This window comes from Oncorhynchus clarkii, chromosome 5 (assembly GCF_045791955.1).
Source record: "Oncorhynchus clarkii lewisi isolate Uvic-CL-2024 chromosome 5, UVic_Ocla_1.0, whole genome shotgun sequence".
NCBI classification, from domain to species: domain Eukaryota; kingdom Metazoa; phylum Chordata; class Actinopteri; order Salmoniformes; family Salmonidae; genus Oncorhynchus; species Oncorhynchus clarkii.
The window spans coordinates 20,251,172-20,374,371 of NC_092151.1; the positions used below are offsets into that span (position 1 = coordinate 20,251,172).

General features: G+C 44.6%; 5 protein-coding genes across 7 annotated transcripts; 4 read left to right on the plus strand and 1 right to left on the minus strand.

The window, feature by feature from the left end:
• Positions 1–7,486: 7,486 nt before the first annotated feature.
• Positions 7,487–18,510, plus strand: LOC139408499 (G protein-coupled receptor kinase 5-like). Its single transcript, XM_071152469.1, has 16 exons — positions 7,487–7,879; positions 10,106–10,195; positions 10,321–10,433; positions 10,916–10,993; positions 11,116–11,213; positions 11,330–11,422; positions 11,526–11,589; positions 12,023–12,163; positions 12,804–12,994; positions 13,215–13,252; positions 16,103–16,192; positions 16,475–16,683; positions 16,840–16,977; positions 17,544–17,681; positions 17,856–17,993; positions 18,150–18,510. The coding sequence occupies exons 1-16, from the start codon at positions 7,828–7,830 to the stop codon at positions 18,231–18,233; spliced, it is 1,755 nt and encodes a 584-aa protein (XP_071008570.1). The 5' UTR covers positions 7,487–7,827; the 3' UTR covers positions 18,234–18,510.
• Positions 18,511–19,595: 1,085 nt separating this feature from the next.
• On the minus strand, positions 19,596–27,114 carry LOC139408498 (set1/Ash2 histone methyltransferase complex subunit ASH2-like). The gene is made up of 17 exons (XM_071152468.1): positions 27,046–27,114; positions 25,914–25,980; positions 25,677–25,822; positions 25,419–25,507; positions 25,215–25,309; positions 24,925–25,020; positions 24,683–24,778; positions 24,537–24,612; positions 24,326–24,343; positions 23,628–23,730; positions 22,484–22,701; positions 22,177–22,344; positions 21,904–22,097; positions 21,706–21,798; positions 21,425–21,523; positions 21,181–21,240; positions 19,596–19,832 (listed from the first exon to the last, which is right to left on the minus strand). Exons 1-17 carry the CDS (start codon positions 27,102–27,104, stop codon positions 19,725–19,727), a joined length of 1,785 nt encoding a protein of 594 aa, XP_071008569.1. The 5' UTR covers positions 27,105–27,114; the 3' UTR covers positions 19,596–19,724.
• Positions 27,115–37,546: 10,432 nt separating this feature from the next.
• LOC139408495 (inactive carboxypeptidase-like protein X2) lies at positions 37,547–72,471 on the plus strand. Its single transcript, XM_071152464.1, has 20 exons — positions 37,547–38,392; positions 53,578–53,868; positions 54,224–54,307; positions 54,560–54,604; positions 54,703–54,747; positions 54,947–55,006; positions 55,660–55,737; positions 56,447–56,556; positions 57,682–57,821; positions 58,176–58,260; positions 59,008–59,152; positions 68,128–68,207; positions 68,515–68,638; positions 68,760–68,956; positions 69,159–69,332; positions 69,459–69,590; positions 70,066–70,321; positions 70,551–70,690; positions 70,862–70,961; positions 71,514–72,471. The coding sequence occupies exons 1-20, from the start codon at positions 38,149–38,151 to the stop codon at positions 72,119–72,121; spliced, it is 3,138 nt and encodes a 1,045-aa protein (XP_071008565.1). The 5' UTR covers positions 37,547–38,148; the 3' UTR covers positions 72,122–72,471.
• A 402-nt stretch (positions 72,472–72,873) lies between these two features.
• Positions 72,874–87,928, plus strand: LOC139408506 (synaptobrevin homolog YKT6-like). Of its 2 annotated transcripts, XR_011634296.1 has the most exons (9): positions 72,874–73,147; positions 73,578–73,723; positions 74,229–74,311; positions 74,454–74,554; positions 75,859–75,963; positions 76,162–76,227; positions 83,596–83,697; positions 83,818–84,334; positions 84,399–87,928. XR_011634296.1 is itself a non-coding variant. In XM_071152476.1 (8 exons), exons 2-8 carry the CDS (start codon positions 73,620–73,622, stop codon positions 83,851–83,853), a joined length of 597 nt encoding a protein of 198 aa, XP_071008577.1. In that variant the 5' UTR covers positions 72,874–73,147; positions 73,578–73,619; the 3' UTR covers positions 83,854–87,928. The 2 variants fall into 2 exon arrangements, 1 of the variants encoding a protein (XP_071008577.1); XM_071152476.1 differs by having other exon boundaries at positions 83,818–87,928.
• An 8,296-nt stretch (positions 87,929–96,224) lies between these two features.
• On the plus strand, positions 96,225–117,718 carry LOC139408497 (cell cycle and apoptosis regulator protein 2-like). 2 transcript variants are annotated; one of them, XM_071152466.1, is made up of 19 exons: positions 96,225–96,436; positions 101,443–101,516; positions 101,625–101,710; positions 101,930–102,050; positions 102,263–102,410; positions 102,754–102,853; positions 102,936–103,073; positions 103,182–103,395; positions 105,073–105,183; positions 106,380–106,549; positions 106,727–106,850; positions 112,791–112,919; positions 113,029–113,130; positions 113,216–113,369; positions 113,467–113,525; positions 116,536–116,767; positions 116,879–117,094; positions 117,267–117,421; positions 117,529–117,718. In XM_071152466.1, exons 2-19 carry the CDS (start codon positions 101,505–101,507, stop codon positions 117,571–117,573), a joined length of 2,316 nt encoding a protein of 771 aa, XP_071008567.1. In that variant the 5' UTR covers positions 96,225–96,436; positions 101,443–101,504; the 3' UTR covers positions 117,574–117,718. The 2 variants fall into 2 exon arrangements, with proteins under 2 accessions (XP_071008567.1, XP_071008568.1); XM_071152467.1 differs by lacking the exon at positions 96,225–96,436 and adding an exon at positions 101,139–101,157.
• Positions 117,719–123,200: the final 5,482 nt, after the last annotated feature.

Consider the following 123,200-nt stretch of genomic DNA (forward strand, 5'->3'; position numbering starts at 1 on the left):
AGGGATGCCACCCACACCTCATCATCAATAATATCTGGCCCCTCCTCCGCTCCAACACCTGATGATTTAATTTGTTCGAGTTGAACCTTCACTTTTACATAATGATCACTCATTATAGGAATCAATACCACATGGCAGGGCTCCACAATAACGCTCAGGTCGAAAAGAATGCGACAGCAAGTGATAAACATCATTTTGCATAGCTAGCCAGTCACCACGCTTTCTACAATGTAACGTTATTGTAACCACTCCCAGACTAACTCAATGCCTACAACCGTACCGTTCAGCTAGATTGCATAATTATGTTTCCTCCGTGAAAATAGTCAAAAGACTATAACATATGGGTAGCTAATTTGTTCCACCCCATTATAACCGATAGCGCATTTTTGCATAGGTTACGTTAAATGGCTACCATTATCCAATAACTGTAGCTGAGTGCAGGACATGCTAGCAGTCAAGCTAACGTTAGCTAACACCGGTTGATATCGTTGGTTTGACAGCATCCCTCTGCAGCTAGCTAGCTAGTGCCATAAAATAATTGTTGTTTGTGTCATCCACATAATAAAATGTCGCAATTTAATGAACATATTGTATCGAGTTACCTCCTAAATACAGCGCTAGAAAGTGAATATCGTCAGAGCAGCGGTCAACGGCAACCGGACAAGACTGTCTTGCCGCAGATGTGCCACGGCCTGACTGTCACTGTCTGTGCCAACTAGGAGAAGACTAATTTGGCTGGTGGTGAACGTACTGTGTTTTGATCCGTTGACACTAGTTACCACAGCCACAAAGTTATAAACCCCGCGCATTTCTACAATTTATCTTCTTAAAATGTTATTTCAACCCTAACCTTAAACACACTGCTAACATTATGCCTAACCTTACATTAAGACCAAAAAGCTACACTGCACAAAAAAATAAAGGGAACACTTAAACAACACAATGTAACTCCAAGTCAATCACACTTCTGTGAAATCAAACTGTCCACTTAGGAAGCAACACTGATTGACAATACATTTTGCATGCTGTTGTGCAAATGGAATAGACAACAGGTGGAAATTATAGGCAATTAGCAAGACACCCCCAATAAAGGAGTGGTTCTGCAGTTGATAACCACAGACCACTTCTCAGTTCCAATGCTTCCGGTGGAAGCTTTTTGTTTTGGTCACTTTTGATTGCTGGCGGTGCTTTCACTCTAGTGGTAGCATGAGACGGAGTCTACAACCCACACAAGTGGCTCAGGTAGTGCAGCTCATCCAGGGTGGCACATCAATGCGAGCTGTGGCAAGAAGGTTTGCTGTGTCTGTCAGCGTAGTGTCCAGAGCATGGAGGCGCTACCAGGAGATAGGCCAGTACATCAGGAGACGTGGAGGAGGCCGTAGGAGGGCAACAACCCAGCAGCAAGACCGCTACCTAGGCCTTTGTGCAAGGAGGAGCAGGAGGAGCACTGCCAGAGCCCTGCAAAATGACCTCCAGCAGGCCACAAATGTGCATGTGTCTGCTCAAACGGTCAGAAACAGACTCCATGAGGGTGGTATGAGGGCCCGACATCCACAGGTGGGAGTTGTGCTTACAGCCCAACACCGTGCAGGACGTTTGGCATTTGCCAGAGAACACCAAGATTGGCAAATTCGCCACTGGCACCCTGTGATCTTCACAGATGAAAGCAGGTTCACACTGAGCACATGTGACAGACGTGACAGTCTGGAGACGCCGTGGAGAATGTTCTGCTGCCTGCAACATCCTCCAGCATGACCGGTTTGGTGGTGGGTCAGTCATGGTGTGGGGTGGCATTTCCTTGGGGGGCCGCACAGCCCTCCATGTGCTCGCCAGAGGTAGCCTGACTGCCATTAGGTACTGAAATGAGATCCTCAGACCCCTTGTGAGACCATATGCTGGTGCGGTTGGCCCTGGGTTCCTCCTAATGCAAGACAATGCTAGACCTCATGTGGCTGGAGTGTGTCAGCAGTTCCTGCAAGAGGAAGGCATTGATGCTATGGACTGGCCCGCCCGTTCCCCAGACCTGAATCCAATTGAGCACATCTGGGACATCATGTCTTGCTCCATCCACCAACGCCACGTTGCACCACAGACTGTCCAGGAGTTGGCGGATGCTTTAGTCCAGGTCTGGGAGGAGATCCCTCAGGAGACCATCCGTCACCTCATCAGGAGCATGCCCAGGCGTTGTAGGGAGGTCATACAGGCACGTGGAGGCCACACACACTACTGAGCCTCATTTTGACTTGTTTTAAGTACATTACATCAAATTTGGATCAGCCTGTAGTGTGGTTTTCCACTTTAATTTTGAGTGTGACTCCAAATCCAGACCTCCATGGGTTGATAAATTTGATTTCCATTGATAATGTTTGTGTGATTTTGTTGTCAGCACATTCAACTATGTAAAGAAAAAGTTTTTAATAAGAATATTTCATTCATTCAGATCTAGGATGTGTTATTTTAGTGTTCCCTTTATTTTTTTGAGCAGTGTATTTTTTTCCATTAGTTTCTACTATAGCCAATTTCGACTTTGTGGCTGTGCTATCTAGTGGGAAACCAATGATCCTGTTTGTATTCGTATTTATTATGGATCCCCATGAGCTGCTTCCAAGGCAGCAGCTACTCTTCCTGGGGTCCAGCAAAATTAAGACAGTTATACAATAAACATTACAATACATTCACAACAGATTTCACAACACGTCAAGTGTGTGCCCTCTGGCCGCTACTCTACTACTACCACATATCTACAACACAAAATAAATGTGTAGGTGTGTATAATATTCACCTCTACTCAGACTACACCATTATGTATACTTCTGGCCCTCCTTTGGACACTGTGTTAACTAACCTCCAGACGAGCTTCAATGCCATACAACTCTCCTTCCGTGGCGTCCAACTGCTCTTAAATGCAAGCAAAACTACAGTGGGGCAAAAAAGTATTTAGTCAGCCACCAATTGTGCAAGTTCTCCCACTTAAAAAGATGAGAGAGGCCTGTAATTAGGTACACTTCAACTATGACAGACAAAATGAGAAAAATAATCCAGAAAATCACATTGTAGGATTTTTAATGAATTTATTTGCAAATTATGCTGGAAAATAAGTATTTGGCCACCTACAAACAAGCAAGATTTCTGGCTCTCACAGACCTGTAACTTCTTCTTTAAGAGGCTCCTCTGTCCTCCACTCGTTACCTGTATTAATGGCACCTGTTTGAACTTGTTATCAGTATATAAAGTATATAACAACCTCAAACAGTCACACTCCAAACTCCACTATGGCCAAGACCAAAGAGCTGTCAAAGGACACCAGAAACAAAATTGTAGACCTGCACCAGGCTGGGAAGACTGATTCTGCAATAGGTAAGCAGCTTGGTTTGAAGAAATCAACTGTGGGAGCAATTATTAGGAAATGGAAGACATACAAGACCACTGATAATCTCCCTCGATCTGGGGCTCCACGCAAGATCTCACTCCGTGGGGTCAAAATGATCACAAGAACGGTGAGCAAAAATCCCAGAACCACACGGGGGGACCTAGTGAATGACCTGCAGAGAGCTGGGACCAAAGTAACAAAGCCTACCATCAGTAACACACTACGCCGCCAGGGACTCAAATCCTGCAGTGCCAGACGTGTCCCCCTGCTTAAGCCAGTACATGTCCAGGCCCGTCTGAAGTTTGCTAGAGAGCATTTGGATGATCCAGAAGAAGATTGGGAGAATGTCATATGGTCAGATGAAACCAAAATATAACTTTTTGGTAAAAACTCAACTCGTCGTGTTTGGAGGACAAAGAATGCGGAGTTGCATCCAAAGAACAACATACCTACTGTGAAGCATGGGGGTGGAAACATAATGCTTTGGGGCTGTTTTTCTGCAAAGGGACCAGGACGACTGATCCATGTAAAGGAAAGAATGAATGGGGCCATGTATCGTGAGATTTTGAGTGAAAACCTCCTTCCATCAGCAAGGGCATTGAAGATGAAACGTGGCTGGGTCTTTCAGCATGACAATGATCCCAAACACACTGCCCGTGCAACGAAGGAGTGGCTTCGTAAGAAGCATTTCAAGGTCCTGGAGTGGCCTAGCCAGTCTCCAGATCTCAACCCCATAGAAAATCTTTGGAGGGAGTTGAAAGTCCGTGTTGCCCAGCAACAGTCCCAAAACATCACTGCTCTAGAGGATATCTGCATGGAGGAATGGGCCAAAATACCAGCAACAGTGTGTGAAAACCTTGTGAAGACTTACAGAAAACATTTGACCTCTGTCATTGCCAACAAAGGGTATATAACAAAGTATTGAGATAAACTTTTGTTTTTGACCAAATACTTATTTTCCACCATAATTTGCAAATAAATTAATTTAAAATCCTACAATGTGATTTTCTGGATTTTTTTTCTCATTTTGTCTGTCATAGTTGAAGTGTACCTAATTACAGGCCTCTCTCATCTTTTTAAGTGGGAGAACTTGCACAATTGGTGGCTGACTAAATACTTTTTTGCCCCACTGTAGTTTTGCTTGCATTTAAGAGCAGTTGGACGCCACGGAAGGAGAGTTGTATGGCATTGAAGCTCGTCTGGAGGTTAGTTAACACAGTGTCCAAAGGAGGGCCAGAAGTATACATAATGGTGTAGTCTGAGTAGAGGTGAATACTATACACACCTACACATTTATATTGTGTTGTAGATATGTGGTATGTATATGAATGTATAGTTAAAGTGAGTATGCATATATGATAAACAGAGAGTAGCAGCAGCGTAAAAGAAGGATTGGGTGGGAGGGGGGCACACAATGCAAATAGTCCGGGTAGCCATTTGATTACCTGTTCAGCATTCTTACGGCTTGAGGGTAAAAACTGTTGAGAAGCCTTTTTGTCCTAGACTTGGCACTCCAGTACCGTTTGTCATGCGGTAGTAGAGAGAACAGTCTATGACTGGGGTGGCTGGGGTCTTTGACAATTTTTAGGGCCTTCCTCTGACACCGCCTGGTGTAGAGGTCCTGGATGGCAGACAGCTTTCCCCCAGTGATGTACTGGGCCGTACACACTACCCTCTGTAGTGCCTTGCGGTCGGAGGCCGAGCAATTTCCATACCAGGCAGTGATGCAACCAGTCAGGATGCTCTCGATGTTGCAGCTGTAGAACCTTTTGAGGATCTCAGGACCCATGCCAAATCGTTTTAGTTTCCTGAGGGGAATAGGCTTTGTCGTGCCCTCTTCACGACTGTCTTGGTGTGTTTGGATCATTCTAGTTTGTTGGTGATGTGGACACCAAGGAACTTGAAGCTCTCAACCTGCTCCACTACAGCCTCGTCGATGAGAATGGGGGCGTGCTTGGTCCTCCGTTTCCAGGAGTTCACAATCATCTACCTAATTTCTTGGTTACGTTGAGGGATAGGTTGTTATTCTGGCACCACCCGACCAGGTCTCTGACCTCCTCCCTATAGGCTGTCTCGTCGTTGTCGGTGCTCAGGCCTGTGTCGTCTGCAAACTTAATGATGGTGTTGGAGTCGTGCCTGGCCATGCAGTCGTGGGTGAACCCTGAGTGCAGGAGGGGACAAGCACGCACCCCTGGGGGGCCCCAGTGTTGAGGATCAGCGTGGCAGATGTGTTGCTATCTACCCTCACCACCTGGGGGTGGCCCGTCAGGAAGTCCAGGATCCAGTTGCAGATGGAGGTGTTTAGTCCCAGGATCCTTAGCTTGGTGATGAGCTTTGAGGGGACTATGGTGTTGAACACTGAGCTGTAGTCAATGAATAGCATTCTCACATAAGTGTTCCTTTTGTCCAGGTGGGAAAGGGCAGTGTGGAGTGCAATAGAGATTGCCTCATCTGTGGATCTGTTTGGGCGGTATGCACATTTTAGTGGGTCTAGGGTTTCTGGGATAATGGTGTTGATGTGAGCCATGACCAGACTTTCAAAGCACTTCATGGCTACGGACGTGAGTCTGTAGTCATTTAAGCAGGTTGTCTTTGTGTTCTTGGGCACAGGGACTATGGTAGTCTGCTTGAAACATGTTGGTATTACAGACTTAATCAGGGACATGTTGAAAATGTCAGTGAAGACACCAGCCAGGTGGTCAGCACATGCCCGGAGCACACATCCTGGTAATCCGTCTGGCCCCGCAGCCTTGTGTATGTTGATCTGTTTAAAGGTCTTACTCACGTCGGCTACGGAGAGTGTGATCACACAGTCGACCGGAACAGCTGATGCTCTCATGCATGCCTCAGGGTTGCTTGCCTCGAAGCGAGCATAGAAGTGATTTAGCGCGTCTGGTAGGCTCGTGTCACTGGGCAGCTCGCGGCTGTGCTTCCCTTTGTAGTCTGTAATAGTTTGCAAGCCCTGCCACATAAGATGAGCGTCGGAGCAGGTGTAGTATGATTCAATCTTAGCCCTGTATTGACGCTTTGCCTGTTTGATGGTTCGTCGCAGGGCATAGCAGGATTTCTTGTAAGCTTCCAGGTTAGAGTCCCGCACCTTGAAAGCAGCAGCTCTACCCTTTCACATTTTGTGAATGTTGCCTGTAATCCATGGCTTCTGGTTGGGATATGTATGTACAGTCACTGTGGGGACGACATCCTCGATGCACTTATTGATAAAGCCAGTGACTGATGTGGTGTACTCCTCAATGCCATCGGAAGAATCCCGGAACATGTTCCAGTCTGTGATAGCAAAACAGTCCTGTAGTTTAGCATCTGCTTCATCTGACCACTTTTTTTATAGACCGAGTCACTGGTGCTTCCTGCTTTAATTGTTGCTTGTAAGCAGGAATCAGGAGGATAGAGTTGTGGTCAGATTTACCAAATGGAGGGGGAGGGAGAGCTTGTGGGGTATGCATGGGTTTCTGAGCTGTGTGCCAGTAGTTCAAACAGACAGCTCGGTGCATTCAACATGTCAATGCCTTTCACACAATTTTCACACAAGTCCCTCTTGGTGGCATGTGACCACACAACTGAACAGTAGTTGGGTCCTGTAGGACCTGCCTTGTGTGTTGTTAATAAAATAAATAACAATAAATAAATAAAAACCTGCCTTGTTGATAGTGCTGTTAAGAAGGCAGAGCAAAGCTTTATTATGGAAAAACTTCTCCCCATTTTAGTCACTGTATCAATATGTTTTGACCATGACAATCCAGGGTTACTCAAGTAGTTTAGTCACCTCAACTTGTTACATTTTCACATTATTCATTACAATATTTAGTTGAGGTTTAGGGTTTAGTGAATGATTTGTCCCAAATACAATGCTTTTAGTTTGGAAATATTTAGGACTAACTTGCCACCCACTCTGAAACTAACCTTAACTCTTAAGTGTTGCAGTCATTTCAGTCGCTGAGATAGCTGACGTGAACAGCGTTGAGTCATCCGTTGACAACGAAACTGACGGAAAACTTAAAGGGACACGCTGACAGTGCTGTCGTTTTATATATCACCAGCAGAGGACGTGCTTGTTCTATTTTACACAATGACTGTATATGAAGATTTTAGATAAGCATCTCTACGCCTACTCGGTGTTTCAGTTTAGTGTAGACAAATATGTTGCCAATAACATTCAGTTTCTAACACTCCCTCTCGGCAGATTAGTGACGCAAACTTTATCGCACTTTTTAAACGAGTAGGCTACATCGTTTTTACATGTTCAGTATTTTGTTTACTAACACTTTCATTTATATATGGAATCTATCTTGGCTTGAGAAAGAGAACCAGACTGACTGTACATCTTCTGGGGGATGGTTAAACCTGTCTTTGAAGACGGATTTTTTGAATAAGGAAAAGGAGAGAAAAACGAAAGTTGTTCCAGTTGTGATTTGTTGTTGTATGGTCCACATCCCTCTGCAGCAATGGAGATAGATAGTATGGTGGCGAACAGCGCACTCATCAGAGCCAGAGGAGGTAAGAAAGACACCTATATAGGTGCAGTAAAAATTTAGGCTGCAGTAAATACTAGCCTACTACTTCATATTTCACTATACAATACTTTTTTTTAGCAAGCACACACATTTTCTGTTTGTCACTTGTCATCATGTCTGTCTTTATTTATTAGTTGTATCTTTAACCAGGGAAGTCAGTAATGTTTGATGTCTCTTATAGTTAGTTGAATAAGTTTAGAGAAACATAGAAAGACAAGTTAGAGGTAGCCTGTTTCCACCTTGATTGAGTAGTGGTGTGTTCAGAGCTCAATATTATTCCAGTTTGTGTTGCCCTCTGTTACAGTGCTGTGGTGTCACAGGTGAGTAGGGTGGGCTGCAGTAGGCTACATTTTAACATGACAGGTGATGCCCTGCTATGGGTGAGATTGCAGTGCACCCTTGTAATTCTTAACCGTATTGCCATTCTTATGAATGTGTTGCTCCCTTCTGAGGAACAATGTAGGTGGTGAAGGAATGAGGAAAGGATGTATGATGAAAGAGGACTGGTTGATTGGGGAGTTGGGGATGGAGGCACCCTTCTTTTTTGGGGGTTATTTTTTCTTTACACACTGAATGTATTGTTACTTTTTGGTTCTGTGATGCAAACAAACTATTAAATGATATGAATGTGTGTGTTGTGCATGTGCCCCCCAACAAGAAAAAAAATGTATAAAGATTTGATCACAAACAAAAGTGGACTGATTGACACTTAGAATTAACTAGCAGGGATTTTATACAGTACTACTTCCTCAAGTTTCTTTTTCCCATATATACACACACACACACACACACACACACACACACACACACACACACACACACACTTCATTACTTCAAATATTCACTTATCTAACCTGCTTTCACCATCTAAATGATGTCAGATCAGTGATTACCTTAATGACGTGGTAGGGGATTCATCACATCACATTCTTTAGAAGCAGGATGTAATAAATTAGCTTTCTGTCCTTGTTAAACAACCCCAATCTCTCTCGAAAGCAGGTAGAAAGTCAGATGTCTCTACTAATAGATATCCTGTTTGTATTCTATGGGTCATGGGTGAAACCTTGCTAAATGACAAAGTAGTAGCCACACACACCGTATATTAAGATGCAACACATTTTGCTACAGGCTACAGGAGAAATCAATCCTTTGGGTGGATGATGTGGAGCAGGTGCCCAAGTACACTCATATTGTATGTGTCACAGGAAAACACACACACACTATGTGTTTTGGTGAGCTGAACAAATGTCTGGTGACAGGCTCAATACAGCTGTGTGAAAGGTAGCAGGGTGACAGGCTCAATACAGCTGTGTGAAAGGTAGCAGGGTGACAGGCTCAATACAGCTGTGTGAAAGGTAGCAGGGTGACAGGCTCAGGGTTGTATGTGTGTGGGAAGAGTGAGGTCACAAACATAACCAACAGGTTGGATTCCTTCCTAGGTTCTGTGAATATCATCATCAGTAGGTGACACCTGTAGGCAGGATCAGCAATTTTATCACAGTGCTGCACTGTGTGTGTGTGTGTGGTGTGGTTTGCAGTGCTATGTGGTCCAACAGGTTTGTTCCTGCTCCATACCTATTTATAGATTTCTCTTTGGAGTGGATGGATGCCAGGGCTGGAACCTGACTGACGAGGAACTACTATACACACACACACACACACACACACACACACACACACACACAGGACCAAAGGCTGTTGTTGACAGACTGATTGTAGTCTTTTTTTCTGTATGTTGAGGTGAACAAGTGAACAGGAAAGACCTTTAGGTTATAAGGTTGTAACTATACAACTACAAGGATGAATCGGTCCAGTTGGATATGTTTGGTCTTACTGCTGATAGTTTTTATTTCTTTGTTTTCTTTCTGAGGCCCCATTTTAACATATTACATACAACACATAACCAAAGAGTTGAATGAGCTCACATGCTTTTGGGTATGAAAAACAGTAAATGAATGACAGCTCAGCTGTAATATCAAATTTCTCATACTATTTTTCCTTCCCCATTTTAGCAGATGCTCTTAACAGAAGAATTAGGGTTAAGTACGTTGCACAAGTGTACGTCAACAGACTCTTCACCTTGTTGGCTTGTGGATTCGAACCAGTGTCTTTTCAGTTACTGGCCTAATGCTCTTCACCGCTAGGCTATCTGCCACCATTTCTTACCTCCTTCTTTCACCCTTCTCTCCCCTGTTCCATCTCTCTCTAGGTGGAGGGGGAAAAGGCAGGAGTTGGAAATGGAAAGACATGCTGCGCTTCCCTCACATCAGCCAGTGTATGGAGCTGGCAAAAACCCTCGGTCAGTGTGTGTGTGTGTGTCTGTGTGTGTGTGTGTGTGCGTGTTTGTGTGCGTTAGTTTGTGTTTGTATGTCTGTGCATGCATGTTTTATATGTGTAATGTGTAATGTGTAATGTGTGTTTCAGAGCGAGACTACTACAGTCTGTGTGTGAAGCAGCCTATCGGCAGACAACTATTCCGTCTCTTCTGTCAGAGCAAACCTGAGCTGCGGCACTGCAACTCCCTATTGGACAAAATGGTATGATCCACTATAGGCCTTATTCACTATGGAAGAGGTGGTATGGTCCATATTGTGGGAAATGATCAGATATAATTCTGCAAGCAGGTTTTACAGTACGCTCTGCTGACAGACCGGTGTCACAGCAAAGTGATGTCATATATCTGAACGGTGTGTGTGTTTTTGGGCTCACAGCCAGGAAATAATTCTAGTATGATAACATTCTTAGAAATGGTATGTTACTGTAATAAAAAAAATAAGTTATGTCTGCTGGGTTAAAAATAACTCTGTTATTCATAACTCTCTGCTTTTCCTCGTTGGCCTGGGCCTTGTTGAAGGTTAGTGACCTGGGTCATTCATGAAGAATGATCCAGCAATCCTAATAAAATACAAAAAATACCAATCAGTGTCAGATAATAGACAGGGACAGGGACCATAAAAATGTCATTATTCATGTTGACAAAACAAGAATTATAAGTCCAGAAATGTTTGAATTTCTACAGGGGGAGTATGAGGTGAAGTCAGATGAGGAGAAGATGAGTTTTGGCATGCAAATCATTAACAGGTTCCTCAGTAGACAGGTACCGTCTTTAAACACTCTCTCTCGCACACACACACACACACACACACACACACACTAAAGGTTGATTTCTCACTTGAGATTTTTGCAAGTTAATTGTATATGTGTATGTTCTCTTGCCAGTCATCTGAGTGTGTACAGGTAGTAGAGCGCTATGGTGAGAAGTGTAGGGAGAGTCTGGAGGAGCAGCACAGTAGAGAAGTCTTCATTGACTGCACAGAGTGAGTCTCTCTGACCTTTACCCCAATGTCCTCCATCTTGCTCTCACCCTTCCCTCGCCTATCTGTGAGGGGCTGTGTGTTCTGGGAATTCACCTCCGCTTACTGGGTTTTTACAGTGAGCTCCATGAGTACCTGAGCGGTGCCCCCTTCCTTCAGTACCAGCAGAGCATGTACTTTGACCGTTTCCTGCAGTGGAAGATGGTAGAGAGGTCAGTGCATATGGACGTGTGCGTTTGACTGAATAATCAAACTAAGTGAGACATGACCACAAATGCTTGACACCAGTCACTCTGTGTATTTCTCTCCCCCCAGACAGCCTGTTACCAAACGCATCTTCAGACAGTACAGGTTGCTTGGCAAGGGAGGCTTCGGGGAGGTAAGGCTGCTTTCACTACACTCTTAGAAAAAAGGGTTCCAAAAGGGTTCTTTGGCTATCCCCATATTCGGCTGTCCCTATAGGAGGACCTTTTTTTGTTCGAGGTAGAAACCTTTTTGGTTTCATGTAGAACTCTTTTGGGTTCCGTCTGTGGAAACGGTTCCTCATTTAACCCAAAAAGGTTTCTTTGAAGGGTTATCCTATAGGGACAGCCGATGAGCCAATTTAGGTTCTAGATAGCACCTTTTTCCTCAGAGTGAACAGACAAACATGTTTTCACAATTTTTCTGAGAAAAATCCCAAATCAGAAAACATTGACCCAACTCTAACTTCAGATGCACATGTGTAACAACAAATTTGATAGAGAGGATTCGTCTCATACAATCTCCCCCTTTCCTTTTCTCCCTTCCTTCCTCCCTCCCCTCTCCCCCAGGTGTGGGCATTCCAGGCACGTGCCTCTGGGAAGATGTATGCGTGTAAGAAGCTGGAGAAGACTCACGTGAAGAAGGGGAAAGGAGAGGCCATGGCCCTCAATGAGAAACAGATACTAGAGACACTTAACAGCAGATTTGTGGTAGGACTCTCTCTCTCCATCCTCTTCTCTCTTTCTATCCTCTTCTCTCTCTCCCTCCTCTCTTCCACTTCTCTCTCTTGCCATCCTCTTCTCCCTCTCTCCATCCTCTTCTCCCTCTCTCCATCCTCTTTTCTCTCTCCATCCTCTTTTCTCTCTTGCTCTCTCCATCCTCTTCTCCCTCTCTCCTTCCTCTTCTCTCTATGCCTCTTCTCCCTCTCTCCATTCTCTTCTCATTCTCTCCTTTTTCTTCTCTCTCTCTCCATCTTCTCCCTCTCTCCATCCTCTTCTCCCTCTCTCCATCCTCTTCTCTCTCTCTCCATCCTCTTCTCATTCTCTCCTTTCTCTTCTCTCTCTCTCTTCTCTTTCTCTCCTTCCTCTTCTCTCTCTCCATCCTCTTCTCCCTCTCTCCATCCTCTTCTCTCTCTCTCTCTCCATCCTCTTCTCATTCTCTCCTTTCTCTTCTCTCTCTCTATCTTCTTTCTCTCCTTCCTCTTCTCTCTCTCTCCATCCTCTTCTTTCTCTCCTTCCTCTTCTCTCTTTCTTCATCCTCTTCTCACTTCCATTCTTCTGTCTCCGTCCTTTTCTTTCATTCTCTCTCTCCTCTCTTCCTCTAACGCTCTGTCTTTCTTTCTCTCTCTAGGTCAGTCTGGCGTACGCGTATGAAACCAAACAGTCTCTCTGTCTGGTGCTGACCATAATGAACGGAGGAGACCTGCGGTTCCACATCTATAACATGGGTACTTCAGGCCTGGAGCAGGACAGGGTTCAGTTCTATGCTGCTGAGGTCTGCTGTGGTCTCCACCACCTCCACCAGATGAACATTGTCTACAGGTCAGTAGACACTGGCTCCATCCTGATTCTACATCCTTTTTAAAAGCGTAAGATCGGTGTAAGCATTGACTGGAGGGAGTTTCCATCATTGTTAAATCCATGCGAGAAAGTGTTTGCACACATTTTGCACACTTCTGGAAAAGTCTCTGTATGCTAAAATGGATTAATGTGACATTGAAAAGGCATTGTACTGATTTCTGTTCTTTGTTTTTTGTTTCAGGGATCTAAAACCAGAGAACATCCTTCTGGATGACAACGGTAGGCACACTTTAATGATATCACAATCAATACATATGCTTCAGACTCTTCACATTCTAGCCATGTAGGATCTACCTTTAGAAAGTATTCACACCCCTTGATGTTTTCCACATTTTGTTGCGTTACAAAGTTTTTTTGTCAACGATCCACACAAATTACAATGTCAAAGTGGAAGAAAATGTAGATTTCTGACATTTTTATTCATGGTATTTTGTTATTATTATTTAACTAGGCAAGTCAGTTGAGAACAAATCCGTATTTCCAATGACAGCGCCTTGTTCAGGGGCAGAACGACAGATTTTTACCTTGTCAGCTCAGGGATTTGATCTAGCAACCTTTTGGTTACTGGCCTAATGCTCTAACCACTATTCATGGTAAATAAAACACTTGATTATATAAGTATTCAACCCCCTGAGTCAATACATTTTACAATCACCTTTGGGAGCAATTACTGCTGTGAGTCTTTCTGAGTAAGTCTCAAAGAGCTTTGCACACTTGGATTGTGCAATATTTGCAAATTATTCTTTAAAAAATGATTCAAGCTTTGTCAAGTTGATCATTGCTAGACAGCCATTTTCAAATCTTGCCATAGGTTTTCAAGACGATTTATGTCAAAACTGTAACTAAGCCACTCAGGAACATTTAATGTCGTCTTGGTAAGCAACTCCAATGTATATGTCTCCCATCAGACTGAACTATTCCTTTCTTTTTATAAAAAGAAAAAAAACTCCCATGTCCTTTCCGATGACAAGTAAACTCATAACATGATGCAGCCACCACCATGCTTGAAAATATGAAGAGTGGTACTCAGTGCTGTGTTGGATTTGCCCCAAACATAATGCTTTGCATTCAGGACAATAAGTTCATTTCTTTGCCACATTTTTTGCAGCATTACTTTAGTGTCTTATTGCAAACAGTATGCATGTTTTGGAATATTTTGTACATTCTGTACAGGCTTCCTTCTTTTCACTCTGTCATTTATGTTAGCTCCCGAGTGGCGCAGTGGTCTAAGGCACTGCATCTCAATGCATAGATGTTTCCCTGGTTTGAATCCAGGCTGCATCACATCAGGCTGTGATTGTGAGTCCCATAGGGTGGTGCACAATTGGTCCATCATTGTAAATAAGAATTTGTTCTTAACCTACTTGCCTAGTTAAATAAAGGTTAAAAATGTATTGTGGAGTAACTACAATGTTGTTGATCCATCCTCAGAGTTCTCTTATCACAGCCTTTAAACTCTGTAAATGTTTTACAGTCACCATTGGTGGAAATCCCTGAGTGGTTTCCTTGCTCTTTGGCAAATGAGTTAGGAAGGACATCTGTATCTATGTAGTGACATTTAAAAATCATGTTAAAACACTATTATTGCACAGAGTGAGTCCATGCAACTTATTATTATCAAACACATTTTTACTCCTGAACTTATTTTGGCTTGCCATAACAAAAGGTTTGATTACTTATTGACTGAAGATATTTCAGCTTTTCATTTTTGACATTATGGGGTACTGTGTGTACAGTAGATCAGTGACACAAAATCTAAATGTAATCTATTTTAAATTCAGGCAAAATGTGTAAAATGTCAATGGGTGTGAATACTTTCTGAGGGCACTGTAGTTTCCCTAAGCAGGATATCCTGGTGATGAAATTTAAGATTTGATTTTCTCACAATCACAAACATGGGCGGTTGGTCTATCTGGAAGTGAATATACACTGTGGTGACAACCAGTTCTAGTCTATTTTTAGATAATCTTATTGTTACCTGTTCCAAGCTTGGCAGCGTGTTTGGAAACTTGGAAGCGCATGTAGACGATAACAAGCATACCTCAGTTACTAGTTACAATCTCACATGATACACACATACACCAGTGGCGGTCGGTGCCATTTAAGATGAGGAAGATATCATTTTCCCCCTATACACACATGAGTTTGCTACGACCTAGCCTATGAATTAAAGTTTACAATGTAGGTGCGGTCAGATCGAGAGAAATTTGAGGTGACAGACGGTGACAGGTTCAATACTGCCTTGCACACTCTTGCCTGCATCTAGCTGATCTAGAGTGTAATCATTAGTCCAACAGCTGCAAACAAGAGTTTTTATTGGACAGATTTAGTCATGTTTATCCCTGTTTCGTTCCATTTGCTTTTGTTTAAGAATCGAATACAGACAATGAATACATCCCTGATCACACGTAAAAACAGTTCACTTTCATAGCAGCCACGTTGTATTCCTTCTCGCATCTATGCACTCTACTCCTCTCACCTTTTCCCTTCGCTTGTGGAATTCAATGCACAACACATCAGCTGTATGTTACCAGGCGAAAAAAACCTTTCCAAGCCAAACCATATCATAATCACTACACACAGCCTGCATTGTTGTCACCATATTAACTAAAGTAATGTCATAGTCAACATAGCTAATAGAACGAAGATGTTAGCTAGCTGTCCTCCAGCTACACTGCAGAGTGCTGTTGAGGCTACTGTAGACCTTTATTGCAAAACAGTGTTTTAATTATTTGGTGACGTGAATATATTTAGTATAGTTTTATCTAAAAAAGGATACCTTTTTTAATGTTTTACTATTTTTATGAAATTCTCGGAGGAGGATGGTCCTCCCCTTCGTCCTCTGAGGAGCCTCCACTGACACACACAAACACACCAGTACACACTGCCACGTCACATGCCAGAACCATCCTTCTCCTTATGTACTCTGTGTTCCGTGAGAGGTTTTCCATGACAGGGATTTTCATCAAATCTATTACGTGACATTTTCCACGAGTGAAAATCTCTTGAAAATGTGTGGCTACCCTTTGCTGTATGAATAATGGTCCACTGATCTCCCACCCCTCTCAGGGCACATCCGTATCTCAGACCTGGGCCTGGCGGTGACACTATCTGAGGGGAATCTGGTACGAGGCAGGGTGGGCACCCTGGGATACATGGGTACGTGGCTCTAACCTACTGTACACTTTCAGGTGGTCTACTCATATCTAGCAGAATACACAGATACAGGGTGTATGAAAGATCATGAGAATACTTGCACACTTTTTAGATGCCAAATATCCCCACGGTGGTCAAAATGTTGCAACGTGTTTGCTATCATGATAAAAAAATTACATCACAGTTTACCTCCAATGTTGTACTATCACTGAGCCTCATTGGATATATAATTTGGGAGCAACAACAGTGAACCAACATTTCCAAACCCCTCCTTCTTCCCCTCAGCTCCAGAGGTGATTGGCAACGACTACTACGGGTTGAGCCCTGATTGGTGGGGCCTGGGCTGCCTTGTGTACGAAATGACGGCAGGACGATCCCCATTCAAGAGAAAGGGGGAGCGATTGATAGGAAAGGAGATGGAGAGAAGGATACAGGAGGAGGAAGAGGAGTACGGAAAGATATTTAGCAACGAGACGAAAGACTTATGTCGCCTGGTAAGACTACAGTTTTACTCTGATTTGACATGAAACCTGTCAACGAGCAAATTCTGTTCTACATTGTAACTGCATGGATGTTCTCGTCTCCCCCTTTCTCTCCTTCTCTCTTTCCTTCACTCTCTCTTATCCTTTTTCCATCTCTTGTGCTCTCAGCTGTTGACTAAAGACCCGAGACATAGGCTGGGGTGTCAGGGGAGTGGGGTGTATGGGATTAAGTCCCATCCCTTCTTCAGAAACATCAACTTCAGGAGGCTGGAGGCCGGAGTCATTGAGCCACCCTTCAAACCGGATGTAAATACCCTAACTCAAATCAAATGTTATTTTTCACATACTTTGAAAACAGGTGTAGACTAACAGTGAAATGCTTACTTACGGGCCCTTCCCAACAATGCAGAGATTTAAAAAAATAAATAATAATAATAAGGAACAAATACACAATAAGTAACGATAACTTGGCTATATACACGAGGTACCAGTACCGAGTTAATGTACAGGGGTACGAGGTAGAAATGTACATATAGGTAGGGGTAAAGTGACTAGGCAGCAGGATAGATAATAAGCAGTAGCCACAGTGTATGTGATGAGTCAAAAGAGTTAGTGCAAATATGGATAGTCCAGTTAGCTATTTGTTTAACTATTTAGCAGTCTAATGTCTTGGGGGTAGAAGATGTTCAGGGTCCTGTTGGTTCCAGATTTGGTGCATCGGCACCGCTTGCTAACTTTAACCGCTATAGTATGTGGTAGACAGACTAAATAATCTGTAAAACGATATAATATGGGATGCTAGATGTTGTAGTAAGAATACTTCTCCCTCCCTATGTCCTCTCCATCTTTCCACCCCCCTTCACTCTCTCCAGCCCAGAGCAGTGTACTGCCAGGATGTTCAGGACATTGATGAGTTCTCCACAGTAAAAGGAGTCATTTTGGAGAGGGCAGACAACGACTTCTACATCAAGTTTAACACAGGCTCCGTGGCCATACCCTGGCAGACAGAGGTCAACACAACTTGCAGATTATTACATTTAATTTAGTTATGTTAAATTCAATTACATTAAACTTATTTCAATTAAATGTAATCATATTGGTAGCAATTTGAGGTTAGGTATGGTTTGGTCATATGCAAATTGAGATGACTAACTACTTACCCTCACTCTCTTATCCTCTCATAGATGATAGAGATGGGTTGTTTCAAGGAGCTGAATGTGTTCGGGCCTCAGGGTTCCAGACCCCCTGACCTGGACTGGACCCATACCCCTGCCCCACTGAGCCCCAAACGCAGCCTGCTGGACCGCTTATTCCGCAGACATGTAGGACACACACCTGTTGGTTGGGCTTCCTAGTGGCTCACTCAACCCCTCTCTCCACTGCAACTGTCGTTGTAAATGAGAACATTCTCTCACACAGTTTACCTGGTGGAGAGTAAAATTAATAGATACTGATTGTCTATGTTGTTGTGCTTGCAGCATTCAGAGGAGTCAGGCAGCAGAAGACACAAGTCAGACAGCAGCACCATGGACTCAGCTAGCCTGCTCAGCACTACAATCTAGTGGTGGAGGCACAGCACTACAGCCAAAGCTGCAACAGACGTTAGAGTGCCTGGGCCATTCCATCTATCGTTCACCAGCTCAGGCCAAAGAGACCACCCCCGTACTATCATCCAGGAGGTGGTCATCTTATTTCTGCATGAGTCAGATCAGAGAGAACCTCAGCTAAGATTGTTCTGATTTTGTACCCGTGTGTTTACGTAACCTTAGTATAAAAACCTTGAAAACAAATCTTTCCAAATCTTTACTTTATTAAAAACAGCATGAAAGTAAAACAAAAGTCAATTGTTAAAACAAGACCAAACCTTAATATTTCACATCTGTAACCAGGTTTCTATCCAACCTTTTTATGCTCGTAAAGTACGCTGGGTAAAAAATGTCACATCAGGCCTGATGGAAACAGCAAATTTGTTGGTAAACTTTACAAATATCGACAAAACAAAACACATTAGACAAGGTGGGATATTTTTTGTGTCTGAACTATGCGAGTAATGGCGGTGGAAATGCTTTCATGGGCAAATATTGATATAATAACCACCATATCGAAGTAAATTTGAGAGTCACGTGATGACGTGTGTGGTCCTCACACTACGACTAGGGAAAGAATTAAGTTTATTAGGCAACAAATTAAATAAATTATGGTAAACTTCACAGCGTGGTGAAAGTGGAAGGCGATAAGCTTGGTGCTCCTTTCCAATACATATCGAGGGTCTTATTCTGGTGACATGATGATTGAGGCATGCCATTTGACAAATTAAAAATAATCTTGCACTTTTGTTCATAATAATCTCACATGTAGATTATACCCACACTGTATGTGCGAGCTGCTGACTGGACCGCACATGCCAATACTTGAATGGGCACATTCACTACGTAACACAATTTGTTCTGTGACAAAACCATCAGTAGAGTTGAAAATGCAATGAAAACCCATTTAACTTGATTTTGTTTTTTTATTCGGTACATAGGAATTTAACCACAAAAGTTATTTTTATGTGCACTACGTCGCCACGCAGACTAATTCGCAACCAGTCAGATTTGTATCATATTTGCATGAAGATCTGTGGCCAATAGTATGGAACCCTAGCTTGAGACCAGCTGGCAGGTAATGAACAAAAACAGAATATGTTCATATGCTTGAAGAAATAATATCTGGAACTAAGAATATCTGGGGTGTTTGACAAAAATGGATAATGAATTTGACCATACATACATTATTTTATAGTGCTGGAACACCTAAAGTGCTTCATACACCAAAAAGAGTTGTTCAGACAAGCAAGTCTCATTTTAGATCACACACATCTTGTTCAATAGAAGGGTACAGCTGATTTAAATTACCAATGACAATGTTTAAGGGACACCACAGAGAGACTGCAAAGTGTTCATGTTCAGGTTGACATCAACCCACCTATAAATTATGGAATGGACTCCTCCATGCCTGTCCAAACACTCAACTGGCCATCTGTGTGTGTGTTGATCTCTGGAGGTGTGTGTTTATCCTTCCCAGGGAGGGCTACGTCGTCCGTCCACGTCCGTCTCTACGTGATACAACATGTCAGCCAGTGTATGTTCGATCACCGCTCCCCAGCCCATATCACTCATCTGAGGACACAAACACACACACACACACACAAATCAATCAAACCTACAACCTCAGTGACATCAAAACTACAAGTATCTATATTTCTTGTCTAATTAAATACAAATAAGTATATGTACAGTGCTTTCAGGAAATATTCATAGACCTTGACTTATTACAGCCTGAATTCAAATTGGATTTGATTTATTTTTCTCTAACCCATCTAAAAACAATACCCCAAAATGACAAAGTGAAAACATGTTCTTAGAAATGTTTACAACTGTATTTTAAATTAAATACAGAAATTATTTACATAAGTATTCACACCCTTGAGTCAATACTTTGTAGAAGCACCTTTGGCATCGATTACAGCTGTGTCTCTTTCTGGGAAAGTCTCTAAGAGCTTTCCACACCTGGATTGAGCAACATTTGTCCATTATTATTTAAAAAATTCTTCAAGCTCTGTCAAATTGGTTGTTGATCATTGCTAGACAACAATTTATCAGGTTTTGCCATAGATTTAAGTCAAAACTAACTTTGCCACTCAGGAACATTCTTCTTGTCTTCTTGGTAAGCAACTCCAGTGTATATTTGGCCTTGTGTTTTAGGTTATTGTCCTGCTGAAAGGTGAATTCATTTCCAAGTGTCTGATAGAAAGCAGACTGAACCAGGTTTTCCTCTAGGATTTTGCCTGTGCTTAACAATGTTGTTGATCCACCCTCAGTTATCTCCTATCACAGCCATTACTCTGTAAATGTTTTACAGTCACCATTGACCACATGGTGTAATCCTTGAGTGGTTTCCTTCCTCTCTGGCAACTGAGTCAGGAAGGATTCCTGTATCTTTGTAGTGACTGGGTGTATTGATACACCATTCAAAGTGTAACTAATAACTTCAGCATCCTCAAAGGGACATTCAGTGTCTGCTTTTTGTTTTACCACTCTACCAATAGGTGCCCATCTTTAGAGGCATTGGAAAACCTCCCTGGTCTTAGTGGTTGAATCTGCGTTTGAAATGTACTGCTCGACTGAGGTTCCTTACAGATAATTCCATATGTGGGGTACAGAGATGAGGTTAAACACCATTAAAACATAATTTAACATTATCATGTTAAACACCATTATTAGTCCATGCAATTTATTATGATAATTTTTAAGCACATTTTTACTCCTGAAGTTATTTAGGCTTGCCATACAAAGGGTTTGAATACTTATTGACTCAAGACATTTCAGCTTTTCATTTGTATTAATTTGTACAAATTTAGAAAAACTATTTCACTTTAACACTATGGGGTATTGTGTGTAGGCAAGTGACAAATGTGGAAAAAGTCAAGGACTTCTGAATGCATTGTGTATGTCTTTGTGCACTCACTGGCTGGTACTTGATGTCTTTTGGAGGGTGTTTGAAAAGTGGTCCAAAGTTAACTGAAACCTGGGAGAAAAGAGGGATAATCATTACAACGTAATTAAAAAGGAAGTGGGCATCCTTGGAGTAGATAGTGCTACATATCACAACACCATAAACCTCTGGGACATAGTATTACTTACAGTGCTGTGGAGGGAGATGGAAGGAAAATATAACCCTTCTAATAGTCACACACGCACACACTACTAACCGTGCAGCCCCGGTAGAGAGAGATGGCAGGGAAGTAGAGACCCTCAAACAGGTTTTCATAGGCCAGACCCAGGTTAACCCCATTCTTATAGAACAGCATCTGGAGAGGAGAACAGAAGTATCAACAAATGGAAATGCCAATCCTATACATATTATGTTAATGTATTTGATAAGGTCAACCAATAGGAATCATAAAAATTGGCAGTGCATTCTAAGATAATCGCCATTGCTTTGAACGTGAATGTCTGATCTATTGGTTGTAGTTCTATGCTGGAGCCTCACCCTGCTGGGGGTAACAGTCTTCAGGCTCTTCTCTGCCTTGTCCACATAGTCCTTCTCCTCAAAGTACAGGTAGCTCTTAAACTTAATCAGCGCCTGAAAGAGCACACACACAGGGATGAGATGTCAAGTCTCATAACTACAACAGAGAGTGGATGTCTGCTATTCACAGTTAATCATTAATAAAAATAGAAAACATACCTTGTCCTTGTAAGTGTCCGGCAGTGCCTTGGCTGTCTCAGTGCCATCTGGTAGTTCTATGAAGAAGCCCAGCGTGTCTCCCTGTCCGTAGCCTGAGGAGTAGTGTTTCCCTACAGACTGGTGGAACCGTGTCCCCTTCTTACTACGCCATGAGTAGCTGAACTTATCATAGCCCAGGGGGGCTTGCAGGTTACCTACAACACACACAGGTTACTACATATCCTGTCTCCATGTGTGTATGCACGTTTGCGTGTGTATGTGTGCGGTACTAACCCAGAGGCTGAGACCAGCCCAGTCTGGCTGCGGTGTCCGGGGGCATCTCATCGATGGAGACCTCAAAGTACCAGGATCCTTTCCTGACACCGTGGGAGGCTCTGACCATGGAGTAACCCTTCTCCCCTGTCACTGTCAGACGGTCATCTGAGATCTTCAGCTGTGGGGCTGCAGACATATATACACACACACACGCACAAAGACACCCCACACACAAACAGAATTCTCAGAGAATGTGACAATAGACATTACTGGGTAAGGCTAATCACGAGAAGCCCATATCCACTACAGGATTTCCTGTGTGTACCTCTGTCGTGCAGGGCTAGCAGTACTCTCTCGTAGAGACAGGCTCTGTAGAGGTCTCCGGGGATGGGTTTCCCAGCCCAGCAGTCCAGCTCTAGTTTCTCTGGGTCGGGGGCGTGGGGGTCTGGCTCTGCTAGGATGTAGCGGTAGCCATCTTTGTTGAAGGGGTGCTCCAGAGGGTAGCCATGGGGAGGAAGACGCTGGGCCGAGAACAGAGGGTCACTACAGAGGGAGAGAAAGGAAAAATGGAGTGAGTTAGTGCGCATTATGGACAGAAAGGGTGAGGGAAGGAGAAGTAGAGGATAGAGAGAGTCACATTGATGGCATATTATCATACATCCGATAAGTCTTGTAAGAATGTTTCAGATGAACTACATGTTCACTCATTAGATGATTCTCCAATATAACGTGTTCCTGCATATAAATACTTAGGCATTTGGATTGATGTGGATTTGACGTTTAGAAAACAGAGATGAGCTGGTTAAGAAGCTAAGATTTAAAGTTGTAATTTTCTACAGAAACAGATTGTGCCTTTCTCTAAACAATGGGAAGCAGATTATTCAATTAACCTTTTTATCTGTTCTTGAATACGGTGAAAATATTTATCAAAGTGTAGATGCCATCTACCATAGTGCCCTTCATTTGTTACAGGTGACAGTTCTGAGACTAATCACTGCATCCTGTATCAAAAGGTTGGCTGGACTTCGCTAAAGACCCATAGAGCTCTACATCACTCCCTTTTTGTTTACAAGGCCCCAGATACTCAACTAGTCTAAAGAAGGCTAGTTGTATTGCTTCTTAAATCTGAACAACAGTTTTCAGCTGTGCTAACATAATTGCAAAAGGGTTTTTTAATGATCAATTAGCCTTTTAAAATGATAAACTTGGATTAACTAACACAACGTGCCATTGGAACACAGGAGTGATGGTTGCTGATAAATGTAGATATTCCATAAAATCAGCTGTTTTTTTGAACGGTAGTGTGTGTGTGTATATATATTAGTTTGGGTATAATGTGTATATTTACATTGTATATAAGGGGCACATTTGTAAAAGAGACCTTGGTCTCAATATGTCTTCACTGTTAAAATAAAGGTTACAAAAAAAAGTTCAGACCTATGAGAACACTAAGGACATCTGTGTTGTACCTGCGTGTTCTCTTAGCTGCTCCAGCTGTGGCGCCCTCCTGTTGTTGCTGCTGCTGCTTACGCTTGGCTCCTCTACCTTTACCTGGGCCAGGGGCCAGACCACCTTCACACCACACACACAGGTTACACTATAGAACACACACACTTTCAGCACCATCAAAAAGTCACCCAGGAGGTACAAGCGTGGATTGAGCAGGGAGGGACACCACATATTAAAGGAGAAATGCAGACACACAGAGGAAGCAAAGGGATTAATTCACACCATGGCTGTGTCCCAACAATAACAGCCTCCTTCTGTCTTTCCTTTACCACTCACCACTGGGCAAGAAAAGGAAGGAGGAGGCTGTTCCAGAGTATTGGAATGAAGCCCGGGAACTCAGGAGCAGAAAGCCAGAGGAAATTATATCATTCAATCAGTCCACCAATCAAAAGCCAGATCAAAAGGGTAAACACTTCAGGGCACCAACATAAGCGGTGAGCAGGTGAGGGATGGGGTTACAATTGGAGCAGGATGAGGTTGCCTGAATATGCTGATCAAAAGGTCAGACTGCATTTTGCCCCTAAATTGTTTGGGTAAGGAATGGGGGAGACTAAGCTGATCCTAGATCTGTGCCTTTGGGCAAATTCTACCTGGAGAGTTACGATTGCATGAAACACAGGGCTCAGAGGCAGATACCAAAACACCACATCATATTCACCTGAGAAAGAAGGTCCACCTGGAACGCAACACAGCATGTATATAGCATTTATAACATGAGAACTTTTTAGGGCTTCTTCAGTGTGGTATTATGCTCTGTGACACATTGATAACTAATTCCATGAAAAACAGCGTGTGTGTGTGACATGTGTTGTGTGTTTAGTGAGAATGTGTTGATGTGTGACAGTGTGTGTTGATGTGTTTAGAGTTACCGTTGAGCCCTCCAGGAGTGGGAGCAGTGGTGGTCTGTTTCTGGTTGTCGTAAGACGGTCCAATGTTGCCCAGGTCCTGAGATGAAAAATCAACCAACTGTCAGCATCACTGTTTGTGTGGGTGTATGTCTGATGTGTTTTCCTACCTGGTCCAGCAGGCCAAACTTGGGGTAGTCCTCCTCTGGGTCCTTACTGCCTGGGTCTGGGTGCTCCTTCACCAAGAACACATCCCGCTCTTTACTCTGAAACCCAAAAAAGTCAAATAAAGACAGGATCTGTTTCTAAATGAAAGTCCACATACTTTTTCCAATGGTGTAATAGTGAAGGTTTAGTGTGATGTGTGTCGTTTGGTGCATCTGTGTAAGTCAATGGTTGCTCTCATACTCACCATGGTCTTGACTAGGTTGTTGGGCCATGTAAGTTTTCCAGGTCTCTGTCGGGTGGTCATACACTCCCAGTACTTATCAATGAACGGGATGATGTCCTGCAAGGAAAGAGAGTGTGTACCGGAAAATATTACATTAACATATCCAGTGTTTTAAGCATATGAAAAACATATGCAAACTGCGTGTAATATCTTGACATGACATGTAAAATCAAGCATTTCCAAAGATCACGAATTTGCTTCTCAAAGTGTATCGCTGTGGGTTCTATGTTGGGACTGTTGAGAGGACTGACCTTGTCTTTGGAGAACATAGTCTTGGGGTGCTCCTCCTGAGTCCTGGAGCTCCATGTGAGGTTAGCCAGAGCAGTCAGACACATCTCCTTCAGGTCTGAAACACACAATGACACCCAATCAGTACATCAATCAATAACAGACCATCAATAAATCACCAAACTCTCACACACACAGAAGTGTATCAGCTGAATGAGAACACCCACTGGCTTGTTTCCGGAGGAAGTAGGTGTTGCCACTGTGATGACACACGTTACAATGGAAAACATAGTTGGTCATGAAAGGCAGACACGTCCTGGAGAGAGAGAGAGGGAGAGAGAAAGACTAATCAATTTTATTTCAACCAGTGGTCTTGACTGGTTATTCAAGCTCAAGGGGGCTAATTCAAGGTCTAACAAGCTTAGTCTTAGAATCAATTAGCCAAAGGCCTCTATAGTTTGAGTTACAAAGTGAGCTAGACATACGCGGTGTCAATGCTGAAGGTGTCGGCGGTGAACCACTTCATACAGAGAGCACACTGCAGCTCCACCTCTCCCTGGTGCCTGCCGCTCTCCTCGTCCCCAGAACCTGTCTGGGTGTCAGCTGCCTCCAAACCCTCACTACCCGGATCCTGAGGAGGGGAACACAGGAAAAAGTGTTCATTATTGCTCCTGTCGGTGAAAAGAGATGCCCAGAGAACTGTTATATTAGAGGTGTAGTACCATGGCCTCTTTGCCATTCGATGACTCAGTCTCCAGGTTGCCTGTCAAGTCCCCAAATCCAGCATCACTGAAAGTAAACAAAGATATGACATGAACATTAACTGGTTAGCTACAAGCTATGGTGAAAGCTGGGATAACTGATCTGCAATTAACCTTCATATTCTTATATTTAAGACTAGCTGTGGTGTGGACCATCAGCATGCGTCGGGACTGCGCTTATATGGACAAGAGCTAGTCTGGCGGTAAACAAAGTGCTCAAAGGTCATTTATTTCATATTTTGGATACATGACCGTTTATGTACACAGAGAAAAGTTTGTCAGCACTCAGGGAGATTTTTCCTTTTGTAAGTAACAATAGTAATGGAGAAAGATGTGTAGGGTTGAAGAAGATTCCGCCTTTAATGGCGCAATCAGCAGTTGTTACATCCATTTTTGGACGTATAACATAATATGTACGCATTGATTTTTGAAGAATAACTCAAATGCCTCATGAGCTTAGCTCAATTGTTGTACCCCTTCAGAATCAAAAACACAAGCTTTTTTACTCAAATGTTTGTTGACAAAGTAAATGTAAACAAACACTATGACTATAACGCATAAAGACATGGTTAAAATTATCATCTTGATATCATGGAGTGTCAGTGGTTGCATCCATAGTTCGGTCTATGAATTTCGGTGGTTACATTTCTCAGCTTTTTACCTAACAGGGGCGGCGAAGTGGCTTTGTTATTGTTTCTACTGCTTAACTAAGCATCCATCTGCACGCCGCACGTAACATCTCGGACCAGAGCTAACTAGGTAGCTATTTTCCCTTGGTTTGCTAGCTATGTTCTGCAGGATTCATGCTAGAAATGTATTTAGAAGCAGATATTGAACAAAGAAATCAACCTGTACCTTGATACTTTAACTAGTCGATTACAAGTTAGCTTACAAGTTGGGAAGGCATTTGAATGAGGCATCTAAGTTAGCTTGCTAACCAGCTAACGTTGGCTAACGCCAGCGGGCTAGTTTGTTGAGAGAAAGCTAGCTAGCTGTAATTGCAATATTTATGAATATTGATCTGGTTGTCCACCAAAAAAACATATATTATGAACCAAAACCCTGGTCTTTCACCGTTTTAACGGAGACTTACCCGTCCCCGGTCTCTGGTTCAACAACAGAAGCATTGGCCGCTTCTCCTTCCGACGCCATGTTTCAAATCAATAAAATATGACATCTCGCGAGACGTTTTGGTGTTAGACGCAGAGCGCTGATCTAGGGTCAGTTTATTTTTGGATGTAAGCATTGTACATGTATTGAGGTAGGTGAAATATGAGCCTAGATCAGTCACAATTACTTGTAAACTTCTGTGAAGTTGTGTCACGCTCTGGGCTGTTATTTTCTAAGTGTGATCATTGGGACGTCCCTACCACTGCTACGATGGTCCTCATAAATAAATAACCAACACTATTGCATTGTTGTAGTACATATATTTTGAGTCAAAATCTGCATCTATAAATTAAATAGCAATTTTTTGTTTGAACACAAATAGGCTTACATGTATGACCACAGACAACCGCCTCCTAATTTGTGGTTAAACATGTCTATAACACCTCTATTACCAACATCACTGGATGTTGAGTTTGCAGAAGACACAACAGTGGTAGGCCTGATCACCAACAACGAGACAGCCTATGGGGAGGAGGTCAGAGACCTGGCCGGGTGGTGCCAGAATAACAACCTATCCCTCAATGTAACCAAGACTAAGGAGATGATTTTGGACTACAGGAAAAGGAGGACCGAGCACGCCCTCATTCTCATCGATGGGGCTGTAGTGGAGCAGGTTGAGAGCTTCAAGTTCCTTGGTGTCCACATCCCCAACAAACTGGAATGGTCCAAACACACCAAGACAGTCGTGAAGAGGACACGACAAAGTCTATTCCCCTCAGGAAACTAAAAAGATTTGGAATGGGTCCTGAGATCCTCAAAAGGTTCTACAGCTGCAACATCTGGTTGCATCACTGCCTGGTATGGCAACTGCTCGGCCTCCGACCGCAAGGCACTACAGAGGGTAGTGTGTACGGCCCAGTACATCACAGGGGCTAAGCTGCCTGCCATCCAGGACCTCTACACCAGGCGGTGTCAGAGGAAGGCCCTAAAAATTGTAAAAGGCCCCAACCACCCCAGTCATAGACTATTCTCTCTACTACCGCATGGCAAGCTGTACCGGAGTGCCAAGTCTAGGACAAAAAGGCTTCTCAACAGTTTTTACCCAAAAGCCATAAGACTCCTGAACAGGTAATCAAATGGCTACCCGGACTATTTAAAAAATATATATATTTCACCTTTATTTAACCAGGTAGGCTAGTGTAACAGTTTAACTTTAGTTCGTCCCCTCGCCAGGCTCGAACCAGGGACCCGCTGCACACACTGACAACAGTCACCCACGAAACATTGTTACCCATCGCTCCACCAAAGCCACTGCCCTTGCAGAGCAAGGGGAACAACTACTTCAGGTCTCAGAGAGAGTGACATCACCGATTGAACCGCTATTAGCGCGCACCACCGCTAATTAACTAGCCATTTCACATCGGTTACACTAGTTGAGAACAAGTTTTCATTTACAACTGCGACCTGGCCAAGAATAAAGCAAAGCAGTTTGACACATACAACAACACAGAGTTACACATGGAATAAACAAACATACAGTCAATAATACAGTAGAAAAAATCCATATGCAGTGTGGGCAAATGAGGTAAGATAAGGGAGGTAAGGCAATAAATAGGCCATGGTGGCGAAGTAAATGCAATATACCAATTAAACACTGGAGGGATTGATGTGCAGAAGATGAATGTGCAAGTAGAGATACTGGGGTGCAAAGGAGCAAGATAAATAAATACAGTATGGGGATGAGGTAGTTGGATGGGCTATATTATTTGCATTGTGTGCCTCCCCCAACCCCTCTTTTACGCTGCTGCTACTCTCTGTTTATCATATATGCATAGTCACTTTAACTATACATTCATGTAAATACTACCTCAATTAGCCCGACCAACCAGTGCTCCCGCACATTGGCTAACTGGGCAATCTGCATTGTGTCCCGCCACCCGCCACCCACCACCCACCACCCACCAACCCCTGTTTTACTCTACTGCTACTCTCTGTTCATCATATATGCACAGTCACTTTAACCATATCTACATGTACATACTACCTCAATCAGCCCGACTAACCGGTGCCTGTATATAGCCTCACTACTGTTATTACTCACTGTCTTTTTACTGTTGTTTTTATTTCTTTACTTACCTATTGTTTACCTAATACCTTCTTTTTTTTAAATTGCATTATTGGTTAGAGCCTGTAAGTAAGAATTTCACTGTTGCATTCCACGCACGTGACAAATACACTTTGATTTGATTTGTTCAACAATGTAACGCCATTCAGATATTCATGGCCAGTTTCCTCCATTCTAACCCTGAGGACAGCAGAGGTACACAGGGCACCATTATACCACATAGGCGTGTGGCTAAAAGTGTGGCAGACAGATAGACCATAATGGAATCCTATTGCTGTGGATTGCTAAGATCTCCCCTGAGTATGGTTAGAAGTGCTTTTAACTGTTGTTAAGTAAATTATATAGTTATAGATTCTCCTCCTTCTCTCTCTCTCTCTTGTAGTGGAGCCCATCTGTGAGGTGGAGTGATAAGAGGCGGGGTCGAGGGGCTAAGGAGGAGAGGGAGGGATGAGGGGTTAATTGAGAATTTAACAGTACCCTCTGTATGCACATTCAATTCTCAATTACACCATGACCGTCAGGACACATACATTTCCCTAAAGAAGAGGGATGCGGGTGGATACTAGTTGATTATTTCAGCATAGTCCCCTAGACCCTTCTATCGGTATAGTTAATATTATCTAACCACAATGCATGATGGCTATTCTGACACAATGTTGATGGATGAATGAAACCTTTAATTAAGCTTATGGAGACAAAAGATAGACCTGAGCCTGGCTAAAGTAAAATAAATCGACAGAATCGCTCCCTCTTCTATTGTCTTCTTCCCGCCCTCCTCACCCCCCCTTCTCTTCCTCAGCTCCTCTCACCGCTCAGTCAGATTCTGATACAAGTTTTATTTCATTTTTAACAACATGGAAGGTCAATAAAATATGCAAGGTAAATACGTTACATTTTAAGTCAAGAATATAGAATAAAGTTCAGAACAATTTGATGCGCTAGTCCTTAATGCTCTTTCTTCGACCCTGGACAAGCTTGGTGTGGGTTGAGTGCTTGGTGTGGTTTGAGTGCTTGGTGTGGGTTGAGTGCTTGGTGTGGGTTGACTGCTTGGTGTGGGTTGAGTGCTTGATGTGGGATGAGTGCTTGATGTGGGATGAGTGCTTAGTGTGGGTTGAGTGCTTGGTGTGGGTTGAGTGCTTGGTTTGGGTTGAGTGCTTGATGTGGGATGAGTGCTTGGTGTGGGTTGAGTGCTTAGTGTGGGATGAGTGCTTGGTGTGGGTTGAGTACTTGATGTGGGATGAGTGCTTGGTGTGGGTTGAGTACTTGATGTGGGATGAGTGCTTGGTGTGGGTTGAGTGCTTAGTGTGGGTTGAGTGCTTGGTGTGGGTTGAGTACTTGATGTGGGATGAGTGCTTGGTGTGGGTTGAGTGCTTGGTGTGGGTTGAGAAGTGTGAAGCTCTTCACCACACATATTATGTACGGTCCCCCTCGTCTTCTCTGGTCCTGCTGGACAAAGGCCTCGGTCAGGGAGGGTCAGGCCTACTGGTGACATCTGCTAATTGTCCCAGTGGGCCGGCCACTCTTCTCCCCTCAATACCAACCGCTCTGCAGGGGGTCACTGCTTGGATGACGCTGGGAGATGCCATCCTGTTATCCCACCTTTACGATCTGGCCTGCTCCACAGGGGGCATTTATACCCCTCATGTACCCCTCCAGAACGACTCTTCGTGTTGGACCTTCTCATCCCCCATTTACTCACTCGCTGGAGACTACAGATTAGTAGAAGTCATATTACTAATGTATGGCTAAGGACAGGACTATTAATAAGGCTTTATAGTGCTTTTATAGAGCATTCCTGATAGACGATTCAGATATCTGGCATGTAGGCTGCAAAGAATGTACAGTACATTTATTTGGAAGAGGACTGATAGACTGTACTGCGCTGCACCACCTAAACAGCACTTGGGTCATTCCACCAATTCGGTGCCTTTTGAAAACAAGGTTTGATTTCACCTAATTTTAACATTCATTCACAAAGAGCACATGTTAATCTTCATTAAAAAACGTTTTTAAACAGTTCTCCCCATCTTTAGAGGTTAAATAAAAAAAATGACTATAGTAGGTGCCTATTAAGAGCCAGATAAAGTAACAGGGTTAACCATAACAGGGTTTACGATTTAATCTTGAATCAGCCATGAATCCCCTCGTGAACATGGGAATAGAAGCTTGATGTGTGAAACAGGGTGTGGCAATTGAATGCAAGCTTCATAATTGTTACATTTCTAGCCTGTCTATATATATATGGGTAGCACAGTGTTGCCGTGTTAGGTTCAATCCACTCAGTTTTCCACCACAGCTCACCTGCTTTTACACTAGGAGTTTACTATTAGATGTTCAATGTTTATTTTAAAATATATATTTAAAAGGAATAGTTTCGCCATATTAAAGTGAGGGACAGACTTGTGGTCAATATTAATGATTTAGAGTCTAAGACATTGGGGGAGAAGGGGGTGCTAAACTGACATAATGGAATTGTTTTAAGATGGTCATACTATGGATTATTTAGGTATCTGATTTAGAATTTTAGGACCCTTTAGGTATCACAAAAATATAGATATATTTTCTTGGGTAAAATATAGATTTTGGCCTTTACTACTAAAGTCCATAGAAACGCATTGAATAAAACATTCAGAAATGGCAAAAAGGACAGTCCAAAAATAAAATTAAAAAACAAGGTTTTGAAGTGTTTGTCCTAAATCTAGGAGATATTTATTTTAAACTCTGGAAATATATATATTTTTTTTTATACATATTTAACCCATTATTTTGGTAGGACCAAAACTACCTTCATACTTCCCATTTTTCCCCAGTCCCGTAACACTTGTTGAGGTCAGAGAGCAAAACAGAGAACACCACCATGTTCGTGAAAATCTCCCCTTTCCAAAACAGTTTGGACGCTACCAAACAGAAGTTGGCACATCAACTGTACCGAGTTCAGACTAGTTTCCTGACACTTGTGGGGTTCGTAGAGCAAAACGGAACATCATCGTATGTTTGTGAGAATCTCCCCTTTCCATAGAGTGGTCAAAACTGTTTGGACGCTACAGATGTTTTCGTGAGAAGACTGATTTTCGGATGTCTCATGCTCTGTCAAACACCTCTCTAGCTCTACCACCGATCACCACAGATGTAGAAGTGAGACACTGACAGATGCTGTCGATTGAGATGCGTCCAATGCAAAAAACAGATATCTAAAGCTTAAATGTATGGATTTTGATGGCAATTAAATTATGTAACTAGATTACCGAGTAGGGGGTATATTAGAGGGCACTTAATTTAATATAACAGGCTTTTAAAATTTTATTGCTGCACAATTTCTACTTGAAATATCAAAGGGATGCAAAAGGCACTAATTTCGGGGAACAACCCACTTATCCAATGTGCACATATCAGTGGGATTTATTATTATACAAACTTCCCCGTGGATCTCTCTGTGGTCATATTATGCTTTGTGGTTGATGTTGCTTCTATGGTTTGTTTGAGAGATGAAAGATACTAAGAGATTTTACATAAAAATATGTGGATTGGTTTGAAATCTAGCCTACAGTCCACAATAGGATAGTAATAGGTTCCCACTTCGAGCCTGCCAGGTATACTTGGAAACAGTGGAGAGAAACTGATACACCAATGAAGAACACATTTGGAGAACCGTTCTCAAGGGATTCTGAAACTATGTGTTCTAACAGTAGGCTACAACAGCACAAATTACGACAGGGAAATAAGCTCCAAGTTAACTAATAGGCACAAAATGCTTTAGTTAGGTCTTAAGTTTCATACTGTTGAGCAGACAGATGGGCTATTGCACTCATAATCGTGTTAGTTGTAAATGTGTGGACCTCTAATCATAGCTAAGTGTTTGTGTGATTAGACTCACTACAAAGCTATACATTTTAACCACATCCAATAAAAAACACAAATGTTTCTATTGATATTCGTGCACAAGTGAAGCAGCATCACTTTCACTCTGAGAGGAGTCGATTACTTAGAATGACAACCAGAGTTCACGTGTCCTACCAGCGTAAAATCACACAATTGCAAATAATGACAAGCCAAACGACAAAAAGGAACACGGTTGTAAAGAAAACGGCACATTTTAACCAGATGCTCTGCAATAAATAACCGAGACATCTGAGGGCGCTCATTAGCATTTTAAAGTGCCCGCGCAGGGGTTCCTTCTTCCACGCACTCCGCCAGTGTTGTTTGTTCGTGTGTGTGTGTCCGTGCGTGTTGCGCGCGCCAAATTACGCACGCAGGAAGGAGCAAGTGTTTTTTCTTGCAGAGCGCAGCCGTGCACTTGTAATTGTGGAAATGTTAATTTTATGCGGGGTAGCGGCGTGTGCTTGACCTGTATAAATTGAGGGGCGCCAGCGCAACAAGAATCAGACACGGGGATGTAAGGTGGCGCGCGCAGTGGTACTCGAGTTATCTACCACCTCCTTCACTGAAAAACGTGCGCATTTTCGTCCAAATTTACACAACAGATAATTAAAATGCAGCCAGAAAAGTTGTCACAGGTTAGCAGAACCTCTTTCTCTGTAGCAGACATCATGGATCCGTCTAAATTCACTGGGAGTCCAAGCAGTACCCATCCGAGCCATGGTTCAACTGCTGAGAGTGATGTTGCAAGACAGACCACAGGTAGGAGTGTTCAGTTATTATAACTATTTCTTTTGAAAACTTAAAGGGTTTAAAAGCCATTTACTTACTAGTTATATTTTATAAATAAATATTATCCTTAGATTGAGATATAGGGTTGATGCAGAAGTTTAGTTTATAGACGTAGCCTAGTACTGCTACAGTTGATACAGTAGTATTAGTTATTTCCCAGAAGGCAGTGTTGAGTTATTTATTTTTGGCCCAGCCCTCAACAATGAACTTTTAACATTATTCTTTATCAGCATTCAACCCATATCATCATAACTGCAGATTAGAATGGTTGGGGTCCTTCTCTAAACTCACTATTTTAATATTCAGGTGGGGCAGCCATTCCAGAAAGCCATTCCAAGAGAGTAGAATTCCCAAGTGGTCCAGCAGCCAGTAAATGCTCCACCACAGTGGACTCAGTGGAAAGGGAGTCTCACCCTGCATCTGTGTGCCGTAGCCTGGAGAGGTCAAAGGGCAAGTCACGGCGGGTTCGGACAGCGTTCACCTTGGATCAACTACACATTCTAGAACATAGTTTCCACAGCAGCCACTACCTGTCTGTGTTCGAGCGCTACGCCATCGCCTTGATGCTCTGTCTCACAGAGACCCAGGTTAAGATCTGGTTCCAGAACCGACGCACCAAGTGGAAGAAAGAGTGTGATGGGAAAGGGCTGCCTGAGCAGCAGCTCCAGTGTGGGGTCAGATACCCCTCACCTCCTCCTATCTATCCTACAACCTTTCCACTGTACAACAAAATGCATTTTCACCAGGGACCACAGATTCAAATATTCACGCCACCAACCTTCCTCACTCCACAATACAACCATCATCAATTTTAGATGACAACATTTTTAGCTTTCCATTTGCACAAATTATGGTTGTGGTTTCAATCAGATTGAGCTCACAGTTTAGACACTATAACCTGCTATGTCATAAAGGTATTTGTGCAATGTAATAGGCCACTGTAAATTAATATCAGTATTTATGAGTTACTATTTATGTGTTGTTTAAAAGCCAGTGGAAAACTATGTCAATCTATTCCATATGCCGAAGGATTATTGCTGTGAAATGTTAAATGATAGGGTTATTTTCTTATTGTTAAAAGGTGTTGACTTATTTGGATGTAATGTCCATACACAAAGATTCAATATTTTTGTACTGTACCAATAGTGTTCTTCTTCACAATTTAAAGAAGTAAAAAAAGAAATCAATCTTGAATGATTTATTATGCAAAAAAGACACAAGCACAAGTAAACACACACACACACACACACACACACACACACACACACACACACACACACACACACACACACACACACACACACACACACACACACACACACACACACACACAGAGGAGACGATGGAAGACAGATGTGGAGTGGATATGATAGTAATAGCCACCAATCCTAGCAGTTTCCTGGTCTCTGAGATGAGAAACAGCAGCACTCATAGAGGATGATGAGAAAGCATACAATCAGACCAGCAGGAGCACGCACACAAACACACACACACACACTGGATTCGTCCAGCCGGGGCACATCTGTTTGCAATCCATCATATGCTCTCTGTTAGCCGCAGATGTCAGAGAGCCATCAGTTATCTCTAGATTAAACAGTGTATGTTTTTACTTTATTTAAATATATAGAGCTATATAAAAATTATTATATATTTTTTTTCTGTAATTCTACTAGCCACCTAGCAATTTTATGAGTAGGCTTTAGCCCATATAGATTCCCAATCTCCCAACCTCATAACTAGCTACCAAGAAGCCATTTCAGGCTATCAATCAAGTTAGAGTAGCTAGCTTGTCTAACAATCTTAGCTGGCATGCTTGCTGGCAAGGTTGGTAGACTTTAGAAAAGCAAGCAATAACTAAACGTGCTGAATAAGACTCACATTCCTTCCAATCTGTTACCCAGATTTTAGCAGCCATGCAGAGAAGCATATTTTGTTTCTTTAAAAAAAAGAACCACAAGTCAGGAGGATACAGACAGCTCAAGATATGCCTAGATACGCAGAAAGATATATAGATATTTTTTAAACAGAGAATTAGACACAATGATTATGGCACAAGATTGCAGGAAAAAGCACAGTACTTTGTGCCCTTTTAGTATTTTGGGGAGCATGACACTCCTGGACTCTATCACCCTCATTCTCTGTATCACATTCACTGACAGAAATCTTTAAAAAACCGCTGAGCACCCTCAGCGGTCCTACCTCCCACGGTTATGGCCGAGACACAGATACAGATGATACAGTACAGAAAACAGTATGACTGATCGGACTGGGTAACTGGTCACATGCTACAGTAATTAAGGAGGTTTTTCCATCCTTGAGGCTTCGACATTAACATACCTTCCAAATCATAAACTATACAGGAATGCACAAGTGTAACTTTAATACATTATCATATTAACAACAATTGAGAATAAGTAACGTAGAGCTAAGTACATAGACTGCTGGATTGCCTTCCAGAGCTCATAGCATTAATGTTCACTGACTTTTGATGATCTATGAATAGCAGCTTTCTATCTTCTGTTTGTACATCAGATCAGATGTGTGTTCATTGATGCATGGCCTTGATGAAGTCAAGATGACCCTCCTGCTAACACTGCAGGCTGACTCAGTGCTCCAGACTAGAAATAAAGAAAGTAGATATCCCAGCACATCTGGTGTAGAAGTAGAATGCTTAGATATCACAGCACATCTGACTGTCATAACTACAATATCATAGGAGAAATAACTCTGGAACTTAGTGGCCACCAGACTCAGTAGTCTCCAGCATGAGTTGTCGGTGTGATTACTGTAGGGGGCATACTTAATCTGTTAACTAGAAGATAAAGTCTCTGAGGAATGAATAGCAATAAACACATTAATATGTTATTACTGTTTATTGTCATATTTTATCACAGATATCAACTTAAACCTCTGGGGCCATTCTCATTCAATGTTTCTAGCCTGAACCCAGTCTTAAGCAAAGACCTCACAAGGAATCAGATGCAACCCACCACTAGGTCCCGACCCACCATTGGTAACCAGTGTAAAGTCGTATTTTTTTTAGCAAATTCACTTCCAGTTCACACCCTTCTTTCACACTCTTATCTCTCTTTTTCTCTCTTTATCTTCTGTTTTCCACTTGAGAGCAGAGTAGGAGACAGGGACAGGTCCTGACATCTCTGTATGACCTGTAGGCATGTGGAGCTGAGCTGGGTTGTTTGGGTCAGTGTGTGTGTGGGAGTGTGTATGTGTGTGTGTGTGTGTGTGTTTACCAGGTCTGCTAAAACACTTATTCCCAACCACACGATTTGGGCACATTCTTAAACATGGAATGAGTTTTCCTCTCCAATAAAATGTTTTCCTTTTTTCTGAACTCATTGAAAAATGGGTCCTGGGTGGATTCAGTAGACTGACTCACATTTGTCTTTTTGTTGCAAGAGTATAGTACTTACTCTGGAAATTAATTATTGTCAACTTCTGCATTTAAAGGTTTTTCTAAATTATTCTCTCTCTCTCTCTCTCTCTCTCTCTCTCTCTCTCTCTCTCTCTCTCTCTCTCTCTCTCTCTCTCTCTCTCTCTCTCTCTCTCTCTCTGTCCCCTCTCCCCTGCAACGTGACATGTGGAAGACCCCCTCCCCTATGTTGAGTGGAGAGAGGGAGAGGGGGTGCCTGCGGAGGAGTGAGAGGGCGAGTAAAGACGGGAGCCAGGAGGTGTGCTGTGTTACTGCTACTGAGACTCCAGACTCCTGCATGCGTCTGTGTTTCCTTTCTTCGTTCTCTGCCAGAAGACTGCTTTAAAACCCTGAGCCCACAGCTCTTTCCTGCTCCACCACCAAACAGGCCTGCGCTCTGTACACATCTGCACACCAAACCTTTCACCGCAGCTTTCTACAAACCAAAGCATTTTACACACCAAAGTTTTATACACATTTTTTTTCAGACTCCATGGCTACTGGAAGGAACCAACCAGAACTCATCTCTTCAAGCTCTCAGAGACTCTACAAGACAGACTGACTCCAACTGAGACTTCTTCTACACCTGAGGACTGTTGTTGGATGTTCTGTGTTGTTGCTCGTCTAGCAAATGCAAGTCATCTGTTAGCTGACGGTTCTGACTGGTCTGTGTGAGAGACTGTGGGTGGCCTGGGGCCTTTTATGCTTCACTGAAACAGGAGTTGGGCTGAGGAAGCTTCTCTTGCCTTCCTAGAGCTGGGGTCAGGTTCCACTGCCAGTGCTGGTCTTGGTAAATCTGGTTCAAGTCTGGTTTAAGCTGTAGGCTGATTTAGTCCAGTCCTGCTTCTGAGTGTAGTAAGACGATGAGGGGGGCATTGTTGGGTTTGTCGGTGTCTCTGGCCCTCTGTTGCTGTGTTCTAGGCTGGGATGGAGGTGTAGAGGGACAGGACACCACAGGTGTCCAGACACAGGTGAGACAGGCTGGACCTGTGGAACATGGGAGAGAGTGGGAGGAAGAGAGAGAGGATGTTATGATGGATGACCCTGGTACGGAGGTGGAGGAGATCAAACCAAAGAAGAAGAAATCCATAGAGGAGGTGGAGGCAGGTGAGAGGTGACTCCTTTAGTTCTTGTTCTCCTCTTCTTCTTCTTCTTCTTCTTCTTTGTCCTTTATCCTTTTCTTGTCCTCATTCTCTCCTTGATTGTATATTCATGGAGGTCCATCAACTAGCCATCCCTGTTACAACCTCTTGGGGACAAACTTACCAAACACTTGGCCCAGTTTTCCCTTGTTAGAGCATGTTCACTAACATGCGTGGAGACCTTGACCTTGAGGTATTGTCAGAGATGAACATGGTCTAGTAGAGCTCACAGCTGCATGTGTCACACACTGATGAGCTACAGACGGATCTTAATTTGATCACTCTTTTGTTGATGAGAAATGTCCTGCACAGCAGGAAATACAAACTTGCAGTGTACTTGAGTTTTTAAAAGTTTTCTAAAGTTTGTGGTTTCCGCATTTACATTTCAGACTAGAGTTGCCCTAACAAAAACTGTATCAACCCCTACAAAGATGTCCATTAATTATAATCCACATAATAATTCACATGTCCTGTTGCTGCAGGTTTATTTCCTTTCTGTAGCAAACTGGCTCAAATTAAGATCCTACATCAGTACAGACACACGGCTGTGTTCAAGTTGCAAGTTTTAATGTCACGTGCACATGTACAGTGAAATGCCTTTCTTGCAAACTCTAAACCCAACAATGCAGTAATCAATGTCAATTAAGTACTAAAAATCACATAAATGAGAAAAAAACACACAATAAATAAAAATAAGAAATAAGAAGAAAACAAGAAAGTAAGAAGCTATATACAGGGTCAATTCCAGTACCATATTTACAATGTGCATGGATACTGGAGGAATAGAGGTAGATATGAATAGGGGTAAGGTGACTAGGCATCAAGATATATGATGGACAGAGTAGCAGAAGTTTATATAATGCGTGTACCTGAGTGTGTGTGCGTGGGTGTAGATTCAGAATAAACATGTCTGCATGTTATGTGTGTGTTGGAGTGTCAGTATGCGTGAGTGTGTAGAGTCCTGTGAGTGTGCATAGAGACAGTGCCACATATAAAATACAAGGGTCAACTCAGATAGTTTGATTAGCCATTTTGTTAGCTGTTATGACTTAGGGATAGAAGCTGTTCGGGAACCTGTTGGTGTGGCTAGAGCATTTAACGATTTTCCGGGCCTTCCTTTCACACAGCCTGATATAGAGGTCCTGAATGGCAGGGAGCTCAGCCCCAGTGATGTACTGGGCTGTCCGTACCACCCTCTGTAGCACCATGCGATTGAGGGCAGTGCTGTTGCATAACAAGCAGTGATGCAGCCAGTCAAGATGCTCACAATAGTGTGTGCAGCTGTATAACGTTTTGAGGATTTGAGGGCCCATGCCAAACCTTTTTAACCTCCTGAGGGTAAAGAAACCATTTTAAGTCCTTAGTGATTAGGACACCGAGGAACTTGACGCTCTCAACCCCCTCAACTGCAGCCCTGTCATTTTGGATGGGGGCGTACTCGCCCCCCGTTTCCTATATTTCACGATCAGCTCCTTGGTCTTACTGACGTTGAGGGAGAAGATGTGGACCCGGCACCACACTGCCAGGTCACTGACCTCCTCCCTGTAGTAATGGCGCCAGAGGGGATGACTGGCGCTTTACGGGCTCAAAACCAACTGTGCAATTATTAATATTTTTCTGCATTGTTTGTAACTTATTTTGTACATAATGTTGCTGCTACATAATGTTGCTGCTACGGATTACCAACAATGACGAGACAGCCTACAGGGAAGAGGTGAGGGCCCTGGGAGTGTTGTGCCAGGAAAATAACCTCTCAATCAACAAAACAAAGGAGCTGATTGTGGACTTCAGGAAACAGCAGAGGGAGCAACCCCCTATCCACATCGATGGGACCGCAGTGGAGAAGGTGGAAAGCTTAAAGTTCCTCGGCGTACACATCACTGACAAACTGAAATGATCCACCCATACAGACAGTGTGTGGTGAAGAAGGCGCAACCTCAGGACCCAGAATATATTTGGTTTGGCACCTAAAACCCTCACAAAGTTTTACAGATGCACAATTGAGAGCATCCTGTCGGGCTATATCACCGCCTGGTACAGCAACTGCACTGCCTGCATCCGCAGGGCTTTCCAGAGGGTGGTGCAGTCTGCCCAAAGCATCACTGGGGGCAAACTACCTGCCCTCCAGGACACCTACAGCACCCAATGTCACAGGAAGGCCAAAAAGATCATCAAGGACAACCACTATCCGAGCCACTACCTGTTCACCGCTATCATCCAGAAGGCGAGGTCAGTACAGGCGCATCAAAGCTGGGACCGAGAAACTTAAAAACAGCTTCTATCTCAAGGCCATCTGACTGTTAAATAGCCATCACTAGAACCTTAGAGGCTGCTGCCCTAGATAGACTTGAAATGACTGGTCACTTTATTAATGGAACACTAGTCACTTTAATAATGTTTACATATTTTACATTACTCATCTCATTTTAATTGTTTTATTTATTTCACCTTTATTTAACCAGGTAGGCAAGTTGAGAACAAGTTCTCATTTACAATTGCGACCTGGCCAAGATAAAGCAAAGCAGTTCGACACATACAACGACACAGAGTTACACATGGAGTAAAACAAACATACAGTCAATAATACAGTATAAACAAGTCTATATACGATGTGAGCAAATGAAGTGAGATAAGGGAGGTAAAGGTAAAAAAAGGCCATGGTGGCAAAGTAAATACAATATAGCAAGTAAAACACTGGAATGGTAGGTTTGCAGTGGAAGAATGTGCAAAGTAGAAATACAAATAATGGGGTGCAAAGGAGCAAAATAAATAAATAAATAAAATAAATACAGTAGGGAAAGAGGTAGTTGTTTGGGCTAAATTATAGGTGGGCTATGTACAGGCGTAGTAATCTGTGAGCTGCTCTGACAGTTGGTGCTTAAAGCTAGTGAGGGAGATAAGTGTTTCCAGTTTCAGAGATTTTTGTAGTTCGTTCCAGTCATTGGCAGCAGAGAACTGGAAGGAGAGGCGGCCAAAGAAAGAATTGGTTTTGGGGGTGACCAGAGAGATATACCTGCTGGAGCGCGTGCTACAGGTGGGTGATGCTATGGTGACCAGTGAGCTGAAATAAGGGTGGACTTTACCTAGCAGGGTCTTGTAGATGACATGGAGCCAATGGGTTTGGCGACGAGTATGAAGCGAGGGCCAGCCAACAAGAGCGTACAGGTAGCAATGGTGGGTAGTATATGGGGCTTTGGTGACAAAACGGATTGCACTGTGATAGACTGCATCCAATTTGTTGAGTAGGGTATTGGAGGCTATTTTGTAAATGACATCGCCGAAGTCGAGGATTGGTAGGATGGTCAGTTTTACAAGGGTATGTTTGGCAGCATGAGTGAAGGATGCTTTGTTGCGAAAAATGATTGGATTGGAGATGTTTGATGTGGGTCTGGAAGGAGAGTTTACAGTCTAACCAGACACCTAGGTATTTGTAGTTGTCCACGTATTCTAAGTCAGAGCCGTCCAGAGTAGTGATGTTGGACAGGCGGGCAGGTGCAGGCAGCGATCGGTTGAAGAGCATGCATTTAGTTTTACTTGTATTTAATAGCAATTGGAGGTCACGGAAGGAGAGTTGTATGGCATTGAAGCTTACCTGGAGGTTTGTTAACACAGTGTCCTAAGAAGGGCCAGAAGTATACAGAATGGTGTCGTCTGCGTAGAGGTGGCTCAGAGACTCACCAGCAGCAAGAGCGACATCATTGATGTATACAAAGAAGAGAGTCGGTCAAAGAATTTAACCCTGTGGCACCCCCATAGAGACTGCCAGAGGTCCTGACAGCAGACCCTTCGATTTGACACACTGAACTCTATCAGAGAAGTAGTTGGTGAACCAGGCGAGGCAATCATTTGAGAAACCAAGGCTGTCGAGTCTGCCGATGAGGATGTGGTGATTGACAGAGTCGAAAGCCTTGGCCAGATCAATGAATACGGCTGCACAGTAATGTTTCTTATCGATAGCGGTTAAGATATCGTTTAGATATCGTCATATGTACAGTTGAAGTCGGAAGTTTACATACACTTAGGTTGGAGGCATTTAAACTTGTTTTTCAATCAATCCACACATTTCTTGTTAACAAACTATAGTTTTGGCAAGTCGGTTAGGGCATCTACTTTGTGCATGACACAAGTAATTTTTCCAACAATTGTTTACAGGCAGATAATTTCACTTATAATTCACTGTATCACAATTCCAGTGGGTCAGACATTTACATACACTAAGTTGACTGTGCCTTTAAACAGCTTGGAAAATTCCAGAAAATGATGTCATGGCTTTAGTAGCTTCTGATAGGCTAATTGACGTCAATTGGAGGTGTACCTGTGGATGTATTTAAATGCCTACCTATAAACTCAGTGACTCTTTGCTTGACATCATGGGAAAATCAAAAGAAATCAGCCCAAAACATTGTAGACTTCCACAAGTCTCATTGATCCTTGGGAGTAATTTCCAAATGCCTGAAGGTACCACGTTCATCTGTACAAACACTAGTACGCAAATATAAACACCGTGGGACCACGCAGTCATACCGATCAGGAAGGAGACGTGTTCTGTCTCCTAGAGATGAACGTACTTTGGTGCAAAAAGTGCAAATCAATCCCATAACAACAGCAAAGGACCTTGTGAAGATGCTGGAGGAAACAGGTACAAAAGTATCTATTTCCACAGTAAAATGAGTCCTATATCGACATAACCTGAAAGGCTGCTCAGCAAGGAAGAAGCCACTGCTCCAGAACCGCCATAAAAAAGCCAGACTAAGGTTTGCAACTGCACATGGGGACAAAGATCATACTTTTTGGAGAAATGTCCTCTGGTCGGATGAAACAAAAATAGAACTGTTTGGCCATAATGACCATCGTTATGTTTGGAGGACAAAGGGGGGTGGGGGGCGGGGGGGGGGGACTTGCAAGCCGAAGAACACCATCCCAACCGTGAAGCTTGGGGGTGGCAGCATCATGTTGTGGGGGTGCTTTGCTGCAGGATGGACTGGTGCACTTCACAAAATAGATGGCATCATGAGGAAGGAAAATTATGTGGACATATTGAAGCAGCATCTCAAGACATCAGTTAAAGCTTGGTCGCAATTGGGTCTTCCAAATGGACAATGACCTCAAGCATACTTCCAAAGTTGTGGCAAAATGGCTTAAGGACAAGAAAGTCAAGGCCATCACAAAGCCTGACATCAATCCTATAGAAAATTTGTGGTCAGAACTGAAAAAGCGTGTGCTAGCAAGGAGGCCTACAAACCTAACTGTTACACACGCTCTGTCAGGAGGAATGGGCCAAAATTCATCCAACTTATTGTGGGAAGCTTGTGGAAGGCTTCCCGAAACGTTTGACCCAAGTTAAACAATTTAAAGGCAATGCTACCAAATACTAATTGAGTGTATGTAAACTTCTGACTCACTGGGAATGTGATGAAATAAATAAAAGCTGAAATAAATAATTCTCTCTACTATTATTCTGACATTTCACATTATTAAAATAAAGTGGTGATCCTAACTGACCTAAGACAGGGAATGTAAACTTTCGACTTCAACTGTGTATACTGTATTCTATTCTATTCTACTGTATTTTAGTCTATGCCGCTCTGACATTGCTCGTCCAAATATTTATATATTCTTAATTCCATTCCTTTACTTTAGATTTGTGTGCATTGTGTGTATTTTTATGAAATTGTTAGATATTGCTTGTTAGATATTACTGCACTGTTGGAGCTAGAAACTCAAGCATAACATTTGATAAACATGTGTATGTGACCAATAACATTTGATTTGATTTGATTTGCTACCGTCTCACATGACTGAAAATACCTTCTGGACATCAGAATAGCGATCACACACCTCAAACTGCACAAAGATTTTTTTCTTTAACGAGTCTGACGCAAGGAATATACTGCTTTCTTGAGACCAGGCCCGAATGCCCATCCTTTGCGTGAAGAAAAGACAGAGAAAAAGGGGGCGGAGGTCGGGTGCCTTGTGAGAATTTGTAGGCGAGTGAGTAAACCTCCACTTGTCTCACCATGATCTGTTTCACCTGTCCTTGTGCTTGTCTCTACCCCTTCCAGGTGTCGCTTATTATCCCTGGTGTATTTATCCCTGTGTTTCCTGTCTCTCTGTGCCAGTTCGTCTTGTTTTTCAAGTCAACCAGCGTTTTTGTGTCTCAGCTCCTGCTTTTTTTCTCTCTCTTTTCTCACCCTCCTGGTTTTGACCCTTGCTTGTCCTGACTCTGAGCCCGTCCTGCCTGACCACTCTGCCTGCCCTGACCTCGAGCCTGCCTATCGTCTTGTATCGTTTGGACTCTGACCTGGTTTATGAACTCTCGCATGTACCCAACCTGCCTTTTGCCTACCCCTTTTGCTATAATAAATATCGGAGCTCAAACAGCTGCCTCCTGTGTCTGCATTTGGGTCTCGCCTTGTGCCCTTATACCACCACTACCATCCTTACTATTGGCCAACGTGCAATCATTGGAAAATATACTGGATGATCTACAATTAAGACATAAAAAACTGTAATATCTTATGTTTCACAGAGTCGTGGCTAAACGACGACATGTATAAATAGAGCTGGCTGGGTTTTCCGTGCATCGGCAGAACAGAGCAGCTACGTCTGGTAAGATAAGGGGCGGAGGAGTGTGTCTATTTGTCAATAACAGCTGGTGCGTGATCTAATATTAAAAAAGTATTGAGGTATTGCTCGCCTGAGGTAGAGTAGGTTAGGGAGGGTTTGGCCGGTAGGGATATCCTTGTCTCATCACGCACTAGTGACTCCTGTGGCGGGCCGGGCGCAGTGCACGCTAACCAGGTCGCCAGGTGCACGGTGTTTCCTCCGACACATTGGTGCGGCTGGCTTCCGGGTTGGATGGTCGCTGTGTTAAGAAGCAGTGCGGCTTGGTTGGGTTGTGTTTCCGGAGGACGCAGGAGTTGTAGCGATGAGACAAGATAGTAACTACTAACAATTGGACACCACAAAATTGGGGAGAAAAGGGGGTAAAAAAATATATTCAATCTTGCTGCGCCCTCAGACGAACCATCAAACAGGCAAAGCGTCAATACAGGACTAAGATTGAATCCTACTACACCAGCTCTGACTCTCGTTGGATGTGGCAGGGATTGAAAACTATCATGGACTGCAAAGAAAAGCCCAGCCGTGAGCTGCCCAGTGACGTGAGGCTACCAGAAGCTAAATGCCTTTTATGCTCACTTTGAGGCAAGCAACACTGAAGCACGCATGAGAGCATCAGCTGTTCTGGATGACTGTGTGATCACGCTCTCTGTAGCGATGTTGGCAAGAGATTTAAACAGGTCAACATTCACAACGCCGCGGGCCAGACGGATTACCAGGACGTGTACTCAAAGCATGCACAGACCAACTGGCAAGTGTCTTCACTGACATTTTCAACTTCTCCCTGACTGAGTCGTAATACCTACATGTTTCAAGCAGATCACCATTGTCCCTGTGCCCCAGAAAGCGAAGGTAACCATTCTAAATGATTACCTCCCCGTAGCACTCACGTCGGTAGCCAAGAAGTGCTTTGAAAGGCTGGTCAAGGCTCACATGAACGCCATCACACTTCCCTTTCCCACCTGCACAAAAGGAACACCTATGTGAGAATGCTATTCATTGACTACAGCTCAGCGTTCAACACCATAGTGCCCACAAAGCTCATCCCTAAGCTAAGGACCCTGGGACTAAACACCTCCCTCTGCAACTGGATCCTAGACTTCCTGACAGGCCACCCCCAGGTGGCAATGATAGGCAACAACACATCTGCCACGCTGATCCTCAAAACTGGTGCCCCTCAGGGATGCGAGCTTAGTGTCCTCCTGTACTCCCTGTTCACCCACGACTGAGTGGCCAAACATGACTCCAACATCATCATTAAGTTTGCTGATGACACAACAGTGGTATGCCTGATCAGAGACCTAGCAGTGTGGTGCCAGGACAACAACCTCTCCCTCAGTATGAGCAAGACAAAGGAGCTGATCATGGACTACAGAAAAAGGTTGGCCGAACATGCCCCCATTAACATTGACTTGGCTGTATTGGAGTGGGTAGAGTGTTTCAAGTTCCTTGGTGTCCACATCACCAACAAACTATCATGGACCAAATACACCAAGACAGTCGTGATTATGGCATGACAGCACATTTTACCTCTCAGGAGACTGAAAAGATTTTTGCATGGATCTCCAGATCCTCAAAAAGTTCTACAGCTGCACCATCGAGACCATCCTGAACGATTGCATCACTGCCTGGTATGGCAGCTGCTCGGCATCTGACCGTAAGGCGCTACAGAGGGTAGTGCACACGGCCAAGTACATCCCTGGGGCCAAGCTTCCTGCCATACAGGACCTATATACTAGGCGGTGTCAGAGGAAAGCCCCAATAATTGTCAAAGACTCCAGTCACCCAAATCATGGAATTTTCTCTCTGCTACCACACGGTAAGCGGTACCGGAGTGCCAAGTCTAGGACCAAAAGGCTCCTTAACAGCTTCTACCCCTAAGCCATAAGACTGCTGAACAATTTTTCAAATAGCCACCCGGACTATTTACATTGATCTCGCTGCTGCTACTCACTGTTTATTATCTATGCATAGTCACTTTACCACTATCGACATGTACAAATTATCTTGACAAATCTGTACCCCCGCACATTGACTCGGTGCTGGTACCCCCTGTATATAGCCTCATAATTTTATTGTGTTACTTTTTTATTTTAGAATTTTATTTAGTAAATATTTTATTAATTATATTTATTGATCTGCATTGTTGGTTAAGGGCTTGTAACTAAGCACCTGTTGTATTCGGCGCATGTGGCAATTTGATTTGATTTGTAGTTGGTTTCATCATTGCCGGTGATCAGGCCTACCACCGCCGTGTCATCACCAAACTTTATGATGGTGTCGTGCATGGCCACACAGTCGTGGATTAACAGGAAGAACAGGGGGGGGACTAAGCACAGACCCCTGTGGGTCCCCCTTGTTGGGGGTCAGCGTGGCGGAGATGATGTTGCCTAACCTCACTTCCTGGGGGCGGCCTATCAGGAAGTCCAGGATCCAGTTTGCAGAGGGAGATGTTCAGTCCCAGGGTCCTAGGTTTGGTGACAAGTACCAGGGAACAATGGTGAGCTGTAGTCAATGAACAGCATTCTCACATAGGAGTCCTCTTATCTAGGTGGATAAGGGCCGTGTGGAGTGCAATTGAGATTGTGTCATCTATAGATTTGTTTGTGCGGTGTGCAAATTGGAGTGGATCTAGGGTGTCTGGGATGATGGAGTTGATATGTGCCATAACCAGCCTTTCAAAGCACTTCATGATTACAGATGTGAGTACTACAAGGCGGTAGTCATTGTGGCATGAACCCTTAGAGTTCTTGGGAACAGAATTGATGATGATCAGTTTAAGACGTGTGGGGATTACAGACTACAGAATATGCCTGCCAGCTGTTCTGCGCATACTCTAAGAACTGTCCTCGAATACCATCCGGCCCCAAGGCCTTGCGAGTGTTGACCTGATTAAAAACCTCTCGGAGAGCGAGATCACCCAGTCCTCTGGGTTGGTTGCAGCCCTCAAGCACAGTATGGTGTTGTTATTGTCGAAGCGTGCATAAAATGCATTGTTTTTGTCTGGTAGAAAAGCATTGTTGGGCAGATCCCGGCTGGGTCTTCCTTTGTAATTTGTAATGGACTGCTGCCCTTGCCACATGTGGCAGGAGTCGCAGTCTTTGTAATATGATTCAACCTTATTCCAATATCCTTTTTCTCATTTGATTACTCTGCGGAAGTCATACCAGGGCTTCTTGTACTTATTCTGTCCTCAGCCGTAGGCTCAGGGTTGTCCGCGATAGCCCTGTGTGTGGTAGCACTGTCCTTTAGCTTAGCGCCAACTTCAGTGTTAATCCAAGGCTTTTGAATGGGAAAGCAGTGACTCTTCACTGTGACAATGAAGCCAGTGACGAAGGTGGTTAGCTCGTCGATGTCATTGCCGGAGATTTGGAACATATTTCAATCAGCGCCAGCAAAGCAGTCCTGTAGCATAATCTCTGATTCTGATGATCATTTCTCAACAAAGCAAGTCAAGGGTACTTCCTGTTTGAGCTTCTGCCTGTAAACAGGAACCAGGAGTACTGAGTCATGATCTGATTTGCTGAATGGGAGACGAGGGAGGGCCTTGTATACTTGCTTGTGGGTAGAGTAACAGTGGTCTAGGACTTTATCAACGCTAGTGGTGAAAGAGATTTGGCATCATGTGTCAATGACGAGGTATTAAAATCACTGGCAACAATAAAAGCAGCCTTCGGGTCCAAGTTTTCCTGTTTGTTTATAGCCGTTAAGGTTCAGCTTTTTATATTTTCTGGCCTGTGGTGTAATGTACACAACAGTCACGATAACAGCTGAAAACTCCCTCGGGAGGTAGAAGGGTCGGCATTTGACCATCAGGTATTCCAAGACGGTGAACAATGGGTCGAGACTTCCACTGCGCTCGAGTCAGTCACCATTTTGTTGTTGATGAAAAGGCAAACCCCTCCCCATCTCTGACTCCACTGTCCAGTCCGCTCAGGGAACAGAGAATCCGTTGAGTTGGGTAGCCATGTTGTACGAAAGCCATGTTTCAGAAAAGCAGAGAATATTGCAGTTACGAGAGTCCCGTCAGTAGCAAATCCGCGATCAAAGGTCATCCAACTGTGACCGTACATTGTCCAATAGAATGGAGTGAACAGGTGGCCTGTTTTCCCTTCGCCTTAATCTTGCCAGGCTCCCCCTCTCTTACCTGTGTAATGCCAGTGTTTCGTTTTGGATACCCCCGAAAATTGGGTCAGAATTACAGAAAGAGCCCAGAGCATATGAGTTGAAGTTGAAGCTGGAATTAAGGCAAGTAAATATGCCGATCTGATGTTCAGAAGTTCTTGTCGGTTATAAGAAATGATATTGGATACATTTTGTGAAAATAATATAATAAAAAATAGAAGAAAATCAACTTTTTTTTTTTAAATAACAAAGTTGGGTTGGAGCTCACAAAATGGCAGCCATACGGTACAGTGCCATATTTTGTGGGTTCCTCTCTGAAACCTCTCTGCCTGATTCTATCTGGCCTGAGAGGGAGAGTAACTGAGAAGCAGAACTTTCAGAAATATTTTTAAGAAAACTTTTCTCTACAGTTCCGACATGTTGTCTTGTAAAACACTTTCTTGTAAAACACGCCTGAGTCAGTTACTCCTTAAGCATCTCACTGTAAAATGACTCACAATTGCTCACAGGAAACAGGAAACATTCCAGTTCAGTAGTGTGTGTGTGTGTATGTGAACTTCATCGGGATTGGTGTCCCTTCCACGGGAATGTTGAGCTAACGTAGGTTAATGCGATTAGCATGAGGTTGTAAAAAACAAGAACATTTCCCAGGACATAGACATATCTGATATTGGCAGAAAGCTTAAATTCTTGTTAATCTAACTGCACTGTCCAATTTACAGTAGCTATTACAGTGAAATAATACCATGCCATTGTTTGAGGAGAGTGCACAATTTTGAACATAAAAAGTTATTAATATACAAATTAGGCACATTTGGGCAGTCTTGTAACAACATTTTGAACATAAATGCAATGGTTCATTGGATCAGTCTAAAACTTTGCACATATACTGCTGCCATCTAGTGGCCAAAATGTATATTGCACCTTGGCTGTAATAATACATTATGGCTTTCTCTTGCATTTCAAAGATGACGATACAAAAAAAATACAAAAGAACGGTTGGTTTTTTCTTTGTATTATAATTTACCAGATCTAATGTGTTATATTCTCCTACATTCCTTTCACATTTCCACAGACTTCAACGTGTTTCCTTTCAAATGGTACCAATAATATGCATATCCTTGCTTGAGGGCCTGAGCTACAGGCAGTTAGATTTGAGTATGTCATTTCAGGCAAAAATTTAAAAAAGGGGCAGATCCTTATTAAGTTTGGTGCTTGTATAGATGGCAAACACATCTGGTCTGACTCATGACAGGAACAGGGTGATAAGCGATGGTTCACTGGGTTCTCTTTCCATCCCTTTCCCTTTTCATGTATATTTTTACAACCCTTCTCTCCTTACCGTCCTCTCTACCTCCCTCTTCCCCATCCCCCTCTCTCTCGCCATCCTCTCGCCATTTCCCTCTGTGCAGTGAGGCCAAAGCCGCACATACAGATAGGAAAACTAACATTGGCTTTGCATTTAGAAACCACACAGCTAGCTATCTGTCAACAACATGTTCTCGGTTGAGACGGTTGACGTCTAGACTCTTTGTTTTCTCCCTAGAGTTTATTATCAACCAATCATCATTAAGACTGAGAGTATTTACTTGAATTGTGCTGATAAAAAGTTCTAACGTTTTACGTGTTTGTTTCGTAGTGGAAAAGTGGAAAGACTCCCTGCTGTATGGAGTTGTGATTAACAGTGTGGTGTGTGGCTGATTATGGGTTTTCAGTAACTGCGTGGTGTATGTGCGTGTTTGTTTCATAGTGGAAAAGTGGAAAGACTCCCTGCTGTATGGAGTTGTGATTAACGGTGTGGTGTGTGGCTGATTATGGGTTTTCAGTAACTGCGTGGTGTATGTGCGTGTTTGTTTCATAGTGGAAAAGTGGAAAGACTCCCTGCTGTATGGAGTTGTGATTAACGGTGTGGTGTGTGGCTGATTATGGGTTTTCAGTAACTGCGTGGTGTATGTGTGTGTTTGTTTCGTAGTGGAAAAGTGGAAAGACTCCCTGCTGTATGGAGTTGTGATTAACGGTGTGGTGTGTGGCTGATTATGGGTTTTCAGTAACTGCGTGGTGTATGTGCGTGTTTGCATGCATCTGCATGTGTGTATGTGTGGCTAACACTACAGTAATTCAGTGATGAGGGAGAGTGTTACTGTGATATGCACTTAGAAGTCTAAAAGTGTTTTCTTGGCAGAACCAACTTCAGTCTGTAATGACATGCACTGAGAGTCGGGAAGTAAGTTCAGGGAGTGAGTGTTTTAATAAATAAACGACACATAATACAAAACAAGAAACACTAACAGCACTCAGACATGACACAGAAACAATGACACCTGGGAAAGGAACCAAAGGGAGTGACATATATAGGGAAGGTAATCCGGGAAGTGATGGAGTCCAGGTGAGTCTGACGACACGCAGGTGCGCGTAACGATGGTGACAGGTGTGCGCCATAATGAGCAGCCTGGTGACCTAGAGGCCGGAGAGGGAGCACACGTGACAGAGGTCTCATGACCTGGACTAAGTCCAGCCGTGATATAATATGCTGTTTAGATAAAATATTGCATTATTTGGCAATCTGATTAAATATATTATTTAAAAATGTAAGATTTTTGTTGATTTCCTGCATACCCAGACCCTTGATTATAAGAAGATTAAAATATAAATTTGTTCAAAATACCGAAAATGGGAAAGACAATGTATGACTGGGCCCAGTTGTAACAATGAAACTTACGTTTATATGCACAGTATTACATTCTCCACTGCATGAAGCAAAGCCATAAGACTATTAGTTCTTTCCAAAGCCATAAGCCTTCTAGTTCTTTCCAAAGCCATAAGCCTTCTAGTTCTTTCCAAAGCCATAAGCCTACTAGTTCTTTCCAAAGCCATAAGCCTACTAGTTCTTTCCCAAGCCATAAGCCTTCTAGTTCTTTCCAAAGCCATAAGCCTTCTAGTTCTTTCCAAAGCCATAAGCCTTCTAGTTCTTTCCAAAGCCATAAGCCTACTAGTTCTTTCCAAAGCCATAAGCCTTCTAGTTCTTTCCAAAGCCATAAGCCTACTAGTTCTTTCCAAAGCCATAAGCCTACTAGTTATTTCCAAAGCCATAAGCCTTCTAGTTCTTTCCAAAGCCATAAGCCTTCTAGTTCTTTCCAAAGCCATAAGTCTTCTAGTTCTTTCCAAAGCCATAAGCCTTCTAGTTCTTTCCAAAGCCATAAGCCTTCTAGTTCTTTCCAAAGCCATACGCCTACTAGTTCTTTCCAAAGCCATAAGCCTACTAGTTCTTTCCAAAGCCATAAGCCTTCTAGTTCTTTCCAAAGCCATAAGCCTTCTAGTTCTTTCCAAAGCCATAAGCCTACTAGTTCTTTCCAAAGCCATTCATGACTGTTAGAAGTAGGTAACATAAAAAGGCTGAATTGGCAGAATCCGGGACCACTGAGAGATATTTTATTTGGTTGTGCTGCATGGAGATCAAATTATGAATCAAAATTACAAGATGTATGTATTTGTCTTGTGATAAAATGTCATGATTCATGGTGCCACAGGGATCGTTGGGAGCTTCCTTGTTTTTACATTCAGACATCCATGTATCTTCATGGAAGATCGTCCCCCTTCTTTAAGCTTGAGTTTTCACTGACTTTGTAGTATAACCCCATTGATTGACAGCACTTGAGGGGCATCCTCACCCACCAATCGGATGTTAGTGGAACAGGTGAGTAGACCAAGAGAGAACAGACATTTTACTGGGTGGTGTGTTTAGCTGGCCTGGCTGTGTGTGTGAGGATGTTGCCATTTACATTTTAGACAGCTAGGTCATCATGGAACCATAACATAGCTGCAGGAGCTGGTCTACTTAAGTCTACTGGGAGACAACAAGCTCTTCGCTGTTCATACAGTCCTGTGTCGGTCTGCTAGTCTGAGGGTAATTACATATAGGATCGCAATCACTAATACTTTTCATTACAAACTAAACCTTTCTACAAACATATACCAAATGAAGCATTATCCACAGCTAATCAACCAGGAATAGTTAGACAGATGTCGACAGCAGGGACGTCAACACAGCGGGTTTGGCCGGCTGGCTGCTTGGTCTGAAACCAAAACAAAACAGTGACCATGTGTCATTACTGAACCACTGAACACTGTGCGAGAGGAGGAATGTGATCAGACCTGCCCTTCAGGAAATAGGGGAGAAGAGAGGGAGAAAGAGAGGGCAAAGTGATACCTGTGGAGAGATTTCCGCTGTCTACTTCTCTCTCTCTTTCATGCTGTATTTAGTGGTCCCATATTCTGTTTCAACCTTGTGTTCTCTTTCTCAATTTTTCTGGATGGGGCTGGGGTGAAGTAATTGTGGTGGTCACTTTCTCACTTACACCCACTCTCTCTCTCTCTCTCTCTCTCTCTCTCCATTTCTCTTTTCAGCCAGAGCAAAGAAAGCCGCAGAGAAGGAGGCCAAAGCCAAGAAGCAGAAAGCCAACAAGGCGCCCAAAGCCCCGAAACCCACTAAAAAACCCAAAGCCACCAAGGCACCCAAGAAGCTCAAAGCCACCAAGGCACCTAAAGCCACCAAGGCACCTAAGGTCACAAAGCCCAAAGCTACCAAGGCCTCCAAGACAACAGCATGGAAGGAGGAGGGGGTGAAGCCGGTGACCAGAAGACCCAGTCTGGAAGAGGAGGAGGAGAAACTCCTGATTGAGCTGGGCTGGGATAGACGTACGTATATATATATTAGGACATCTCTGTTCTAATCTGTTCCCTATGAGTTGCTTTTTTTCATGTCATACCTTTAAAAACAAGCAGGCCATGTTCATTTAGGGGCGGCAGGTAGCCTAGTGGTTAGAGCGTTGGACTAGTAACCGAAAGGTTTCTTGATCGAATCCCCGAACGACAGTAAAATCCTGTCTTTCTGCACCTGAACAAGGCACTTAACCCACTGTTCCCTGGCCATCATTGTAAATAAGAATTTGTTATTATCTGACTTGCCTAGTTAAAAAATAAAATGTAGTGGTACAGTATAATCTCATTAATTTGCGAGACGACTGAGCCATGTGTTGTCTCTGCCCAGTAGACAGCAGACCCTCGGGACACACACCTCTCTCTGCTGGCTCCAAGACCCTGACAGAGCATGGTCAAGATTACTGGGACACCAAGCGTATGTCTGACATGACTCAACGATCTATCACTTTCAATCCAGTCTTCTCTGATTTGAAGCATGAATTTAGCTTGGCAAAGATTATGATCATATGTCACCAATAAGCTATTACAACAAAAGCAAAACACTCATGTTGTCAAAGCCATTTCTAATGTTTGTGAAAGTTGAGAGGAAACACATTGATTTTCCTGTACAGTGCAGTAGTTGTTCAGCCCTCTAAGACATCTACATTTCTGTTACCATCTCTAACAGTGGACAGAGAGAGGACTACCACTGAGGTCATCATGTATGTATCAGGTAAATAGCCCATCACATAACAAATGAATTGGGCGGTACTCGAAACGACACATTTTAATAATTCAACGTATTTACCATGCATGCAAATTTTATTTCAGAGGAAACCACAGTGCCCTGGTACGAAGAGTATGATTATGCAGACTGTACGTACATGACACGTTATGTCTGTCTGTCTGTCTTTCCTGCAATTGTTTGGTCATGTATGATCACCTGTACAATCAGCTTGTACTGTCTGCATTCGTTGTGTGATCGTGTTGGTAAGAGCACCCCTCTCTAACCCCCGTCTAACCTCTCTTAAACTCTCTTTAATCTCTCTCTAACCTCTGCTCTCTCTCTCCACAGTGGCAGCTAAACAACTGAAGGAGGAGGCAGAGAAAGCTCGCAAGGAGAAGGAGGAAAAAGGTCTGAATCTCTTTTATCTGTCTGACAGAGAGAAACCTGTAGCCCTGTCCCTTTAGGGCCCCCTTATATGTTAATTCACTTACAGAGATGACCGGATTGTTTATGCAACAAGAACCATTATAGTCAGTAGATTGCAACATTGTCAGTGTTGGGGAGTGGAAGGAGAAAAGGACTGTGGCTGTGTGTGAGAGAGGGGGATGGATTGAGGAAGAGAGAGAGGGGAACACTGCGGGAGAAGGATAGAAAGAGAGTTTATCAAAACAGCTACTGCCATGTGTTGGGGCCCTGGGCCGGTAGACATCAGTAAGATAGACGGGGGAGAAGGGGAATGGAGAAAGAGAGGGAAGAAGGGAGAAAGGGTAGAAGGGTGTTGGGGGTTATTTTGAGTGTGTGCAGGACTGCAGGCTGTCTGCTTGAGAAGAGGTTTCAATTGTATACTTACAAATCAGTATAGTTTCATTGGATAAAGTGAAACATATGTTTACAAGAATATGCAGACTTATTGGAGGGAAAACAGAATGGCAGTGACTGTAATATTCAGTACTCTACTAGCAGAAGCACATGTGGAAGTATTTGATGCTTGGTGAGCTGGAGAGCCATGACCGTGTGTAAACATGCCTAGTCACATCTTGTTTTCCCATCATGCATCACAGTGAAGCGGCTGAGGAAGAAGTGGGAGGAGGAAGAGGAGGAGAGGCTGAGGAAGATCCCAGTACATGCCGAACCCAAGAGTAAGAAAATCACCTCAACATTGGTTTTCATCTTTATTCATGAGCAGCTTCAACTTCACTTGAGGGGCGGCAGGTAGCCTAGCGATTAAGAGCATTGGACCAGTAACCAATGTTGGTTCGTATCCCAGAAACATCTGTCGATGTGCCATTGAGCAAGTCACTTTACCCTAAAGTTTTGGTGTTTTGGTATCAGCTGGTATCAAAATGTGCAGCCAGGGGGGGGGCCCAGGACAGACTTTGGGAAAACCTGCCTTACATGACTGTCTATTTCCTGCAGCTGGACTGTTGGCCTTGTTTTCTCCTGTCTACTGTAACAACCTGGCTTTCTCCCCAATCAGACTTCTGGTCCTGCCAGAAAGACATGTTTTACTGTACAGTCAGACTAGGAAAATGGTCGCTGCGAGACATTTTTTTTGACGCACTTGAAAACAAACCATTCTCTTTTCACCCTTTCAGAATCTACAAAAGCATTGTGTGTATGTGTTGGTCAGTGTGCATGCGTGCCTGCGTGTCTATGTGTTTGTGTAAGATGTGGTCAGCATCAACTGAGTGTTTTCAGCCTGTTGCTCTTGACGACTACAGACCAAAATATTTAGCCGACAGAAACTTTTTTGTCATCTTTATTTGACAATAAAGCAGATAAAACAAAAATGATTTTTGTTTAGTTTTTTTGGAGTGTCACATGATTTATGAGTTGTTTTGTTCCTAGAATGCCCTCCTCTAGGTCTGGAGTCCCATCGTGTTGACGATGACCAGCTGCTGGCCTCTTCTCAGTCTCACCACGGCTTCTCTGCTCAGCGGGGCAGGCTCAACATGCAGGTAAACACGGTACTACATTACACTGTAGTGTAGATATACGGTGTACTACACCATAGTGTCACGTTCTGACCTTAGTTATTTTATTATATCTTTGTTTTAGTATGGTGCGTGAGTTGGGTGGGTTGTCTATGTTAGCAAATCATAGAAAAACAATTTCTGTGTTTGGCCTGGTATGGTTCTCAATCAGAGGCAGCTGTCTATCGTTGTCCCTGATGGAGAACCATATTTAGGGAGCCTGTTTTCTATTGTGTTTCGTGGGTAATTATTTTCTGTTCTGTGTTTTATGTATGCACCGTACAGGACTGTTTCGGTTTCATTTCGTTCTCTTTGTTGTTTTACTATTTAGTGTTCTGAGTTATAAATAAATATAATGAACACTTTCCACGCTGCGCATTGATCCTCCGATCCTTCTTACTATTCCTCCTCAGAAGAGGAGGACTAGAATCGTTACACATAGTACTGCCTCAATTAAGTCTCACCACAGCTTCGTTGCTCAGAGAGGCATGCTCAACGTGCAGGTACACACAGTATGCTACACTATCACTGGCGTACCAGGCACAAATTCCCCGATATCCGGGTACTCATGTCAACATGTTTGCTTTCAGAGCATATTTGATCCCAAATTATAAGGGGGAGCAATACCTCAGTGTCTCAGGCATCCATCGCTCATTGAATACATTAGTGTGATTGGTCATACCAAACCCAATAATAAAACAACAACAATAACAACAAAATAATAGGATATGAACATGTCATATGCCATGGCAAATATGTTGAGATTGACAGGCAATTGGCAAAATGTGTAGAATAGCATGAGATTAGCTATATAACTGCACATTTTCTCTTTCCCCCATAGTTAAATGTGTATAATTGTAGGAAGTTAGCTGCTGCTCCCCCCCCCCCCTTGCGGACCTTGTGTGTGTGTGTGTGGGGGGGGGGGGGACATACACCATAGTACGGCAGTTTAAAGATACAGAATGTTGTAATACCCATTATACTTGTTGTATTCTAATGTTCCTGTATACAAACGCACAAACCAAATCTTCACATAAAATCATGAGAAATGTCAGGACACACACAGCCCCGACACATCTGACGAGAGAGGGGGCTATTTTGTCTTCCCAGAGCTCTGGTAATGAGGAGGGTGTGTACGGGGGTGCGTGGTGTGCTGAGCCAGAGGAGAAGAACCACTGGTTTGAGGTGGACGCTCGCAGAGAGGTGGAGTTCACTGGAGTCATCGTACAGGGCAGGAACTCAGACACAGCGTAAGTCCTAATGCCTGGTGTCACTGCACTGGGATCACTGCACTGTGGTCACTGCACTGTTCACACAGCCAGGGCCAGGTGGAATCCCCATTAACCTGCACAATTGATTTGAAATGAACAACACATTAAATTAATCCAAACCAAACAGCATATACTGTACATCAATAGGTTGCGTTGTATCCATTAGATAAGCAGAATGCTGTAAAAGGGATTATAGAGAAAATGTCAAAGGAAATGGAATCTTACCTGGGGAATCATCTGGCATTTTGAATGTTAGAGATATATGTTGGATATTCGTATGACTTGTAAAGTCTCTCTCTCTCTCGCTCTCTTTTTCTTCTCTCTGTATTTCAGGGAAGATTTTGTGTCCACGTTCTACGTGTCCTTCAGTAATGACAGTCGTGATTGGACGGTGCTCCATGATGGCTATGCTGAGTGGGTCAGTAACCTCTCTTACGATTGATCAGTACAGCCGGCAATTTAATATCCAAATAATCACTTAATTTTCCTCCTCTCTAACCTCTTCCCTCACCATACCTTTCCTCCCCATACCCTCTCCTCTCCTCTCCTCTCCATACCCTCTCCTCCCCATACCCTTGCTTCTCCTCCCCATACCCTCTTCTCTACATACCCTCTCCTCCCCATACCCTCTCCTCCCCATACCCTCTCCTCTCCATACCCTCTCCTCTCCTCCCCATACCCTCTCCTCTCCATACCCTCTCCTCTCCTCCCCATACCCTCCCCTCTCCTCCCCATACCCTCTCCTCTCCTCTCCTCCCCATACCCTCTTCTCTCCATACCCTCTCCTCCACCTATACCCTCTCCTCCCCATACCCTTTCCTCTCCTGTCCATATCCTCTCCTCTCCTCTCCTCCCCATACCCTCTCCTCTCCTCCCCATACCCTCTTCTCTCCTCCCATACCCTCTCCTCTCCTCCTCATACCCTCTCCTCTCCATACCCTCTCCTCTCCTCCCCATACCCTCTCCTCCCCATACACTCTCCTCTCCATACCCTCTCCTCCCCATACCCTCTCCTCTCCATACCCTCTCCTACCCATACCCTCTCTTCTCTTCTCCATACCCTCTCCTCTCCTCCCCATACCCTCTCCTCTCCTCTTCATACCCTCTCCTCTCCTCCCCTCTCTGTCCCTCTTTCTCTCCTCCCTCCTTCCCTCCCTCCCTCCAGTTGTTCTATGGGAATGTGGATAGGGACTCTCCAGTGATGGTGCAGTTTGATTGGCCAACCGTGGCACGTTACATCCGTGTCCTTCCCCAGAGCTGGAACGGCAGCCTGTGTCTCAGAGTTGAGGTCATGGCCTGCCAACTGACCAGTGAGTACAGTACAATGCATAACCCCATCAACCCTCCATAAACTCCAGAAAGTCATCACATCCAACACCTTCACCTTCAACACAGTCATCAACAGTCATCAACTCCAACACCTTCATAACGCCTAAAATGACAATAATCACCTCCTCAACATCCCCGTTACCATCCCCTTCCTCAACATCCCCGTTACCATCCCCGTCCTCAACATCCCCGTTACCATCCCCTTCCTCAACATCCCCGTTACCATCCCCATCCTCAACATCCCCGTTACCATCCCCATCCTCAACATCCCCGTTACCATCCCCTTCCTCAACATCCCCGTTACCATCCCCGTCCTCAACATCCCCGTTACCATCCCCGTCCTCAACATCCCCGTTAACATCCCCGTTACCATCCCCATCCTCAACATCCCCGTTACCATCCCCATCCTCAACGTCCACGTCCTCAACATCCCCGTTACCATCCCCATCCTCAACATCCCCGTTTACCATCCCCTTCCTCAACATCCACGTTACCATCCCCATCCTCAACATCCCCGTTACCATCCCCGTCCTCAACATCCCCGTTCCCCACCTCAACATCCCCGTTACCATCCCCATCCTCAACATCCCCGTTACCATCCCCATCCTCAACATCCCCGTTACCATCCCCATCCTCAACATCCCCGTTACCATCCCCGTCCTCAACATCCCCGTTACCATCCCCGTACTCAACCATCCCCATTACCATCCCCATCCTCAACATCCCCGTTACCATCCCCATCCTCAACATCCCCGTTACCATCCCCATCCTCAACATCCCCGTTACCATCCCCATCCTCAACATCCCCGTTACCATCCCCTCCCCATCCTCCATCCTCAACATCCCCGTTACCATCCCCATCCTCAACATCCCCGTTACCATCCCCATCCTCAACATCCCCGTTACCATCCCCATCCCCGTCAACATCCCCGTTACCATCCCCATCCTCAACATCCCCGTTACCATCCCCATCCTCAACATCCCCGTTACCATCCCCCATTCATCAACATCCCCGTTACCATCCCCATCCTCAACATCCCCGTTACCATCCCCCGTCCTCCTCAACATCCCCGTTACCATCCCCATCCTCAACATCCCCGTTACCATCCCCATCCTCAACATCCCCGTTACCATCCCCGTTACCATCCTCAACATCCCCGTTCCCCGTCCTCAACCATCCCCATCCTCAACATCCCCGTTACCATCCCCATCCTCAACATCCCCCATCCCCATCCTCAACATCCCCGTTACCATCCCCCCGTTACCATCCCCCCCAAACATCCCCGTTACCATCCCCGTTACCATCCCCATCCTCAACATCCCCGTTACCATCCCCATCCTCAACATCCCCGTTACCATCCCCATCCTCAACATCCCCGTCATCCCCGTACTCACCATCCCCGTCCTCATCCATCCCCATCCTCAACATCCCCGTCACCATCCCCGTCCTCAACATCCCCGTTACCATCCCAGTTTACCATCCCCGTCCTCAACATCCCTGTTACCATCCCCGTTACCATCCCCATCCTCAACATCCCCGTTACCATCCCCATCCTCAACATCCCCGTTACCATCCCCGTTACCATCCCCGTCCTCAACAGCCCCGTTACCATCCCCATCCTCAACATCCCCGTTACCATCCCCATCCTCAACATCCCCGTTACCATCCCCATCCTCAACATCCCCGTTACCATCCCCGTTACATCCCCGTACTCAACATCCCCGTTACCATCCCCGTCCTCAACCATCCCCGTTACCATCCCCGTCCTCAACATCCCCGTCCTCAACATCCCTGTTATCATCCCCATCCTCAACATTCCCGTTACCATCCCTGTCCTCAAACATCCCCGTTTACCATCCCCGTCCTCAACCATCCCCGTTACCATCCCCGTCCTCAACCATCCCCATCCTCAACCATCCCCGTCCTCAACATCCCCGTTATCATCCCCGTCCTCAACATCCCCGTTACCATCCCCGTCCTCAACATCCCCGTTACCATCCACGTCCTCAACATCCCCGTTACCATCCCCGTCCTCAACATCCCCGTTACCATCCCCGTCCTCAACATCCCCGTTACCATCCCCGTTACCATCCCCTTCCTCAATATCCCCGTTACCATCCCCGTCCTCAACATCCCCGTTACCATCCCCGTTACCATCCCCATCCTCAACATCCCCGTTACCATCCCCGTCCTCAACATCCCCGTTAACATCCCCGTTACCATCCCCGTTTAACGTCCACGACCTCAACATCCCCGTTACCATCCCTGTTTACCATCCCCTTCCTCAACATCCACGTTACCATCCCCATCCTCAACATCCCCGTTACCATCCCCGTCCTCAACATCCCCGTTACCATCCCCGTTACCATCCCCATCCTCAACATCCCCGTTACCATCCCCATCCTCAACATCCCCGTTACCATCCCCGTTACCATCCCCATCCTCAACATCCCCGTTACCATCCCCATCCTCAACATCCCCGTTACCATCCCCATCCTCAACATCCCCGTTACCATCCCCATCCTCAACATCCCCGTTACATCCCCGTACTCAACATCCCCGTTACCATCCCCGTTACCATCCCCAACATCCCCGTTACCATCCCCGTCCTCATCCATCCCCATCCTCAACATCCCCGTCACCATCCCCGTCCTCAACATCCCCGTTACCATCCCAGTTTACCATCCCCGTCCTCAACATCCCTGTTACCATCCCCGTTACTATCCCCATCCTCAACATCCCCGTTACCATCCCCATCTTCAACATCCCCGTTACCATCCCCGTTACCATCCCCGTCCTCAACAGCCCCGTTACCATCCCCATCCTCAACATCCCCGTTACCATCCCCATCCTCAACATCCCCGTTACCATCCCCATCCTCAACATCCCCGTTACCATCCCCGTTACATCCCCGTACTCAACATCCCCGTTACCATCCCCGTCCTCAACCATCCCCGTTACCATCCCCGTCCTCAACATCCCCGTCCTCAACATCCCCGTTATCATCCCCGTCCTCAACATTCCCGTTACAGTCCCTGTCCTCAACCATCCCCATCCTCAAACATCCCCGTTTACCATCCCTGTCCTCAACCATCCCCGTTACCATCCCCGTCCTCAACCATCCCCGTCCTCAACCATCCCCGTCCTCAACATCCCCGTTACCATCCCCGTCCTCAACCATCCCCGTTGCCATCCCCGTCCTCAACATCCCCGTTACCATCCCCGTCCTCAACATCCCCGTTACCATCCCCGTCCTCAATATCCCCGTTACCATCCCCGTCCTCAACCATCCCCGTTGCCATCCCCGTCCTCAACATCCCCGTTACCATCCCCGTCCTCAACATCCCCGTTACCATCCACGTCCTCAACATCCCCGTTACCATCCCCATCCTCAACATCCCCGTCCTCAACATCCCTGTCCTCAACATCCCCATCCTCAACATCCCCGTCCTCAACATCCCCGATATCATCCCGTCCTCAACATCCCCGTTACCATCCCCGTCCTCAACATCCCCGTTACCATCCCCGTTACCATCCCCATCCTCAACATCCCCGTTACCATCCCCGTCCTCAACCATCCCCGTTACCATCCCCGTCCTCAACATCCCCGTCCTCAACCATCCCCGTTACCATCCCCGTCCTCAACCATCCCCGTTACCATCCCCGTCCTCAACCATACCCATCCTCAACCATCCCCGTCCTCAACATCCCCGTTACCATCCCCGTCCTCAACATCCCTGTTGCCATCCCCGTCCTCAACATCCCCGTTACCATCCCCGTCGTCAACATCCCCGTTACCATCCCCAACATCCCCGTTACCATCCCCATACTCAACATCCCCGTTACCATCCACGTCCTCAACATCCCCGTTACCATCCCCGTTACCATCCCCGTTACCATCCACGTCCTCAACATCCCCGTTACCATCCCCGTCCTCAACATCCCCGTTACCATCCCCGTTACCATCCCCATCCTCAACATCCCCGTTACCATCCCCGTCCTCAACATCCCCGTTAACATCCCCGTTACCATCCCCGTTTAACGTCCACGACCTCAACATCCCCGTTACCATCCCTGTTTACCATCCCCTTCCTCAACATCCACGTTACCATCCCCATCCTCAACATCCCCGTTACCATCCCCGTCCTCAACATCCCCGTTACCATCCCCGTTACCATCCCCATCCTCAACATCCCCGTTACCATCCCCATCCTCAACATCCCCGTTACCATCCCCGTTACCATCCCCATCCTCAACATCCCCGTTACCATCCCCATCCTCAACATCCCCGTTACCATCCCCATCCTCAACATCCCCGTTACCATCCCCATCCTCAACATCCCCGTTACATCCCCGTACTCAACATCCCCGTTACCATCCCCGTTACCATCCCCAACATCCCCGTTACCATCCCCGTCCTCATCCATCCCCATCCTCAACATCCCCGTCACCATCCCCGTCCTCAACATCCCCGTTACCATCCCCGTTTACCATCCCCGTCCTCAACATCCCTGTTACCATCCCCGTTACTATCCCCATCCTCAACATCCCCGTTACCATCCCCATCTTCAACATCCCCGTTACCATCCCCGTTACCATCCCCGTCCTCAACAGCCCCGTTACCATCCCCATCCTCAACATCCCCGTTACCATCCCCATCCTCAACATCCCCGTTACCATCCCCATCCTCAACATCCCCGTTACCATCCCCGTTACATCCCCGTACTCAACATCCCCGTTACCATCCCCGTCCTCAACCATCCCCGTTACCATCCCCGTCCTCAACATCCCCGTCCTCAACATCCCCGTTATCATCCCCGTCCTCAACATTCCCGTTACAGTCCCTGTCCTCAACCATCCCCATCCTCAAACATCCCCGTTTACCATCCCTGTCCTCAACCATCCCCGTTACCATCCCCGTCCTCAACCATCCCCATCCTCAACCATCCCCGTCCTCAACATCCCCGTTACCATCCCCGTCCTCAACCATCCCCGTTGCCATCCCCGTCCTCAACATCCCCGTTACCATCCCCGTCCTCAACATCCCCGTTACCATCCCCGTCCTCAACATCCCCGTTACCATCCCCGTCCTCAACCATCCCCGTTGCCATCCCCGTCCTCAACATCCCCGTTACCATCCCCGTCCTCAACATCCCCGTTACCATCCACGTCCTCAACATCCCCGTTACCATCCCCATCCTCAACATCCCCGTCCTCAACATCCCTGTCCTCAACATCCCCATCCTCAACATCCCCGTCCTCAACATCCCCGATATCATCCCGTCCTCAACATCCCCGTTACCATCCCCGTCCTCAACATCCCCGTTACCATCCCCGTTACCATCCCCATCCTCAACATCCCCGTTACCATCCCCGTCCTCAACCATCCCCGTTACCATCCCCGTCCTCAACATCCCCGTCCTCAACCATCCCCGTTACCATCCCCATCCTCAACCATCCCCGTTACCATCCCCGTCCTCAACCATACCCATCCTCAACCATCCCCGTCCTCAACATCCCCGTTACCATCCCCGTCCTCAACATCCCTGTTGCCATCCCCGTCCTCAACATCCCCGTTACCATCCCCGTCGTCAACATCCCTGTTACCATCCCCGTCGTCAACATCCCCGTTACCATCCCCGTCCTCAACATCCCCGTTACCATCCCCGTCCTCAACATCCCCGTTACCATCCCCATACTCAACATCCCCGTTACCATCCACGTCCTCAACATCCCCGTTACCATCCCCGTTACCATCCCCGTTACCATCCCCGTTACCATCCACGTCCTCAACATCCCCGTGACCATCCGCGTCCTCAACCATCACCGTTACCATCCCCGTCCTCAACCATCCCCGTTACCATCCCCGTCCTCATCCATCCCCGTTACCATCCCCGTCCTCAACATCCCCGTCCTCACCATCCCTGTCCTCAACCATCCTCGTTACCATCCCCGTCCTCAAACATCCCCGTTATCATCCCCGTCCTCAACATCCCCGTTACCATCCCCGTACTCAACCATCCCCATTACCATCCCCGTCCTCAACATCCCCGTCACCATCCCCGTCCTCAACCATCCCCGTTACCATCCCCGTCCTCAACCATCCCCGTTTATCATCCCCGTCCTCAACATCCCTGTCCTCAACATCACCGTCCTCAACATCCCTGTAACATCAACGTCCTCAACATCCCCGTTACCATCCCCATCCTCAACATCCCCGTTACCATCCCCGTCCTCAACCATCCCCGTTACCATCCCCATCCTCAACATCCCCGTTACCATCCCCGTTACCATCCCCATCCTCAACATCCCCGTTACCATCCCTGTCCTCAACATCCCCGTTACCATCCCCGTCACCATCCCCGTAGTCAACCATCCCCGTTAACATCCCAGTCCTCAACCATCCCCGTCCTCAAAATCCCCGTTACCATCCCCGTCCTTAACATCCCCGTTAACATCCCAGTCCTCAACCATCCCCGTCCTCAACATCCCTGTTACCATCCCCGTCCTTAACATCCCCGTTAACATCCCAGTCCTCAACCATCCCCGTCCTCAACATCCCTGTTACCATCCCCGTCCTTAACATCCCCGTTAACATCCCAGTCCTCAACCATCCCCATTACCATCCCCGTCCTCAACATCCCCGTTACCATCCCCTTCCTCAACATCCCCATCACCATCCCCGTCCTCAACATCCCCGTTACCATCCCCGTCCTTAACATCCCCGTTAACATCCCAGTCCTCAACCATCCCCGTCCTGTACATCCCTGTTACCATCATCGTCCTGTTCATCCCCGTTACCATCCCCGTCCTCAACATCCCCGTTACCATCCCTGTCCTTAACATCCCCGTTAACATCCCAGTCCTCAACCATCCCCGTCCTCAACATCCCTGTTACCATCCCCGTCCTTAACATCCCCGTTAATATCCCAGTCCTCAACCATCCCCGTCCTCAACATCCCTGTTACCATCCCCGTCCTTAACATCCCCGTTAACATCCCAGTCCTCAACCATCCCCGTCCTCAACATCCCCGTTACCATCCCCGTCCTCAACATCCCCGTTACCATACCCGTCCTCAACATCCCCGTTACCATCCCCGTCCTCAACCATACCCATCCTCAACCATCCCCGTCCTCAACATCCCCGTTACCATCCCCGTCCTCAACATCCCCGTTGCCATCCCCGTCCTCAACATCCCCGTTACCATCCCCGTCGTCAACATCCCTGTTACCATCCCCGTCGTCAACATCCCCGTTACCATCCCCGTCCTCAACATCCCCGTTACCATCCCCGTCCTCAACATCCCCGTTACCATCCCCATACTCAACATCCCCGTTACCATCCACGTCCTCAACATCCCCGTTACCATCCCCGTTACCATCCCCGTTACCATCCACGTCCTCAACATCCCCGTGACCATCCCCGTCCTCAACCATCACCGTTACCATCCCCGTCCTCAACCATCCCCGTTACCATCCCCGTCCTCATCCATCCCCGTTACCATCCCCGTCCTCAACATCCCCGTCCTCACCATCCCTGTCCTCAACCATCCTCGTTACCATCCCCGTCCTCAACATCCCCGTTACCATCCCCGTACTCAACCATCCCCATTACCATCCCCGTCCTCAACATCCCCGTCACCATCCCCGTCCTCAACCATCCCCGTTACCATCCCCGTCCTCAACCATCCCGTTATCATCCCCGTCCTCAACATCCCTGTCCTCAACATCACCGTCCTCAACATCCCTGTAACATCAACGTCCTCAACATCCCCGTTACCATCCCCATCCTCAACATCCCCGTCCTCAACATCCCCGTTACCATCCCCATCCTCAACATCCCCGTTACCATCCCCGTCCTCAACCATCCCCGTTACCATCCCCATCCTCAACATCCCCGTTACCATCCCCGTTACCATCCCCATCCTCAACATCCCCGTTACCATCCCTGTCCTCAACATCCCCGTTACCATCCCCGTCACCATCCCCGTAGTCAACCATCCCCGTCCTCAAAATCCCCGTTACCATCCCCGTCCTTAACATCCCCGTTAACATCCCAGTCCTCAACCATCCCCGTCCTCAACATCCCTGTTACCATCCCCGTCCTTAACATCCCCGTTAACATCCCAGTCCTCAACCATCCCCGTCCTCAACATCCCTGTTACCATCCCCGTCCTTAACATCCCCGTTAACATCCCAGTCCTCAACCATCCCCGTCCTCAACATCCCCGTTACCATCCCCGTCCTTAACATCCCCGTTAACATCCCAGTCCTCAACCATCCCCGTCCTGTACATCCCTGTTACCATCATCGTCCTGTTCATCCCCGTTACTATCCCCGTCCTCAACATCCCCGTTACCATCCCTGTCCTTAACATCCCCGTTAACATCCCAGTCCTCAACCATCCCCGTCCTCAACATCCCTGTTACCATCCCCGTCCTTAACATCCCCGTTAACATCCCAGTCCTCAACCATCCCCGTCCTCAACATCCCTGTTACCATCCCCGTCCTTAACATCCCCGTTAACATCCCAGTCCTCAACCATCCCCGTCCTCAACATCCCCGTTACCATCCCCATCCTTAACATCCCCGTTAACATCCCAGTCCTCAACCATCCCCGTCCTGTACATCCCTGTTACCATCATCGTCCTGTTCATCCCCGTTACCATCCCCGTCCTCAACATCCCCGTTATCATCCCTGTCCTCAACATCCCCGTTACCATCCCCGTCCTCAACATCCCCGTCCTCAACCTCCCCGTCCTCAACGATCCCCGTTACCATCCTCGTTCCTCAACATCCCCGTTACCATCCCCGATACCATCCCCGTCCTCAACATCCCCGTTACCATCCCCGTTACCATCCCTGTGCTCAACATCCCCGTTACTCCCCAATGAATGATCGCTCCCATGTGTATTCAGCCATATGCTTCCAATGTCTGCTCACCCCTTCCCACAGGCAGCTTCCGTAGTGAGAATGAGGTCAACCCCACAGACAACCTTGACTTCAGACACCACAACTATAAGGACATGAGACAGGTGAGTGTTTAATGAGAGTGTGACGGGTGAGATTGATACTGTCCTTCATCTCTTCCTCATCCCTCTCCTCTCCTCCCTTACTCCTCTCTCACTATCTTCCTCCTCTCCCGCTCCCATTCTCCCTCCATCACACCTCTTCCCACCTGCCTCCCTCCCTCTCTCCCTCCATCCCTCCCTCATCTCTGCCACTCTCCCTTCTCCCTCCATCACACCTCTTCCCACCTCCCTCCATCCCTCCCTCCATCATCTCTGCCACTCTCCCTTCTCCCTCATCCACTTCTTTCCTCCCTCCCTCTCTCCATGTCAGATGATGAAGGTGATAAATGAGGAGTGTCCTAACATCACTAGGATCTATAACATTGGGAAGAGCTCTGCAGGCCTGAAGATGTATGCCATGGAGATCTCTGACAACCCCGGGGAACACCAGACAGGTGAGTGTGTGTGTGTGTTTGTTTGTTTGTGTGTGTGATAGTTGAGCCATACAGCAAAGGAACACACACACATACTAAGTGATCACAAAACACCATCACAGGATGTCATCTTCCTCACCAGGTGAGCCAGAGTTCCGCTACACGGCGGGTCTCCATGGTAATGAGGCACTGGGGCGGGAGCTGCTCCTCCTGCTGATGCAGTTCATGTGTAAGGAGTATAATGAGAACAACCCCAGAGTGCGCCGCCTGGTGGAGGGAGTGAGAATACACCTGGTTCCCTCACTCAACCCAGACGCCTACGAACTGGCCTACGAGATGGTGAGGGACCTGGGCTCATTCCAGAAAGATGCTCCAACAAGGAATATACAGTATATGTTTAAGCTGATGAAACTGGAACCAATGTTACATTACATACTGTCCTTCCATATCCGGTTTCTCACACCCCTCAAACTCCCTGCTCTTAATCTCTCCAATAGAGATCCTTTCTTTATTATTTTCTAGCCTCCTCTCTCGTCTCCAGGGCTCTGAGATGGGGAATTGGGGTCTGGGCCACTGGACTGAGGAGGGATACGATATCTTCCAGAACTTCCCGGACCTCAACAGTGTTCTATGGGGGGCAGAGGACAGAGGCTGGGTCCCACGCATTGTACCTAATCACCACATCCCACTCCCAGAGAACTTCCTCAATGGCTCGGTGGGTGTTAGGGCTACAGATGTTGTTTTTAATATTTATTTATTTTGTATTGTTAATTTTCCAATTATACTACAGTTTGTATTTCTGGTGCTAGATCTACATTTCTCTCCCACTCTCTCTCTGTAGGTTGCCCTGGAAACCAAAGCCATTATTAACTGGATGGAGCGGACCCCATTTGTGTTGGGAGCCAATTTGCAGGGTGGAGAGAAAGTGGTGGCGTACCCGTTTGACATGCAGCGACCTCCAAAGGCTACATGGGTGGGTTCTGTTCTGACTGGAATAGGATGAATCAGCACTGGCAGGGCCGGATTACCGAACAAGCACTCAGAGCACATGCCCCAGGGCCCTGACTTCCATGGTGCCCCCAATCCCAAATCATGGGGTTGGGGTAGCAAAGTGTTCTCTCAGCATCATGGCAAAATGTGAACAAAAGCATAAGATGAGCTATGAAACATTAAGAAACATTAAAAATAATTCCCTGCCTCATTGCAAAAAGTGTACAATTACAGGAAATGTTCTTACAACTGCCCTGATGCCCAAAATGCTGTAGTCCGGCCCTGAACACTGGTGTCCAAAAGTAGTCCACTATTTAGTGAATTTCTATGTAGGGAATTCTATGTACCCAAGGAATTATATTTGCACTGGGAGCCAAGAGAATAGTGTTCCATTTCAGGCCCTGCCCTGGTCTCTTCTATAACATGAACATATGTCTTATTCCTCTGTCTTCCAACAGACTTTGGGGTCTCGGCGTGAGTTGAGACCCGGTGTGAACCATGAGATGAATGAGGAAACGTGGGCCCGGATGCAGCGTCAGAATGGGGACGCGCTACGAGAGACGTCTGACGACACCATGTTCCGCTGGCTGGCCATGTCGTACGCCCACAGCCACCTGACCATGACGGAGACCCAGCGGGGCTCCTGCCACACAGACGACATCTCTGGGGGACAGGGCATCATCAACAGGGCCAGTTGGAAACCTGTGGTGGGAAGTGAGTCTCTATGGGGAGGGGGAGAGATGTGAATAGTAGTAATGAGGGAAAGGGAAGAGGGAGAGTCAGGGGAAGAGGGAGAGAGATGGCGAGAAAAAAATGAAAGGAGAGAGTATGACAAAGAGAGAATGAGGGCGGAAGAGAAAAGTACAGAAAAATCTGGTGAGAGAGCTCCTAATTAACCCAATATCATGTATTCTTCCCTCCCCGCCACGCTGTAAATTCCCAGGTATGAATGACTTCAGCTACCTGCACACTAACTGCTTTGAGCTGTCTGTCTTCCTGGGCTGTGACAAGTTTCCTCATGAGAGTGAGCTTCCTCTGGAATGGGAGAACAACCGGGAGGCACTACTGTCCTTCATAGAACAGGTGAGAATACACTGTTTTTAAACCATTCTCATACTTGTTTTTTAATGTATTTAATGTGTCTTTACTGGAAACTGTACTGTATGTTGCTGATGAGTAAATACTTGATTGTATTGCATCCAGTGATGTCATCTGATCATTGAGCCCTTATATAGGTGCTGTTTCCTGTGCTAGGTGCATCGTGGGATAAAGGGCATAGTGAGGGACATGGAGGGTAAACCCCTGGCCAACGCCACCATTTCTGTGGACGGCGTCAAGCACGATGTCAAGACTGGTAAACCTGCATTCACACCCAAACTTGAACCCGATCTAACATTTCTGGAGATACCTGAAAATAGCTGTGCAGCGATGCTCCCCATCCAATCTGACAAAGCTTGAGAAGATGGGAGAATCTCCCCAAATACAGGTGTGCCAAACTTGTAGCATCATACCCAAGAAGACTCAAGGCTATAATCCCTGCCAAAGCTGCTTCAACAAAGTACTGAGTAAAAGATCTGAATACTTATGTAAATGTATTTTTATTTTTTATTTTATTTGCAAAACTTTCTAAATACCTGTTTTTGCTTGTCATTATGGGGTATTGTGTGTAGATCGATGAGGGGGGGAAAACAATTTAATAAATTTTAGAACAAGGCTGTAACGTAACAAAATGGGGGGAAAAAGTCAAGGGGTCTGAATACTTTCCGAATGCACTGTATAACACCAAATGACATCTCTGATCCACTTTCTCTCTCTTTCTGCTCTCTCTTTCTGCTCCCTCCCTTTCTCACACCCTCTTCCTCCCTCCCTCTCTCCCTCTTCTTCTCTCTCACCCCCCAACCTATAGCTGCGGCTGGTGACTACTGGCGGTTGTTGAACCCCGGGGAGTACCGTGTGACGGCTCGCATCGACGGCTACACGCTCCAGACCCGGCTGTGCATTGTGGGCTACGACTCCGGAGCCACCCCCTGTAGCTTCACCCTGGCCAAGTCCAACTGGGACCGAATTAAGCAGATTATGGTCCTCCACGGCAAGAGGCCCATACGGCTTGTTACCAAAGCACCCCCCCGGGTAGGAAGTGACATCAGCGGTGGGTCAGTTGGCAGCGTAGACGCAACAAAGATGGGTGCCACTGGCGGGATGGGCGGGACGTCGGCCAACTCCCATAATGCAGAGCGTCTCCGGCGGTTACGGCTGATGCGCCTGCGCAAGATGCACCAGCAGAGACTCAGGTATAACTTCTCCACCACCAAGCCCGTTGCCACGACGACCACCACGGCGGCCCCCACAACGACGGCGGAGCTGGAGACAGAGAGCACTACTTCCTGGTATGACTCGTGGTTCCCTGTGGAGAGTTCGTACACAGAGCCCACACCTGCCGAGGTCTTCACAGAGATCCAGGAGTCAGAGCCTACACAGGACTACACCTTTGAGTACAAATTCGAAGATTACTAAGGTGAATTTAATTAAATTGCTAAAGTAACAAATTACAGTTTTTAAAAACACAATCATTATTAAAATTGTGTGAAATTAAAAACATATTTAATTCCTTGCAGAGCTGAAAGAAAATATAGCATTTAAAAAAAACACTTTTTATAAATAATACTTTCTCTGTGCTCTTCCATTTATGTCTCATGATGGTCTGTATTCTGATATTTTTTGTAATGCTCACACATAGATCAGAGAATAGTCTGCATTCTCTCTCTGCAGAGCAGGGAGTTAACAGCATGTTTTTCATATTATTTACTTAAGCAAGCCTATTCTGAGACGTAGATATAGGGTGCTTCAAATGTTTCACAATAAAAGAGTATAAACAGGTTATTTGACACACGCTGAAGTCATGCTTTGCCTCAAAACGTGGATTCTTATGTTTGGTTAGATATGATTACTAATATCTATGGAAACTGCGGTGTGTTTGTATTATTACATTAAAAGTGTTAAAAAAAGTATATCTTTGTTGTTTATATGATGTTGCAAGGCCTTCACCTACAGAGAAATAGGACCACAAACACAACTAAATATTCATTTTGATGACATATTATCCTAAGTATTGCGGTACAAATAATAGTGTTTATAACGAAGTCAATAATAACAGTATATTTCTTTAAGTTATTGGAAGGAGAATTTGTAACAGCTGCTAGTGAGTGATAGTGGAAGGGGTAGGTACCTTTCTCCCGCTCAACTTTTGGAATTCTGTACACCGGGATATCTCTGAGGATGGACGTTTTCCGCTAATGACGTAGTCAACATCCTGTGTAGTTTGGAAAAGGGGAGTTTTTTTGCTAGCAATATCTCTGGTTATAGTTAATACCACCATCGCTTAACTAAACAAGCTAGTGAAACTATATTCAAAATACATTTGTATTTATTTTAAACTTGTTAAAAATTGTACTGAAATTAATTAGTTAACGTTAAGCTAGCCTACTCATACTATAGCCGGTAATTTCTGGTGGATCAAGTTTGTGTCGAGGAGAGAACAAGGTAAAACTACTTTATCTTACTAGCTAGCTATGTTTCAAGTCTGTCGCAGTCTTTAATCGGCTAAACTGTCATTAGCAGCAACCTGTTGATTTGCTGAATTGTTGGAAGTTGATTTGATAGTGACAGTTGTGCCCTGTAGCTTTCAGACGCTAGCTAGTTCGCTAAAGTTATCTAGTTGCTAATGTTAACTGCTAGTTACAGATAACATTGTTGGTTATTGTACTACAGCAAAAACGGTGCCTAATACTGCTACCAGTATGTCCAATAACTTAATTCAGATCATGTTGTATAGTTAATCACCAAGTTTGAGTAACTAACAAGCTACACACTGTGTGTGAGAGAGATAATGTCACACATCAGTGTGGATAATTAGCATGACAGCAGCGGCGTGTAGCTGAAAGTGACACAGGACTTGATCTCATCGTTGCAGGCTGCCTGCGTTAGAAGACAAGAGGCTGTTCACACCACCACCATGAAGCTTTTCAGTCTGAGTGTGCTGTATAAAGGGACCACCAAGTCTAACCTACTGAAAGCTGCCTTCGACCTGTCATCCTTCAGCTTCTTCCAGAAGTCCAGGTAGGATTGGCTCTTTGTCTATGTATCTATGGGCCAGTTTCCCTGGACACAGATTAAGCCTAGTCCTGGACTAAACAATACTTTAAATTAAGAATTTCCATTAAACCTCTAGGAATGTGATTAGTCAGTGTTTTGGGAAACCAGCCCTATCGTTTATGACAGAGGGGGGGGGGCAGGCTTACCCTCCATTTGTGGAGTAGAGCTATCCTAACCTCCCGCAGGACTTTGTTCCATCCCCAGTAATATAAATACACACATTCTACTAATCAGCTGCTCCTTGATTAGCTGAATCAGGAAGTGTGTTCGTGTAGGGCTGGCGCTATTAGTAATGCACACCCACTAGCTCTCTTGGAGAAGGGTTGGCCACACCATGTTTCAATTATGACATGTCACCTGTTTCTTAAAAAAAATAGTGTTTAAAAAAGCAGTGTTGCCCAGGTTTTCCGATTGCTACATGAGTATTAATTGAGACTTGCTTCATTATTTGTGTGTGGTTGTGTCTCAGTGTTCAGGAGTTCATGACATTCACCAGTGACCTCATTGTTCAACGCTCGTCTATAGGGAGCCGAGCCTCTGTCAAAGAACAAGGTTAGTGTGAGGACGACATACACACCTAGGCAGCTCTCTCTCTTACACATACACACCACACACAATACCACCCACATTCACTAACTCCACGTTAGCCCCCATAGGTGTCTCAGAGACTGAATGTGTGTGTGTTCCCTCTCAGAGTACCTGTGTCACGTGTATGTAAGGAACGACTCCCTGGGTGCGGTGGTGATTGCTGACGGAGAGTATCCCTCTAGAGTGTGCTTCACCCTACTGGATAAGGTAGGAGAGTATCCCTCTAGAGTGTGCTTCACCCTACTGGATAAGGTAGGAGAGTATCCCTCGAGTGTGCTTCACCCTACTGGATAAGGTAGGAGAGTATCCCTCTAGAGTGTGCTTCACCCTACTGGATAAGGTAGGAGAGTATCCCTCGAGTGTGCTTCACCCTACTGGATAAGGTAGGAGAGTATCCCTCTAGAGTGTGCTTCACCCTACTGGATAAGGTAGGAGAGTATCCCTCGAGTGTGCTTCACCCTACTGGATAAGGTAGGAGAGTATCCCTCGAGTGTGCTTCACCCTACTGGATAAGGTAGGAGAGTATCCCTCTAGAGCAGGGGTCTCCAGCTTTTTCTAGCATGAGAGCTACTTTTAAAAGAATGTCACAAGCTACTCCATATTTTATATATTTTTAGCTTTTAAATAGGCACATTTTTCTATTCTCCTCTACCCTAAAAATCTTCCCCGGGTCCTTAGTGTACACGAGATGTTTTATATCAATATACCTTGTAAAACAATGGGACTAAGGGGTCCCATAAAATTATATTATGTATTTTCAAGAATTCAGTTTTCCTCTGGGGGTTTTCTCCAGTTTTTTTCTCTCAATATTACAATTATTCATACAGAAACAATGTAAATGGATGTTCTGAGTCCTTGGCAATGCTTAAATCACATTAGAAGACCAATTTTGAGTCAGAAAAACAAGAGTGTAATTCCTGTTTAATTGCGCATTTAGAAAGAGTGGAATGTGTCGTCTAGTGGTGTTACTGATTGAATTACTGCTGCAGCTTGTCATGGCAGAATATGCAAAACAACGGCCACCAAATTGTTACAAATAATCTTGTCAGCTAAGCCTACTTTATAGTTAACATTTAATTCGAGAAGGTTTTTGTGGAAAGTCTTTCTGTCTACCCACAAGACTGTTATCATTACTAGCATCGCTAACTGGCTACATAAGGAGTGATAGGCAAACGCGCGCACCAAACAGACAGACCGGGGCAATACTGCTGAAAATTAATTGGCAGATATTGTGTTACGTTTGACCATATTGACCTATTCTTGTGATCTGCCTTACATTCAGACCCACTTACTGAGTGGAGTCGGAGAACTAGATGAGTTTCTGCATTTCCTATGTTAGGGCCATTAGTCATGGATTGTTAGTCATAAAATATTACTGCCTCTGAGGATTTACCATCTGTCTTTTTGAAATTCAATTTAGAAACTCAGTGGTTTGATTGATGCATGTATCCTGCTTCGGATGAGTACTCAGTCCTGACTACTCTCTCCTTCTCTCCTCCCCTCTCTTTCAGGTGCTGGAGGAATTTTCCAGACAGGTGAGCAGTATAGACTGGCCCTCTGGTTCTCCTGACACTGTCCACTATACTGCCCTGGACAGCTACCTCGCCAAGTACCAGGTAACACACACACTCCCTCTTACAGGTTAATCACAATTGATTTATTTACATTTTGATTTGCATTAGAATACATCAATATGTTGCACACGATTGAGCTGATCTGGAAGTGAGTTCCATAGATGGACTTCTTATAACAACAAGTGTTGCAATGTGGGGTTTTGTTTATGCGTTAACTTAACCCTGTTTATTTGCCTGTAGAATCCTCGGGAGGCGGACGCAATGAGTAAAGTACAAGCTGAGCTGGACGAAACCAAAATAATTCTGGTGAGTTGAGTTCTCGTGTGTGTGTGTGTGTAATAACAAAATGTAACATTCATTTTAATTAAAGTGTAAGAACATTTTCTGAAACAAATAAGGAATAAGCAGCCTTTATACAGACAGAACAACTGTGATGACACAGTTGAGTGACTGAAATGTGTCATGATTCTACAATAAATGTCCATGGAGTCTTTTTGAAATGTGCTCGCATATCTACATCCATGGGTAGTATCCAAAGAAATATCCAAAAGTACTTTGATGTAAGAGAACTCCACACACAGCACTTGCAAATAAATATCTGATTTAATCTGCCAATGTTTCAGTCTTCGTCAAAGCAACTCTTTGCCAACAGCAATACTCTTCAATGTTTACCAAATGCATTGATTCATTCATTATATCTTATTTGAACAAGAGCAGTCACATGAGGGCTATGTCATCCTACCTGACCCAGTAACTGGGATAAAGGTTATGACACATCCGGATAGAAATATATTGAATAGAACAGACATGCTAATCTATTATCTAGAGTAAGAAATCCTGTCTGCTCTAAATATGACATTTCTGTTTGCACTGTTGTTGGTGCACATAGAATTGTGTTGCACCCTTCTAAATGTGACTCAGATGTTAGTTGGAATCTACTGGTTGGAACATATTTTACTCCAAGGAAACTGTCGAGTTCTTCTCTCTTATGAAGAGTACTGATTTTTAAGTAAATCATACTTGAGCATCTGCTACAGGTGCTGGACCCTTAAGGTTTCTCTGCTGGTTTCTCTGCTGGTGCTGTTTGCTGCGGTGCTACTACATTTTCCAGACGTTTCTCCCCTGTGTGAGAAATATGCCTTCTCAGTTGCCTTTTCAGATTTGACTCCTGGTTGAAACATTTCCCACATTTCCCACAATTTGTTGTTTCTCGTTTCTCTCATGTGTGAATCCTCATATGTCTGTTCAGCTGTGTCTTAGAGATGAAGCATTTGACATATTTTAACGTTGATATGATTTCTTCAAAGTGTGAGTAATCATATGAGCTTTCAGGTGATCCTCACGGTAGAAGCATTTCCCACATTCTTGACATGTATATGAATCAAATTAAATGTTATTTGTCACGTGCGCCGAATACAACAGGTGTTCACCTTACAGTGAAATGCTTACTTAAGACCTTAACCAACAATGCACTTTTAAGAAACACCCCCCAAAAAGTTACAGATAAGAATAACAAATAATGAAAGAGCAGCAGTAAATAACAGTAGCCAGGCTATATACAGCGGGTACCGGTACAGAGTCAATGTGCAGGGGCACCGGTATTGAGGTAATATGTACATGTAGGTAGAGTTATTAAAGTGACTATGCATAGATATTAACAGAGAGGCAGCAGTGTATGGGGGGGGGTGGCAATACAAATAGTCTGGGTAGCCATTTGATTAGCTGTTCAGGGGTCTTATGGCTTTGGGGTGGATGCTGTTTAGAAGCCTCTTAGACCTAGACTTGGCGCTCCGGTACCGCTTGCCGTGTGGTAGCAGAGAGAACAGTCTATGACTAGGGTGGCTGGAGTCTTTGACAATTTTTAGGGCCTTCCTCTGATTCTCTCTGCTGCTCTTGCTGTCTCAAACTCTGAAAGCCAACTTACATTTACTCCTGAGGTGCTGACCTGTTGCATCCTCTATAACCACTGTGATTATTATTTGACCCCGCTGGTCATCTATGAAAGTTTGAACAATGATCTGGCTTTAATGGCCATGTACTCTTATATTCTCCACCGGGCAAAGCCAGAAAAGAACTGGCCCCCCCCTCAGATCTTCCTCTCTAGGTTTCTTCCTAGGTTCCTACCTTTTCTAGGGAGTTTTTCCTAGCCACCGTGCTTTATCTGAATTGCTTGCTCTTTGGGGTTTTATGCTGCGCTTCTGTATCAGCACTTTGTGACATCTGCTGATGTAAAAAGGGCTTTCTAAATACATTTGATTGATATGCTTGATCAGAGCAGAATTATTTTTGATGCATTTGCCACGTTCTTTACGCTGACATGGCTTCTCCCCTGTCTGACATCTGATATGGATAGTCAGATCTGACTTTTGGATTAAACATTTCCTACAATCCTTACACTCATATGGTTTCTCTCCTATGTGAATCATCATATGCTAAAGCTTACCATATGCTTCCCAGTCCAAATAATTTGCACCTAGTTTTATGATTTTTTTCCCCCCTTCTTGAGGCTAGTCGAAGTCTACACACCTTCGGTGATTGGTCAACAGTAAGGATTCTTCAATTAAGTGTTTTTTTGTCATTTAACGGAGAAGGCTATTTTTTTTCATTTGAGAAATGCTGCACCAAACATCTTAGTAAATTGTCAAATCGCACAATTAAGACCTCTGCAGAAAGGTCAAAATATATTACAGATTTCTTGATTGATCTTAGATTAATTGAGACTATTTTGAGGAAGTGAATATTGGCTATTTGTTGCCACGATGTCTCAAACTGTAATATTTTCTCACATTTTTCAACAAAAGGTCTTTAAAGGGAGTATGCGAGGTACAGATGTTCGCTTCGCCTAGCCGAGTTGTGCTAGGAGCAAACCAAACCTAATGTGGACGCCTTTAGTCAGTATGTCCTTACGGTATAAATATTTGTCACATTCTTGGCACCTACACTGAGTATACCAAACATTAGGAACAACTTCCTAATATTGAGTTGCCACCCCCCTTTTGCCATCAGAACAGCCTCAATTCGTCGTGGCATGGACTCTACAAGGTGTTGAAAGTGTTCCACATGGATACTGGCCCATGTTGACTCCAATGCTTCCCACAGTTGTGTCAAGTTGGCTGGATGTCGTTTAGTTGGTGGACCATTCTTGATACACACATGTAACTGTTGAGTGTGTTAAACCCAGCAGCATTGCAGTTCTTGACACAAACTAGCGCGCCTGGCACCTGCTACCATACCCTGTTCAAAGGCACTTACATCTTTTGTGTTGCCCATTCACCCTCTGAATGGCACACATACACAATCAATGTTTCAGTTGTTGCAAGGGTTAAATGTCCTTCTTTAACCGTTTTTCTCCCCTTCATCTACACTGATTGAAGTGGATTTAACAGGTTACCTCAATAAGGGATCATAGCTTTCACCTGGAATCACCTGGTCAGTATATGTCATGGAAAGAGCAGGTGTCCTTAATGTTTTGTATACTCAGTGTATATGGTTTCAACCCTTAGTGAATCATCACCTGCCTGGTCAGATCTGACTTGGATGAAACAATTCCCCCAATCTTTGCAATTATATGGCTTCTCCTTTGTGTGAATCATCATATGTCTGGCCAGATGTGTCTTAAAGATGAAGCACTTTACACATTATTTGCATTGACATGATTTCTTCTCTCTTCTTTTACAATCAGGAGAGAAACATTTGCCATTAACATGACAAATGTTTAGTTTCAGCTTTAGTGTGAGTTTCCAGGTGATCTATCAAACTCACTGTGGACTCAAGGTCTTTCCCGCGCACACCACAGAGATGTTCATTATGCTTAATGTGTTTGGTTCGCACATGAAAAGTTAAATAAAGCAGTGAAGTAATATTACTTTTAGACGCCTTGCAACAATGAGAAGCAGCATGTCTTTAACTAGGAGATTTCAAACAGGACAACTTTTGGTTTATGCTGCCTGGCAGAAGTCCTCCACTCTTCTGCAGTTCAGAGTAGTCTGGATGTACTGCAGAGAGGGGCTGAGGGTCACTGCTTGGTTATCTTAAAAAATATAAAACAATTCTTCTACCTTGACATTAGAGTATGTTGTGTAGATTTTTGACAAAATATTATGACAATGAAATCTAGTTCAACCCCACTGTAACACAATAAAATGTGAAGAAATCCAAGCGGTCTGAATACTTTGGCAAAGCACTGTAAATATAAGGTGGATGAAGGAGTATGTAAACATTGTTTAAGTGACCAGTGTTTCATGTCTCTATATACACTACCGGTCAAAAGTTTTAGAACACCTACTCTTTCAAGAGTTTTTCTTTATTTGTACTATTTTCTACATTGTAAAATAATAGTGAAGACATCAACTATGAAATAACACACATGTAGTAACCAAAAAAGTGTTAAACAAATCTAAATATATTTGAGATTCATAAAATAGCCACCGTTGCTTTGATGACAGCTTTGCACACTCTTGACATTCTCTCAACCAGATTCATGAGGTAGTCACCTGGAATGCATTTCAATTACCAGGTGTGCCTTAAGTTAATTTGTGGAATTTCTTTCCTTCATGCATTTGAGACAATCAGTTGTTTTGTGACATGGTAGGGGGGCATACAGAAGATAGTTCATATTATGGCAAGAACAGCTGAAATAAGCAAAGAGAAATTACAGTCCATCATTACTTTAAGACATGAAGGTCAGTCAATCCGGAAAGTTTCTTCAAGTGCAGTCGCAAAAACCATCAAGCGCTATGATGAAACTGGTTCTCACTAGGACCACTACAGGAATGGAAGGCCTTTTTTATTTTTTAAACTTTATTTAACTAGGCAAGTCAGTTACGAACAAATTCTTATTTTCAATGACGGCTTAACTGCCTGTTCAGGGGCAGAACGACAGATTTGTACCTTGTCAGCTCGGGGATTTGAACTTGCAACCTTCCGGTTACTAGTCCAACGCTCTAACCACTAGGCTACCCTGCCGTCCCTCATTAGAGTTACCAGCCTCAGAATTTGCAGCCCAAATAAATGCTTCACAGCGTTCAAGTAACAGACACATCTCAACATCAACTGTTCAGAGGAGACTGTGAGTCAGGCCTTCATGGTCGATGTGCTTTAAAAAAACCACTACTAAAGGACACCAATAAGAAGACATGCTTGGGCCAGGAAACAAAAGTAGGGGACATTAGACATTTGTCCTTTGATCTGGAGTCCAAATTGGAGATTTTTGGTTCCAACCACGGTGTTGGTGAAAGGATGATCTCCGCATGTGTTTTTCCCACTGTAAAGCATGGAGAAGGAGGTGTTATGGTGTGGGGGTGCTTTGCTGGGGACACTGATTTATTTAGAATTCAAGGCACACTTAACCAGCATGGCTACCACAGCATTCTACAGCGATACGCTATCCCATCTGGTTTTGGGCTTAGTGGGACTATCATTTTGTTATTCAACAGGACAATGACCCAACACACCTCCAGGCTGTGTAAGGGCTATTTTACCAAGAAGTAGAGTGATGGAGTGCTGCATCAGATGACCTGACCTCCACAATCCCCCAACCTCAACCAAATTGAGATAGTTTGAGATGAGTCGGACCGCATAGTGAAGGAAAAGCAGCGAGCAAATGCTCAGCACATGTGGGATCTCCAAGACTGTTGGGAAAGCATTCCAGGTGAAGCTGGTTGAGAGAATGCCAAGGAAAGCTGTCAAGGCAAATGGTAGCTATTTGAAGAGTCTAAAATAATAAAATATTTAACACTTTTTTTTGGTTACTACATGATTCCATATGAGTTATTGAATATTTTTTATATCTTCACTATTATGTAGAAAATAGTAAAAATAAAGAAAAAACCCTTGAATGAGTAGGTGTTCTAAACGTTTGATCAGTAGTGTACATATAGAGCGGCAGCAGTGTCTAAGGTGCAGGGCAGAGTACCGGGCGGTGGCTGGCTAGTGATGGCTGTTCAACAGTCTGATGGCCTGGAGATAAAAGCTGTTTTTCAGTTTCTCGGTCTAGGCTTTGATGCACCTGTACTGTCTATCTGCTATATGGGAGCAGAGTGAACTGGCTATGGCTCGGCTGGCTGATGTCCTTAATGATCTTCTTGGCCTTCCTGTGACACCAGGTGCTGTAGATGTCCTGGAGGGCAGGCAGTCTGCCTCCGGTGATGCATTGGGATGACTGCACCACCCTCTGGAGAGCAATGCGGTTGCTGGCTGTGCAGTTGCTGTACCAGGCGGTGATGCAGCCAAACAGAATGCTCTCAACGGTGCATCTGGAGAAGTTTTATGAGGGTCTTGGCTGAATTTCTTCAGCCTCCTAAAGTTGAAGAGGTGCTGTTGCGACTTCTTCACCACAGGTTCCATTTCAGGCCCTTGGTGATGTGCACACCAAGGAGTTTGAAGCTTTTGACCCTCTACTGAGGCTCCATCAATGTGGAAGGGGGCGTGCTCTCTCTGATAGTCCACAATCAGATCGTTAGTTTTGTTGACGTTGAAGGAGAGGTTATTTCCCTAGAACCATTCCGCCAGGGCCTGTAGGTTGTCTCAACGTCATTGTTGGTTATCAGGCCTACCACTGTTGTGTCATCAGTAAACTTGATGATCGAGTTGGAGTCGTGCATATCCGGCAATAGATGTCGGTCAATTGGTAATATTCATTTTGTATTCTTCTAATGTATCTTTAGGGGAAAGTAATCTAAAAGTAATCTGATTACTGAGTTTGGATTACCCATTTTTGCAATTTAACTTCAACAGATTACATTTATAAAGTAATCTACCAAACCCTGTAAATTTATCATCTGATTTATGTGATATCTAGCTAGTTGATACAAACCTGCTCTGTGACTTTCTCTGGTTTGAAAACCAAATCCAGTACCATCTGTAGACGTCCGTTCTCCTCTTTGGAATTGGACATTTCTCTGCTAACGTTTTTCCACGGCCTGGGATTTCTCAGAAGCAGCCACTGTTAGTCGTTCAGTAAGAAACACATTCAACGGCTGTAGTTTGGACATTTTGAGTTCAAAATTGAGAGGTTCATATTACCACACAATCCTGTGTGCCTTATCCACCCCATTCCTGTTTCCGATTGTGGCACACAGCTTTTTTGTCTTCAACTTCAACCTAAAACCACCATGTCAACCAAAACTACAGTTATTTGGCCCCCAAATTGTTTTTTGACACCTTTATTTAACTAGGCAAGTCCGTTAAGAACAAATTCTTATTTACAATGACGGCCTATGAACAGTGGATTAACTGCCTTGTTCAGCAGCAGAACAACAGATTTTTACCTTGTCAGCTCGGGATTCGATCGGGGATTCGATCTAGCAACCTTTCGGTTACTGGTCCAACGCTCTACCTACCGCCCACAAGCTAATAAGCTACGATGCAGTCTTGCTATGAAACCGACTGTTAACACTGTACTTGCTAAGTCTAGGGGTCCTAGGCTTGCCTAATGGTTCTGTAACCTGAATGAATGTGTGGATAAATGTGAGAAGAAGAAAAAACATGCCCAAACAAAATATTCATGGCACCAAGAAAAAACAGCTTGCAGAGCTGTGAGGCTGCTAAATTTCCACTTCTACCCACCATTTTCATGTCAATAACAAGAAGTTGTTTACCCGTGGTGTAGTGAACATGTTAAATTTGTCAATCTATCCCTTTTTAATGACTTCTCCACCTCATCTCCTCTCTCAGCACAACACTATGGAAAGTCTGTTGGAGAGAGGAGAGAAGCTAGATGATCTAGTCCAGAAGTCCGAACACCTGGGGAACCAGTCTAAAGCCTTCTACAAGACGGTGAGAAACGTATTGGAACACACACACACACACACACACACACACAATAATTCATGAGAGGACATACCGTATTAGATTGCTAGTGTAATCATACTGTATGTGTGTGTGTGTTCTCCCCAGGCGCGGAAGCAGAACTCTTGCTGTGAGGTCATGTGATGTTGCTGAACCCCTCTTGATCTCCTCACCCCCCGGATGTGCCATGACTATCAGCCTTCATATTATACTTCTTACTCTGCGTGTGTGTGAGCGTACTGGCGAAATGGTTGTGTGGTGAAGTGTATCAGGTGATAGTTGTTGGAGCCTTTTTGCAGTTGATTAGGCCTAAGTGCTGTTTTCTGAATATGTTCAGTGAATTCTATACATTCCTAGTTGTGAAAAAGTACATGAATTGTTTGTGTGTGTGAGAAGTGAACATTGTGCATCAAAGGTGTGTGATTGTGTGTTCTCTGTATTGTGTGTGTGTGTGTGTGTGTGTGTGTGTACAGTAAAGCAGGGGTTATTAAACCTTTTCAGCCTGTGAACCAAATGAGAAAGTTGATGTTTTCTTGGGACCCAAGCTCATGAAAACATGCCCCCTTTTTGGGGGTCCTAAGAAAACATTTTAGTGGCCCCCCTGTTGATGGCGGAGAAAGAAATGGTTTCTGCAATTCTACACATTTTGCCATGGGGCAGAGCATTTTTTTCTGCAGTTTTACAGCTAGTTTCCTGCAATTCTACCCATTTTGACATGGCTTACATCATGTTAATATGGTATCTGAGTGAGAGTAGTTACCAAAATCAATGTGCTCCTGTACAGTGTTGGAAAAAGTACCAATTGTCATAATTGATTAAAAATAAAGATACGTTAATAGAAAAGTGAAAGTCACCCAATAAAATAGAGTAAAAGTATTTGGTTTTAAATATACTTAAGTATCAAATGTGATTGTAATTGCTAAAATATACTTAGTATCAAAAGTTAAAGTATAAATCATTTCAAATTCCTTATATTAGGCAAACCAGATGGTACGATTTTGTTTTTTAATTTATGGATAGCCAGGGACACACAATTTACAAACAAAGCATTTGTGTTTAGTGAGTCATACCAGATCAGGGGCAGTAGAGATGACCAGGGATGTTCTCTTGATAAGTGTGTGAATTGGACCATTTTCCTGTCCTGCTAAGTATTTGAAATGTAAGTACTTTTGGGTGTCTATGGAGTAAAACGTACATTCTTGTATATATATTTTTAAAGTACAGACACAAAAAAAACTACTTTAGTGCTTTAATGTATTTTTACTTAAGTACTTTACACCACTGCCCTTGGCCACGTGGCCTGTTGGTATTTTGCCATGATTACGACAAGTTTAGATAGCTGGCTAGACTGAATTACCAATCTAAAAACTGTTAGCTGACATGGCTAATTGAGTGACTGACATAACGAGAAAACTGGTGATGCACAACCACATTTCTAAATAGCACCTTGTGTATTCTACTATTCTAACTAAGTTTCAACAGTAAGTTGAGACCCCGACTGAGTTCCTAAAAAAAAGAATTTGAAATGCATTTATTAACATCTACATTTGCCACATTTATTCTATACAGACACCTTAATGCAAACTTTTAAATGATATTATGTGAGCTAAGCCTACAAATAAAATATATAAAAACGTTTACAATTCTTCTAAAATGGATTAAATACATTGTTTTCCTCATGTACACACAATACCCCATAATGACAAAGCAAAAAGAGGTCTCAAGTCTTCTTGGGTATGACTAAAAGGTTGGCACACCTGTATTTGAGGAGTTTCTCTGCAGATCCTCTCAAGCTCTGTCAGATTGGATGGAGAGTGTTGCTCTACAGCTATTTTTAGGTCTCCAGAGATGCTAAATTGGGTTCAAGTCCGGGCTCTGGCTGGGCCACACAAAGACATTCAGAGACTTGTCCCGAAGCCACTCCTGCTTTGTCTTCGCTGTGTGCGTAGGGTTATTTTCCTGTTGGAAGGTGAACCTTCGCCCCAGTCTGAGGTCCTGAGCACTCCAGAGCGCTCTTCATCAATGATCTCTCTGTACTTTGCTCTGTTCATCTTTCCCTCGATCCTGACTAGTCTCCCAGTCCCTGCCTCTGAAAAACATTCCCACAGCATGATGCTGCCACTACCATGCTTCACTGTAGGGATGGTGCCAGGTTTCCTCCAGACGTGATGCTTGACATTCTGGCCAAAGAGTTAAATCTTGTTTCTCATGGTCTGAGTCCTTTAGGTGCCTTTTGGCAAACTCCAAGCGGGCTGTCATCTGGCTTCCGTCTGGCTACTCTACCATAAAGCCCTGATTGGTGGAGTGCTGCAGAGATGGTTGTCCTTCTGGAAGGTTCTCCTATCTCCGCAGAGGAACTCTGGAGCTCTGTCAGAATGACCATCGGGTTCTTGCTCACCTCCCTGACCAAGGCCCATCTTCCCTGATTGCTCAGTCTGGCTGGGTGGCCAGCTCTAGGAAGAGTCTGGGTTGTTCCAAACTTCTTCCATGTAAGAATGATGGAGGCCACTGTGTTCTTGGGGACCTTTTAATGCTGCAGAAATGTTTTGGTACCCTTCCCCAGACAATTCCTTCGACCTCATGTCTTGGTTTTTGCTCTGACATGCACTGTCAACTGTGGGACCTTTTATATAGTGTGGTGGAATTATTGAAATCAAAGGAGACTTTTAGATTTCCTAAAAATAATCCAACTTTATTCTTTAATTACTGCAGTAATGGAGCTGGTCGGTAATCACCCCTGGAGGTGATCACTGAGAACTCAATGAGATGGTTTGAGCCACAGCATTTTATAGCAAAGTCCATCCTTCTTCAGTCTATATGACAAACAACAGATGTATGGATTGGGTCACAAGGTTAAGATTTGTATGAAAGATACTTATAATTCACAGCAGACAGTATCTGCTGTAAAAACAGTTCTCATTGTGTAGAGAGCAGGGTCTGGCCCCCAACTCCATACGGGAGCCATCTCCCCCTGGTACCCCAGTACAGAAACATTAACTCATGCTCTGGAATGTGGTATCACCCAAAGACATCGTAAATCTCCTATCAGTGTTATCTCCCAGAGGCCCACTTTCAGTTCACACAGACACAATAGAGTTATAAGAACCCTCTATTCTGTTGTATTAAACAACCATTTGATGCAATACAAGTATTATAACATAATCTTGTAATTTCCACCATAATAGACGGGTGTGTGGCTTTCCAAATCATGTCCAATCAATTTAATTTACCACAGAATGACTCCAATCAAGTTGTAGAAACATCTCAAGGGTGATCAATGGAAACACAATGCACCTGAGCTGAATTTAGTCTCATAGGAAAGGGTCGGAAAACTTATGTAAATCATGTATTTCTGTTTTGTATTTTTAATACATTTGCAAATATTTCTGAAACTGTTTTCGCTTTGTCATTATAGGGTGTTGTGTGTAGATGGATGAACATTTCCTATTTAATCCATTTTAGAATAAGGCTGTAATGTAACAAAATGTTGAAATAGTCAAGGGGTCTGAATATTTTCCTAATGCACCTGTTGCATCAGCAATCCAAAGTGGATCTCAACCCATACTTTAAGAAAGGCTGCAGTAAAGCATCAGGTAACATGGTACCAGATAAGAGTCTTTCATTCTCTGCCGAGAGATTCCAAACTCCGGCAGGCCTTGCAACGTGCCTTCTCTCTCCAGCCTGGCCTGGGACCCGACTCCCTACCCTTCTCCTTGTTCACTCCACACCTGAAATGAGTCCAAGCCACCAGCCAAATTCTGGTAAATAGTCTGAGATGCTGCTGACATTTTTCATCCAACAGAGATAATGGATGATGGACATACGGTTATTTTCAGGCCCTTGGACTGTAAGGAACTCCCTCCAGCTCAAAGTTACACCAATGCATCAGTGTGTACACTCCAGGAACCACAGCCTCACTGTATGTGCCAAATGTTCTAAAATAAACCTTCATGTCGGTTCATCTTATATTATTGTAGCGATTATTTGACAATTGTTTATTTACTTGAGTAAAACCCTCACACCTGCATCCATTCTGTATATTCAGGTTAACCTGCCTACCGACCATAGGTATGTAGCATGCCTTCTTGACTAAAATACCCTCTTCTGTTTGATCATTCAAACTTCTCTTACCGCTCTTAAATGTAACCATGTGTACATTGTATTAAATGTGAAACAATATGGGCTTGCAATCATAATCAATAAAATCATTTGAACCATATCAAGATTTGTGGTGGTTATATGAATCTGAATTCCACTTGCTTTCTACGTTGTGTCCATAATTTATTTTAACACCAATTCATAAATACATCCAAAGCATCCAAAGTCCCCAAATAAATTTTTATATATCTTTTTGTACTTTTACCCCTTTTCCTCCCCAATTCTTTGTGATATCCAATTGGTAGTTACGGTCTTGTCCCATCGCTGCAACTTCCGTACAGACTCTGGTGAGGCGAAGGTTGAGAGCCATGCGTCCTCCACACTGCTCGCTTAACCCGGAAGGCCAACCGAACCAATGTGTCGGAGGAAACACTGTCCTGCTGGCAAAGTCAACTTGCAGGCGCTCGGCCCGCCACAGGGAGACACTAGTGCGCGATGGGACAAGGAAATCCCGGCCAGCCAAACCCGGATGACGCTGGGCCATTTGTGTCCTGCCTCATTGGTCTTCCGGTCACGGCCGGCTGTAACACAGCCTGGGATCGAACCTGGGTCTGTAGTACCGCCTTAAGCACTGCGATGCAGTGCCTCATGCCTTACTGCTGTGCCACTCGGGAGGCCCCCCAAAGAACCTTTGGTTAGAGGGAGAGCCCTCTGGGACTGACATGATTTATGGTAAACAGAGACCTCTGGGACTGACATGACATGATTTATGGTAAACGGCTTAAAGAGCAAAAATACAAAACATGTAATAAACGTTTTCTGAATTCTAATTACAAAGAAACAATAAATGCAATACCCACGTGTAGCCATCTGAAATGACCACACATACATAGCATGTGTATAGGAAATACCAGAATTGGGGTCAATTCCATTTCTATTATTGACAATTCAATAATAGAAAATTACTTATTGAAAAACTATTTTAATTCTTCAATTCGGATTTCATTGAACACTAGTAAAGAGAAGGAAGTTCATTCGCATCAGTGGAGGTGCAGAGTAATGCAGTCATAACATTACTGTGTCGTGTTTAGGAGGGAATGCACATTGTATTAATTTGACAGGTTTTCTAACCAGGCAAACTCCGATGTTGGCTCACTTTAAGAGTAATGGTGCTGCTGATAGGTTCCTCATCTGGATTGTATTCATTAGTGTGCACTGTTTCAAAACGTAGCTAAATGTTTTCCAACAGAATACAAAAACAAGTGTTTCTTATTGGATAAGTTCAGATTGTCCCCTCCTGTTTCAGTCCGTTTTCTTCCGTTTGGGGCCTGATAGTGGACACTTCGGCTGCATCTCATTCTACAGTGGCTTCCTCAGTTTGTTTCCCCTCCATCTGCACTGATCTGGAAACTGGTGATGTCATAGGTGAATTTTATTTGCTTTCACGTTGACATGGAATCCTAGGATTTGCTAGCCTTGCCCCCTCGGCTCCTCACTCCGGTGTAGCAAAAACTCTTCAAGTGGTTCTTGCCTCAGAAGTCCTTCTAGGAAGAGAAGGGAGGGATGGATGAAGAGAAGGGAGGAATGGATGGAAGGAGGGATGAGACAAGGTTAGATCAGTGTATTCATTACACTTTGAAATGTAAATGCCTGCTTACCGTTTGCTGCACCCAGTGTGAAATAAATAACCATGAGAAAAAAAGTGAATGGAATGTCGGCAAACGGCTTGCTACTCCCCAGTGTGGTCTTTGTTGAGCTAGGTTAGGGTTACGGCTAGGGTTAAAGGGTTATGTCTGGGTTAGAGTTAGTTAGGACGGAGCCTTACCTTGATGGTTGTCTTGACGACCCCGTCAGGTTTGGGCTTCTCTCTCCTCCTGCCTGACATTGGGTTGGCTCTCCCGTCAGCGTCGGAGGGACTGAAACGGACAATAAGAAATTGTTTAAATTCACCATAAATCTGAGTGTAAGGTTGAAATATTATAGAAGAGGTCTCTAAGCAGTGTGTGTCTTACTAAGGTATTTCAGGATGTTTTTTAGGTGTGGTTGATGACGGCAGGGTGCAGGTCTTTAACGTTGTCCTCAAAGTATGTTTGAGTGACAGAACAACGGACCAATCAGTTAAGGGAGAAGAAAGAGAAACAGAAGGGAGAGAAACAGAGGAGAGAGAAGCCCAATCACCTTGAGTGAATGGGCACACAATCCAAACTCATATACTACCAGGTGTGAGGTGAACAGGTATGCTATGATATCACAGAGGTGTGTGTACGTACCCGATTAGCAGTATCTGAAGCCCTCGATCTCCATCTTAAACCCATACGGCTTCAAAACCCACTCAGCGTTATCTGAGAGACAGAGAGAGATGCTAGGTCAAACAGTCTATATCAATTAGATCCACACAGATGCTAGGTCAGTTAAACAGTCTATATCAATTAGATCCACACAGATGCTAGGTCAAACAGTCTACATCAATTAGATCCACACAGATGCTAGGTCAAACAGTCTACATCAATTAGATCCACACAGATGCTAGGTCAAACAGTCTACATCAATTAGATCCACACAGATGCTAGGTCAGTTAAACAGTCTATATCAATTAGATCCACACAGATGCTAGGTCAGTTAAACAGTCTATATCAATTAGATCCACACAGATGCTAGGTCAGTTAAACAGTCTATATCAATTAGATCCACACAGATGCTAGGTCAGTTAAACAGTCTATATCAATTAGATCCACACAGATGCTAGGTCAGTTAAACAGTCTATATCAATTAGATCCACACAGATGCTAGGTCAGTTAAACAGTCTATATCAATTAGATCCACACAGATGCTAGGTCAGTTAAACAGTCTATATCAATTAGATCCACACAGATGCTAGGTCAGTTAAACAGTCTATATCAATTAGATCCACACAGATGCTAGGTCAGTTAAACAGTCTATATCAATTAGATCCACACAGATGCTAGGTCAGTTAAACAGTCTATATCAATTAGATCCACACAGATGCTAGGTCAGTTAAACAGTCTACATCAGTGGTTCCGAAACGTTTTATAGTCCCTACCCGTTCAAACATTCAACCTCTAGCACCAGGGTCAGCGCTATCTCAAATGTTGTTTTTTTACCATCATTGTAAGCCTGCCACACACACACTGTACGATATATTTATTAAACATAAGAATGAGTGTGAGTTTTGTTACAACCTGGCTCGTGGGAATTGACAAAGAGCTCTTATAGGACCAGGGCACAAATAATAACCATCTTACATATAAAACCTTATTTGTTCATCGGAAATTGTGAATATCTCACCACAGTTTGAGAAGGGTGTGCTTGAAAAGATGCACATAACTTTGCAATGTTGGGTTGTATTGGAGAGAGTCTCGGTCTTAAATCATTTTCCATAAACAGTCTGTTCCTGTATTTAGTTTTCATGCTAGTGAGGGCCGAGAATCCACTCTCACATAGGTACCTGGTTGCAAACGTCCGATTTGCCAAGGCAGGATACTCTGAGTGCAGCCCAATCCAGAAATCTGGCAGTGGCTTCTGATTAAAAATTCAATTTTCACAGAACCGCTTGTTGCAATTTCAATGAGGCTCTCTTGTTCAGATATCGGTAAGTAGACTGGAGGCAGGGCATGAAAGGGATAACGAATCCAGTTGTTTGTGTCGTCCGTTTCGGGAAGGTACCTGCATAATTGCGCACCCAACTCACTCAGGTGCTTCACTATATCACATTTGACATTGTCCTTAAGCTTGAGTTCATTTGCAAACAAAAAATCATACAATGATGGAAAGACCTGTGTGTTGTCCTTGTTAATGCAGACAGAGAAGAGCTCCAACTTCTTAATCATAGCCTTAATTTTGTCCCGCACATTAAATATAGTTGGAGAGTCCCTGTAATCCTAGATTCAGATCATTCAGACTAGGAAAAACATCACCCAGATAGGCCAGTCGTGTGAGAAACTCATCATCATGCAAGCGGTCAGACAAGTGAAAATAATGGTCAGTAAAGTCAACTTTAAGCTTGTCTCCAAATTTAAAAAAAGCGTGTCAATACTTTGCCCCTTGATAACCAGCGCACTTCTTTATATTGTAAAAGTGTTACATGGTGGCTGCCCATATCATTGCATAGTGCAGAGAATACACGAGTTCAGGGGCCTTGCTTTAACAAAGTTAACAATTTTCACTGTAGTGTCCAAAACATCTTTCAAGCTGTCAGGCAGCAAGAGCCTCTCGGGGGATGCTGCAGTGTGCCCAAGTGGCATCGGGAGCAACTGCTTTCACTCGAGTTACCACTCCACTATGTCTCCCTGTCATGTCTTTTGCATCATCAGTACAGATACCAACATGAGAAGCAGCTACGTTTGGCTACATACGGACCGTTAGTGGAATTCCCGTGAGAGAGTAACGGTTAATGTGATTGGATGTTAATTATTTGACTAGACTACCTGTAATTGGCATTGTGTTGTTAATTCGCTGAACACTAAATGGTTTAATTTTATTTTGGGCAGTGAAACGAAGCTACTCAGGCGAGAAAAAAACCTCCCAAATGTATAGCCCCATTGGAAAATATAAATGGACTGTTTGAAAATGTGAAGAAAAAAATGTACAAAAAAATGCATTTAAAAAAAAAGTGAATCACATTTTTATCTGGCGGTTTTGTGCGTACCCCAGTTTGGGAATACCTGGTCTACATCAATTAGATCCACACTTAGAGACGCTAGGTCAGTTAAACACACATCAGATAGAAACACCTGTGCCTGTGTGTACATCCTGTGAGTGTGTCCTCCACCTCGGCCAGCAGGGGGAGCTCTGTGTGAGATGAAGGTGAAGGTGTGACTGGGTCGTCTGCTTGCACCATTCTACAGATGGAGAGCGAGGCTGAATTGCTGAGCTTTATCCACCCTCTTATAGAGCTCTGCTCAAATGTAGTGCACTACAGGAGGAATAGGGTGTGATTTGAGACGTAACCTTTGTGTGTTATTTCAGAGTTGCAGCTTGTTTCCATCTCTACGTGAACAATAAAGTTGTATTCTGTTGTGGTGACACTTACCGTCCGACGCAGTGGATGTAGGACTCAACGGTGATGGGGAAGTCAAAGTTGATGAAGTTGGAGACATTCTGGAAGTCGATTCTTCTGGAGACTCCTTACTCCTTAGCTCTGTGGGGGTCAGGGGTGAGGTCAGAGGTGAGGGGTCAATGTACCGTCACCTGGGGTGTATTAACTATGAAGCAAATGTAACAAAACGGGGAGGGACCATACAGAATTTGTCCAATAGAAACTCTTCTTTTCGTTGCAAAATGTTTTCTGTTTGAAGCGTTTTGCAACTGTTTGCTATGGTATGCACTAATGACTACATCCCTGCATTAGTGTAGAGTAGAGGACTTCCCTGGCACAATAGGCAGTCAGCTGGCGGATCATGGCCTGTACCTGCTGCCCCATCTCCTTGGTAGGAAACAGGATAAACACTTTCACATGCAAGGTTCAAGATTTTACTCCAGCTGGCCTTTCTCTCAGTTCGATTTTACTCCAGCTGGCTGTTCTGTCAGTTAGATTTTAGTCCAGCTGGCTGTTCTGTCAGTTAGATTTTACTCCAGCTGGCCGTTCTGTCAGATTTTATTCCAGCTGGCTGTTCTCTCAGTTCGATTTTACTCCAGCTGGCTGTTCTCTCAGTTTGATTTTATTCCAGCTGGCTGTTCTCTCAGTTCGATTTTATTCCAGCTGGCTGTTCTCTCAGTTCGATTTTATTCCCGCTGGCTGTTCTCTCAGTTCGATTTTACTCCCGCTGGCTGTTCTCTCAGTTCGATTTTATTCCCGCTGGCTGTTCTCTCAGTTCGATTTTACTCCAGCTGGCTGTTCTCTCAGTTCGATTTTATTCCAGCTGGCTGTTCTCTCAGTTCGATTTTACTCCAGCTGGCCGTTCTGTCAGTTAGATTTTACTCCAGCTGGCCGTTCTGTCAGTTAGATTTTACTCCAGCTGGCCGTTCTGTCAGTTAGATTTTACTCCAGCTGGCCGTTCTGTCAGTTAGATTTTACTCCAGCTTGCCGTTCTGTCAGTTAGATTTTACTCCAGCTGGCTGTTCTGTCAGTTAGATTTTTCTCCAGCTGGCCGTTCTGTCAGTTAGATTTTACTCCAGCTGGCCGTTCTGTCAGTTAGATTTTACTCCAGCTGGCCGTTCTGTCAGTTACATTTTACTCCAGCTGGCCGTTCTGTCAGTTAGCGCCTGGGTGGGGGGATTAAGTGTCTGAGCAAGCTAGTTAACTAATTAGGAAATTAAATAAGCACAAAAGCCTGAGCATCTCGTTTGTTTATTTCTGAAAGGGCTGTGCTTTCTCCATGACAACTTCTTGAATTTCCTGTAGCAGGGGTGATTGTTTAACCCTTCTGTTGCGTTTGTTTCGGGTAAATTCATTCTGTGTTCCCGAATGAATTTTAAATCCATAATAATACATATTTTATTAACTACTGTTGTGTTAGGTCTTTTTTATCAACTTAAGTTCTTGCGAACATTACAAGTTTTGAACTTCTATTTGCTATTTATGGCCTGTAGGCCTCATTGACCTGAGTTCATACAACTTGTTTTTGAGTAAAAAAAAGCATAATGTATGGATTATTTTTACTATAACAAATACTCAGATGAAACATATTGTGCTATTTATCACAGACTACTTTGTGTCAAAGTTTAACAAGGACTCTCCTCCTCTCTAGTGTCATGATCAAAGATATGATCAACAGCCTCACATACAGTATATCGTTTGGTAATTGTGCTGCCACAGAATGAATTGTGAGCAAGGCCTCAAAAAAGCTTTCTATACCAGAGCTGCAAGAACATTTCTATATATTATTGAAACAATGTTGGAATTGTTTGTGAAAATGCCAACAGGTGTGGTTCCTGTGGGGGAAAGATTCCTGTGGGGGTTGCCATGGAAGCCAAGAAGGGGAGTGAGATGTGTGTGGTGCAAACACACATGCATGTGGGGGTCTGGGAGATGAAGTGTGTCCATCTGATGAATGGGCATGTGCCTGAACTAAATTTTATACACTAATTGTAGTCTCACCCATTCATTTCTAATGACCAGTCATTTTTGACCGGGAACACCACAGTTCCACAGAACACCAAAGTTAAAACACCCCAAATGTAATGAAAATCATCTAAATGTATTTTGTGTGTTCAGATGCCCTGTGTGGACAAAGTCATGGAAGTTTATAACAATCTGATTAAATAAATATTTTTCAGAGAAAACTTGTAAATCGACCCAATTCGACCGGAACACAGCAGGACGGTTAAATAACATCTAGCTAGCTACATACTATGCATCATTTGGTTAATTCCATTTACTCTTGAATATGTAAATTAGTTCAAATTCAGGACGATTGACAGGCAAAGTAAACACATTCACAAGCTAATGTTGGCTAGCTAGGTTAGAGATCCTAGCTGCTTTCAGTGTCTACTGATGTATGGTTCTGTAACCGTTTGATATCACAATTGAGGTCATGCGATTTAACACTTCATTTATCCTCATATTTTCATCGGAGAGAAGATAATCTAAACCCATTTCATGGAACTGCAGCCTGTCGGTAGCCATCTCTTGTCTCTAGTGCTTGACTAGTACCACTAGTTATCACAGCCACAAAGTCAAAATTGGTGCCTGGTGCTCCCACGCGTGTGTACTTCGCTTGAAATATACGTCATTCATCACGTGAACACAGTGACGCGAAGAAAATGTTCATAGAGGACGGTGTTCGAGAGGATCAAAACCGTAATGTATCATGGGTAATTTATTACTGACTGACCTACAAATAATAATGGGTAGTTATTAATGATGCAAGGTTATTTGTAGATCCGTCAGTAGGCAGTGGCCTGCACTGTCAAATAAACCCAATAATAGCACAGGTGGAACAATGGGTTAGTTATAACAAATATTTGATGATAGAGGCCTCTAGGGCCCAAAATGCCGTTTTAGCATGGCCAGCGCCATTGAGGGCTTCCACCATTTTAATGTAGTCAACCACAGATTATCCATTTTATTGGCGAGATACTCAACTGGCCGCTCTATGTTGAAAATAAATGTATCCAAAGATGGAAGGCAGTCGGGAGGAGGCAAGATCAGGTGGGACCATGCTAGCCAATGAGAGGGCAGATATAAAGTATTTTTCCAATGATTTATGTATTATTCTCAAAGTTGGCGGGATTTCACGTATCCTACTTATATCAGAACACTCGTAACAACCTAAGCATTACGAAACTTATATTCGATCAAATAAGCCACACGTAGCAAATAAGCCATTACATTTTTTGTTGACCAATTTCGGCAATCTCTCATTGACCTCCATACAAAAATGCATCACTTGGTGAGCGAAAGAAACGAATCAACGCCACCTGCTGGAGAATATAGATTTTTGTCCCAGTTGTCCCTTGCTTCGCCTCTTCCTCTTTGGCTCCGCACATTAGTGTTCTAATCATTAGCCGTAGGTGCCTCCCCGTTTCGTTACGTTTTCTTCCGTTTATGAAACTTTTAGCAACATAATCTGCGTAATTATTACATCCCATGTAGCGACTGCTCCACTTCAAAACAGAAAAAGCACTAACGTTTTGCCAGAGAAGGATTGCAAGGAGAGTTTGTGTCAGAGTGAGTACTGTTGCTAGCTAGCTACCTAATTTGCTATTTTTTCGAAATCATAATTACAAACGTATAGCTAGCTAGATCGCTGTGTTCAAAGTGACCGTTTGGTGGTGGTAGTTACAAATAATCTCAATTATAGCTACCGGTATTGTAGCTAGCTAACATTTTTTGTAGTAGCCAGGATCATCAACGTTAGATGAATGTGTTCGTTCATCTAGTCAGTTAGCTAGCTAGCCCAGGTTCTTATGCTCCAATCAATGATGCACAGATCTTACAGCGTATTGGCCATGAGTTTTAGCTAGCTAACTAGCTAGGTTATTCACCATGGCGTCAACCATCGGGGTTCAATATAATTATTATTTTTAATATTTCTATTGACCTGAACATTGGGTCCAGTTGATTATAAGAGGAGTCTTTTTTTGCTTTAGTATGTACTTTACACCATAAAAGGTCTGACGACCCTCTACCCTTCCTGGGCTAAAGACCCCCTTGCAGTTTTCCTGCCAACCAAGCAATATATCTAGCCATTTATATCCAGCCACTAGCTTTTGCTTAATCTCAGCAACATGACATATTCGTGAGCATGGATAGGTAGGCAGATACTACATGCATGCTGTAGATTTGCTATCTCAATGTAGTGATTGAGGGGTAACAGCTCAAGTGAAGATTGAACCAGTGACCCAGTGGTTATAGGGAATGTGAACTTCACAGAGAAAGGGGGAAACTCAGAAGTGGGCTAATTGAGTGGTTGTCATGTGCAAAAAGAACAAAGATTTACGTATGGATCACTCCACGGTGGAGGGATACATCCGTGGTGAGGATTTACAGATTGACTCCCGTGTACACCTGTGTCACGGCTGAGACCCCATTGCTGCGACACACGTTCTCTACATCATTTTTGAGGCGCCTCTAGCACCGTAGAGGATTGGAGTGATCCATATAGCTCACATAACCGTGGTCATAACCGTGGTTACATATGTAACCTTATATGTTTCACTGTATTGGATCACTCCAATATATTGGTATACCCGTACCAGATTAGTCGGTGCTAGAGGGAACTGGCCAGCCAGTGGCAACGTCCCATTTTTTATTTTTTATTGTTTTTTTTTAAAAAAATTTACCCCTTTTTCTCCCCTCCCGGTCGCGGCCGGTTACGACAGAGCCTGGGCGCGAACCCAGGACTCTGATGGCACAGCTGGCTAAAGTCCCATTTTAATGGTGGCGGGCCCTCCCTCTAGAGCTAATCCGCAGCCACATTCAGGATGCCAGGCACGTGTGCTGCACGTAGAGACACTAGACTTCCCTGAGCCCAGAGAAGGAGCTCCCATGCCATAAGATGGAGGCGGTGGGACCTCAGGCCACCCTGTGGTGTTGTCTGTTCTCACCAGGACATGTCTTCCCTTCAGATGTGGAAGGAAAAACCACAGAGCCAGCAGTACAGCTCAGAACTCTAGTCGCTCCAAGAGGGTAGCCAACAGCTGCTGGCCGACCTACCCCCCCCCCCCCCCCAGCCGATCTGGGAGGTGTCTGTGCTGACCAGATCCCGGCGGCACATCTCAGCATCTCCACCCCACCTGAGAGAAAGTAGTGACGGCTCCACTTCAACAATCCCCTGAGGCACTGTGAGGTCACCCGCAGTTGGCGTTGGCGCTTCGGGTGCAGCTAGTGGGAGTTGAAACACAGCTGAAGAGGCCGGAGATGGAGCAGGCCCAGGGGAATCAGCAACGTGGCCGGAGATGGAGCAGGCCCAGGGGAATCAGCAACGTGGCCGCTGTCAGCAAGCCCAACAGGTGTTAGCAGGTCAGGGTGGATACCACCCACCCACCCCTGCCGAAAGTGGTCTAGGCAAGATTAGATCGCCTGAACCCTTCTGGTGGACAGGCGTGCTCTCATGAGGACCGAGTCCAGTTCAGCCACCCTTTGAGTGGGCATCAGATGACTCTTCTTGCCGTTTACAGTAATGCCCAGCCCGACGATGTGGGTCAGGAGCATCACTCTCTGACAGGACCTGGGTCCTGGTCGGGTACAAATCAGCCAATCGTCCAGGTAATTGAGGATCAACAATCCTTGGGACGTGAGAGGTGCCAGGACAGCATCTATGCACTTTGTGAAAGTGCAGGGTGCCAAGGTGATGCTGATGGGAAGAACCCTGAATTCGTAAGCCGTCCCTTCGAAAGCAAATCGGAGGTACTGCAAATGAGCTGGGTGAACAGGAACATGGAAGTACGCATCCCTCAGGTCCAGCGTCACATACCACTGGTCCCTGGACATGCCTGCAACAAGTGGGCTGGGGACAGCATGTGGAACCTCAGTACCTTCAAGTACCCATTGAGGTTGCAGAGGTCCATAATCGGTCGAAACCCTCTATCTTGTTGGGACCAGTAGAACCCACCTTTCTGATGTCTCGATCCTGCGGATGGCACCCTTGTCCATGAGTGAGGAGATCTCCAGCTGCAGGGTTTTCTTCGGGGGTCGGCCACCGGAATTGGAGTCGGTACCCCTCGCGTTGTGGGTACCCCACTTTGCCCTTTGATACCGGGAGAAGCGATCGGGGAAGGGTGTGTTATGGGTCCTGCCGGGGCCTGCCTCTCCTCTGGTGCCCCGAGCGCCTGGGTCCCCCAGGCACGTCCCTATGGGACACCATCACACCTGTCACAAAGAGAAGCCATAAACTCAGCCAAACCAACAAGGCCACGAAGGGGCGTCAGGGGTCCAACGCCCTGGAAGAGCTTATTTTGTGTCCTGCTTGGAGGAATAGGAACCCGGTGAGGGATAAATTATCCAGTACCTCTGGGGGAAAAAAACTAACGGGGAAGACCCGTGTGGGGAAACACAGGCTGTTGCTTCATCGCACGCTGTGCCCCTCCCCGCTGTCGTCCCTTAGCAAGAGGCGATGGGGCAGGAGATGGACCCCACTGTCGTTCGGGTGCAGGTGGGTGGCGACGGTCTGCCTTGGACCCGGGGCCTGAGGAGGTAGCATGAACTGGTTGACTGGCAAATGTGCTCTGGAGAGCACCTAGCAGACGGGACAGAGATGGTGCCGGGAGGTAACCACCTGCGCCATGGCCCATCTGTTGGCTTGGGCCATATCCCTTTGGAGCAGGGAGAGCAGGCGAGACATCTCCATCGCTTCCCGGAGGAGCTCCTCTGTGCCCTCCTGCTGTCGGGGCAACAGAGTCTGCAGGTAGCCCTGCAGCAGCATGGCCGTATTGGTAAGGTGAGAGCAGAGGGACCCATATGTGGCTTTCAAGTCTGCATCAAATACTTTTCGGGGATTCCGGCTTCAGTCGCGGTTTCCACCCTATAATCCCTTGGTCCAGGAGGACCATGGCAGGACCATGTTGTCCATAGTCGGGTTCTTCCGGAGGCCGAGTGACTCCACGTCCGCAACATATCTCCATGGTCTAGTCTTTGCTGTGAGTCAGAAGCGCCCCCAGGCAGAGACCCAGCCTTCATGCAAGGCCTCGTGGAACTCAGCAGAGATGGGCACAGATGGAGTCCTCACTGTCCACCAGTTTGATGTCCATCTCTGTGGCTACCTGAGTGAGTAGGCTCCTCATAGCCTCTCGAGCTGCTGGGGGCGATGAAGCCCCGTTGCCAGCTTCTGATGGCGTGGTCGCCCCACTCACGGTGGTGAACAGCGCCAGCATCGTCCCCCAGGAACAGCCTATCACTGGCCAACAGGGAACAGCTGTCGTCGCCATCGACGCTATCAACCTCCTGATGCAAGGCATGCACCTTCCGTTCAAGGTGGTCCTAGCGGTCTGACTCATACCCCCGTCCAGGACTGGCAGCAGAAGGGCCCAGTAGAGAGGCCTGAGGTGGCTTCGGCCATGCTTCCTGGGAGGGGTACTGGGCCCAGTAGAGGGATTAACAGCTCGCTGCGCACCACTCCTGAGGGAGGGAGCTCGTCCCCAGCCTGAGCCCGAGGTTGGCTGACCCACTCGCGCCAGGAGCAGGCGTTCTGAGAACACCACACAAAACAGGGCTCCGGTAGGGCGTTCCACCGCCCTCTCCGTGTGGCTCAAACGCAGGCAGTGCATACCTGAGGTACGCAGATCCCCAGGGTGGAAGACACCATCAGATCTGTCACAAAGGGAAGCCATAAACTCAGCCAAGCCAACAAGGCCACGGCGCAGGGATCCGACACCCTGGGATGGCTTATGTCGTGACCTACTTAGAGGAATAGGAACCCGGCGAGGGATAACTTACCCAGTACCTCTGCAAAAACCGGGGAAGACCCATGTGGGAAAAACAGGCAGACAAAAAAACAGCAACCAGATAATGGATTTGATTTGTATGTTTTTATTTTGTATTTTTACTGCATTTATTACCTTTTAATATCCAAGCCGTAAAAACAGCACTATATCATGGAGTAACTTCGTTAAGGAACTTCAAAGTTAATGTCTCAACGTAGTGGAAGCCCACTAAGATACTCTTACACTCTGCAGGGGAAAGAACAAGAAAAAACCTTGCAGGATAATTAGCAGAGAACCAATTCACAACACACATTGAACAAGCTAGTGGGCAAGTTGTGTAAGGTAAATTACAGTTTGTGGCAACGAGCCACCATACTAATGGATGCACATGGAGTCGTAGTGTAACGCTAACGAAACACAAGTACGACAAACCACGGGTGGAAGATACAGATCAACTGCGCGCATTGAGTGGAGCACTCAAGAGGAGAGGCGGCCATGTGGCCAGCTGCTCCAGGCTGCAATCAGCCAGTGAGTATACTTCCACGCAAGATATTACACTTACCAGTAACTTACCAAGCGAACTAGAGAAAGTTTGTACTTCAAACCATATGGACATCTGCCGAGAAAACGAAAGAGAACGTGTGTCTATATATAGGGGCGGACCCCAGCCGTGACACAGGTGTACACGGAAGTAAATCTGTAAATCCTCACCTCAGATGTATCCCTCCACCACAGAGTGATACCAATATATTGGAGTGATCCAATATAGTGAAACATAACTAGAATAATTATATTTCTATGGTTGTGTGTCAGGTCTGCTCCAGAAAGAAGTAGGTCCAGACCGATCCAGCTAAGGAGTGATACTGAGCAGATACATGGATAGCCAAGTAAGACAAACGTGTGTGTGTGTGTGTGTGTGTGTGTGTGTGTGTGTGTGTGTGTGTGTGTGTGTGTGTGTAATGCGTCTATAATGATGTGTTTGTGTTCGCTCCCAGATGAAGCAACGTGTCTTCACTGGGGTTGTGACCCAGCTCCAGGAGCATTATGGGATGGTGGACCAGGAAGTGCGTTTTCAGAAGAGGTACAAAGGACTAATACCAAGTTCCAGTAGTTATGCCCCAATCTCAAATGGACCCCTTACCCACTATTATGCACATATGTCGATTTGAGAAGCTTGGATAGGTGTAAGCAATATAGCTAAAATATCAGTTTTCATTTACTAAATTATTCAATTCTATGAGGTCATTCAACTGGTGGTAAACACTGTGTGTACTGTGTAAACTCTGTGTGTGTGTGTCAGTGTGGTGAAGGGGAGAGTTCCGGCACTGGGGGAGAGGGTGCTGGTAAAGGCTGTCCTGGATCTGTCTCAATCACACAGCTGGAGCGCCCAGAGAGTACAGACCCTCGCAGAACACACACAGGTAGAGTACAGAGCCTGGCCAAAGACACACAGGTAGAGTTTCTGTAGGTAATGTAGATTACTCTAGAAGGACCAGACAGTGATATTGTAGAATTTCATATTTCACCTGAGTGGTTGATTTGTTGTTATGTTAACCAATAGTGTGTCAGACAAGAGGGTTTAATAGGGATAAGGAAAAGGTATACTCTATCCTCTTCTTCCATCTCTTCTCAGACGGCAAAGTTTCCTCGTCCTCTCCTGCCCTCCATGATGCCTGCACACGCACAGAAACCGGGCATTCTGGGTAGCAAGCCCCAGCCTCTCCTCAAATCTCCCAAGATCCCTCCTCTCATCCCCAGCATCCTTCACACTGTGGCCAAGCGTGAGTGAACCTGTCCCAAATCACACCCTTCTCTCCATATAGTGCATTACTTTTGATCCGCCTAGGTCCATTTTGATTCACCTAGGTCCATTTTGATTCACCTAGGTCCATTTTGATTCACCTAGGTCCATTTTGATTCACCTAGGTCCATTTTGATTCACCTAGGTCTATTTTGATCCATCTAGGTCCATTTTGATCCACCTAGGTCCATTTTGATCCACCTAGGTCCATTTTGATCCACCTAGGTCCTAGGGTCACAGAAAGGCCATATACAGCCACAGAAGACGTGAACTATGTAGGGAATAGTGTTTGTTTATTTTCTTATTTCCTCTCTCACTTTCAGCGGGGTTGCTGCAGACTCCATCATGGGGTGGTCAGTTTGAGGGCTGGGGCAGAGGCATCAGGAAGAGACCTGCTGAGGCAGGGAGACGAGGAGACCGCCGGTGAGTGTGTCTGTGTGTGTTCTGTCTCTTTGTTCACCCCACGGAAAATCAATTGTGTGCAATATTATTTTGTGTGTGTCAGGGAGGACAGCGGAGTGAGGGGTTGTGACCAGAAGAGGAGGAGGTGGAAGGAAGAGGAGGATAAGGGAGCACACCCCAAAAAGACCTCCCCTACCCCAGTTCAGAGTCCCGCCCTCTTCTCTTGCTTCCCCAGGGATTGGTGAGTCCACTTGTCATTTATTTATTTATGCAATCAGTCAGTTAAAGAATCTGTAACTTTGGTAATCGATTAATCTCCAACCCGTTGTCTCCCTGCCGTCTCCCCCAGTGTGTCCTGTGACAGTCTAGAGCTACAGCGTCGCTACCCCCATCTCCCTCTCCCCCCATCCGTCTGCCACCTGTCAATCAGTTGGATTGACAGCTTTCCTCCCTCCCAGCCCCTCCCCTTTCCGCTCCCACAGCCCTGCCTTTACCACATAGGCCCCGTCGAGCCTGACCAACACATACACACTGAGAGAGAGGGCGCAGAGTGCACTGTAAAGGTAAAGCACACCAAACAAACACTCTGACTCTCACCTTCCCATTCACCACCTGTGTGTCTTGTTTGCCCACTGGATTTTATTATATACACTACCCATCAAATGTTATAGAACACCTACTCATTCAAGGGTTTTTCTTTATTTGTACTATTTTCTACATTGTAGAATAATAGTGAAGACATCAAAACTATGAATTAACACACATGGAATCATGTAGTAACCAAAAATATTGTTAAACAATTCAACATATATGAGATCCTTCAAATAGCCACCCTTTGCTTTGATAACAGCTGTGCACACTCTTGGCATTCTCTCAACCAGCTTCACTTGGAATGCTTTTCCAACAGTCTTGAAGGAGTTCCAATATATGCTGAGCACTTGTTGGCTGCTTTTCCTTCATTGACTCTGCGGTCCAACTCATATCCCAAACCATCTCAATTTGGTTGAGGTCGGGGGATTGTGGAGGCCAAGTCATTTGATGCAGCACTCCATCACTCTCCTTCTTGGTAAAATCGCCCTTACACAGCCTGGAGGTGTTGGGTCATTGTCCTGTTGAAAAACAATGATAATGGGACTAAGCCCAAAACCAGTTGGGATGGCGCATCACTGCAGAATACTGTGGTAGCCATCCTAGTTAACTTCTTTGGGGTAGGGGGCAGTATTTTCATGTCCGTATGAAAAACATGCCCAGAGTAAACGGCCTGCTACAAAGCCATAAAAGCTAGAATATGCATATTATTAGTAGATTTGGATAGAAAACACTCTGAAGTTTCTAAAACTGTTTGAATGATGTCTGTGAGTATAACAGGACTCAGAACTTCCAATCAGGAAGTGAGAAATCTGAGGTTGGTCGATTTTCAACTCCGCTCCTATTGAAGATACAGTGGGATATTGGTAATGTTGCACTTCCTAAGGCTTCCACTAGATGTCAACAGTCTTTAGAACCTTGTCTGATGCTTCTACTGTGAAGTGGGGCCGAATGAGAGGGGATTGAGTAAGGTCTACCATGGCCTGAACTTGCGCTGACCATGCGCGTTCATGTGAGAGCGAGCTCTGTTCCATCGCACTTCTGAAGACTTCTCCAGTTGGAACATTATTGAATTATGTTAAAAACATCCTAAAGAGGCTTGTACCCGGTTTCCCGGGTGGCGCAGTGGTCTAGGGCACTGCAACGCAGCGCTAGCTGTGCCACCAAAGACTCTGGGTTTGCACCCAGGCTCTGTCGCAGCCGGCCGTGACCGGGAGGTCCGTGGGGCGACGCACAATTGGCCTAGCGTCGACCGGATTAGGGAGGGTTTGGCCGGTAGGGATATCCTTGTCTCATCGCGCACCAGCGACTCCTGTGGCGGGCCGGGCGCAGTGCACGGTAACCAAGGTCGCCAGATGCACTGTGTTTCCTCCGACACATTGGTGCGGCTGGCTTCCGGGTTGGATGCGCGCTGTGTTAAGAAGCAGTGCGGCTTGGTTGGGTTGTGTTTCGGAGGACGCATGGCTTTCGACCTTCGTCTCTCCCGAGCCTGTACGGGAGTTGTAGTGACGAGACATTGGGTCTCCCAATCACGGCCGGTTGTGATTCGAACCAGGGTGTCTGTAGTGACACCTCTAGCACTGAGATGCAATGCTTAAGAGCGCTGCGCCACTCGGGAACCCCTAAATGGTGTGTGTGTGTGTGTCACACAGGTGCTGCTGTTGTCCATGGCCAGTTCAGAGGAGCTGTACAGACAGTGCTGTGGGCTGCAGGACCGGAAAGAACAGCAGGAGGGTGCTATGCACCCTGCCTCTCTCATCAAGGTGAGGACGGTTACTTTGTGACTGGGTACAGCCCACTATACACCTCAACTTTGGTCAAATCATAATTACATACTAAATACAGTTGAAGTCGGAAGTTTACATACACTTAGGTTGGAGTCATTAAAACTTGTTTTTCAACCACTCCACACATTTCTTGTTAACAAACTATAGTTTTGGCAAGTCAGTTAGGACATCTACTTTGTGCATGAAGTCATTTTTCCAACAATTGTTTACAGACAGATTAATTCACTATCACAATTCCAGTGGGTCAAAGTGTACATACACTAAGTTGACTGTGCCTTTAAACAGCTTGGAAAATTCCAGAAAATGATGTCATGGCTTTAGATGCTTCTGATAGGCTAATTGACATCATTTGAGTCAATTGGAGGTGTACCTGTGGATGTAGTTCAAGGCCTACCTTCAAACTCAGTGCCTCTTTGCTTGACATCATGGCAAAATCAAAAGAAATCAGCCAAGACCTCAGAAAAAAAATGGTAGACCTCCACAATTCTGGTTCATCCTTAGGAGCGATTTCCAAACGCCTGAAGGTACCACGTTCATCTGTACAAACAATAGTACGCAAGTATAAACACCATGGGACCACGCAGCCGTCATACCGCTCAGGAAGGAGACTTGTTCTGTCTCCTAGAGATGAACGTACTTTGGTGCGAGAAGTGCAAATCAATCCCAGAACAACAGCAAAGGTCCTTGTGAAGATGCTGGAGGAAACAGGTACAAAAGTATCTATATCCACAGTAAAACGAGTCCTATATCGACATAACCTGAAACGCCGCAAGGAGGCCTACAAACCTGACTGTTACACCAGCTCTGTCAGGAGGAATGGGCCAAAATTCACCCAACTTATTGTGGGAAGCTTGTGGAAGTCTACCTGAAACGTTTGACCCAAGTTAAACAATTTAAAGGCAATGCTACCAAATACTAATTGAGTGCATGTTAATTTCCGACCCACTGGGAATGTGATGAAAGAAATAAAAGCTGAAATAAATCATTCTCTCTACTATTATTCTGACATTTGACATTCTTAAAATAAAGTGGTGATCCTAAATGACCTAAGCCAGGGAATTTTTACTTGGATTAAATGTCAGGAATGATGAAAAACTGAGTTTAACCTTTAGTTAAGGTGTTTGTAAACTTTTGACTTCAACTGTACATGATCTCTCTCCCCTCTCTGTCAGTTCCTTTTGGGGGAGGTAGGGGGTGAGTTTCGGGCCCTTGGGGGTCCGTGGTGTCTTGAGACAGATGGCGGCGGTCCCAGTCCGCTGAAGGACCCTCGGGCACTGCTGAGGACAGCCCTGCGCTGTGTGAGGGAACAGAGTGGACTGGACCTCAGCGGCTGCTCCCAGTGGTCAGTATACACACTTGCATGTTCATGATCACACAAGCACATCTTTATTCTCACACACTCTTTTGACTCTCACACAGCCAGGTAGTAAACCAGTCAATCAAATGCTTGTTTTGTTTTCCCCTTTTCAACACTGTGTGGCACTCCATTTACAATGGGATGAACAACTCCCTCTCTCAGGTATAAGATGGCTGAGCTGAGCTATGTTTGTGAGGGGAAGCTGGAGACAGTGGTGTTTTTGTTACCTGATGTCTGGCGGATCGTACCTACAGAGGACGACTGGAGCACACTCAGGACTCAGGAGGTGAGTGTGTGTGTGTGTGAGTGTGTGTGTGAGTGTGTGTGTGTGTGGTGAGAGTTCGATACATATCCTCGTTTCAAATATTTTTGATTAAACACACACAAGAATGGTGTATAATTCTTATCTAAACATAAAAGAGCATACAGGAACAACAAGACCCAGAGTTCTGGGTGCAGAACAAATAATACAAAACACGACATACAAAATAAGGACACGTAGAAAGAAAGAGGGAAGATGTGTTATCAAGGTTAGAAGGGGCAAAGGAGGGATTCCTGGCGACAGGGAGCATGAATGACATTGGTCTAAGCTCAAAGTGGACTTTAATTTGCTTCCAGATTCGGACTGTGCTATGTATAATAGGATTGTTACAATAAAGTGACATCTCCAGATTGACAGGCGACAAAATCACAGCGCCAATAGAGAAGGGGTGACACTCCTCACGCTCCATACTAAGCCAGCTGGATGCCGGAAGTACGTCATCCAGCAGAAACGTAACAATGCGGAGGTTAGCGGCCCAGTAATAAAATATACAATTTGGGAGAGACAATCCTCCTTCCATCTTGGATTTACAGAGGTGTTTTTTACCTATCCTGTGTGTTTTATAATCCCAGATGAAAGGATTGATAATTGAGTCCAGTTGTTTATGAAAGGATTTAGGTATGAATACTGGGATGTTCTGATATAGGTAGAGCAGTTGAGGGAGGAAGACCATTTTAATGGCATTAATTCTTCCGAGCAGAGAAATTGGGAGAGTTCTCCAAAATAGTATGTTTTCTTTGAGTTTTTGTATCAGAGAGGGGAAATTCTCTTTAAATAGTAAGGAGTATTGTTTGGTAACTACAATTCCTAGGTAGGTACATTTTTCTGAAGATAACTTAAATGGGAGATGTTCTAGCCAGGAGGTATTTTGCGATCGTATGGGCATTAATTCACTCTTGTTCCAATTTATTCTGTATCCCGAGAAGGTACCAAACAAATTGATCACATCAAGAATAGCTGGGATACTAGCCTGGGGTTCTGTTACATAGAGGAGGATGTCATCTGCGTATAGGGAGATCTTATTTAGAGTATCTTTAGTATTATAGCCGTGTATTGCTGCATGAGATCTAATCGTCTGAGCGAGCGGTTCGATAATTAGGGCGAAGAGCATAGGCGACAGCGCACAACCCTGCCTTGTCCCCCTGTTGAGGTTAAATCGGGTCGTCAATGATTGGTTAGTGAGTATTCTGGCACAGGGGTTCCTATATAAAAGCTGGATCCAATTTATGAACCTATCTCCAATATTAAATTTCTGTAGGACCTTGAATAGATAGGGCCACTCAACTTGGTCAAAGGCCTTTTCGGCGTCAAGAGATATGACGACAAGGTCCACGTTGGGTAACCTCTGAGAATACATAACATTGAAGAGGCGCCTGAGATTGAAGAATGAGTTTCTGTTAGGGATAAAGCCGGTCTGATCCGAATGGACCAATTTGCCAATTAAAGTGCTAAGCCTGTTAGCCAGAGTTTTTGCTAAAATATTTTGGTCTGTATTAAGGAGAGATATTGGTCTGTATGACCCTACCTCTTCTGGATCTTTACCCTTCTTATGTATAACTGTAATGAACGCTTCATCCAAAGTAGAAGGGAGAGCTCCATCCTCATTGGCCTGAACCAACATTTTGTGCAGATAGGGAGAGAGCATGTTGCTGAATGTTTTATAGAATTCACCAGGGTATCCATCTGGGCCCGGGGTCTTGCCACTCTTTAGAGATTTAATTGTTTCTCGAATTTCATCAAGAGATATTTCCTTATTCAGGAAGTTAGAATCTTCCTGGTTCAGGGCAGGAAGATTGCAGTCCTCCAAAAATGTTTGCATAATTAAGGGGTTAGGATTCGCTTTAGATGTATATAGAGTCTCATAAAACTGCCGGAATCTGTCATTGATGTCTTTGGGGGAAGAGAGTAATTCCCCAGATGCAGATTTAACCCTGTGAATCATTCGGTCACTCACATTTTTTCGAAGTTGTCTGGCGAGTAATTTGTGTGGTTTGTCACCAAACTCAAAATATTTTTGCTTGGCATAGAGAAAAGATTTAGCAATTTTAGCTGAGAGAATCTGATTATATTCAAATTTTAAAGAGGTCATTTTTTTATGTTTCTCCATAGATGGGTGGCTAGTATTCTCCCTATCCAGTAAGTGAATTTGTCCCTCCAGTTCTTCCAGTTTTCCTCTGTTTTGCCTACTCCTGGCAGCCTGAAAGGAGATGATACAGCCTCTCAGATAAGCCTTCAGTGTTTCCCACAATAATGCTGAGGAGGTCTCTGTGTTGTCGTTGGTATCAAAGAAAAATGTAATTTGGTCTTTAAGATATTCACAGAATGTTGGTTCTGTGAGGAGCTGAGGATTCAACCTCCAGACCCTCTCGTTTGGTACAATGTCACCCAATCTCAGGGAGAAGGTGAGTGGACTGTGGTCCGAGATTATAATATCATGATACCTCACATTACAGGTATAGGGGAGTAGTCTAGCATCCAACAAAAAGTAGTCAATTCGAGTGTAAACCTTGTGAACATGAGAGTAAAAGGAGTATTCCCTACCCGTAGGGTTAGCGATCCTCCATATATCAAATAAGTTCGAATTTTTTATGTAGGTATTCAAGAATTCGCTTGAATAGGAGGTAGGGGTTCGCCGGGTAGAGGATCTATCCAAATATTGGTCTAGCACACAGTTAAGGTCCCCTCCAATGACCAGGTTAGTATGGGAGATATCTGGAATCAGGGCAAGGACTCTTTTGAAAAAAGAGGGGTTGTCAATGTTTGGCCCATAGATATTTAGTAGAGTTACTGAGGTAGAGTGGATTTATCCTATTGCGATCACATACCGACCCTCTTTATCCGCAATAGTGGTTTTATGTAGAAAGGGAATTCCTTTCCGTACCAGAATCGCTGTGCCTCTCGTTTTGGCAGAGAAGTTAGTGATACACTTGCCCCACCCACCTACACTTAAGTCTGCTATGAGAGTTATTCTTCAGATGGGTTTCTTGCAAAAATATAATATCAGACGAGAGTGCTTTCAAGTGGGCTAGGACCTTGCCCCTCTTAATTGGTTTGTTTAAACCCTTGACATTCCAGGAAGTGAATGTAAGCCCCGCCCTCCTCTCGTTTGTAGTTCCTATGGTGGCCTGCATACCATGTAACTTGATAAAAAGGTAAGAAAGCGCACCAAACCATCACGATCAGCATATGTAGCACCTACACCCGAGCAGTATCCAACCCACCCCTCCCCCCCTGCAAGCACCTTTACTTCCCACCCTGTTCCCCTAATTTCCCCAACACTTACCCCCCCCCATCAACCCACATTTAACAGGCATGTACAAACAGGAGGAAAAAAAAGGAAAAATAAAAATAATAAACACATTGTCTGGCCGATGCCAAAAAAGCACGGCGCGACCTCGAACAAGAGGTAAAACAAAAATAAAATCCCAACTATACGTTCACCTCTCACTATCCTAGAACTTCTACTAACATATGAACTGAGGAGGCTCCCGCGAGTTAAGTGTTCAGTTAGCATCTAATAAACCTAAACAGAATAAGTTGCAACTTAAACATATTGCGCATTTAAGCGTCATCCTGGGTCAATCCCAGAGATAAGCAAGATATAGCCTCAAGATTATATTGCTAAGCACTGCCGGTCAAAAAATAAACCATCCGCAACCGACATAGTCAGCCGTACCTTTACATACTGTGGGTCAGGAGATCGGAACAAGGATTTGTTAAATTAAACGTTCCCCCCATAAACAAAATATGTACACACACATACATGCATATACATGTATGTATACATACCCACACAAAAAATCATATATAAAAATATATATTTAAAGAATATGTATATACATACATATGCACACATACACATACAAACATTCATACCCCAGAATAACAATCTACACTGATTTAAAATATACACATACATAATACTAAAATGCTAAGAGAAAATAGTAATAAAGTACAAATAGTAATTATATGTACGCACACCTACACAGACATAAGCACTACAGAGGGCTGGTGGGAGAGAGGCCCACGGCCAGACAAAGGCACAACAGCACAAAACATCAACCTGCTAACCAGGTGTCTGCCCCCTCCCAACCATCACCCCCAGTCCCCTGCAAGCAATAAATAAATGGTATGGTAGTAAGAATAATGTAAGGATTGTAAAATAAATAACGAAACAAAACAAAGTGGGGGAATATAAGTATATCCGTCCGAAGGTGCCAGTGATCAAATCTGGAAGTAAAGAATATGCATCGCTGAGCACAGCCGGGATGAAAGTGAATGTAACGTTAATTGAGAGCTCTGACCGCCATCCATTGGTCTGCTCCGCGTCTTACATGTTCGGTAGCCCTTGTTGAGCCCGTTTAAAACGTTTTCACCCAATATGGTATAGTATGGATTCGAGTCCATGAGCAGACCCTAAGACGCAATAACAAGGCACTCTAACCTGTACGGATGATTGGTGTATATCCCCGGATAAACTTCTCTGCGTCCAAAACCGAGGAGAGCCAAATCTTCTCACCGGAAGGCGGGGTAATTCTTAGTCTTGCAGGGAAGAGTAAGGCTGGGCGAAGATGGAGTTTGTAGAGTTTGGTCATGACATCTCTGTAGTCGGCGCGATGCTTTGCCACATCGGGCGCATAATCCTCATAGACACGGAATGGATGCCCTTTATGTGACAGGTTACCCCTCATTCGAGCTTCACGCAGGATAAGATCCTTGGTCTTGAAACTGTGACAACAGATGATTACTGGGCGAGGACGTTTGCCCGGTCCAGGCACTGGGACAAGGGAGCGATGTGCGCGGTCCAGCTGGGGATCCGAATCCAAAACATCCGATCCCATTGCATCCTTCAATAGCTTGGCGAAGAAGTCGGTGGGGCGAGAGCCCGCCTCTACCCCCTCTGCCAGACCAACAACGCGAAGGTTATTACGTCTGGATCGGCCCTCCAGGTCCACCACTTTCACAGAAAGCCTCTGCACAGCATCCTGCAATGACGTGCATAGCTTCTCTAACTCGTCGATCCTACCAGCGTTGAATTCAGAAGCTTTCTCAAGGTCCACAATACTCTGGCCATGCGAAGCGACCGTTCGAATGATGCTCTTGATTTTGGTGTCCAGTTCAGCAATAGTGGCCTTAAGATCCTCAGCTATAGCAACACGTAGCTCCCCCAAAGCCCGGGTAAGTTCTGTAAGTGTCACGTTGTTGCATGTGCCTCCCGCCATGTCTGTCTCGTTGTTTAGTGGGGAGTAGGCCTCCGCTGTGGATTTATTGTCCTTTGGTCGCTTATTACTCGGCATTTTCATATAAAAAGTTTCAATCTTGTATTAGAAAGAAACGTTTGTTGTAAAAAGTGCCATAAAGTAGGTTAAATTAGATTATTTCGCAAAAAAGTTGCAGGAGCCTCTCACGCACAGCCGTTCACTCCAACATGCTAGCTCCGCCCCTCGATACATATCCTGTAGTAGTCACATCTTTACCTGGCTACCCATCCACATCACTCTGGCTAAACGCCACGCCCAGATCAAATCTACGAATAGTCTGGATTTGATCTCCTTCCCGATGACTTCTCGATGTGCGAACAGATTCAGACCGTTCTGATTGGTCCCAGAAACGGATGGGTTGGGACAGAGCTTGAACACACGTGGGTAAAGCAGCGTTTCGGAAATAGTAATTGGCTTTGATACTCTGATTGGTTAGAGACGATCCAGTCTCCGAGGACTTGTTATGTACAGCGGCTTTCACTTTGACGTCACTGCAAACGACTTCTAGGATGGCAGTCTCAGACTGAATGTATGTAGCGATCGATAGAGCAGCGGAATTACATTCAATATGAGTCATCAGGCAAGTCACAATTCACAGCCATTCTAAAGCTGCCTTGTGCGTGTTTGTCTCTTTGTCTATCAGGAGGAAGGGGCCCCTCTCCCTGCCGCTCCATGCCTGGTTGCAAGGCCTCGTCCTGGGCTAGCCCTCTGCCCCGTCCCACTCTCCTCTCTCCTGGAGCCCCACACCTCCACAACCAAGGAGGCCTTTGAGGTAAAGTACTCCCATAGACCACACTGAGATATACTGTACTACTCCGCTTTGGAGTAGGTTAGTTGTCATGATACAACATAAATGATTATACGGACCTCTCTCTCTCTAGGTGGGCTTGCTGGCAGAGTTGTTTTGTGAGATGCTTCAGAGGGACTTTGGTCTACTGCTCTACCGCTGTCTCTGCTCTCTAACGCCTACACACACACCCACGGTACACACACACAAATGAACATGTTACCTGTTTTCTTCACTACACCTGATTTAGTCCTGCTTACATTCTCCAATCTCTTTTTCAGGAGGATAACCAGATAAAGAACGACAAAAAGCAGAGAATACGGGATGAGAGGAGTAAAAGATTTCAGGAAAGAGGAGAGAGTGGAGGGACAGCAGCGGAGGAGACTGATGACGATGGAGAAGAGATGGATGAGAAAGAGGGAGAGGGAGAAAGAGGTATGAAGATCTGAAAAGACTGGGTTGGGGGACGTTAAATGCCAGAAGCTGTGTGTGTACTAAAATTGCTTTCTTTTCTCCTTATTTTTTTCCCCAGAGATGTTGGGAGAGGAGGGAATTACTAGTGAGAATTCAGACTGCCTCTTAAAGCACAATGTAAGGCCCACATACACTGTAAATACTAGGGCCCCCTAAAAGTTACTATACTTCATAGAGTCACTGTGGGAAGTAGGGGTGCTGCAGCACCCTCTAAATAATTTTGCCAAAAATGTTACTCCTGTCTGAACAGACATAAATAAAATCATTCAAAATACTACACCAGAGAACATCATTTAGCCACAGAAGATCAATAGCTTCTAAAAAATAGCTGTGGATTAAGTTTGATCACAAGCACATACACTGAGTATACCAAACATTAGGAACACCTTCCTAATATTGAGTTGCACCCCCCCCTCAGAAAATTATTGTTGACTCCAATGCTTCCCAGTTGTGGCAAGTTGGCTGGGTGTCCTTTGGGTGGTGGAGAATTCTTGATACACACGGGTGCACCTGGCACCATACCCTGTTCAAAGGCACATCTTGCCCATTGAACCTCTGAATGGCACACATACACAATCCATGTCTCAATTGTCTCAATGCTTAAAAATCCTTCTTTAACCTGTCTCCCCTTCATCTTCACTGATTGAAGTGGATTTAATAAGGCATCAATAAGGGATCATAGCTTTCACCTGGATTGATCTGGTCAGTATCATGGAAGAGCAGGTGTTCTAAATGTTTTGTGCATTCTGTGTGAAGTCGGTAAGGCTGCAATGTGGGCAGCACATGAGCCAAATATAGAATCACTTGTTCCTTTATGGCCATAGACATATCAACCATAGAAGGGTTTGGAACCTCTAACCCTGGCAATTTGACTGTTAAACTCATGGGTACATTAGTAATGGCTGCCTGTACTGACGTGAATGGGAACTGCCATCTATAGATTGTATTTGACTGTTAAACTCAGGGGTACATTAGTAATCTCTGCCTGTACTGACGTGAATGGGAACTGCCATCTATGGATTGTATTAGTAAACTTGGTTGCAGCGGTCAGTTTGTCTTTCGCATATTTAAAAAGACAATCACGGGACAAACGTACAGTTTGGAATGCAAATCCCTAATCTGTCTGTAGAACCTCAAACAATATTTCTCAACTCCCAATTATGAGCAAACAACACTGTTTTTCAAAGTAGCTTATCCCCGGTGAGTAGCATAGGCTTCATCTTCAGTGCCACTGGAAAGGTTATTTAATAGCCCTTTAGCCTATAAAAATATATATACAATGCCTTCAGAAAGTATTCAGACACCTTGATTTTTTCCAAATGTTGTTAGGTTACAGCCCCCCCCCCCCCCCCCCAACACACATTACCCCATAATGACAAAGCAAAAACTGGTTTTTGGAAATGTTTAAAAAAACAAATGTAATAAATTAGCATACATCACATTTACATAAGTATTCAGACTCTTTACTCAGTGCTTTGGCAGCAATTACAGCCTTGAGTCTTGGGTATGACACTACATGCTTGGCACACCAGTATTTGGGGAGTTTCTCCCGTTCTTCTCTGCAGATTCTCTCAATTCCTGTCAGGTTGGATGGGGAGTGTTGCTGCACAGCAATTTTCAGGTCTCCAGCTGTTCGATGGGGTTCAAGTCCGGGCTCTTCCTGGCCCCTCAACGACATTCAGAGACTTGTCCCAATGTCACTCCTGCCTTGTCTTGGCTGTGTGCTTCGGTTCGTTGTCCTGTTGAAGGTGAACCTTCGCCCCAGTCTTAGGTCCGGAGCGCTCTGGACCAGGTTTTCATCAAGGATCTCTCTGTACTTTGCTCCGTTCATCTTTCCCTTGATCCTGACTAATCTCCTAGTCCTTACTGCTGAAAAACATTCCCACAGCATGATGCTGCCAAAACCATGCTTCACCGTAGGGATGGTGCCAGGTTTCCTCCAGACGTGACAATTGTCATTCAGGCCAAAGAGTTCAATCTTGGTTTCATCAGACCAGAGAATCTTGTTTCTCATGGTCTGAGAGTCTTTGAGTGCCTTTTGGCAAACTCCAAGCGGACTGTCATGTGCCTTTTACTGAAGAGTGGCTTCCGTCTGGCCACTGTACCATAAAGGCCTGAATGGTAGACTGCTGCAGAGATGATTGTCCTTCTGGAAGACTCCCATCTCAACAGAGGAACTCTAGAGCTTTGTCAGTTTGGGTGGACAGCTCTAGGAAGAGTTGGTGGTTTCAAACTTCTTCCATTTAAGAATGATGGAGACCACTGTGTTCTTGGGGACCTTCAATGCTGCAGAAATATTTTGGTACCCTTCCCCAGATCTGTGCCTCGACACAATCCTGTCTCGGAGCTCTACGGACAATTCCTTTGACCTCATGGCTTGGTTTTTGCTCTGACATGCACTGTCAACTGTGGGACCTTTATATAGACAGGTGTGTGCCTTTCCAAATCATGTCCAATCAATTGAATTTACAACAGGTGGACTCCAATCAAGTTGTAGAAACATCTCAAGGATGATCAGTGGAAACAGGATGGACCTGAGCTCAATTTTGAGTCTCATAGCAAAGGGTCTGAATACTTATGTAAATAAGGTAGTTCTGTTTTTATTTTTTATGGATTTTCTCAAATTGATTACCTGTTTTCGCTTTGTTATTATGGGGTATTGTGTGTAGATTACTGAGGACATTGTTGTATTGAATCCATTTTAGAATAAGGCTGTAACTTAACAAAATGTGGAAAAAGTCAAGGGGTCTGAAAACTTTCCAAAGGCACTGTATCCTAATATTGTACAATCTGTGTCTCTTCATTGGCCAGGGCTATTATTTGCATTCAAGACCGGGTTTTTTGATTTCAGTTTGTCAGTGTCTTCTGTCATGTAAATGATGTAGAATTGCAGGAAATGCGTTTATAAAAGGCCTCAAAGTCTGGACCCTGCTAAAAAAATCTGTGTGGAAATTCCAAAAATGCCTCTGCTCATCTGTATGCCACTACGCAGATGTGATTATAGATGCATGCAATGCTTTATTAAAAAGGGGTACCTCTCCCCCCTAACATCTTCCCGTGGCTATGCTTCATGGTTTCCCCTCTCTCTCCCCTTACTAACTACCTCTCTCTTTCTCCCTCTCTCTAGGTGCTGTCTCGTAGGGTGTTGTTGGCCTGTGTGTTCTTTGACAAACGGCTCACTGGCGGCCTCAGACAAGCAGACCTTCACAACATCTTACTGTCACTAGGGCTGTGGCTCACACCCACCCAAGTCCAGGTGTTGTTGAATAAGGTGTGTGTGGAGGGGCAATGTCCATACAGGATGCTAGCCTCTCGCTGGGAGGAGACAGAACACACAGAACCTGATATCAGCATGGAAGGTTAGACACACACTCACGTTCAGTATTTTTCTAATTGTTATCAGTGTGTCCCCAATGAGTGATAGGGCAGGGGTGAGTACCGAAACACGCACACACTCTCTTTGTCTTCAGGTAACCGTGGGTTGTTTCGTGGAGCTACAAAGAAGGAGAAGGCTTGTGGCCGGAAGTCTGGGGGATCCAGGGGGCCAGCTGCAGCTGTGGGGGCTGAGGTGGTCTCCTACAAGGGCAGTGTGGTAAACATCCCCAGCCTGCTACAGGCCCTGGAAGCAGCAGACAGAACACGGAAAGCCCTGGAGCTACGCATCGCTACCCTACAGGACGCACTGGGTACTACACACGTCTCCTTTTTTTCTCTCTCACACACTTACACACATTTTGTTAGACTCTTATTATATATCTTGTTAATTTCATAGATTTCTATTGGCTAACCATTTTTTTTTATGCCTCTTCCCCTTCTCTGCTCCTCTTTCTTCACTCTCCCTCTCTTATTCTTTCTCAGTGGATGCTGCGGCTGTCACTCAGGGCCAGGAGGAGGGTCTTAGCAGCAGGCTGGAGAAGGTGGAACTTCGAAGCTCATCCTATGAGAAGAAGCTGAAGGAGGATGCTGGTCACATGTTCGCCCTCATCCACAAAATGCAGGAAATGGTCGACGAGGTGAGACGTTATAGGTTAACGGTTAGATAAACAGTAAAATGTTGATCATGTGTGAATGCACTGATTGGTCTGCCTCAATATCCTCAATATGGATTTGTTTCCCTCAGACGACAAGCCTGACTCAATCAAAAACAGCAAATGAAGAACACTGATTGGTCGGAGCAGAACAGAGAAGTGAAGATAAACTTGAACGATTACATTATTACATACACACACGCACCAGCCGGCTTGACGGGGATGAGTGAGTGACTACACACATATACAGTCATGATGGAAAGTATTGGCACACTTGATAAAGATGAGGAAAAAAGACTGTATAAAAAAAATGATACAATTACTGAGCTATAATGTATGCTCCCAAATTTTTTTAAATTATATGATTTTATACTAATACAACTGCTCAAAGAAAGAGATTTTGTTTTTCTCAATAGATGGGGTCGAAATTATTGGCACCCCTCTTTTCAATACTCCGGCACCTTTGTGAGGATAACGGCATAGCCTTTTTCTCTAATGTTTTATGAGATTGGAGAACACATTGGGAAGGATGTTAGACCATTCCTCCATACAGAATCTTTCCAGATTATTGATATTGTTCGTCTGCGCTCATGGGACTGCCCTCTTCAATTCAAACCACAGGTTCAATTGGATTCAAATTCGGAGACAGAGCTGGCTATTGCAAAATTTAGATTTTTGTGGTCAATTAACCATTTCTTTGTAGATTTTGATGTGTGCTTGGGGTTATTGTCTTGCTGGAAGATCCACTTGCAGCTAAGTTTCAGCCTCCTGGCAGAGGCAACCAGGTTTTTGGCTAAAATGTCCTGGTACTGGGTAAATTCCATCATGCCGTTGACCTTAACAAGGGCCCCAGGACCAGTGGAAACCAAATAGCCCCATAACACATTTTACAGTAGGTACGGGGTTATTTTCTGCATATGCAGATGCCAGACCCACCACTGGCATTTACATTTGTTGGATATCATATTTCTCCAATGCCAAATCAGTGTCTTGTTTGCAATGAGAGAGCATCGCGGACCATAGCACTGTTATAGATCACTTTATATAATCACATCAGTTTTTATTTATCTTCAAAAATAGATAGGAAGAAATACAAAGCCCTTTTGAAATGAATTATTCCTACTCTAATATGCCTACTTTCAGCACCATGAGCTGTCCATTTCCAATTGATTGTGCCGCGGCTGCTGCTTCAAGTTTCAGCACCACAATGTAAATGACTGAAATCTGGCTTATTGTGAGGTCAATAACTGATAAATACATCATTGGCAAGAAAAATATTGTTTTTAATCAAATCTATTATAGTAGTAACAAGCTATCAAAGTTGACCTCCATCTTTGCCCACTCCTCAAACTGAACAGAATATAGGCTATAGGCTAGTCTGTGCGCAAGAGTGCATTTTCTGGACTAGGTCTAATAAATAAATACAAATCTGAATAAGCCATTGACTCCTCCTGAACTGCTACGGTAGTCCTGAACTGCTACGTTTTGGATGAGCAGAGCAGGCCGGGGTTGGAATATCCATTGGTTAGGCAGCACACAATAATGTTTTGGATGAGCAGAGCAGGCCGGGGTTGGAATATCCATTGGTTAGGCAGCAGACAATAACGTTTTGGATGAGCAGAGCAGAGCAGGCCGGGGTTGGAATATCCATTGGTTAGGCAGCACACAAGAACGTTTTGGATGAGCAGAGCAGAGCAGGCCGGGGTTGGAATATCCATTGGTTGGGCAGCACACAATAACGTTTTGGATGAGCAAGAGCAGAGCAGGCCGGGGTTGGAATATCCATTGGTTAGGCAGCACACAAGAACGTTTTGGATGAGCAAGAGCAGAGCAGGCTGGGGTTGGAATATCCATTGGTTAGGCAGCACACAAGAACGTTTTGGATGAGCAAGAGCAGAGCAGGCCGGGGTTGGAATATCCATTGCAGTGTGTAATACAACCCAGTTTTATTTGCACCATCCCAGCAGCCATCTTAGAAATATAACTTTGCTCTATGCTTCTCCGAGCAGGCACTTTGTATTCTATAGGCCATGGATCATTTGATTGAACCACACTAAATAGCCTGCAAGCATACTTGATATTCCGCGCCCAGCAGAGAATCAGAGTTGAGGGGCAGCATAGGGCACACGGAAAATATTGACATTTCATCAATTACATGACTCTCCCCTGGACTAGAAAAAAAATACAATAAAAAAAAAAATATATATATATATATATACACTACCGTTCAAGAGTTTGGGGTCACTTTGAAATTTCCTTGTTTTTGAAAGAAAAGCAAACATTTTTTCCAATAAAATAGATCAGAAATACAGTGTAGACATTGTTAGTGTTGTAAATTACATTAATGACATTGTAAATTACATTCTAAGTGACCCCAAACTTTTGACCGGTAGTGTATATGCAAAACCCTCCTCCAGGTAACCAAAATGTTTATCCATCCTCTACTGTAAAATATGGTGGTGAATCTTTGATAAGCTCAACATGTCAAGGATCTGATTCTGTATTGGGGAATCGTCTAAGATCCCTCCCAATGTGTTCTCTAATCTAATAAAACATTTTGGAAAATATGTCTTTTATTTCATGATGTCAATGTTACTGCAAACATTCTTCATTCAACAACTCTTCTTCCATCTATCGTTGTGATTTGGCAGGAATAAACACGTTTGAATTTAAAAATTCAGTGTAAAAAAAGAGTTGAGTTATTTGGCATTTGTTTGTGTGATTTGACAAGAAAAAGATAAGTTAGAATTCTGGCCTTACAGACTGGACTCACTTTTCACAGTGAGTGAATGCAGCTAGGGGGAGCTAGAGCGTAGGCTACATAAATGATATGCCCGAGAAGCCAGTGTTTGGAGCATATGTTGGCACGGGTGTTGTTAGCCAATAACACCGGCTTCGAGTGCATTATCACTTTTATACAACGGGTTACCAATATATTCAAATAATGATTGACATAGTTTAATTTATTTATTCATAATATTTCATCCTTCCACAAGATGTAGTCCCGACAAAAATCTAGGGTTTGCTACCCAAGCCAGCAGGTTCTTCGTTCTATTGGTTCGGTTGCCGGAGACGTGACTGTCGTTTAGTCTTTTTGTTCTGTATCTATGGACGTGACCCAGTAGTTCGTTCTAAATGTTACATTGCCATACTCGCTGAACGTTCTTTACCCTTGCTTGCTAGCTAGCCAAGTACGGCTAACTTGCAGTCACATCAAACAGTGCAGACAGAATAACAACAGTAACGTTAGCTGCATTTGTTTAAGCTGTTTTCCTGTGACATTTATTTGGACACCTCCATAACAATGAGCTATAGACGATTTCGCCTCGCAATGTGCTCTCTCGGTAAGACACAGTTGTTCATCAACACAGCTAACACATTAACTTCAAGCAGAAGCTGGAAAGACCGCAAACAAGCTGCACTTCGTTTCGTTTTACCTTTTTTCAATTGACATTTCTTTGGGGGGGGGGACTACGTTTTATATTTCGCTTGATCTGGCCCGTTTTTGTTTTGGGGCTGCCCCTGTCTTGTGAGTCGTGACCATAGACTTACATATTAAGGTCGTGGCTGCTCTCAGGAACAGGAAATCAGGGCCACGTGAAGGAAGTGAATGCATGGAGACGCATTGGAGGGGAACTGTTTAGATTATCCTGTACTTCTGCATAGTTTTTAGCCTTAGATCTGAAAGTCAAATGTGGTCCCAGAAAATTGCATAGTATGTCACATATATGCAGATATGTGCACCACGTCATTGCTCTCACTTTGCTGTTTGTGTATCTTAGCTGTCACTCAAATGGTGACGGGCTGAAGGTCATTAGCTGCATTAGCTGGAACTCTAATTGCTGGGGCGCTGGCACACGTGGGGGAAAATGGTGTAGCACAGTTTACAGAAAAACTCTTTCAAATTTGGGATTTAGTGGAAAATTGAGGTGAGACAGTAATTCTGTTCATAAATTATGCATATATGAACTATACATTGGCACATCCAGCCCAAAGCGGGAGGTCTAAAATACTTAGTAGTCGCCAAAGTTCCAGAGCATGTCTTTAAGGAAATGAAAGAAGATGAAGTAGGGAGCAGAGGGATGAAAAATAAAGAGCCAGAGGCTGTGTTCAGAATCTTTTACCCTCCATACAAATTAGCAGTCATAGCGAGTATGAGTGGTTGCTTACTGTAGTATGCGCGGGGTAGAATACTCAGTTTAAAATAGTTGAAAGACCAGGATGTTAAAGTTCCCCAAAAATCTGTAGTAGTCATACACTGCTCAAAAAAATAAAGGGAACACTAAAATTACACATCCTAGGTCTGAATGAATGAAATATTCGTATTAAATACTTTTTTCTTTACATAGTTGAATGTGCTGACAACAAAATCACACAAATTATCAATGGAAATCAAATTTATCAACCCATGGAAAGCTGGATTTGGAGTCACTCAAAATTAAAGTAGAAAACCACACTACAGGCTGATCCAACTTTGATGTAATGTCCTTAAAACAACTCAAAATGAGGCTCAGCAGTGAGTGTGGCCTCCACGTGCCTGTATGACCTCCCTACAACGCCTGGGCATGCTCCTGATGAGGTGGCGGATGGTCTCCTGAGGGATCTCCTCCCAGACCTGGACTAAAGCATCCGCCAACTCCTGGACAGTCTGTGGAGCGAGACATGATGTCCCAGATGTGCTCAATTGGATTCAGGTCTGGGGAACGGGCGGGCCAGTCCATAGCATCAATGCCTTCCTCTTGCAGGAACTGCTGACACACTCCAGCCACATGAGGTCTAGCATTGTCTTGCATTAGGAGGAACCCAGGGCCAACCGCACCAGCATATGGTCTCACAAGGGTCTGAGGATCTCATCTCGGTACCTAATGGCAGTCAAGCTACCTCTGGCAAGCACATGGAGGCCCCCCAAAGAAATGCCACCCCACACCATGACTGACCCACCGCCAAACCAGTCATTCTGGAGGATGTTGCAGGCAGCAGAACGTTCTCCACGGCGTCTCCAGCCTGTCACGTCTGTCACATGTGCTCAGTGTGAACCTGCTTTCATCTGTGAAGAGCACAGGGCGCCAGTGGCGAATTTGCCAATCTTGGTGTTCTCTGGCAAATGCCAAACGTCCTGCACGGTGTTGGGCTGTAAGCACAATCCCCATCTGTGGACGTCGGGCCCTCATACCACCCTCATGGAGTCGGTTTCTGACCGTTTGAGCAGACACATGCACATTTGTGGCCTGCTGGAGGTCATTTTGCAGGGTTCTGGCAGTGCTCCTCCTGCTCCTCCTTGCACAAAGGCGGAGGTAGCGGTCCTGCTGCTGGGTTGTTGCCCTCCTACGGCCTCCTCCACGTCTCCTGATATACTGGCCTGTCTCCTGGTAGCGCCTCCATGCTCTGGACACTACACCACAGCAAACCTTCTTGCCACAGCTCGCATTGATGTGCCATCCTGGATGAGCTGCACTACCTGAGCCACTTGTGTGGGTTGTAGACTCCGTCTCATGCTACCACTAGAGTGAAAGCACCGCCAGCATTCAAAAGTGACCAAAACATCAGCCAGGAAGCATAGGAACTGAGAAGTGGTCTGTGGTCACCACCTGCAGAACCACTCCTTTATTGGGGGTGTCTTGTTAATTGACTATCATTTCCACCTGTTGTCTATTCCATTTGCACAACAGCATGTGAAATTTATTGTCAATCAGTGTTGCTTCCTAAGTGGACAGTTTGATTTCACAGAAGTGTAATTGACTTGGAGTTACATTGTGTTTTTTAA

Bases quoted from the DNA above. Each gene is read 5' to 3' on its own strand.
- LOC139408499 (XM_071152469.1), top strand. From the start codon at position 7,828: ATGGAGATAGATAGTATGGTGGCGAACAGCGCACTCATCAGAGCCAGA. The intron at 7,880-10,105 runs GTAAGAAAGACA...ATCTCTCTCTAG, and splicing joins ACTCATCAGAGCCAGAGGAG to GTGGAGGGGGAAAAGGCAGG. The intron at 17,682-17,855 runs GTCAACACAACT...ATCCTCTCATAG, and splicing joins CCATACCCTGGCAGACAGAG to ATGATAGAGATGGGTTGTTT.
- LOC139408498 (XM_071152468.1), bottom strand. From the start codon at position 27,104: ATGGCGTCGGAAGGAGAAGCGGCCAATGCTTCTGTTGTTGAACCAGAG. The intron at 24,779-24,924 runs GTGAGTATGAGA...TTTGGGTTTCAG, and splicing joins ACAACCTAGTCAAGACCATG to AGTAAAGAGCGGGATGTGTT. The intron at 24,613-24,682 runs GTAGGAAAACAC...TTTTCATCTCAG, and splicing joins AGTTTGGCCTGCTGGACCAG to GACCTGGGCAACATTGGACC.
- LOC139408506 (XM_071152476.1), top strand. From the start codon at position 73,620: ATGAAGCTTTTCAGTCTGAGTGTGCTGTATAAAGGGACCACCAAGTCT. The intron at 73,724-74,228 runs GTAGGATTGGCT...GTTGTGTCTCAG, and splicing joins AGCTTCTTCCAGAAGTCCAG to TGTTCAGGAGTTCATGACAT. The intron at 83,698-83,817 runs GTGAGAAACGTA...TGTTCTCCCCAG, and splicing joins CTAAAGCCTTCTACAAGACG to GCGCGGAAGCAGAACTCTTG.
- LOC139408495 (XM_071152464.1), top strand. From the start codon at position 38,149: ATGAGGGGGGCATTGTTGGGTTTGTCGGTGTCTCTGGCCCTCTGTTGC. The intron at 69,333-69,458 runs GTGGGTGTTAGG...CTCTCTCTGTAG, and splicing joins AGAACTTCCTCAATGGCTCG to GTTGCCCTGGAAACCAAAGC. The intron at 70,691-70,861 runs GTGAGAATACAC...TTCCTGTGCTAG, and splicing joins TACTGTCCTTCATAGAACAG to GTGCATCGTGGGATAAAGGG.
- LOC139408497 (XM_071152466.1), top strand. The intron at 102,854-102,935 runs GTGAGTGTGTCT...TGTGTGTGTCAG, and splicing joins GGGAGACGAGGAGACCGCCG to GGAGGACAGCGGAGTGAGGG. The intron at 105,184-106,379 runs GTGAGGACGGTT...CCTCTCTGTCAG, and splicing joins ACCCTGCCTCTCTCATCAAG to TTCCTTTTGGGGGAGGTAGG.